Consider the following 118324-nt stretch of genomic DNA (forward strand, 5'->3'; position numbering starts at 1 on the left):
TCTGTCAGTAACGTCTCCATAGTCGGCTCAGCACACTTGGAGACACATCAAACTGATGAGCTACCACCTGAACCCCTTCACCATCTTCCAGCAGTTAAACTGCTGTCACAGTCTCAGTCTGGTCAAAATGCTGTCTGACACCACCAACCACCATCAGGAGACACCCAGCATTCACAATCCATTCAAAAACCATCATCCTGCCAATAGACTGGATAATTAGCTGATAAAAGCAACACAAACTCCATTCCTTATGTAGGGTGTGTTCACACAGCCACTCCTATAGGCATCGTCTTCACACTTTAAACCATTCAGACATAAAGCTGTTTTATACTGATTTAGGATGTGCTGTCAGTTTGCTTTGGCAAATCTTTTGTGGGTTCATATTTACCCTCTAATATTATACCAATATACCATTACATGTGCTTTTACCTTAAAAATGAAAAGATAAACAGCCAAACTAAAGTTTGGAAATCTCCTCACACTTGTACTCTATGTTACAGTGTATACACATTACACACTGACAGTGTCTTTAGACTTAACATAACCTCCCCCCAAATTAAAAGTCACTCTCAATCCCCTGTAAACAAATGAGCACTCTGGTGTGGGTGTGTTTCTTTGGCCAAAAGGCGGAGGAGGTAAACAGCTCTATAAAATGATGCACAGTGAAGTCTCCGGTTCACATTTCCCTACCCACCCTCCTAACACATTTTACAGAGCCACAAGTCTTCATTTATCGGGTAAGTTTTTGATGAATTCATACAGCATTAACATCAGATGGATACTGTCATTTTGGTGTTTAATCATGTGGAACAGCTTAATACAAGTAGATATATTTAGACTTAGATATTTTTATTTTGATGAAGAAAAGTTGTGCATGAAAATTATAGATGAATTAGTGTGTTATTGCACATTATACAACAGTTAGTTCCGACCGAGTAATTTGATTGGACGAGAGGCATTCCATGAGTGCAGATATAGAGTACAACATCACTGGGACATGTAACAGTGAAATCACTCCGCTCACAGGTGTTATAAATATAAATACAACCGTTAATTAACCAACTGTCACACTCGCTACATTGACGCATACTGACACTATAGCTATACACTATATAAATAATCAATGATCATCTGATGAGGTACTGATGAGGATGAGGGAGAGTGGAAGCTGAATCCGGCCGTGCCAACATCCAGGTTTGCCAACGTTTCATCAGCCGAACTGGACGAAGTTACACAGTTGCAGATCAATGTAAATACAAAGTAGCTTGTGAGTTCCTGGCGTGTGTGCTGCGTTGCCTGGCAACAGACTGGGGGAACTGTTTTTTTCCGCGGAGCTACATAACATAATTAGATAATTTATTTCATCACCTGTTGTTAACATTTCCTTACTCAGCATTGCTGTATAAGCTGTTGTTGAACTGGGAGTGATGTTGGACTGTATATCGTCACGGCTGTAACTGTCTTTGGCACTCGGCCGCTATGACCGAATGACAGCCGTAACGACATAGGCTACAGTACATCACTCCCTGTCGTGTGATATTGCTTAATTAGGTGCATGTTTGTCCCATTAGAAATCAACAAAAATCAAGACTTAAATATTTTTACTTCAACATATTGCATATTACGTTCCCAACTAATGTTGGTGCAAGTTGAAATATGCAAATTATATTCCCATGAATAGATGAGCTAAATCTGGATCCATGGTGTGCTGTGCACTTAATCTGTAAACTTTTTTCTTTGGTTTCAGAAGCCATGGCACAGTTCATCCATCTCTTGCTGCTGCTGGGTATGTGTCATGTTGCAGAAACAGCTCACAATGAAAGACAGGTGTGGCTGCTGGAGGGAAGCAGTGCCACTTTCCCATTTCCACCAGTTCCTGTAGGTCGGACCATTAAATACTGTGGCAGAGGAGGCAGCAAGTGTGAATGTAATTCAAACAAGTGCAAGTCCAATAATGCCAGCCTCCCCGGAGTCACAGTGACTGACAGCGACCTGACCATTACCAACATTACGCGAGAGAATGATGGGATCAACCTCTGCTATGATTCCCCTGCAAACCATCAGTGTGTGTATCTGAATGTGTCAATAGGTAAGCACTTTAATCATTTGACAAGCTGTGTTATCTCCTCAAACTTATTAAAACATTATTAAGAGTTCCTCTGTTTTTAAATTCACATGCTTTTCAAATGTTCAAATACCCAGTTTCCTTAAATGAAGCTAATGTCAGAGGAGCAGGATGACTTATATTGTCACAGCTGAGGGAATCATTTCATGTTGAAATGAACTTGGTCTCCCACATGACAGACTGTCAGAGTGTCACTTACTACTTGAACTTAATTCCTGGCATGAAGCCCAACAAGATGTGAGCACTTAAAACACTTTATTAGCATGTTTGCAGGAGAAATGGATTTAACAAATTCACATAGAGGAAATGAATAATGAGGAAGTTAAAGAAATCTGTCTGCACTCTGACTCTAACTATTTTTCTGGATTCTTCTATGTTTTTATTCATCAGGTTGTTCAGAGTCGCATAATATTACGTTTGCAAAAGGTCAACTCAAACACAACAAGACGACTGTTGCTGACTGCAGGAGACTCTGTACTGAAGATCCCACCTGCCAATACTTCACATTTTATACAGAGTAAATATGTGTTGTGTGGACTCGTGGCCATAGAAAACATAATGAGCCAGCATATTTCTGTCATTTGATAAATATTTACTTTAAAAACACTATGTAGCAGCACATAACTGATGGGACATCTGATTCAACACAGATTTGTGATCAGCTTTAAATTTTTCCCCACAGCAATACAACATGTTTCCTGATGACATCAAGACATGACATGTTGATACAACTTCATTCAGCCGCTGTCTCAGGGAACAACTGTGGTGAGTTAAACTATAAACTGGAATTCTGTTCAGTCTTTATTAGTAGGGTAGAGCACACACATCCAAAGTATCACAGGTGCGGGACCAACAAGCAAACAGACTTTTTAAAAAAGGTGAAGTCCGCACACTGTTAGTGCTCTTCAAATAGTTATTATAAGGATCAACATTTTGATCGAAACGTTGATCCTTACAATAAACATTTGAGGAGCTATAACAATGTGCAGTCTTTATTAGTCCCATATTTTTTTCCTTAAAAACCACAAAAAGAAAAACAAAATATCATTTGAAATATGACAGAACGATGGACAAAACATAATGAAATCTGACTCTTGAAAGGCATCACGTCCTTCTCTATGACTTGGAAACTAATTAACACCATATATCTTAAATCTAAAAAGTATTGTTCAACCAAAAATGGTCTAAATAATCTGGATTTCTGTCTGAGGGAAAAACAACACTTATCAAGCACATATATTACTTACAAAAACTTGTGAGTGCTGGTTCATCATATTGATCCAAATTATATATGTGGCTTTTATATGACGGTCTCTGATGCTTAATAATTTTCTATGAAACGTGTAAAATCGCTTGTATACCTAAATGTTGTGCAGCTTTGGACAGATCAAACACTCCTGACTACCACTGAGAGTCTATATGCTTTTGTAGAGTGTGTGGCAGAGTGAAAGAAACAGAGACACAGAGGACGTGTGGGTGTGCAGTGCATTTTGTTCCTGCCTTAATTTTGAAGCCAGCTTCAAGCACAGTACAATGATATCAATCTGTTGGTTTGATTTCACTAAAATACACTCTAAAGATCAACATTATCCTCTCATAACATCATTGCAGTCATTACATTTTGTGTATTTAGCCGAAATTTAATCAATACTTTCATCAGAAATCATTTCATGTCGACACAGCTCCAGAGACCCACCATCATTAACCCTAGGTGAGATCTTACCTGAATGTTTCATCACATTCCTGTTAATAGTTCACCCAAAAAGTCAGAATAACAATGGCATCAAATTACATAATGTAGTTCTTACTATATCATAGTATACCATATACACAATTACAGTGTTAGTGTGCATCAGTAGTATGTGCAGACCTCAGGGTTTTAAGTCATCCATCATAATAACATCAGTTAGCCATCTTTATTCTCATTTAACAAAATTAGGTTAGTGGTAACTTAAATTATTGGAACAACATGTAGAGAAAATACACATCTGGTAAATACTTTATGCATCCTTGTTTTTAGAATACCTACAGAGTTAGGTCCCATCAGTCTCAAACCAGTCCAGTTGAATATTGGGTAACAATTCAGTGACGTCACATTTAGTTATGTTGAAGAAAAAGGTGCAACTATGTTCATTTAGTTGTGAGTGTTAAAATGTTTTTACATACAGTAGTCCTAATTGCAGTTTTTATATATGTATATATATCATCAGAATCAGATGTAGATGCTTTACTATAAACTATGCTCCATCTCACTGGAGATTTGATTTTTCTGTTAGCAGTTTTACACCAGGTACATGGAAAGGCACTGCTAAATAAGGACTGCCATCCTATGGCCACTTATGATAGTGCAGCTTTTGCTGGTAATAATATCAGTGATGCATCTTTATTCTCAGTTCATTTAATCATGAATCATGTTACACACCAATGCTCAATGCCAGTAGACTACATGTGAGGTGATTACCATGGGACTACAGTAGAGACTCCAGCCTGCAAACATACAGTTATTATTGATATTTCAGGTCCTCAAATGGGTTTTGCAGGTGTGGTTTGTTACAACAATGTAGCCTATAAGGATGATCTGTGGGGGCCCAATATTATATTCTTTCATGGGGTCTAAAATCTCTGGCAGCACCCCTGGTTGCAACATGCACAAACTCTCAGTGTCACCTCTTTGATGCAGGTCTCCGGTTCTACCAGAAACACAAAAGCTGGATTGATGCCCTGCAGCACTGCCACAACGAGAACTCCACCCTGGTTCAAATCACCAACCAGACAGTGCAGGACACAGTGAACTCTGTCCTACAAAATAAGAGCGGCTTGGATGTTGGAGTGTGGATCGGCCTGGAGCGCTCCATCTTTGGTGTAAACGTCCCCTGGCAGTGGATTTCAGGGGAAAGAGTAAAGGAACCTCATTGGAGCAGTAGCGCTTTTGTCGACCCCTTAAACAACCACTGTGGAAAGGTCATCCAGGTGGAAGGGTCACAAGAATTCAAGTGGCTGGACGAAGACTGCCATAAAGAGCTGCCTTTCATCTGCCAAGGTAAGCTGCTGTTTGGTTTTCCACCCATTCTGACATGAGATTGTTGACAAAGTTCATCTTTCTTTTCATTTTCAGATCTGAATGGAAAGGCCTCGTCATAATCACTTCACTTCTCGAGACCAAGGTATATCAGCTGAAAACTGTTATGTTTTCCATGTTGACAGCAGAAATGTTCTTCTCACTCTATGTTCTGTCTCGTTCATGTCCTGTAGATCCATCATGACGACTGCATGGGGCTCTGGAAACTACAAGAGTCACTCCACTATTCTTCTTGATATTATGTTTGAATGAATATTGGTGTTGTGGGCTACTGATTTTTGCATTCACTGTTCATTGCACTTGTACTCACTTTCCAATAACTGACTGATTTGCTTTCTGTGGGAAATATTTACTCATATTTTACTCAACTGAATGTATCAGTAATCAGTGTATAATCAGAATCAAGAAACACATAATCATTGTTAATCATGTTTTGTTGTTACCCTAGTTAGGAGCTAAAAATGATGGTGTATGCCTTCACCATCTGTGCTCAAGTTGGTGTGTTTGCACTCAGGTGATGTCATGATGTTCTGAGTTTAAGAGACAATGGTGGCAGAGGTAGAGCGTAGTGATCGGAGGGCTCTGCCAACAAGGCCTACAATGGGAGTGGAATGTGAACAGCATGAAAGTGAATGTAATATTGAAACAACGGAGTCTGCTCCAGGGTCCAGCTCAGTGTGTGTGTGTGTGTATGTGTGTGTGTGTGTGTGTGTGTGTGTAATCTTTAAAGACTCATAGTTAATCTATTTCACTTTGAACTCTGATGGACTGCATTTTATTTACTGGTAAAGTGTGGGTAAAGATCTAATGAAACAAGCCTGAAGAAGGATTTTTATTCCACATTTCTTTCCCTGTAAAACCAATATTGTGATTTATTTAATGCAGGTTCCTATATAATATCATTTATTCAGTAAACATGTTTAATCTCACCTCCTTCTCATCTTGTTTATTAATATCCCGCCTCAATTTTGAATCCAGTTTAAAGTCATTTTTCAAAATGAGAATAAAGATGTCTCACTGAAATTATTATGATGAATAGACAATAAATAAATAAGCAACATGAGTAAATAAATAATGTGGGCAGTATGTAGTATAGCAGGTACCTGCACTGTCCTTTGCCTCCTCTTCCATTTCCTCACTGGTTTCATTGCTTCAGTATATATGTATAATATATAGTTTGTCCTGTAATACTATCATCATCACCATTATTTTAACTACCAACATTTTGTGATGGATGACTTAAAACCCTGAGGTCTGCACATACTACTGATGCACACTAACACTGTAATTGTGTATATGGTATACTATGATATAGTAAGAACTACTTCATGTAATTTGATGCCATTGTTATTCTGACTTTTTGGGTGAAATGTATTGAGGAATGTGATTGAACATAAAGGAAAATGTCACTTGGGGTCAAAATTTTAAGTGGTACCTTAAATACATAATGAAAAGTAATAATAGATTATTATTATTATTATTATCATCGGTGGTAGTAGTAGCATTACCCCAGTGTTCACCTCTGACCTTGACACCACTTAAGGCCAGAATTCCCAGAGTATGAAGTCATGAGCTTGGTGATGGTCAAAGAGGCTGTTTAATTCTTCCTTTGAAATGACACATTTCTTTTCTATACAGAAGAAGATGCCTATAGGAACAGCTGCCTGAACATACCCCTACTGTTAAATTTAAAATGAAGGGTGGACTCAAAAATGTAGACAACTCAGCAGAACTCAGTTCAAAAGATTTATTTAAAATAGAAATGAGGCAGAGTAGATAATACTTGAATTGCCGGAGCAAAATTTGATCCGAGGTCTCCCATGTGGTAGGCAGGGTAAGTTGTCATTGGACCACAGGGGCTTTTCTTTGGCAGGCTGCAGGAACAAAGGATAGCGAGAGGATGGAGCACGGCCAAAGCAAGAGCAAAGGTAACAAAACAGGTAAGTAGAATCATACACAGAAACTGGGTCTCAAACAGGGAGCTGAGCATTTTACCACACTGGGTTAAGCAATGAACTGACAACAGCTGGAGAGCTGGTCTAAATACAGCTGGAGGTAAGTGCCAAATGGACTGCAGGTGTGACAACACCTGCTCACACACACACACACACACACACACACACACACACACACAGACTCAGTCAGGGAAGACAAACTCGGGACAAACAATAGGAAGGGGAAATAAGAGGGCAAAGGAAAGGGAAGAAGAAGACAACTGGTGCAAACCCTAAGGAATGGAGTTTGTGTTGCTTTTATCAGCTAATTATCCAGTCTATTGGCAGGATGATGGTTTTTGAATGGATTGTGAATGCTGGGTGTCTCCTGATGGTGGTTGGTGGTGTCAGACAGCATTTTGACCAGACTGAGACTGTGACAGCAGTTTAACTGCTGGAAGATGGTGAAGGGGTTCAGGTGGTAGCTCATCAGTTTGATGTGTCTCCAAGTGTGCTGAGCCGACTATGGAGACGTTACTGACAGACTGAGCAGTACAGCATGAGACAAGGACAAGGTTGTTTGACAACACCCACACAAGACCGTTATCTCATCACCTTGTCTCATCCTCAGGCATACGGCTCAATCCTTATAACACAATAAATCAGCAAAATGTACATTTTCACTTTGATGTTAAAACCTACAATATTTTTGAGGCTTTGGATGCACAAAAATCAACATTACGGACACTTATGTGTTAACCTTTTGGCCTCTGTGTCCATCCAAAAGCTAAAAACACCAGTTCCCTGTTTCCACAAACTTCATGCAAATCAAAGTTCAGAAACCTAACAGTGAGGAGGATTTTTTCAGTCCTACAGGATGCAAATATCTGCTCTCTGGGTGATGCTTTCTAGTTATGAAGAGGAGAATGTAAATGTTGGCTTATGTGAGCAGCGTACATGAGAAAATGCTCTTTTTGTTGAAGGTGCTAGTTGTACAGGAAAGCTGCTGAGGTCACAGTCTTGTTGACATTCAAGTCTTTTTAAAGAGAGATCTGGTCAAGGAAAAATATTGTTACAACATGAACACACAAACAACATAAACAGGTAACGACAACTGTCCCACAACAACTGGGGATACAAAAACACATAAAAAAATCATAAAGATATATACCCCAGCCTACAAGCCCCTGTTCAGCATAAGTAAACCTGAGTTCAAGACTGTGCAGGTCTGGACTGCAGAGGCCTCTTCAGCCCTGCAGGACTGTTTTGAAGACCCAAGATGGGAGGTCTTTGAGCATCCAGACCATAGGTGTTTCTAGCCCATTTTTGGGGGTGCTGGAGCACCCCTAAATTGAATCCCAGCACCCCTAAAATCTGAGAGATTTTTTTTATTTTTATTTTTTTTTTACTATATGCCCTTTTTTTTAACAAGCTAGAAAAGTGTCAAAACCATACAGTACTTGGTTGCAACGTAATATTTTAACAGCAAAAATACAGCAGCACCCCCCTTGCCTCAAAAATGGTTTGATCCACCCCATCCCTCCCACCTTTCCCCGACTCGGGCTCTGAGCGCTCTATCTGCACAGAGCAATGCGCTCCCTTCTAGAGTGGGTGGTATGCAGTAGTGGTGTAAGTACCTGGCTTAAACCAGGGTATGTGGCACATTTCCTAACTTCTACCACTCAATACCAACACATTATTATCATTACCAGTCCTCATTTTTGCTGCTTTTAATCGTAGGTCACTGTTCATGTTGTCAGGTAGGAGTTAGCTGACGTTTTTTCTAGCTACAGGTGGTCAGTACCACTGTCCTCTGTTTGAATTGGAATGAGAGAAGCTAGCTGTTGTGTCATGTGCATGTGTTAATACCTACCAATATTCAGCCCCTTCTGTATTGTCCCTACCAATATAAACACTGGCTGTCGGCGTCCGCTCAATATGGTACACAAAGGGTTAACAATCGTTGGTGTCTACCATACGTCCCACCTCTAACCTCGTATTGCTCATTGATTGGCTCTACTGTTATTTTGGTAACGTGTGACTGGTCCTCCCCAGCGCCACTCTCTCCACTGACTTTGTGGGTGCGCGTCACCGTACAGCTCACGGCAGCTCGTGAGGGAACGACACATACACACGCATCACCGTTAGCGCTCCACAGCGGAGCACCGAGTGTGAACGGTGAGTCGGTTGGTTCAGTAAATAAGCTAAACAAACACCTGTTGATGTTAGGCTAACTGAATGGCGTTCCTTGGCAACTCTTTGCTAGATAATGAGATGCTAACGAGCTAATACTAGCTGAGCTAAGTTTGGCAACTATTAGGCCTAGATCAATATTAGCCTATATGCCAGAGAACATGAAATTCCACTTCACATGTTCCATCAGCAATCATAGATGTCATGCAGTGATGACACAGTTCAAATTAGTGTTTGTAGTAAGATGACATGATATAAACAGTCTGAAAAAATAAAGTGCAAACATAAATAATAGCTCCTTCAGTGACAGTCTTCAGCATCCATGGTGTGTGAAGGAGAGAGGAGAACAGAGATCCACTGCTCCCAGTAAAAACACCCAGAAAGAACACTGAGTCATATTTATGTCATAGATATTGGGTGTAAGTGCAACATTTTGCACACAGTTGTATTATAATGGTTTTGGAGCATTTACATTTTTGTTGATTTATTTTATTTATGTTTAACATGATGAAGCTGACTAACTTGTGTTTACATTATGGCTGTTCTTTAGCCTATATACATTCAGATGTTGTTTAATGAATTACACAATTGTAAAACATACAGTATGTTTTCCTCAGGCTACAACAATCAAAATCTATGACTGTTGCATCTCAAATTGTCCCACTGTTCACATGTCTTGCATCAATATATTTTTTGTCAGATGACAAGTAGTAGAGAGACTGGAGGAGATGGAGGAGCTGGAGGAGGAGAGGCAGGAAGAGAGACAGAAGGGAATGGAAGAGAGACAAGGGGAGATAGAGGAGAGACAGGAGCCTCACAGGTGAGATTGAATCATGAAGGATATATGTTGATAGTGAGATTCAGCATTGTGACTAGGGGTAAGTAAAAATATTGATTCATGTATAATATATGTTTTTACCCCATATCAATATCAATTCGGATCACTATTACCAACCCAACTGCAGACAGCAGGCTGGTACTGAAGTTACGCCCCTTCAGAGTATACTGTTATTGTTATTATTATAGTTTACCCTGGGAAGTACATACGGACAGATGTGGTGAAGTTATCAGTGTATATTCATGTAACTGATAACATAGAGAACACATTAACCAAGACATTCTTGTATTTAGTGTAGATATCTAAATGTGCATTATAAAGCAGTGATCAGTTTCACATTACGTGAAATTGCATTAAAAAATCATCAACGTACAGGTCGCCGCCATGGAGCACTTTTATGTCCCTACCAATGTGAAAATCAAACCTACGCCCTTGATTAAAGCCAAGGTGCTACTGACTAGCTAACTGACTGGATGCCCATTAACATTATAACTCCTATTGTGTGTATTTATTATTATTATTTTTTAGATTTCAAGCACTGTTCTTTTTTGAAGTGTATTTTTATTTATGTATTTGTATTATATAATACAGACAAGAAGGAAAAAGGCAGAGACAAACATTGAAAAAGTCAATTACTGTTAATGTGTTAATGTTACATGTTGTGCATTGCATTTCAAATAAAAGAGCAAAAAATAAGTCCAAGGTCCATTTTTGGTATTTTTGGTACACACTATAGGGGGCTGGTTTACTCCAGAAACATACATACTGTTTATGTGTATGTTGAGGAGCTGCTGTATCAATATGAGTTGTCTTCTGCCAGAAATTAGAGTTACGATATGTTTCTTACATGATTCCAATCCATTCCTCTTTTGCTGTGGCTCAGCATTTAAATAACCTTTATCAGATTTGATGGTTTAGTCACAGACTTTCCCAAAAAGTGTTGTGCTTTTCTTTCACAAATGTGGGAATGAAATTGAGTTAAAATGTACAAAACAGTAAAATTTATCTTGCCTGGCCGGGCAGCTCTCTGGGTTCTCAGCACCCCTAAACCTCTGATCCTAGAATCGCCCCTGATCCAGACACCGAGCACTATACCAGCACAGTCCTTTCTTACATCTAATTCTGCATTGACACCATAACCTCATAAACAACAAATGAAAGTGTTCTCCAACCAGAAGCCCTGGTTCAACAGCAGGGTGAGAGAGCTGCTCAGAGCCCGAGACACAGCGCTGAGATCAGGAGACACAGAGGAGTACAGGAGGGCTAGGGCCAGTCTGCAGAGAGGCATTACATCTGCAAAGCAGGAATACAAACAATGCATTGAGGACAACTTCAATGAAAACAACCCCCATGCCATGTGGAAAGGTGTAAGGAATATTATTGACTACAAACAGAGCAACAGCAACCCCACCTCAACTGACCCCTCCCTCCAGGACCAGCTATACACTTTCTTAGCCTGCTTTGAGGACAGCTCCAGCTCCAACAGGGGACCAGACCCAGACCTCCACCAACACCAGTTTGCAAAATGTTTCACAAACAGATATCAGCTGATAATTAACATTAAGACAATTATTCTTTATATGCAAATCCTGCATTATCTAATTAAGTATGCACAAATTTGCATACATTCCCAGAACTGAAATCTGAACTAAAATAAACCTAAATGTGTAATTGTTATGTTTTCTTTCCACTAGTCTGAAAGAAGAAGCAAAAAAGGGCAAAATCTCAAAACTGAGCAGTGCATGAAAAGCTGTTTTCACCTGGGGAATCTCTCCTTCAGATGGTTACAATCTGCACTCCTCACCACTAGATGCCACTAAATCCTATGAATCCTACACTGTTCCTTTAATGTCGCCTCCCAGTGGACTTGTTCCTCCATTTTCTCAATTTATTTCTTGCTTATTGCTATATGTATAAACCAAAATAAGAGGAGAAACAGGTTAGTTAATACATGTTTATCTTTATTGAATAAATGATATTATATAGGAACCTGCATTAAATAAATCACAATATTGGTTTTACAGGGAAAGAAATATGGAATAAAAATCCTTCTTCAGGCTTGTTTCATTAGATCTTTACCCACACTTTACCAGTAAATAAAATGCAGTCCATCAGAGTTCAAAGTGACATAGATTAACTGTGAGTCTTTAAAGATTACACACACACACACACACACACACACACACACACTGAGCTGGACCCTGGAGCAGACTCAGTTGTTTCAATATTACATTCACTTTCATGCTGTTCACATTCTCCTCCCATTGTAGGCCTTGTTGGCAGAGCCCTCCGATCACTACGCTCTACCTCTGCCACCATTGTCTCTTAAACTCAGAACATCATGACATCACCTGAGTGCAAACACACCAACTTGAGCACAGATGGTGAAGGCATACACCATCATTTTTATTGATACATTCAGTTGAGTAAAATATGAGTAAATATTTCCCACAGAAAGCAAATCAGTCAGTTATTAGAAAGTGAGTACAAGTGCAATGAAGAGTGAATGCAACAATCAGTAGCCCACAGCACCATTATTCATTCAAACATCAAGAAGAATACTGGAGTGACTCTTGTAGTTTCCAGAGCCCCATGCAGTCGTCATGATGGATCTACAGGACATGAACGAGACAGAACATACAGTGAGAAGAACATTTCTGCTGTCAACCTGGAAAACATAACAGTTTTCAGCTGATATACCTTGGTCTCGAGAAGTGAAGTGATTATGACGAGGCCTTTCCATTCAGATCTGAAAATGAAAAGAAAGATAAACTTTGTCAACAATCTCATGTCAGAATGGGTGGAAAACCAAACAGCAGCTTACCTTGGCAGATGAAAGGCAGCTCTTTATGGCAGTCTTCGTCCAGCCACTTGAATTCTTGTGACCCTTCCACCTGGATGACCTTTCCACAGTGGTTGTTTAAGGGGTCGACAAAAGCGCTACTGCTCCAATGAGGTTCCTTTACTTTTTCCCCTGAAATCCACAGCCAGGGGACGTTTACACCAAAGCAACTGGACTGGTTTGAGACTGATGGGACCTAACTCTGTAGGTATTCTATAAACAAGGATGCATAAAGTATTTACCAGATGTGTACTTTCTCTACATGTTGTTCCAATAATTTAAGTTACCACTAACCTAATTTTGTTAAATGAGAATAAAGATGGCTAACTGATGTTATTATGATGGATGACTTAAAACCCTGAGGTCTGCACATACTACTGATGCACACTAACACTGTAATTGTGTATATGGTATACTATGATATAGTAAGACCTGCTTTATGTAATTTGATGCCATTGTTATTCTGACTTTTTGGGTGAACTATTAACAGGAATGTGATGAAACATTCAGGTAAGATCTCACCTAGGGTTAATGATGGTGGGTCTCTGGAGCTGTGTCGGCATGAAATGATTTCTGATGAAAGTATTGATTAAATTTCGGCTAAATAAACAAAATTTAATAACTGCAATGATGTTATGAGAGGATAATGTTGATCCTTAGAGTGTATTTCAGTGAAATCAAACCAACAGATTGATCTCATTGTAATAGGCATGCAACTGGCTTCAACTCTGAGACAGGATATTAATAAACAAGATGAGAAGGAGTTGAGATTAAACATGTTTATCTTTATTGAATAAATGATATTATATAGGAACCTGCATTACATAAATCACAATATTGGTTTTACAGGGAAAGAAATGTGGAATAAAAATCCTTCTTCAGGCTTGTTTCATTAGATCTTTACCCACACTTTACCAGTAAATAAAATGCAGTCCATCAGAGTTCAACGTGAAATAGATTAACTGTGACACACACACACACACACACACACACACACATACACACATTCAAACTGAGCTGGACCCTGGAGCAGACTCAGTTGTTTCAATATTACATTCATTTTCATGCTGTTCACATTCCCCTCCCATTGTAGGCCTTGTTGGCAGAGCCCTCCGATCACTACGCTCTACCTCTGCCACCATTGTCTCTTAAACTCAGAACATCATGACATCACCTGAGTGCAAACACACCAACTTGAGCACAGATGGTGAAGGCATACACCATCATTTTTAGCTCCTAACTAGGATAACAGCAAAACATGATTAAAACTTTTACAAGTGCAGTCTCAGTGCTGTGATGTACTTGAAAATCCAGACTGAAAGGCATCAAAGGAATTGTTTTGCTCCAAGAAGGTGTTAAGTTGCTGAAAAACAATCTTTTCAATGATCTTTCCTAAAAATGGTAGGTTTGATATGGGCCTGTAGTTATTTATTACTGAGGCATCCAGATTAGGCTTTTTTAAGAGACGTTTAATGACTGTGGTCTTCAGGACCGTTGGAAAAAGGCCTGACTGAAGAGAACAGTTGACTATCTGTAGTATATCTGATGCTATGCAGTTAAAACATCTTTAAAAAAGCTTGTAGGCAGAGTGTCAAGGCAGCAGGTAGTGGACCTAAGGTTTCTAACTATGTCTGTCAAAGTAGCATAATTTAATGGGTGAAAAAGTGGAGTAGTCTTATGAGGCACAGGTGAAATAGCCACTGTGTTGGAGTTACAGGCTGTCTTTCTTATCTTTAAAATCTTGTCTGTGAAAAAAGAAGCAAAATCATGCCTTGGTGGATAGACTGATTTGTCAGTCTGTCAACAACAGTGAATAAAGTCTGTGTATTGTTGTTATTTTTGTTGATAATCTCAGAGAAAAAGGACTGCCGCGCCCCTTTTAGCTCCAAGTTATAGATGTGCAGACTTTCCTTATAGATGTCATAATGAACCTGGAGTTTGGTTTTTCGCCACCTGTGTTCTGCTTTTCTACATTCTCTTTTTTAAGCTTTTACCCGTGTGGCGTTCCTCCATGGTGTTTTTTTCTTACCAGAGACGACTTTGACCTTCATGGGGTCAATATTGTCCATAATATTCACAGCTTTAGAGCTGAAACTATGAACCAGATCATTGACAGAGACTGAGGGCAGAGCTGGTGTGGGTATAAAATCCTGGGAGAATAGTGTACAGGTGTTTTCGTTGATATAGCGTTTTCTGATTACCTCTGTTGTAATTTTACTGGTGTCAGCGGAGATAGCCATTTTAAAGAAAACACAGTAATGATCAGAAAAGGCAACATCAGTCACCACAACCTCAGAAATGTTGAGCCCTTTGGAGATAATTAGATCTAAAATATGTCCCTTATTGTGTGTTGGCTCTGTTACATGCTGGGAAAGTTCTAAGTTGTCCAGGATGTAGAAAAGTTCTTTCGTTCTGCCATCTTTGGGATTATCAATATGAATATTAAAATCACCCACTATAACAACACAGTCAAAATCAATACAGACAACAGACAATAGTTTAGAAAAGTCATCAACAAAGTGTGCACTATATTTTGGGGGCCTGTAAATGGTTACTAATACTGCTTGACAGGAGGATCTCAACTGCAGTGCAACATATTCAAATGACTCAAACTTCCCATATGACAACTGTTTGCACCGGTAAACATCCTGAAATAAAGTGGCTACTCCACCTCCTTTCCTAAGTTCTCTAACTGAGCTGATAAAATGGAAGTTTGGGGGGGCTGATTCAATAAGTGCTGCTGCACTGTTGTTTTCATTTAACCAAGTTTCAGTTAAAAACATAAAATCAAGGTTTCTCTTGATAATAAAATCATGAATTAATAGTGACTAGCCAGCCAGAGATCTGATATTTAATAAAGCTAAGTTTAGTGTACTAACATTGTCTGACACAGTCTGTGGCTGACGCATAACTGGAGTCAGATTAGATAGAGTAGCTGTGCGCTTCGAGTACACATTGTTTTCCTCGTGATACTTTTCAATTACAAGACGTGTTTGACCATGCCACCGGCTATTTAAGATTGCCGGTATGTTTAAGGAAGCAGCATGGGGTCTGTCTCATCTCTGACAGGCACCTGAGTGATGACGTCTAGGGCTACTATTTAAGAGTTCATCAATTTCATCAATGAGCTTTAGTGTGGCAGCTTTAACTAACTCCTTGATTGGTGAGCGTGGTGGAGGGGGGGAGGGTTGACACTGGCTCCGTGGTGATTGTGGTGGTGGTGGGGAGGGTCGACGTTGGCTCCTTAGTGGTTGTGATGAAGGGCAGGAGGGGGGTTGTTGGATCCCTGACTGGGACAGGGACATCCTCTGAATGCCTTGGGTGATGTGGAGCAAAGGGTCAGGTGAAGGGGGAGAGATGCAGGCTGTCTGTCTCTGTGCCCCGTACTTGTCCTTGGCTCTTATCTGTCCATTCTTGTTTTGGTATGGCATTCCCCGAGTAGTCTGCATCCAGTGATGTTCGGATGAATCCCATCACGCTGAAAGCGATCCTTACAGTTCCAAAACATTTAAAATTGTCAATAAACTTTATCTACTTTAACAGACAAATTCTGACATTTAAAACTCCACTCTTACAGGAAGTGCAAATCCTCACCTCATCATCATCGCCATTCTGTGCAGAGACAGAAACACCATTTATATTCTATGTTTTTCCCATGTGTGCATGAGTTGTTACCTGTATGGAACAGCCTCAGTGATGATGACACCTTCTGGTTGCAACCAGGGGCTCCTCACCACAGTCCATTATCAAAACAACCAGAGAGTGAGAGAAACACAAAGCAGCAGCAAGCAGCAATACCGCAGATGCCCCTTAGAGAAGGAAAGAAATTAAAATATAGGCTATGGGTGACACTTTATCACCTCCACAGTCACTGGATCAATCTATAGTACAGCAACTTATTTCAAGTTAACGTATAAATTACTTTGTTTATTCCTGTATAATTTTATTAATACACTTTATTACTGAATCATACTTCATGTCCATGGTGTTAACCAGTCAAATGGTTAATCAGTATTTCAATCAGGAGAGACTGACCCCCAGATGGTATAATTTAAGAAGGGTGATTAATCCATAGTCAAATAGGGAATAGGGTCTAGACACTGGTGGTGGTAGAGGTGGTGAAGATGAGATGAGAAGAAGATGGAGATGTGAAAATGATCTGGATAAGTAGAGGAATGAGCCTTTATTGAGCTCGTCCTGGACTCTGGATATGATGGCTGGAGGGAAGCGTGGTGGAGGAGGGCGTGACAGTTCTGCCTAAAATGACAGCTGACAGCAGCAGAGAAGAGAGCAGGTTTAAGGTATTGCAGTGGCATCCTGATTGGCTGATAGAGATTGTGGCAAAGTTTGATTGGATAACTAGAAGAGCGAACACCCATAGTCAGCTGATTAGAGGAAGCAGTGGGAGTGGGAGGGAAAGAATTGTGAGTGGATGAGCACAAAGAAAGTCTTCCTGATTGAACTTACGCTGAGCTTCGTTAGTATGAGTGGTATATGGATTTGTCCTTTATATAACACAATAAAAACATTTTGTTCTGTTGCATCTGATTTATAGCTTTTCTGTATTTAGATACATTTGGAAACCTGTTTTGGATCTTAACTCGATATTATTTTTATCCCCAGTTGTTGTGGGACAGGTCTCTCTTTAAAAAGACTTTAAAGTCAACAAGACTGTGACCTCAGCAGCTTTCCTGTACAACTAACACCTTCAACAAAAGAGGCATTGTCTCATGTACACTGCTGACAAAGCCAATACATTTACATTCTCTTCTTGATAACTAATAAGCATCACCCAGAGAGCAGATATTTGCATCCTGTAGGACTGAAAAAAAGCCTCCTCACTGTTAGGTTTCTGAACTTGGATTTGCATGAAGTTCGTGGAAACAGGGAACTGCTGTTTTTAGCTTTTGGATGGACACAGAGGCCAAAAGGTTAACACATAAGTGTCTGTAATGTTGATTTGTGTGCATCCAAAGCCTCAAAAATATTGTAGGTTTTAACATCAAAGTGAAAATGTACATTTTGCTGATTTATTGTGTTATAAGGATTGAGCTGTACGCCTGAGGATGAGACAAGGTGATGAGATAACGGTCTTGTGTGGGTGTTGTCAAACAACCTTGTCCTTGTCTCATGCTGTACTGCTCAGTCTGTCAGTAACGTCTCCATAGTCGGCTCAGCACACTTGGAGACACATCAAACTGATAAGCTACCACCAGAACCCCTTCACCATCTTCCAGCAGTTAAACTGCTGTCACAGTCTCAGTCTGGTCAAAATGCTGTCTGACACCACCAACCACCATCAGGAGACACCCAGCATTCACAATCCATTCAAAAACCATCATCCTGCCAATAGACTGGATAATTAGCTGATAAAAGCAACACAAACTCCATTCCTTATGTAGGGTGTGTTCACACAGCCACTCCTATAGGCATCGTCTTCACACTTTAAACCATTCAGACATAAAGCTGTTTTATACTGATTTAGGATGTGCTGTCAGTTTGCTTTGGCAAATCTTTTGTGGGTTCATATTTACCCTCTAATATTATACCAATATACCATTACATGTGCTTTTACCTTAAAAATGAAAAGATAAACAGCCAAACTAAAGTTTGGAAATCTCCTCACACTTGTACTCTATGTTACAGTGTATACACATTACACACTGACAGTGTCTTTAGACTTAACATAACCTCCCCCCAAATTAAAAGTCACTCTCAATCCCCTATAAACAAATGAGCACTCTGGTGTGGGTGTGTTTCTTTGGCCAAAAGGCGGAGGAGGTAAACAGCTCTATAAAATGATGCACAGTGAAGTCTCCGGTTCACATTTCCCTACCCACCCTCCTAACACATTTTACAGAGCCACAAGTCTTCATTTATTGGGTAAGTTTTTGATGAATTCATACAGCATTAACATCAGATGGATACTGTCATTTTGGTGTTTAATCATGTGGAACAGCTTAATACAAGTAGATATATTTAGACTTAGATATTTTTATTTTGATGTAGAAAAGTTGTGCATGGAAATTATAGATGAATTAGTGTGTTATTACACATTATACAACAGTTAGTTCCGACCGAGTAATTTGATTGGACGAGAGGCATTCCATGAGTGCAGATATAGAGTACAACATCACTGGGACATGTAACAGTGAAATCACTCCGCTCACAGGTGTTATAAATATAAATACAACCGTTAATTAACCAACTGTCACACTCGCTACATTGACGCATACTGACACTATAGTTATACATTATATAAATAATCAATGATCATCTGATGAGGTACTGATGAGGATGAGGGAGAGTGGAAGCTGAATCCGGCCGTGCCAACATCCAGGTTTGCCAACGTTTCATCAGCCGAACTGGACGAAGTTACACAGTTGCAGATCAATGTAAATACAAAGTAGCTTGTGAGTTCCTGGCGTGTGTGCTGCGTTGCCTGGCAACAGACTGGGGGAACTGTTTTTTTTTCCGCGGAGCTACATAACATAATTAGATAATTTATTTCATCACCTGTTGTTAACATTTCCTTACTCAGCATTGCTGTATAAGCTGTTGTTGAACTGAGAGTGATGTTGGACTGTATATCGTCACGGCTGTAACTGTCTTTGGCACTCGGCCGCTATGACCGAATGACAGCCGTAACGACATAGGCTACAGTACATCACTCCCTGTCGTGTGATATTGCTTAATTAGGTGCATGTTTGTCCCATTAGAAATCAACAAAAATCAAGACTTAAATATTTTTACTTCAACATATTGCATATTACGTTCCCAACTAATGTTGGTGCAAGTTGAAATATGCAAATTATATTCCCATGAATAGATGAGCTAAATCTGGATCCATGGTGTGCTGTGCACTTAATCTGTGAACTTTTTTCTTTGGTTTCAGAAGCCATGGCACAGTTCATCCATCTCTTGCTGCTGCTGGGTATGTGTCATGTTGCAGAAACAGCTCACAATGAAAGACAGGTGTGGCTGCTGGAGGGAAGCAGTGCCACTTTCCCATTTCCACCAGTTCCTGTAGGTCGGACCATTAAATACTGTGGCAGAGGAGGCAGCAAGTGTGAATGTAATTCAAACAAGTGCAAGTCCAATAATCTCAGCCTCCCCGGAGTCACAGTGATTGGCAGCGACCTGACCATTACCAACATTACGCGAGAGAATGATGGGATCAACCTCTGCTATGATTCCCCTGCAAACCATCAGTGTGTGCATCTGAATGTGTCAATAGGTAAGCACTTTAATCATTTGACAAGCTGTGTTATCTCCTCAAACTTATTAAAACATTATTAAGAGTTCCTCTGTTTTTAAATTCACATGCTTTTCAAATGTCCAAATACCCAGTTTCCTTAAATGAAGCTAATGTCAGAGGAGCAGGATGACTTATATTGTCACAGCTGAGGGAATCATTTCATGTTGAAATGAACTTGGTCTCCCACATGACAGACTGTCAGAGTGTCACTTACTACTTGAACTTAATTCCTGGCATGAAGCCCAACAAGATGTGAGCACTTAAAACACTTTATTAGCATGTTTGCAGGAGAAATGGATTTAACAAATTCACATAGAGGAAATGAATAATGAGGAAGTTAAAGAAATCTGTCTGCACTCTGACTCTAACTATTTTTCTGGATTCTTCTATGTTTTTATTCATCAGGTTGTTCAGAGTCGCATAATATTACGTTTGCAAAAGGTCAACTCAAACACAACGTGATGACTGTTGCTGACTGCAGGAGACTCTGTACTGAAGATCCCTCCTGCCAATACTTCACATTTTATACAGAGTAAATATGTGTTGTGTGGACTCGTGGCCATAGAAAACATAATGAGCCAGCATATTTCTGTCATTTGATAAATATTTACTTTAAAAACACTATGTAGCAGCACATAACTGATGGGACATCTGATTCAACACAGATTTGTGATCAGCTTTACATTTTTCCCCACAGCAAGAAAAACTGTTTCCTGAGGACATCAAGACATGACATGTTGATACAACTTCATTCAGCTGCTGTCTCAGGGAACGACTGTGGTGAGTTAAACTATAAACTGGAATCCTGTTCAGTCTTTATTAGTAGGGTAGAGCACACACATCCAAAGTATCACAGGTGCGGGACCAACAAGCAAACAGACTTTTTAAAAAAGGTGAAGTCCGCACACTGTTATGGCTCTTCAAATAGTTATTGTAAGGATCAACATTTCGATCAACATAGATCTTCGTCAGGATGATCCTGATGAAGATCTATGTTGATCGAAACGTTGATCCTTACAATAAACATTTGAGGAGCTATAACGATGTGCAGTCTTTATTAGTCCCATATTTTTTTCCTTAAAAACCACAAAAAGAAAAACAAAATATCATTTGAAATACGATTACTAATTGACTAATTAACACCATATATCTTAAATCTAAAAAGTATCGCTCAACCAAAAATGGTCTAAATAATCTGGATTTCTGTCTGAGGTTAAAACAACACTTATCAAGCACATATATTACTTACAAAAACTTGTGAGTGCTGGTTCATCATATTGATCCAAATTATATATGTGGCTTTTATATGACGGTCTCTGATGCTTAATAATTTTCTATGAAACGTGTAAAATCGCTTGTATACCTAAATGTCGTGCAGCTTTGGACAGATCAAACACTCCTGACTACCACTGAGAGTCTACATGCTTTTGTAGAGTGTGTGGCAGAGTGAAAGAAACAGAGACACAGAGGACGTGTGGGTGTGCAGTGCATTTTGTTAACAATATCCTGCGTTAATTTTGAAGCCAGCTTCAAGTACAGTACAATGATATCAATCTGTTGGTTTGATTTCACTGAAATACACTCTAAAGATCAACATTATCCTCTCATAACATCATTGCAGTCATTACATTTTGTGTATTTAGCCGAAATTTAATCAATACTTTCATCAGAAATCATTTCATGTCGACACAGCTCCAGAGACCCACCATCATTAACCCTAGGTGAGATCTTACCTGAATGTTTCATCACATTCCTGTTAATAGTTCACCCAAAAAGTCAGAATAACAATGGAATCAAATTACATAATGTAGTTCTTACTATATCATATACCATATACACAATTACAGTGTTAGTGTGCATCAGTAGTATGTGCAGACCTCAGGGTTTTAAGTCATCCATCATAATAACATCAGTTAGCCATCTTTATTCTTATTTAACAAAATTAGGTTAGTGGTAACTTAAATTATTGGAACAACATGTAGAGAAAATACACATCTGGTAAATACTTTATGCATCCTTGTTTTTAGAATACCTACAGAGTTAGGTCCCATCAGTCTCAAACCAGTCCAGTTGAATATTGGGTAACAATTCAGTGACGTCACATTTAGTTATGTTGAAGAAAAAGGTGCAACTATGTTCATTTAGTTGTGAGTGTTAAAATGTTTTTACATACAGTAGTCCTAATTGCAGTTTTTATATATGTATATATATCATCAGAATCAGATGTAGATGCTTTACTATAAACTATGCTCCATCTCACTGGAGATTTGATTTTTCTGTTAGCAGTTTTACACCAGGTACATGGAAAGGCACTGCTAAATAAGGACTGCCATCCTATGGCCACTTATGATAGTGCAGCTTTTGCTGGTAATAATATCAGTGATGCATCTTTATTCTCAGTTCATTTAATCATGAATCATGTTACACACCAATGCTCAATGCCAGTAGACTACATGTGAGGTGATTACCATGGGACTACAGTAGAGACTCCAGCCTGCAAACATACAGTTATTATTGATATTTCAGGTCCTCAAATGGGTTTTGCAGGTGTGGTTTGTTACAACAATGTAGCCTATAAGGATGATCTGTGGGGGCCCAATATTATATTCTTTCATGGGGTCTAAAATCTCTGGCAGCACCCCTGGTTGCAACATGCACAAACTCTCAGTGTCACCTCTTTGATGCAGGTCTCCGGTTCTACCAGAAACACAAAAGCTGGATTGATGCCCTGCAGCACTGCCACAACGAGAACTCCACCCTGGTTCAAATCACCAACCAGACAGTGCAGGACACAGTGAACTCTGTCCTACAAAATAAGAGCGGCTTGGATGTTGGAGTGTGGATCGGCCTGGAGCGCTCCATCTTTGGTGTAAACGTCCCCTGGCAGTGGATTTCAGGGGAAAGAGTAAAGGAACCTCATTGGAGCAGTAGCGCTTTTGACGACCCCTTAAACAACCACTGTGGAAAGGTCATCCAGGTGGAAGGGTCACAAGAATTCAAGTGGCTGGACGAAGACTGCCATAAAGAGCTGCCTTTCATCTGCCAAGGTAAGCTGCTGTTTGGTTTTCCACCCATTCTGACATGAGATTGTTGACAAAGTTCATCTTTCTTTTCATTTTCAGATCTGAATGGAAAGGCCTCATCATAATCACTTCACTTCTCGAGACCAAGGTATATCAGCTGAAAACTGTTATGTTTTCCATGTTGACAGCAGAAATGTTCTTCTCACTCTATGTTCTGTCTCGTTCATGTCCTGTAGATCCATCATGACGACTGCATGGGGCTCTGGAAACTACAAGAGTCACTCCACTATTCTTCTTGATATTATGTTTGAATGAATATTGGTGTTGTGGGCTACTGATTTTTGCATTCACTGTTCATTGCACTTGTACTCACTTTCCAATAACTGACTGATTTGCTTTCTGTGGGAAATATTTACTCATATTTTACTCAACTGAATGTATCAGTAATCAGTGTATAATCAGAATCAAGAAACACATAATCATTGTTAATCATGTTTTGTTGTTACCCTAGTTAGGAGCTAAAAATGATGGTGTATGCCTTCACCATCTGTGCTCAAGTTGGTGTGTTTGCACTCAGGTGATGTCATGATGTTCTGAGTTTAAGAGACAATGGTGGCAGAGGTAGAGCGTAGTGATCGGAGGGCTCTGCCAACAAGGCCTACAATGGGAGTGGAATGTGAACAGCATGAAAGTGAATGTAATATTGAAACAACGGAGTCTGCTCCAGGGTCCAGCTCAGTGTGTGTGTGTGTGTATGTGTGTGTGTGTGTGTGTGTGTGTAATCTTTAAAGACTCATAGTTAATCTATTTCACTTTGAACTCTGATGGACTGCATTTTATTTACTGGTAAAGTGTGGGTAAAGATCTAATGAAACAAGCCTGAAGAAGGATTTTTATTCCACATTTCTTTCCCTGTAAAACCAATATTGTGATTTATTTAATGCAGGTTCCTATATAATATCATTTATTCAGTAAACATGTTTAATCTCACCTCCTTCTCATCTTGTTTATTAATATCCCGCCTCAATTTTGAATCCAGTTTAAAGTCATTTTTCAAAATGAGAATAAAGATGTCTCACTGAAATTATTATGATGAATAGACAATAAATAAATAAGCAACATGAGTAAATAAATAATGTGGGCAGTATGTAGTATAGCAGGTACCTGCACTGTCCTTTGCCTCCTCTTCCATTTCCTCACTGGTTTCATTGCTTCAGTATATATGTATAATATATAGTTTGTCCTGTAATACTATCATCATCACCATTATTTTAACTACCAACATTTTGTGATGGATGACTTAAAACCCTGAGGTCTGCACATACTACTGATGCACACTAACACTGTAATTGTGTATATGGTATACTATGATATAGTAAGAACTACTTCATGTAATTTGATGCCATTGTTATTCTGACTTTTTGGGTGAAATGTATTGAGGAATGTGATTGAACATAAAGGAAAATGTCACTTGGGGTCAAAATTTTAAGTGGTACCTTAAATACATAATGAAAAGTAATAATAGATTATTATTATTATTATTATCATCGGTGGTAGTAGTAGCATTACCCCAGTGTTCACCTCTGACCTTGACACCACTTAAGGCCAGAATTCCCAGAGTATGAAGTCATGAGCTTGGTGATGGTCAAAGAGGCTGTTTAATTCTTCCTTTGAAATGACACATTTCTTTTCTATACAGAAGAAGATGCCTATAGGAACAGCTGCCTGAACATACCCCTACTGTTAAATTTAAAATGAAGGGTGGACTCAAAAATGTAGACAACTCAGCAGAACTCAGTTCAAAAGATTTATTTAAAATAGAAATGAGGCAGAGTAGATAATACTTGAATTGCCGGAGCAAAATTTGATCCGAGGTCTCCCATGTGGTAGGCAGGGTAAGTTGTCATTGGACCACAGGGGCTTTTCTTTGGCAGGCTGCAGGAACAAAGGATAGCGAGAGGATGGAGCACGGCCAAAGCAAGAGCAAAGGTAACAAAACAGGTAAGTAGAATCATACACAGAAACTGGGTCTCAAACAGGGAGCTGAGCATTTTACCACACTGGGTTAAGCAATGAACTGACAACAGCTGGAGAGCTGGTCTAAATACAGCTGGAGGTAAGTGCCAAATGGACTGCAGGTGTGACAACACCTGCTCACACACACACACACACACACACACACACACACACACACACAGACTCAGTCAGGGAAGACAAACTCGGGACAAACAATAGGAAGGGGAAATAAGAGGGCAAAGGAAAGGGAAGAAGAAGACAACTGGTGCAAACCCTAAGGAATGGAGTTTGTGTTCCTTTTATCAGCTAATTATCCAGTCTATTGGCAGGATGATGGTTTTTGAATGGATTGTGAATGCTGGGTGTCTCCTGATGGTGGTTGGTGGTGTCAGACAGCATTTTGACCAGACTGAGACTGTGACAGCAGTTTAACTGCTGGAAGATGGTGAAGGGGTTCAGGTGGTAGCTCATCAGTTTGATGTGTCTCCAAGTGTGCTGAGCCGACTATGGAGACGTTACTGACAGACTGAGCAGTACAGCATGAGACAAGGACAAGGTTGTTTGACAACACCCACACAAGACCGTTATCTCATCACCTTGTCTCATCCTCAGGCATACGGCTCAATCCTTATAACACAATAAATCAGCAAAATGTACATTTTCACTTTGATGTTAAAACCTACAATATTTTTGAGGCTTTGGATGCACAAAAATCAACATTACGGACACTTATGTGTTAACCTTTTGGCCTCTGTGTCCATCCAAAAGCTAAAAACACCAGTTCCCTGTTTCCACAAACTTCATGCAAATCAAAGTTCAGAAACCTAACAGTGAGGAGGATTTTTTCAGTCCTACAGGATGCAAATATCTGCTCTCTGGGTGATGCTTTCTAGTTATGAAGAGGAGAATGTAAATGTTGGCTTATGTGAGCAGCGTACATGAGAAAATGCTCTTTTTGTTGAAGGTGCTAGTTGTACAGGAAAGCTGCTGAGGTCACAGTCTTGTTGACATTCAAGTCTTTTTAAAGAGAGATCTGGTCAAGGAAAAATATTGTTACAACATGAACACACAAACAACATAAACAGGTAACGACAACTGTCCCACAACAACTGGGGATACAAAAACACATAAAAAAATCATAAAGATATATACCCCAGCCTACAAGCCCCTGTTCAGCATAAGTAAACCTGAGTTCAAGACTGTGCAGGTCTGGACTGCAGAGGCCTCTTCAGCCCTGCAGGACTGTTTTGAAGACCCAAGATGGGAGGTCTTTGAGCATCCAGACCATAGGTGTTTCTAGCCCATTTTTGGGGGTGCTGGAGCACCCCTAAATTGAATCCCAGCACCCCTAAAATCTGAGAGATTTTTTTTATTTTTATTTTTTTTTTACTATATGCCCTTTTTTTTAACAAGCTAGAAAAGTGTCAAAACCATACAGTACTTGGTTGCAACGTAATATTTTAACAGCAAAAATACAGCAGCACCCCCCTTGCCTCAAAAATGGTTTGATCCACCCCATCCCTCCCACCTTTCCCCGACTCGGGCTCTGAGCGCTCTATCTGCACAGAGCAATGCGCTCCCTTCTAGAGTGGGTGGTATGCAGTAGTGGTGTAAGTACCTGGCTTAAACCAGGGTATGTGGCACATTTCCTAACTTCTACCACTCAATACCAACACATTATTATCATTACCAGTCCTCATTTTTGCTGCTTTTAATCGTAGGTCACTGTTCATGTTGTCAGGTAGGAGTTAGCTGACGTTTTTTCTAGCTACAGGTGGTCAGTACCACTGTCCTCTGTTTGAATTGGAATGAGAGAAGCTAGCTGTTGTGTCATGTGCATGTGTTAATACCTACCAATATTCAGCCCCTTCTGTATTGTCCCTACCAATATAAACACTGGCTGTCGGCGTCCGCTCAATATGGTACACAAAGGGTTAACAATCGTTGGTGTCTACCATACGTCCCACCTCTAACCTCGTATTGCTCATTGATTGGCTCTACTGTTATTTTGGTAACGTGTGACTGGTCCTCCCCAGCGCCACTCTCTCCACTGACTTTGTGGGTGCGCGTCACCGTACAGCTCACGGCAGCTCGTGAGGGAACGACACATACACACGCATCACCGTTAGCGCTCCACAGCGGAGCACCGAGTGTGAACGGTGAGTCGGTTGGTTCAGTAAATAAGCTAAACAAACACCTGTTGATGTTAGGCTAACTGAATGGCGTTCCTTGGCAACTCTTTGCTAGATAATGAGATGCTAACGAGCTAATACTAGCTGAGCTAAGTTTGGCAACTATTAGGCCTAGATCAATATTAGCCTATATGCCAGAGAACATGAAATTCCACTTCACATGTTCCATCAGCAATCATAGATGTCATGCAGTGATGACACAGTTCAAATTAGTGTTTGTAGTAAGATGACATGATATAAACAGTCTGAAAAAATAAAGTGCAAACATAAATAATAGCTCCTTCAGTGACAGTCTTCAGCATCCATGGTGTGTGAAGGAGAGAGGAGAACAGAGATCCACTGCTCCCAGTAAAAACACCCAGAAAGAACACTGAGTCATATTTATGTCATAGATATTGGGTGTAAGTGCAACATTTTGCACACAGTTGTATTATAATGGTTTTGGAGCATTTACATTTTTGTTGATTTATTTTATTTATGTTTAACATGATGAAGCTGACTAACTTGTGTTTACATTATGGCTGTTCTTTAGCCTATATACATTCAGATGTTGTTTAATGAATTACACAATTGTAAAACATACAGTATGTTTTCCTCAGGCTACAACAATCAAAATCTATGACTGTTGCATCTCAAATTGTCCCACTGTTCACATGTCTTGCATCAATATATTTTTTGTCAGATGACAAGTAGTAGAGAGACTGGAGGAGATGGAGGAGCTGGAGGAGGAGAGGCAGGAAGAGAGACAGAAGGGAATGGAAGAGAGACAAGGGGAGATAGAGGAGAGACAGGAGTCTCACAGGTGAGATTGAATCATGAAGGATATATGTTGATAGTGAGATTCAGCATTGTGACTAGGGGTAAGTAAAAATATTGATTCATGTATAATATATGTTTTTACCCCATATCAATATCAATTCGGATCACTATTACCAACCCAACTGCAGACAGCAGGCTGGTACTGAAGTTACGCCCCTTCAGAGTATACTGTTATTGTTATTATTATAGTTTACCCTGGGAAGTACATACGGACAGATGTGGTGAAGTTATCAGTGTATATTCATGTAACTGATAACATAGAGAACACATTAACCAAGACATTCTTGTATTTAGTGTAGATATCTAAATGTGCATTATAAAGCAGTGATCAGTTTCACATTACGTGAAATTGCATTAAAAAATCATCAACGTACAGGTCGCCGCCATGGAGCACTTTTATGTCCCTACCAATGTGAAAATCAAACCTACGCCCTTGATTAAAGCCAAGGTGCTACTGACTAGCTAACTGACTGGATGCCCATTAACATTATAACTCCTATTGTGTGTATTTATTATTATTATTTTTTAGATTTCAAGCACTGTTCTTTTTTGAAGTGTATTTTTATTTATGTATTTGTATTATATAATACAGACAAGAAGGAAAAAGGCAGAGACAAACATTGAAAAAGTCAATTACTGTTAATGTGTTAATGTTACATGTTGTGCATTGCATTTCAAATAAAAGAGCAAAAAATAAGTCCAAGGTCCATTTTTGGTATTTTTGGTACACACTATAGGGGGCTGGTTTACTCCAGAAACATACATACTGTTTATGTGTATGTTGAGGAGCTGCTGTATCAATATGAGTTGTCTTCTGCCAGAAATTAGAGTTACGATATGTTTCTTAAAACCCATTTGAGGACCTGAAATATTAATAATAAATGTATGTTTGCAGGCTGGAGTCTCTGCTGTAGTCCCATGGTAATCACCTCACATGTAGTCTACTGACATTGAGTACTGGTTTGTAACATGATGAATACATTGCCCAAAGTCAAATGGTGTCAATTAGTTAGGTGTATGGATTTATATGGATTTGTCTTTTAAATAGCACATTCAAAACATTTTGTGCTTTTTCATCTAATTTATAGTTTTCCCTTATTTTAGATACATATTGAAACCTGTTTTACAAATTAAATCTCATTTTTGTTGTATACCCAGTTGTTGTGGGACAGTTGTCACTACCTGTTTATGTTGTTTGTGTATTCATGTTGTAACAATATTTAATGCTGCCTTCTTGACCAGGTCTCTCTTTAAAAAGACTTTAATGTCAACAAGACTGTGACCTCAGCAGCTTTCCTGTACAACGAGCACCTTCAACAAAAGGAGCATTGTCTCATGTACGCTGCTGACAAAGCCAATACATTTACATTCTCTTCTTGATAACTAATAAACATCACCCAGAGAGCAGATATTTGCATCCTGTAGGACTGAAAAAACCTCCTCACTGTTAGGTTTCTGAACTTGGATTTGCATGAAGTTCGTGGAAACAGGGAACTGGTGTTTTTAGCTTTTGGATGGACACAGAGGCCTCTATCATTTATTTTAATATGGGTAGATCCTGTTGCAAACACTGAATACAGTGGAAGAAACATGTTTCCAAAGAACGTCAGACAGAAACAACACACACAATGTTGATTTGCGTTCATCCAAAGCCTCAATATATATTGTAGGTTTTAACATCAATGTCAAAATGTACATTTTGCTGATTTATTGTTTTATACATCAGACAAACATGAAGGAATATGAAGAACTGTCAGCGTCAAACATGACACTACATGTTTAATTTGGGAAAAATTGAGAAAGCAAAACATTTCGTTTGCTTCAAGTTTGAATACATTCAGACAAATGTACACTACTCAGTAAAACTAAATGAATAGATTTAATTTAAATGTTGTTTCATGTCACCAGTATGGTATTGCCACAGTAGCACAGTGGGTGGTTACATTTGCTCATTTAGAGATGGTATCCAAGAAACAGTGAAGCATTAAAACAATTTGACCCTTAAGAAACGTCAGTCAGTCAGTCAGTCAGTCAGTCAGTCAGTCAGTCAGTCAGTCATCCATCCATCCATCCATCCATCCATCCATCCACCGCTTATCTGGAACCAAGTAGTTGGGCCAGCAGGCTAATCAAGGTGCTTCAGACGTCCCTTTCCCCAGCAACCTTTTCCAACTCCTCCATGAAGGATGCTCTCTCAGCCTCTAACACACCTGGATAGCATGTCCCAGACATGCAGGATTGGGTTTAGGTCAGGAGACCACAGACTCCATCAGTCCACCACAGAGATACCTTCGTCCTCAGGGAAGGTCGTGGACACCCCAGCTGTGTGGGGATGGTCATTATCTTACTTTAAAGGGATAGTTTGGATTTTCCTAAATGAGGCTGTATGAGCTACTCAGATATAGTCAGTGTATTATGTACAGTAGATGGCCGTCGGCACTCTCCCTGTTTGGAGAAGCAGATGGGAGTAGCACCACAGGAGCTCAGTAATGCATTGCTGTAAATGGGGGTTTGCAGCAAAACATATTTTAGCCTCTTTATAAAAGGCCTACCAGTAAACTAAAGTTTGGAAATCTCCTCACACTTGTACCCTATGTTACAGTGTATACACATTACACACTGACAGTGTCTTTAGACTTAACATAACCTCCCCCCAAAATTAAAAGTCACTCTCAATCCCCTGTAAACAAATGAGCACTCTGGTGTGGGTGTGTTTCTTTGGCCAAAAGGCGGAGGAGGTAAACAGCTCTATAAAATGATGCACAGTGAAGATTCCAGTTCACATTTCCCTACCCACCCTCCTAACACATTTTACAGAGCCACAAGTCTTCATTTATTGGGTAAGTTTTTGATGAATTCATACAGCATTAACATCAGATGGATACTGTCATTTTGGCGTTTAATCATGTAGAATGACTTAATACAAGTAGATATATTTAGACTTAGATATTTTTATTTTGATGTAGAAAAGTTGTACATGGAAATTATAGATTTATTAGTGTGTTATTACACATTAGGTGCATGTTTGTCACATTAGAAATCAAGAAAAATCAAGACTTAAATATTTTTACTTCAACATATTGCATATTACGTTCCCAACTAATGTTGCTGCAAGTTGAAATATGCAAATTATATTCCCATGAATAGATGAGCTAAATCTGGATCCATGGTGTGCTGTGCACTTCTCTCCTTAATCTGTAAACTTTTTTCTTTGGTTTCAGAAGCCATGGCACAGTTCATCCATCTCTTGCTGCTGCTGGGTATGTGTCATGTTGCAGCAACATATGTTTATGAAAGACAGGTGTGGCTGCTGGAGGGAAGCAGTGCCACTTTCCCATTTCCTAAAGATCACGGTCGAACCATTAAATACTGTGGCAGAGGAGGCATCAAGTGTGAATGTGTGTCGGGCATTTGTAAATCCAATAATGCCAGCCTCCCCGGAGTCACAGTGACTGACAGCACCCTGACCATGACCAACTTTACGCGAGAGAATGATGACATCAACCTCTGCTATGATCAATTACAACTTCTATAGGAGGTTCATCCGGGGCTACAGCACGGTGGCAGCACCTCTCACCGCCCTCACCTCCTCCAAGGTCCCTTTCAGGTGGACCTCGGCCGCCGAGGAGGCGTTCCTGCACCTGAAGGGGCGGTTCACCTCAGCCCCCATTCTCCTGATCCCTGACCCCGAGAGACAGTTCGTCGTAGAAGTCGACGCTTCGGATGTGGGGGTGGGGGCCGTCCTCTCCCAACGTGCTGCCAGGGACCAGAAGCTTCACCCCTGCGCCTTTTTCTCCCGGCGTCTGTCCCCAGCTGAAAGAAATTACGACATCGGGAATCGAGAACTGTTGGCGGTGAAGCTGGCACTGGAGGAGTGGCGCCATTGGTTGGAGGGAACCAAGACCCCCTTTCTCGTCTGGACTGACCACAAGAATCTGGAGTACATCCGCTCGGCCAAGAGGCTGAACTCTCGTCAAGCCCGGTGGGCCCTCTTCTTCGCCAGATTCAACTTCACTCTCTCCTACCGTCCAGGCTCCCGCAACGTCAAACCTGACGCCCTGTCCCGTCAGTTCATGGTCAGGGAAGAGGACTCCCCCAGCCCTGACAACATCCTCCCCACTTCTCGTCTGATTGCCGCTCTCACCTGGGGGGTGGAGGAGCGAGTTAGAGCTGCTTTGGAGGACCAGCCCGGGCCCAGCTCCTGCCCCCAAGACCGCCTATTCGTCCCGCAGGAGTTAAGGACGGAGGTTCTGCAGTGGGCCCACGACTCCCGGCTCACCTGCCATCCGGGGATCCTCCGTACCAAGGAGGTCCTACAACGGCGGTTCTGGTGGGCTACTTTGGATGAGGACACCAGAGACTTTGTTAACGCTTGCCCAATCTGCAACCAGAACAAGGCCCCTCGGCAGGCCCCTGCCGGCCACCTGCAACCCCTGCCTGTGCCTCACCGCCCCTGGTCCCACATCTCTTTGGACTTTGTCACTGGACTGCCGCTGTCAGGGGGCCACACCGCCATTTTGACTATTGTGGACCGCTTCAGTAAAATGGCTCATTTCGTGCCCCTGCCCAAGCTTCCATCGGCCAAAGAGACTGCTGAACTGATTCTGCAACACGTGTTCCGGATTCACGGCCTCCCGTCTGATGTGGTCTCCGATCGAGGCCCCCAGTTCACCTCTACCTTCTGGAGGGAATTCTGCCGTCTCCTGGGGGCCTCCACCAGCCTGACGTCTGGATTTCATCCCCAGTCTAATGGTCAGTCAGAAAGGATGAATCAAGAAATGGAAACGGCGCTCCGCTGCATGGTCTCCAGGCACCCTGCCTCCTGGTCCTCGCAACTGCTGTGGGTGGAGTACGCCCACAACACCCTCATCAGCTCCGCTACTGGACTCTCCCCTTTCCAGTGCGCTTACGGCTTTCAGCCTCCCCTGTTTTCTGCTCAAGAGAAAGCGACCGTCTGTCCCTCAGTGGAGGCCTTCATCCGCCGCTGCCGCCGGACCTGGACACAGGCCAGGGCTGCACTTCTACGGGCCGCCGACAGATACTCGACAGCCGCCAACCGTCACCGCTCCCAGGCCCCCCCTTATCAGGTGGGACAGAAGGTGTGGCTTTCTACCCGGGACCTGCCTTTGAGGGTGGAGTCGAGGAAGTTGGGCCCCAAATTCATCGGTCCTTTCCCCATCAAGAGGGTGATAAACCCAGTGGCTGTTCGACTCAAGTTGCCCCGTTCCATGCGGATTCATCCCACCTTCCATGTCTCCAAGCTAAAGCCGTGTCGGGAGAGCCACCTGCAGCCCGCCTCCCGGCCACCCCCACCGCCTCGCATCATCGATGGGGACCCTGCTTACACGGTGCACCGCTTGCTCCGCTCTCGTCGCCGGGGAAGGGGCCTGCAGTACCTCGTCGACTGGGAGGGGTACGGTCCGGAGGAGCGGTCATGGGTTCCGGCCCGTCAGATCCTGGATGCACGGCTCATCAGGGAGTTCCATCGCCAACACCCTGACCAGCCCTCCAACATCACCTCAGCACAAGGGGGCCCCAACACTGACCTTCGGTCTCCTCCTGCATCTGAGGCATCTGGGTCTGAGGAGGAGGATGCGGGGCCGGCCTCGGAGGATGAAGAGACTGGGACAGAGGCCTCTGAGGAATTTTAGCCCTCCTCCAGGCCCCCGCCACCCACCCGGCTCCTCTGGAACTGTTTGGGACGTCAGGAGCCGTCCCTTGAGGGGGGGGTTCTGTCACAATCCCTGTCTCTCAGTCCTCTCCTGCCACTCTGCTGCAGTGTTTTTCCACTCCCCCTCCCTCTGCTTCACTCTACCTGCCAGCCGCGCCCACCTCATCAGCCCAACTCTGCTCACCTGCCTACACAGCTGCAGCTCATCAACCAGCCCTGCATATAAGCCTCTCCAGCACCTTCACTCACTGCCAGATTGTTCTTTAGCATTATGCGAGACTCTCCAGCGTTCTTCTCCTGCCTGATCTCCCGGTGCCAACTCTGCCTGTCCCCGACCTGCTCCCCTCGTCTGCCTCCCGGTAAACTCACCTGCCTTCTGTCCCCGACCTCGTGCTTTGCTTCAGCGTCTCTGGTTTCTGCCTGCTCGTCTGGTCTCGACTCCTCCGCCCGGCCTCGTCTACCCTCCTGCCTGCTCCTCAACGGTGCTTCTGCCTTCGCTGACGGCTCTTCTAGCTACGACCCCCCCACCGGCTCCCGACCTCGCCTCAGCTCACTCCTCGTCGGCTTCTCAGCACGATCAGCCGGCACTTCAGCCTACGGTGCGTCTGCCTCGCCACCTTTGGCTGCCGTAAGCTTGATCTCTTTCCCTCATCTGAGCCTCAGAGACTGTGTGAGGGCAACTTGCCCGAAGAACGAACTTTATTCTGTGTTTATTCTGCCTGCTGCATTCCCTGTTTGCTGTGGTGCTAATAAAAGTCATTACCAACTGTTCCTGCGAGCCTGGTACTGCATTTGGGTCCACAAACACACCCGTTTCAAATAGATTGTCATGACCATGTAAAAGAGGTAAATAATTAACACTCCTCTATGTCTATTGGCAATGGCCAATACACTATATTCCTTTTTTCAGTCTTCATACATTATCATACCAGGGAACCCTAATGAACCCCAACCTAATTCCAAGGTTGGAATATACAATAGCTTTCATGTTTGGGCTGGAATACATAACAGTAAGGCAACAGACAGCAAAATTCACTTACACTTAATAGAATAAAGCTGTAGTGCCAAGAAGGCTATTATTACAACTACACAAGAGAGCCATTTATGTCAACTGCCAGTGCCTGGTGTTCATGTGTCTGCAACTTGTTACAGGCTGGTGATTAATAATGAATAAATAGCATTCTTGTAATGTAATCCCAGGGAGGAATATGCAAATAACTCAAGGTTATGTACCACCAATGACATGCCCTACTGTAGATATTTTTCTGTACCTTCTGCCAATTGCCCTGCACTGGCCTCTCCCTTCTGAAGCATCAGCAGGACCAACACCACCTCCACCTTTACATAGCAAACACAGAATTATAGTTGTTTTGCATACACTATAGTTTATACTTTATACAGTATAACAGTGATTTTTTTTTACCTGATTTGCACTTGTATTCGTATAGGATAATGAAATGATCTTATCCCATTTGTTGCACAAACAAATCATCTCAAAAGTAGTGAAAATGTGGCTAGTGGGTCCGTGGTTTTCAAATCTCAATCCTTTTTTTAACTTCAAAACTTTTGCATTTCAAGGGCCTACATTTCTACACTGTAACTGTAAAGTCCAATCCTCAGTGTTAATTTAACTCTCTGAGAACGTACAAATGGAGCCTTATAGATGTACTATAGGGTCCATTTATCATTTATCTGTGATTGCATTGGTGTGGCCAGGCCGATCACAGGCCAGCGTGTGGGGAATAGTCCCGGTCTTCCCTGTCCGGGCCTGCTCCGCATCCCTCAAACTAACCATTTACCACCCCCATGATTTTGTTTTGATGCTGGAGACTTCACTTACTAGATAGCGGAAATGCACTTGACTTAAAGCTGCCAGTAACTACCAACATTTTGTGATGGATGACTTAAAACCCTGAGGTCTGCACATTCTACTGATGCACACTAACACTGTAATGTCGTATATGGTATACTATGATATAGTAAGAACTGCTTTATGTAATTTGATGCCATTGTTATTCTGACTTTTTGGGTGAACTATTAACAGGAATGTGATGAAACATTCAGGTAAGATCTCACCTAGGGTTAATGATGGTGGGTCTCTGGAGCTGTGTTGACATGAAATGATTTCTGATGAAAGTATTGATTAAATTTAGGCTAAATACACAAAATGTAATGACCGCAATGATGTTATGAGAGGATAATGTTGATCCTTAGAGTGTATTTCAGTGAAATCAAACCAACAGATTGATCTCATTGTACTAGGCATGCATGCAACTGGCTTTAAAATAGAGACAGGGTATTAATAAACAAGAAGAGAAGGAGGTGAGATTAAACATGTTTATTTTTATTGAATAAATGATATTATATAGGAACCTGCATTAAATAAATCACAATATTGGTTTTACAGGGAAAGAAATGTGGAATAAAAATCCTTCTTCAGGCTTGTTTCATTAGATCTTTACCCACACTTTACCAGTAAATAAAATGCAGTCCATCAGAGTTCAAAGTGAAATAGATTAACTGTGAGTCTTTATAGATTACACACACACACACACACACACACACACACACACACACACTGAGCTGGACCCTGGAGCAGACTCAGTTGTTTCAATATTACATTCACTTTCATGCTGTTCACATTCTCCTCCCATTGTAGGCCTTGTTGGCAGAGCCCTCCGATCACTACGCTCTACCTCTGCCACCATTGTCTCTTAAACTCAGAACATCATGACATCACCTGAGTGCAAACACACCAACTTGAGCACAGATGGTGAAGGCATACACCATCATTTTTAGCTCCTAACTAGGGTAACAACAAAACATGATTAACAATGATTATGTGTTTATTGATTCTGATTATACACTGATTATTGATACATTCAGTTGAGTAAAATATGAGTAAATATTTCCCACAGAAAGCAAATCAGTCAGTTATTAGAAAGTGAGTACAAGTGCAATGAACAGTGAATGCAACAATCGGTAGCCCACAGCACCATTATTCATTCAAACATAATATCAAGAAGAATAGTGGAGTGACTCTTGTAGTTTCCAGAGCCCCATGCAGTCGTCATGATGGATCTACAGGACATGAACGAGACAGAACATACAGTGAGAAGAACATTTCTGCTGTCAACCTGGAAAACATAACAGTTTTCAGCTGATATACCTTGGTCTCGAGAAGTGAAGTGATTATGGCGAGGCCTTTCCATTCAGATCTGAAAATGAAAAGAAAGATAAACTTTGTCAACAATCTCATGTCAGAATGGGTGGAAAACCAAACAGCAGCTTACCTTGGCAGATGAAAGGCAGCTCTTTATGGCAGTCTTCGTCCAGCCACTTGAATGCTTGTGACCCTTCCACCTGGATGACCTTTCCACAGTGGTTGTTTAAGGGGTCGACAAAAGCGCTACTGCTCCAATGAGTTTCCTTTACTCTTTCCCCTGAAATCCACTGCCAGGGGACATTTACACCAAAGATGGAGCGCTCCAGGCCGATCCACACTCCACCATCCAAGCCTCTCTTATTTTGTAGGACAGAGTTCACTGCGTCCTGCACTCGCTGGTTGGTGATTTGAACCAGGGTGGAGTTCTTGTTGTGGCAGTGCTGCAGGGCATCAATCCAGCTTTTGTGTTCCGGGTAGAACCGGAGACCTGCATCAAAGAGGTGACACTGAGAGTTTGTGCATGTCGCAACCAGGGGTGCTGCCAGAGATTTTAGACCCCATGAAAGAATATAATATTGGGCCCCCACAGATCATCCTTATAGGCTACATTGTTGTAACAAACCACACCTGCAAAACCCATTTGAGGACCTGAAATATCAATAATAAATGTATGTTTGCAGGCTGGAGTCTCTACTGTAGTCCCATGGTAATCACCTCACATGTAGTCTACTGGCATTGAGCATTGGTGTGTAACATGATTCATGATTAAATGAACTGAGAATAAAGATGCATCATTGATATTATTACCAGCAAAAGCATCTACATCTGATTCTGATGATATATATACATATATAAAAACTGCAGTTAGGACTACTGTATGTAAAAACATTTTAACACTCACAACTAAATAAACATAGTTGCACCTTTTTCTTCAACATAACTAAATGTGACGTCACTGAATTGTTACCCAATATTCAACTGGACTGGTTTGAGACTGATGGGACCTAACTCTGTAGGTATTCTAAAAACAAGGATGCATAAAGTATTTACCAGATGTGTATTTTCTCTACATGTTGTTCCAATAATTTAAGTTACCACTAACCTAATTTTGTTAAATGAGAATAAAGATGGCTAACTGATGTTATTATGATGGATGACTTAAAACCCTGAGGTCTGCACATTCTACTGATGCACACTAACACTGTAATTGTGTATATGGTATACTATGATATAGTAAGACCTGCTTTATGTAATTTGATGCCATTGTTATTCTGACTTTTTGGGTGAAGTATTAACAGGAATGTGATGAAACATTCAGGTAAGATCTCACCTAGGGTTAATGATGGTGGGTCTCTGGAGCTGTGTCGACATGAAATGATTTCTGATGAAAGTATTGATTAAATTTAGGCTAAATACACAAAATGTAATGACTGCAATGATGTTATGGGAGGATAATGTTGATCTTTAGAGTGTATTTCAGTGAAATCAAACCAACAGGTTGATTTTATTGTACTGTGCTTGCAACTAGCTTTAAAATTAAGGCTGGATATCATTATCATTAATAATTTTGGATAAATATAATAAACAAGCTCTCATAGGCAGGGCTGTGCCTGACCAATTTGGCACCCTAGGCAAGATATTTGCTGGCGTCGCCAACTACTAAAGAAACATTTCAAAAAACTTCCTGAAAAGATGTCTGGATTTTATTAATTATTAAACAAATGTTGCATTGTAATAAAGAACATAAACATTACTTAAGTTATATTAACTTACAGTTCACAATAAATAAAAAAAATCTCTTGTTAATCTCTTAACAGTCTACATCCTCTAAAATAACCTGTTTCTCCACTGGCAGGCTGCGCTGAGGTAGAGGGGATCAGAGAATGTGATCTTATTTCTCCACTGGCAGTTTGTGTGTGGGAGGGAGATGCACTTGAGGCTGCATCACTTGGTGCTGAGGTGGATGAGGTGGCTGCAGTTACATTAGTAGGCCCAGGATTTGCATTTTTATTTCATTATTATTTAAAGACGTATGGCTATATGTACTGTTGTTATTTTGTAGTGTATTCTTGTCTAATTTTTTGAATAGAATGGCACCCTCTGGCATGCTGGCGCCTATAGCATTTGCCTAACCTGCCCTATGGGAGGTACGGCCCTGCTTACAGGTTTACAGTTTCTAGGCAGACTTTGGGCAGAATATTTCGGTCTCTGGGAGGCTGTGGCTCAGAGGTAGAGCGGTTCGATCCCCAGCTCCTCCAGTCTGCATGTGAAGTATCCTTGAGCAAGATACTGAACCATAAATTGCTCCTGATGGCTGTTCCATCTGTGTGTGAGTGTGTTAAGAAACTGAGTAACAGGTGGCACCTTGTGTGGTAGCCTCGGCCACCAGTGTATGAATGTGTGTGTGAATGGGTGAATGTGACTCATAGTGTAAAAAGCGCTTTGAGTGGTCGGATGACTAGAAAGGCACTATACAAATGCAGGTACATTTGCCATCTTTTATTGTTATTATTATTGTCATTATTATTATTATTATTATTAACATTATTTTAATGTTAGTCATAAGAGAGTCATAGAGAAGGATATGATGCCTTTTAAGAGACTGATTTCAAATGATATTTTCTTTTTCTTTTTTGTGGGTTTTAAGGTTTTTAATATGAGATTAATAAAGACTGAAAAGAATTATAGTTTATAGTTTAACTCACCACAGTCGTCCCTAGCAGGGTACCCTGAGACAGTGTTGGAATGAAATTGAATCAGCATGTAATCTCTTGATGTCATCAGGTAACAGTATTTCTTGCTGTGGGGAAAAATGTAAAGTTGATCACAAATCTGTGTTGAATCAGATGTCCCATCAGTTATGTGCTGCTACATAGTGTTTTTAAAGTAAATACTTATCAAATGACAGAAATATGCTGGCTCATTATGTTTTCTATGGCCACGAGTCCACACAACAGATATTTACGGTTTATAAGATGTGAAGTATTGGCAGGTGGGATCTTCAGTACAGAGTCTCCTGCAGTCAGCAACAGTCGTCACGTTGTGTTTGGGTTGACCTTCTGCAAACATAATTTCATGCGACTCTGAACAGCCTGATAAATAAAAACATAGAAGAATCCAGAAAAATAGTTAGAGTCAGAGTGCAGACAGATTTCTTTAACTTCCTCATTATTCATTTCCTCTATGTGAATTTGTTAAATCCATTTCTCCTGCAAACATGCTAATAAAGTGTTTTAAGTGCACACATCTTGTTGGGCTTCATGCCAGGAATTAAGTTCAAGTAGTAAGTGACACTCTGACAGTCTGTCATGTGGGAGACCAAGTTCATTTCAACATGAAATGATTCCCTCAGCTGTGACAATATAAGTCATCCGGCTCCTCTGACATTAGCTTCATTTAAGGAAACTGGGTATTTGGACATTTGAAAAGCATGTGAATTTAAAAACAGAGGAACTCCAAATAATGTTTTAATATGTTTGAGGAGATAACACAGCTTGTCAGATTATTAAAGTGCTTACCTATTGATACATTCAGATGCACACACCGACCTGATGGACTGGATGGAGAGGACTCATAGCAGAGGTTGATCTCATCATTCTCTCGTGTAAAGTTGGTAATGGTCAGGTTGCTGTCAGTCACTGTGACGCCAGGGAGGCTGGCCTTATTGGACTTACACTTGCCCGAAACACATTCACACTTGCTGCCTCCTCTGCCACAGTATTTAATGGTCCTATATTTAGGAAATGGGAAAGTGGCACTGCTTCCCTCCAGCAGCCACACCTGTCTTTCATTGTGACCTGTTTCTGCAACATGACACATACCCAGTAGCAGCAAGAGATGGATGAACTGTGCCATGGCTTCTGAAACCAAAGAAAAAAGTTTACAGATTAAGTGCACAGCACACCATGGATCCAGATTTAGCTCATCTATTCATGGGAATATAATTTGCATATTTCAACTTGCAGCAACATTAGTTGGGAACGTAATATGCAATATGTTGAAGTAAAAATATTTAAGAGTCTTGATTTTTCTTGATTTCTAATGTGACAAACATGCACCTAATGTGTAATAACACACTAATTAATCTATAAATTCTATGCACAACTTTTCTACATCAAAATAAAAACATCTAAGTCTAAATATATCTACTTGTATTAAGTCGTTCTACATGATTAAACACCAAAATGACAGTATCCATCTGATGTTAATGCTGTATGAATTCATCAAAAACTTACCCAATAAATGAAGACTTGTGGCTCTGTAAAATGTGTTAGGAGGGTGGGTAGGGAAATGTGAACCGGAGACTTCACTGTGCATCACTTTATAGAGCTGTTTACCTCCTCCGCCTTTTGGCCAAAGAAACACACCCACACCAGAGTGCTCATTTGTTTACAGGGGATTGAAAGTGACTTTTAATTTTGGGGGGAGGTTATGTTAAGTCTAAAGACACTGTCAGTGTGTAATGTGTATACACATGTAACATCGTACAAGTGTGAGGAGATTTCCAAACTTTTTAGTTTGGCTGTTTATCTTTTCAATTTTAAGGTAAAAGCACATGTAGCCTAATGGTATTTGTATAATATTAGAGGGTAAATATGAACCCACAAAAGATTTGCCAAAGCAAACTGACAGCACATCATAAATCAGTATAAAACAGCTTTATGTCTGAATGGTTTAAAGTGTGAAGATGATGCCTATAGGAGTGGCTGTGTGAACATACCCTACATAAGGAATGGAGTTTGTGTTTCGTTTATCAGCTAATTATCCAGTCTATTGGCAGGATGATGGTTTTTGAATGGATTGTGAATGCAAACTTCATGCAAATCCAAGTTCAGAAACCTAACAGTGAGGAGGTTTTTTTCAGTCCTACAGGATGCAAATATCTGCCCTCTGGGTGATGCTTATTAGTTATCAAGAAGACAATGTAAATGTATTGGCTTATGTCAGCAGCGTACATGAGAAAATGCTTCTTTTGTTGAAGGTGCTAGTTGTACAGGAAAGCTGCTGAGGTCACAGTCTTGTTGACATTAAAGTCTTTTTAAAGAGAGACCTGGGGTCCGTTTCACAAAAGTAGGATTCAGACATCCAGGATAAGTAAGTAAGCCTGGCTCAACCAATCCAAAACAACAGAGTTCAGGCTTAATTGGTTCCACAAACGCCAAGCCAGGATAAGTAGACACGGATTCATCAAGCCAGGTGAAACTAATCCTGGATAAGTTGCAGCACATGGCTCCTTAAATAGACCCTGTAATTGATCACAGATTCACTGATTCACCATGGCATCACGTGCAGCATACTTCTCCCCATCGGAGCAGGACATAATTATGGAGGCCTACGAAGAGGTAAAAGAACAAATTAAAAAGAAAGGAAACACTGCCACCGCCATCAAACAAAGAGAGAAAGCATGGCAAAGTATTGCAGACCGCCTGAATGCGTATGTATTGCACAAACACACACTCACTACCCTGCTGAATCCATCACAATTACAATCCAAATAGTTAATTAACATTCCCAAAAACGTAGTTATACTCTGATTATGAAACTGCGAGTGAAATGGACTGTAGATGTGAAATTATGTAAATGCAACTACATATTTGCTCCTCAGTTATTTCATTCACTATCTATGTGTGTGTGTGTGTTATTTATTTTGTCTTAATTAATTTATTATTCTTAGATTAAACATGACTGGGCCCAAACGAACTTGGCAACAAGTCAAGATCAAATATAAGAACATCCTGCAGAATGGTAAGTGACCTGACAAATACTATGCACATGCGTACATTGTACCCAGAGGGTGCCTACTCACATATTGTCTGTACTTATAGCTGTTAAAAAAAAAACCCACAAGCAAGGCACGGGTGGTGGGTGACCACCAGCTGACCTCACCCCTGCAGAGGACAGAGCCCTGGAACTTAACAGAGGCAGGCCTGTGTTAGAGGGGATCCCTGGGGGGACAGACTCAAATATAAATCCCTCCCAGGAAGATGCCTCCCTCTTCATTAAAGGTACATTCTTCCATCTTTACATGGGACATAACCAACCATTCATATTGAATCCATTTGGACTATCTGACTCTGTTTTACCTTGCAGTATCTGGAAACACCATCTCACTGTTGGAGCCTCCAACAGTGGCGTCACCAATACCAGAGGATGATGATCCAGTGAGTCCTCCATCAAAGTCATACTGTAAGCCTGGCATGTCTCATCTGCTTGCTTTAATATGAATCCCTTTTAAATGTGATAGGGTGAAGGCACCAGTGGAGCAGCAGGAGCAGCAGATGAAGTCGATGAGGAGACTGTGTCTCTTGATTCAAGAAGGTTTGAGGTATCATGTCAAATGAAAGTACTCATTCAGTCTACAATGGTGAGAAGTCATCATCATCTGGAGCCCACACAAAATGTCATTTCTGTAACAGGACCCAGATGCTCTACAGGATGAAAGCCAGCCTTGCAACATAGTGAGTATTTATGGAAGTACATTCCCATCATGCAAAATTCCTGCTGTGCTGATTATTATGTGTTTACAGAACTCACAAGCTATCAGACAGCTGTATGCCACACATCTGAAACGGCAAATACATCTGGCCGATCTGGACATTGAATACAAAAGAAGACAGATGGCAGACCTCTCCGTGGAGTCCGAAATTAAAAGGAGGAAACTGAGGAAACTGAACCTTGAAATAAAAAAACTTGAGCGGGAGGTGAGTTTCACCTTCAGTGTACACTGTATGCTGACTGTAACACAGACAATCTATTAATTATTATTCTCCTTTCCTCACCCAGCTTCAAGAAGAAGAATCTTAAATAAAAGATCAAAAGACCTTCTGTGGTGTTTGCTTGTTTAATTTGTGCACAGTTAGGTGGGATTGCAGATTGTATTCCACAGTCTGACATAATGCCTAGTGTCATCTCTATGGTAGCCCCAAGTGCTTTGATTGGTTAGAAGTCACACACCAAAGACTGGCTGTATTAAGACAAAAAGAAATGCACATAATGTACCTGAAATGCTATTTCCCAAATATCAAAACACTTTATGGCAGAAGTTGAGCAGTGTGAAGGTCAAACAGGGAGCATTTTAATCAATTATCTATTCTTTAAGGCAATAGGTATCCTGATAATTAGATAACCATTTGTAGCTTGTGAGAGTGCAAAGGTGTTCCTCATTAAATCTAGCGATCCAATAGCCTATATGAAGGCCCAAAATGGTGTGTTCCTTCCTGCTCAAACAATGGCGTGTCCATTCCTGCAAGAGGTTGTGGATGGAGAAGCTCTTGTGCTCAGGAGAGCCTTCAGGCGGGAGAGGGTCTTCAGGGACAGGGCGAACCCATTGGCCTTCCCTGATGACCACCTACACGAAAGATATAGGTTTTCTGCAGATGGCATCCGATATCTGTGCAGACTGCTGGGTCCCAGGATCCAACACCACACAGCACAGAGCCATGCGCTGAGTGTTGAGCAAATGGTGTGTGTGGCCTTGCGCTTCTTTGCAAGTGGGGGCTTCCTGTACTCAGTGGGGGATGCTGAAAACCTGGCCAAGGCCACAATTTGCCGTGTGGTGCGTAGTGTCTGTCTAGCCCTCAAATCACTATCAGGTGTCTTCATCTCCTTCCCTGGACACAGAAGACTCAGTGACATCAAAGAGGATTTTTATAGGATTGCAGGTAAGAGTACTGTAAGTACAAATTACAGGACAAGTGTTAAGTCATAGTAGGATACTTATTGCTTTGTGTTGCAGGTTTCCCCAATGTCATTGGTGCACTTGACTGCACCCATATCAGAATAAAATCCCCCTCAGGTGCCCATAAGGGAGATTTTGTGAACAGGAAATCCTTTCACAGCATTAATGTTCAGGTGAACATGACTTTATGACATTAATGAACATTGTACATTGCTTGTGATGTGCATTGAATGGTTTAATAGTCTACATCTTATAATTTCAGATGGTCTGCAATGCTGACTACCTGATCAGCAATGTTGTGGCAAAGTGGCCTGGCTCAGTCCATGACTCACGAATCTTTCGGTCCTCTGCAGTCTATCGGCGCCTGTCACAAGGTGAGCCACATGACCTCAATTAATAACCACTTTTAAAATCAAGGCTATGTCAAGAATGTCCCTCTATTGATAAGGCTGTGATGATGACATTTTGTATTCACAGGTGAATTCTCTGGTGTGCTGCTGGGGGACAGAGGCTATGCCTGCGAGCCTTTTTGCCTCACACCCTACGCAGACCCTCAGGAAGCACAGCGGGCATATAACGATGCCCATGCCAGGACAAGGGCTCGGATCGAGATGACCTTTGGCCTCCTGAAGGCACGCTTCCAGTGTCTGCACCATCTGAGACAGAGCATGCGATATTACTGTGGCCTGTGCTGTCCTCCACAATGTGGCCTGCCTGAGGAAGGAGAGGGCCCCCAGAGTGCCATCAGATGTGGACTGGGACAATCCGGCCATCTTCCCGGATGACGACAGTGGTCGGCTGATCAGGGACCAATACGTTTTGAATTATTTCAGTTAAAATGCATTCTGCACATTTAAGTTGAATATGGCCTGCAATAGCAGAGGAATTTGTGTTATTTTATATTAATTTGGCTTATTGTGCTGTGTACTGTGTGTATACAGGCCTGACATTTGTTCATTTGTTAAGTATGGATTTGTCCTGCATTTATTCCAGTGTGCAGACATGCAGGGTGTTTTATATACAGACCTTTGAGAATGTGTATTTATTCTTGTGATGAATAATATGCTTTGATTCAGTGCTTTCTATCTTGTAGAGCACTGTGTGACGTCACTTTTGAAAGGAACTGATGGATTACTTGCTTTGATTTATCCTATTCAATAAAGGAACATCATGTTACTGAATGGTGTGTATTTTTTTAATCATTTATTTACAGTGTGTGTATGTATGTGTGTATATGTATATATATATATATATATATATATATATATATATATACATATACATACACAGTACAGGCCAAAAGTTTGGACACACCTTCTCATTCAATGCGTTTTCTTTATTTTCATGACTATTTACATTGTAGATTCTCACTGAAGGCATCAAAACTATGAATGAACACATGTGGAGTTATGTACTTAACAAAAAAAGGTGAAATAACTGAAAACATGTTTTATATTCTAGTTTCTTCAAAATAGCCACCCTTTGCTCTGATTACTGCTTTGCACACTCTTGGCATTCTCTCCATGAGCTTCAAGAGGTAGTCACCTGAAATGGTTTCCACTTCACAGGTGTGCCTTATCAGGGTTAATTAGTGGAATTTCTTGCTTTATCAATGGGGTTGGGACCATCAGTTGTGTTGTGCAGAAGTCAGGTTAATACACAGCCGACAGCCCTATTGGACAACTGTTAAAATTCATATTATGGCAAGAACCAATCAGCTAACTAAAGGAAAACGAGTGGCCATCATCACTTTAAGAAATGAAGGTCAGTCAGTCCGGAAAATTGCAAAAGCTTTAAATGTGTCCCCAAGTGGAGTCGCAAAAACCATCAAGCGCTACAACGAAACTGGCACACATGAGGACCGACCCAGGAAAGGAAGACCAAGAGTCACCTCTGCTTCTGAGGATAAGTTCATCCGAGTCACCAGCCTCAGAAACCGCAAGTTAACAGCAGCTCAGATCAGAGACCAGATGAATGCCACACAGAGTTCTAGCAGCAGACCCATCTCTAGAACAACTGTTAAGAGGAGACTGCGCCAATCAGGCCTTCATGGTCAAATAGCTGCTAGGAAACCACTGCTAAGGAGAGGCAACAAGCAGAAGAGATTTGTTTGGGCCAAGAAACACAAGGAATGGACATTAGACCAGTGGAAATCTGTGCTTTGGTCTGATGAGTCCAAATTTGAGATCTTTGGTTCCAACCGCCGTGTCTTTGTGAGACGCAGAAAAGGTGAACGGATGGATTCCACATGCCTGGTTCCCACTGTGAAGCATGGAGGAGGAGGTGTGATGGTGTGGGGGTGTTTTGCTGGTGACACTGTTGGGGATTTATTCAAAATTGAAGGCACACTGAACCAGCATGGCTACCACAGCATCCTGCAGCGACATGCCATCCCATCCGGTTTGCGTTTAGTTGGACCATCATTTATTTTTCAACAGGACAATGACCCCAAACACACCTCCAGGCTGTGTAAGGGCTATTTGACCAAGAAGGAGAGCGATGGAGTGCTGCGGCAGATGACCTGGCCTCCACAGTCACCGGACCTGAACCCAATCGAGATGGTTTGGGGTGAGCTGGACCGCAGAGTGAAGGCAAAGGGGCCAACAAGTGCTAAACACCTCTGGGAACTCCTTCAAGACTGTTGGAAAACCATTTCAGGTGACTACCTCTTGAAGCTCATGGAGAGAATGCCAAGAGTGTGCAAAGCAGTAATCAGAGCAAAGGGTGGCTATTTTGAAGAAACTAGAATATAAAACATGTTTTCAGTTATTTCACCTTTTTTTGTTAAGTACATAACTCCACATGTGTTCATTCATAGTTTTGATGCCTTCAGTGAGAATCTACAATGTAAATAGTCATGAAAATAAAGAAAACGCATTGAATGAGAAGGTGTGTCCAAACTTTTGGCCTGTACTGTATTTATATATATATATATATATATATATGAGAGAGATAGTCTAACTAAATTTTCTACTAAAATCATTTATCTAAAATGACTGCAATTAATGATCACAAATGTTTAAATAATGACAGTGGGTCTCGTTGAATGTGATAAGAATGTGTAGTGTGAAGTGGAATAAATATTAGTTTCCATTTGTGGTAGCTGCTAACTGAGATAAGGGATGAGATTAAATAAATCCTGGAACTTAGCCTGGTCTGGAGCAGGCTAGCTCCACAGAATAAATCTCCATGGTAACTTATGTCAAAACATATCCCACTTCCCCCTATCCTGCTTTTGTGAAACTGGATCAAGGATAAGTTGATCCAGGATAACCAAGATATCCCGGCTTAATCCCTTATCCTGGTTTTGTGAAACAGGCCCCTGGTCAAGAAGGCAGCATTAAATATTGTTACAACATGAACACACAAACAACATAAACAGATAGCGACAACTGTCACACAACAACTGGGGATACAAAAAAAATAAGAGTTAAGATATAAAACAGGTTTCAATACGTATCTAAAATAAAGAAAAACTATAAATTAGACGCAAAAGCACAAAATGTTTTCAATGTGTTATTTAAAAAACAAATCCATTTACCACTTATACTGAATAACTGCCACCATTTGACTTTGGGCACCAACCCAAACAAGAGCTTCACCAGTAGTGCTCCAGTCGGTCGACACAGGTGGTGAGTATTACAGTTTTATCACTTCTACAATGGTGCTTAATTTAGTTTCATGTTAGTGTGAAGCAGGATTCTGGACAAACATGCGTTGTGTGTACCAAAACCAAAAGAGTTTCACGAGACATAGCTGAGAAATATGAAATCAGAATTTGCAGAAGAGGCTGACACATAATGACAGGTGTGTCACTCAGCGTCATTGCTGCCATGGTTACGAAATGACGGCTCACTTTACCGCAGTTAAAAATGGTGGTGTATACCTTCACCATCTGTGCTCAGGTTGTTATTCATTATCACTTATCCAATAAAGATAAACATGTTTAATCTCACCTCCTTCTCATCTTGTTTATTAATATCCTGCCTCAATTTTGAATCCAGTTAAAAGTCATTTTTCAAAATGAGAATAAAGATGCCTCACTGAAATTATTATGATGAATAGACAATAAATAAATAAGCAACATGAGTAAATAAATAATGTGGGCAGTATGTAGTATAGCAGGTACCTGCACTGTCCTTTGCTTCCTGTTCCATTTCCTCACTGGTTTCATTGCTTCAGTATATATGTATAATATATAGTTTGTCCTGTAATACTATCATCATCACCATTATTTTAACTACCAACATTTTGTGATGATGACTTAAAACCCTGAGGTCTGCACATACTACTGATGCACACTAACACTGTAATTGTGTATATGGTATACTATGATATAGTAAGAACTACTTCATGTAATTTGATGCCATTGTTATTCTGACTTTTTGGGTGAAATGTATTGACAGGAATGTGATTGAACATAAAGGAAAATGTCACTTGGGGTCAAAATTTTAAGTGGTACCTTAAATACATAATGAAAAGTAATAATAGGCTAAAAATATTATTATCATCGGTGGTAGTAGTAGCATTACCCCAGTGTTCACCTCTGACCTTAACACCACTTAAGGCCAGAATTCCCAGAGTATGAAGTCATGAGCTTGGTGATGGTCAAAGAGGCTGTTTAATTCTTCCTTTGAAATGACACATTTCTTTTCTATACAGAAGAAGATGCCTATAGGAACAGCTGCCTGAACATACCCCTACTGTTAAATTTAAAATGAAGGGTGGACTCAAAAATGTAGACAACTCAGCAGAACTCGGTTCAAAAGATTTATTTAAAATAGAAATGAGGCAGAGTAGATAATACCTGAAATGCCGGAGCAAAATTTGAACTGAGGTCTCCCATGTGGTAGGCAGGGTAAGTTGTCATTGGACCACAGGGGCTTTTCTTTGGCAGGCTGCAGGAACAAAAGATAGCGAGGACCCTGGAGAGGATGGAGCACGGCCAAAACACCAGGGGGATATAGAGAGTCTTGCTGGAGCTGAGAAGCAGAGCAGGCGGCGAGGGTGATGGCAGCTTGAGGCTTGACTGAGGCAGGTGAAGGAGTCAGCAGGCAAGGAAGGTCTGAAGCAGATGACTTGGTGATGGTTGGCTGGAGACAGAGAAGATTGTGGTCAGGAGCAAAGGTAACAAAACAGGTAAGTAGAATTATACACAGAAACTGGGTCTCAAACAGGGAGCTGAGCACTTTACCACACTGGGTTAAGCAATGAACTGACAACTGCTGGAGGGAACAGCTGGTCTAAATACAGCTGGAGGTAAGTGCCAAATGGACTGCAGGTGTGACAACTTGATTGCAGCTCCTTGCACCACCTGCTCACACACACACACACACACACATACAGACTCAGTCAGGGAAGACGAACTCGGGACTAACAATAGGAAGGGGAAATAAGAGGGCAAAGGAAAGGGAAGAATAAGACAACTGGTGCAAACCCTAAGGAATGGAGTTTGTGTTGCTTTTATCAGCTAATTATCCAGTCTATTGGCAGGATGATGGTTTTTGAATGGATTGTGAATGCTGGGTGTCTCCTGATGGTGGTTGGTGGTGTCAGACAGCATTTTGACCAGACTGAGACTGTGACAGCAGTTTAACTGCTGGAAGATGGTGAAGGGGTTCAGGTGGTAGCTCATCAGTTTGATGTGTCTCCAAGTGTGGTGAGCCGACTATGGAGACGTTACTGACAGACTGAGCAGTACAGCATGAGACAAGGACAAGGTTGTTTGACAACACCCACACAAGACCGTTATCTCATCACCTTGTCTCATCCTCAGGCATACGGCTCAATCCTTATAACACAATAAATCAGCAAAATGTACATTTTCACTTTGATGTTAAAACCTACAATATTTTTGAGGCTTTGGATGCACACAAATCAACATTACAGACACTTATGTGTTAACCTTTGGCCTCTGTGTCCATCCAAAAGCTAAAAACACCAGTTCCCTGTTTCCACGAACTTCATGCAAATCCAAGTTAAGATTAACAGTGAGGAGGATTTTTTCAGTCCTACAGGATGCAAATATCTGCTCTCTGGGTGATGCTTATTAGTTATGAAGAGGAGAATGTAAATGTTGGCTTATGTCAGCAGCGTACATGAGAAAATGCTTCTTTTGTTGAAGGAGCTAGTTGTACAGGAAAGCTGCTGAGGTCACAGTCTTGTTGACATTAAAGTCTTTTTAAAGAGAGATCTGGTCAAGGAAAAATATTGTTACAACATGAACACACAAACAACATAAACAGGTAGCGACAACTGTCCCACAACAACTGGGGATACAAAACATATATCATAAAAATATGTACCCCAGCCTACAAGCCCCTATTCAGCAGAACTAAACCTGAGTTAAAGACTGTGCAGGTCTGGACTGCAGAGGCCTCTTCAGCCCTGCAGGACTGTTTAAAGGACCCTAGATGGGAACTCTTTGAACATCCAGACACTGAGCACCAAACCAGCACAGTCCTTTCTTACATCTAATTCTGCACTGACACCATAACCTCATAAACAACAAATGAAAGTGTTCTCCAACCAGAAGCCCTGGTTCAACAGCAGGGTGAGAGAGCTGCTCAGAGCCCGAGACACAGCGCTGACATCAGGAGACACAGAGGAGTACAGGAGGGCTAGGGCCAGTCTGCAGAGAGGCATTACATCTGCAAAGCAGGAATACAAACAATGCATTGAGGACAACTTCAGTGAAAACAACCCCTATGCCATGTGGAAAGGTGTACGGAATATTACTGACTACAAACAGAGCAACAGCAACCCCACCTCAACTGACCCCTCCCTCCAGGACCAGCTATACACTTTCTTAGCCTGCTTTGAGGACAGCTCTAGCTCCAACAGGGGACCAGACCCAGACCTCCACCAACACCAGTTTGCAAAATGTTTCACAAACAGCAGCTGATTATTAACATTAAGACAATTATTCTTTATATGCAAATCCTGCATTATCTAATTAAGTATGCACAAATTTGCATACATTCCCAGAACTGAAATCTGAACTAAAATAAACCTAAATGTGTAATTGTTATGTTTTCTTTCCACTAGTCTGAAAAAAGAAGCAAAAAAAAGGGTAAAATCTCAAAACTGACCAGTTCATGAAAAGCTGTTTTCACCTGGGGTATCTCTCCTTCAGCTGGTTACAATCTGCACTCCTCACCACTAGATGCCACTAAATCCTATGAATCCTACACTGTTCCTATATGCTATATGTATAAACCAAAATAAGATGAGAAGGAGGTGAGATTAAACATGTTTATCTTTATTAAATAAATGATATTATATAGGAACCTGCATTAAATAAATCACAATATTGGTTTTACAGGGAAAGAAATGTGGAATAAAAATCCTTCTTCACTCTTGTTTCATTAGATCTTTACCCACACTTTACCAGTAAATAAAATGCAGTCCATCAGAGTTCAAAGTGAAATAGATTAACTGTGAGTCTTTAAAGATTATACACACACACACACACACACACACACACACACTGAGCTGGACCCTGGAGCAGACTCAGTTGTTTCAATATTACATTCACTTTCATGCTGTTCACATTCCCCTCCCATTGTAGGCCTTGTTGGCAGAGCCCTCCGATCACTACGCTCTACCTCTGCCACCATTGTCTCTTAAACACACCAACTTGAGCACAGATGGTGAAGGCATACACCATCATTTTTAGCTCCTAACTAGGGTAACAACAAAACATGATTAACAATGATTATGTGTTTCTTGATTCTGATTATACACTGATTATTGGTACATTCAGTTGAGTAAAATATGAGTAAATATTTCCCACAGAAAGCAAATCAGTCAGTTATTGGAAAGTGAGTACAAGTGCAATGAACAGTGAATGCAAAAATCAGTAGCCCACAACACCAATATTCATTCAAACATAATATCAAGAAGAATAGTGGAGTGACTCTTGTAGTTTCCAGAGCCCCATGCAGTCGTCATGATGGATCTACAGGACATGAACAAGACAGAACATACAGTGAGAAGAACATTTCTGCTGTCAACATGGAAAACATAACAGTTTTCAGCTGATATACCTTGGTCTCGAGAAGTGAAGTGATTATGGCGAGGCCTTTCCATTCAGATCTGAAAATGAAAAGAAAGATGAACTTTGTCAACAATCTCATGTCAGAATGGGTGGAAAACCAAACAGCAGCTTACCTTGGCAGATGAAAGGCAGCTCTTTATGGCAGTCTTCGTCCAGCCACTTGAATTCTTGTGACTCTTTCACCTGGATGACCTTTCCACAGTGGTTGTTTAAGGGGTCGACAAAAGCGCTACTGCTCTAATGAGGTTCCTTTAATCTTTCCCCTGGAACCCACTGCCAGGGGACGTTTACACCAAAGATGGAGCGCTCCAGGCCGATCCACACTCCACCATCCAAGCTGCTCTCATTTTGTATGACAGAGTCCACTGTGTCCTGCACTGTCTGGTTGGTGATTTGAACCAGGGCGGAGTTCTCGTTGTGGCAGTGCTGCAGGGCATCAATCCAGCTTTTGTGTTCTGGGTAGAACCGGAGACCTGCATCAAAGAGGTGACACTGAGAGTTTGTGCATGTCGCAACCAGGGGTGCTGCCAGAGATTTTAGACCCCATGAAAGAATATAATTTTGGGCCCCACAGATCATCCTTATAGGCTACATTGTTGTAACAAACCACACCTGCAAAACCCATTTGAGGACCTGAAATATTAATAATAAATGTATGTTTGCAGGCTGGAGTCTCTACTGTAGTCCCATGGTAATCACCTCACATGTAGTCTACTGGCATTGAGCATTGGTGTGTAACATGATTCATGATTAAATGAACTGAGAATAAAGATGCATCACTGATATTATTACCAACAAATGCTGCACTATCATAAGTGGCCATAGGATGGCAGTCTTTATTTAGCAGTGCCTTTCCATGTACCTAGTGTAAAACTGCTAACAGTAAAATCAAAACTCCAGTGAGATGGAGACCTATCTACTATTATTATTATTATTATTATTATTATTATTATTATTATTATTATTATTATTATTATTATTATCATTATTAGTAGTAGTATTGGGAAAAACTATAGCTACTATACGTGAAATACTTCTCACGTTGAAATGATATTTTGTTTTTGTTTTTGTGGTTTTAAGGAAAAATTGTGGGGCTAATAAATACTGAACAGAATTCCAGTTTATAGTTTAACTCACCACAGTCGTCCCTAGCAGGGTACCCTGAGACAGCAGCTGAATGAAGTTGTATCAACATGTCATGTCTTGATGTCATCAAGAAACAGTTTTTCTTGCTGTGGGGAAAAATGTAAAGCTGATCACAAATCTGTGTTGAATCAGATGTCCCATCAGTTATGTGCTGCTACATAGTGTTTTTAAAGTAAATATTTATCAAATGACAGAAAAATGCTGGCTCATTATGTTTTCTATGGCCACGAGTCCACACAACAGATATTTACTCTGTATAAAATGTGAAGTATTGGCAGGTGGGATCTTCAGTACAGAGTCTCCTGCAGTCAGCAACAGTCGTCTTGCTGTGTTTGTTTTGACCTTTTTCAAAGGTCAAAAAATGCGACTCTGAACAACCTGATAAATAAAAACATAGAAGAATCCAGAAAAATAGTTAGAGTCAGAGTGCAGACAGATTTCTTTAATTTCCTCATTATTAATTTTCTCTATGTGAATTTGTTGAATCCATTTCTCCTGTAAACATGCTAATAAAGTGTTTTAAGTGCTCACATCTTGTTGGGCTTCATGCCAGGAATTAAGTTCAAGTAGTAAGTAGGCGAATCTGATGACGCAACAAGCGAATCGCGTTGTTCGCTCCTTTTGTTGTTAAACATTTTTGAATAAACTTTGTGTCAATCCTGATATTCTAGTGTGCGCTGGAAGTTTTTCAACTCTTGACTGTGATTTATCCTGCACCAGCTGGCACCTAGAAGAAGCACTGTGCCGCTGTGCACAGGGATTTACTATTTTTTATGCTAATAAAGTGTTGTAAGTGCTCACATCTTGTTGGGCTTCATGTCAGGAATTAAGTTCAAGTAGTAAGTGACACTCTGACAGTCTGTCATGTGGGAGACCAAGTTCATTTCAACATGAAATGATTCCCTCAGCTGTGACAATATAAGTCATCCTGCTCCTCTGACATTAGCTTCATTTAAGGAAACTGGGTATTTGAACATTTGAAAAGCATGTGAATTTAAAAACAGAGGAACTCTAAATAATGTTTTAATATGTTTGAGGAGATAACACAGCTTGTCAAATGATTAAAGTGCTTACCTACTGACACATTCAGATGCACACATTCAGTATTTCTGGTATCATAGCAGAGGTTGATGTGATCATTCTCTCGCGTAAAGTTGGTAATGGTCAGGTTGCTGTCAGTCACTGTGACTCCGGGGAGGCTGGCATTATTGGATTTACAAAAGCCCTTCGCACATTGACACTTGCTGCCTCCTCTGCCACAGTATTTAATGGTCCGAAGTGAAGGAAATGGGAAAGTGGCACTGCTTCCCTCCAGCAGCCACACCTGTCTTTCATAAACATATGTTGCTGCAACATGACACATACTCAGCAGCAGCAAGAGATGGATGAACTGTGCCATGGCTTCTGAAACCAAAGAAAAAAGTTTACAGATTAAGGAGAGAAGTGCACAGCACACCATGGATCCAGATTTAGCTCATCTATTCATGGGAATATAATTTGCATATTTCAACTTGCAGCAACATTAGTTGGGAACGTAATATGCAATATGTTGAAGTAAAAATATTTAAGTCTTGATTTTTCTTGATTTCTAATGTGACAAACATGCACCTAATGTGGAATAACACACTAATTAATCTATAATTTTCATGCAGAACTTTTCTACATCAAAATAAAAATATTTAAGTCTAAATATATCTACTTGTATTAATCTGTTCTACATGATTAAACACCAAAATGACAGTATCCATCTGATGTTAATGCTGTATGAATTCATCAAAAACTTACCCAATAAATGAAGACTTGTGGCTCTGTAAAATGTGTTAGGAGGGTGGGTAGGGAAATGTGAACCGGAGTCTTCACTGTGCATCACTTTATAGAGCTGTTTACCTCCTCTGCCTTTTGGCCAAAGAAACACACCCACACCAGAGTGCTCATTTGTTTATAGGGGATTGAGAGTGACTTTTAATTTTGGGGGGAGATTATGTTAAGTCTAAAGACACTGTCAGTGTGTAATGTGTATACACTGTAACATAGGGTACAAGTGTGAAAAGATTTCCAAACTTTAGTTTTCATTTTTAAGATAAAAGCACATGTAATGGTATATTGGTATAATATTAAAGGGTAAATATAAACCCACAAAAGATTTGCCAAAGCAAACTGACAGCACATCCTAAATCAGTATAAAACAGCTTTATGTCTGAATGGTTTAAAGTGTGAAGACGATGCCTATAGGAGTGGCTGTGTGAACACACCCTACATACGGAATGGAGTTTGTGTTCCTTTTATCAGCTAATTATCCAGTCTATTGGCAGGATGATGGTTTTTGAATGGATTGTGAATGCTGGGTGTCTCCTGATGGTGGTTGGCGGTGTCAGACAGCATTTTGACCAGACTGAGACTGTGACAGCAGTTTAACTGCTGGAAGATGGTGAAGGGGTTCAGGTGGTAGCTCATCAGTTTGATGTGTCTCCAAGTGTGGTGAGCCGACTATGGAGACGTTACTGACAGACTGAGCAGTACAGCATGAGACAAGGACAAGGTTGTTTGACAACACCCACACAAGACCGTTATCTCATCACTTTGTCTCATCCTCAGGCGTACAGCTCAATCCTTATAACACAATAAATCAGCAAAATGTACATTTTCACTTTGATGTTAAAACCTACAATATTTTTGAGGCTTTGGATGCACACACATCAACATTACAGACAATTATGTGTTAACCTTTTGGTTTGTCTGTGTGTTGTTTCTGTCTGACATTCTTTGGAAACATGTTTCTTCCACTGTATTCAGTGTTTGCAACAGGATCTACCCATATTAAAATAAATGATAGAGGCCTCTGTGTCCATCCAAAAGCTAAAAACACCAGTTCCCTGTTTCCACGAACTTCATGCAAATCCAAGTTCAGAAACCTAACAGTGAGGAGGCTTTTTTCAGTCCTACAGGATGCAAATATCTGCTCTCTGGGTGATGCTTATTAGTTATCAAGAAGGAAATGTAAATGTTGGCCTATATGAGCAGCGTACATGAGAAAATGCTTCTTTTGTTGAAGGTGCTCGTTGTACAGGAAAGCTGCTGAGGTCACAGTCTTGTTGACATTCAAGTCTTTTTAAAGAGAGACCTGGTCAAGAAGGCAGCATTACATATATTAAAAACTATAAATTAGACGCAAAAGCACAAAATGTTTTCAGTTTGTTATTTAAAAGACAAATCCATTTACCACTTATACTGAATAACTGCCACCATTTGACTTTGGGCAGTGGAGAGTCAATGAGCTGGTTAACACGATGGACCTGCAGTATGATTCAATAATAAAGTGTAATGTATTGACAAAATTATACGAGAGTAAACAGGACGACATAAGATTGCAGATTACCAGCAACTACTAGAACAGCTGTATTATGGCAATAACTTCAGATCTGTCATGATGCAAATGATTGATTTCACACGCACTCACGCTGCGCCGCTATTTCTCACGCTGTCACAAATAATACTGACTGACATTCTGCTCCAGAAGCTTAGCTTGCTATTTGTTGCAGGGGGACAGCGTCGTGGTAATTTGCTCCACATCTGCCCTGCCTCTGGGTGGCAATAGTCACTTCGCAGTCCCTCAAACTAACCAATTACCCCCGTGATTTTGTTTTCATTTTGGAGACTTCGCTTAGGAGATAGCGGTAATGCACTTGACTTAAGAGCTGCCAATAAACTTCACCAGCGCGAGAAGACCGGTTACGCAGACTCCGACGCGCAGGACCACCGTTAGCGCGCTGTCTGAACCCCTGACTGACTGCTGCTTGATAAAGTTATGCGAGGGTCCCGTTACGCCCAGGTGTTACACTACAAAGTTTATGGATTTATTAATCCTCACGTGCGCCTGATCCTGTTTTACATAGTAATTGAGGAGCTGGACGTACATGCACGGTCCTTGTTTCCACACCAACTGGGAGACATGAATTGATGCAGAGGCACCCTTAAATCCGTTTGCTTATCGATATGAGTGCCCGCTTTACCACTCAATAGACCTGCCGCTGAAGAGACAGTCTGTTATGACACAGAACAGCTGTCATGACGCGCGACCATTACGCACGGCTGTGGCTATTAACGGCGCCCGTACCACTAATTCATCACGTGTACCTATGAACCATCATAGCAGTGATGTTTTTTAATAATTTTCATTATTTGTGACAGTCAGGAGTGTTTGATCTGTCCAACGCTGCCCGACATTTAACACAAGCGACCCCAAATATTAATAATAAATGTATGTTTGCAGGCTGGAGTCTCTACTGTAGTCCCATGGTAATCACCTCACATGTAGTCTACTGGCATTGAGCATTGGTGTGTAACATGATTCATGATTAAATGAACTGAGAATAAAGATGCATCACTGATCTTATTACCAACAAAAGCTGCACTATCATAAGTGGCCATAGGATGGCAGTCTTTATTTAGCAGTGCCTTTCCATGTACCTGGTGTAAAACTGCTAACAGTAAAATCAAATCTCCAGTGAGATGGAGCATAGTTTATAGTAAAGCATCTACATCTGATTCTGATGATATATATACATATATACAAAGTGCAATTAGGACTACTGTATGTAAAAACATTTGAACACTCACAACTAAATGAACATAGCTGCACCTTTTTCTTCAACATAACTAAATGTGACGTCACTGAATTGTTAACCAATATTCAACTGGACTGGTTTGAGACTGATGGGACCTAACTCTGTAGATATTCTAAAAACAAGGATGCATAAAGTATTTACCAGATGTGTATTTTCTCTACATGTTGTTCCAATAATTTAAGTTACCAGTAACCTAATTTTGTTAAATGAGAATAAAGATGGTTAACTGATGTTATTATGATGGATGACTTAAAACCCTGAGGTCTGCACATTCTACTGATGCACACTAACACTGTAATTGTGTATATGGTATACTATGATATAGTAAGACCTGCTTTATGTAATTTGACGCCATTGTTATTCTGACTTTTTGGGTGAAGTATTAACAGGAATGTGATGAAACATTCAGGTAAGATCTCACCTAGTGTTAATGATGGTGGGTCTCTGGAGCTGTGTCGACATGAAATGATTTCTGATGAAAGTATTGATTAAATTTAGGCTAAATACACAAAATGTAATAACTGCAATGATGTTATGAGAGGATAATGTTGATCCTTAGAGTGTATTTCAGTGAAATCAAACCAACAGATTGATCTCATTGTACTAGGCATGCAACTGGCCTCAAAATAGAGACAGGATATTAATAAACAAGATGAGAAGGAGGTGAGATTAAACATGTTTATCTTTACTGAATAAATGATATTATATAGGAACCTGCATTAAATAAATCACAATATTGGTTTTACAGGGAAAGAAATGTGGAATAAAAATCCTTCTTCAGGCTTGTTTCATTAGATCTTTACACACACTTTACCAGTAAATAAAATGCAGTCCATTAGAGTTCAACGTGAAATAGATTAACTGTGAGTCTTTATAGATTACATACACACACACACACTGAGCTGGACCCTGGAGCAGACTCAGTTGTTTCAATATTACATTCACTTTCATGCTGTTCACATTCCCCTCCCATTGTAGGCCTTGTTGGCAGAGCCCTCCGATCACTACGCTCTACCTCTGCCACCATTGTCTCTTAAACTCAGAACATCATGACATCACCATCACAGAAAGCAAATCAGTCAGTTATTAGAAAGTGAGTACAAGTGCAATGAACAGTGAATGCAAAAATCAGTAGCGAAGGCAAACACCATCATTTTCAGTTTCAGAATACCATTTGTTGGCATTTTGGACCTACAGGACACAAAAGAGACAGAACATACAGTGAAAAGTGTTATTATTATTATTATGATTATTATTATCATTATTATTATTAGTTATCTGCCCCAATCATTGCTCTGGGTAAAACTACAGCTACTATCAGAGAAATACTGCTCACCTTCATCTTCCTCTTCTTCCTCCTCTTCCTCATCTGAGGGTTGGGGAGGGGTCAAACCAGGAGGGACTGATGTTGGGTTCACTGGAGCTGTATCGACATGAATTGATTAAGGTAGTGATTACATTTTGGATGACTTAAAACACTGAGGTCTGCACATACTACTGATGCACACTAACACTGTAATTGTGTGGAGTATATGGTATACTATGATAGGGAAAAGGGAAATCTCACTTGGGGTTAGAATTTAAAGTGCTACCTTAAATACATTATTATTATTATTATTATTATTATTATTATTATTATTATCATCATTATCATTAGTAGTAGTAGTAACATTAGGTAAAACTATAGCTACTATAAGTGAAATACTGCTCACCTTCTTCTTCCTCATCTGAGGTTTGGGGAGGGGTCGGACCAGGAGGGACTGATTTTGGGTTCACTGGAGCAGTATCGACATGATTATTGATTTGATTATTATAAAATGATTATTGATTGAAGTATTGATTAAATTTACTTTGACTTTGGTCGGGATATTTAGATATTTTATTGTTAATGTTAAATATTATTATTATTATAATTATTTTAAATGTTAGTCATAAGACAGTCATAGAGAAGGATATGATGCCTTTTAAGAGTCAGATTTCAAATGATATTTTCTTTTTCTTTTTTGTGGTTTTTAAGGAAAAATTGTGGGACTAATAAAGACTGGAAAGAATTATAGTTTATAGTTTAACTCACCACAGTCGTTCCCTGAGACAGCGGCTGAATGAAGGTCTATCAACATGTCATCTCTTGATGTCATCAGGAAACAGTATTTCTTGCTGTGGGGAAAAATGTAAAGCTGATCACAAATCTGTGTTGAATCAGATGTCCCATCAGTTATGTGCTGCTACATAGTGTTTTTAAAGTAAATATTTATCAAATGACAGAAATATGCTGGCTCATTATGTTTTCTATGGCCACGAGTCCACACAACAGATATTTACTCTGTATAAAATGTGAAGTATTGGCAGGTGGGATCTTCAGTACAGAGTCTCCTGCAGTCAGCAACAGTCGTCTTGCTGTGTTTGTTTTGACCTTTTTCAAAGGTCAAAAAATGCGACTCTGAACAACCTGATGAATAAAAACATAGAAGAATCCAGAAAAACAGTTAGAGTCAGAGTGCAGACAGATTTCTTTAACTTCCTCATTATTCATTTCCTCTATGTGAATTTGTTAAATCCATTTCTCCTGCAAACATGCTAATAAAGTGTTTTAAGTGCTCACATCTTGTTGGGCTTCATGCCAGGAATTAAGTTCAAGTAGTAAGTGACACTCTGACAGTCTGTCATGTGGGAGACCAAGTTCATTTCAACATGAAATGATTCCCTCAGCTGTGACAATATAAGTCATCCGGCTCCTCTGACATTAGCTTCATTTAAGGAAACTGGGTATTTGAACATTTGAAAAGCATGTGAATTTAAAAACAGAGGAACTCTAAATAATGTTTTAATATGTTTGAGGAGATAACACAGCTTGTCAAATGATTAAAGTGCTTACCTATTGACACATTCAGATACACACACCGTTGTAATTTATCATAGCAGAGGTTGATGTCATCATTCTCTCGCGTAAAGTTGGTCATGGTCAGGGTGCTGTCAGTCACTGTGACTCCGGGGAGGCTGGCATTATTGGATTTACAAATGCCCGACACACATTCACACTTGATGCCTCCTCTGCCACAGTATTTAATGGTTCGACCGTGATCTTTAGGAAATGGGAAAGTGGCACTGCTTCCCTCCAGCAGCCACACCTGTCTTTCATAAACATATGTTGCTGCAACATGACACATACCCAGCAGCAGCAAGAGATGGATGAACTGTGCCATGGCTTCTGAAACCAAAGAAAAAAGTTTACAGATTAAGGAGAGAAGTGCACAGCACACCATGGATCCAGATTTAGCTCATCTATTCATGGGAATATAATTTGCATATTTCAACTTGCAGCAACATTAGTTGGGAATGTAATATGCAATATGTTGAAGTAAAAATATTTAAGAGTCTTGATTTTTCTTGATTTCTAATGTGACAAACATGCACCTAATGTGTAATAACACACTAATAAATCTATAATTTCCATGTACAACTTTTCTACATCAAAATAAAAATATCTAAGTCTAAATATATCTACTTGTATTAAGTCGTTCTACATGATTAAACGCCAAAATGACAGTATCCATCTGATGTTAATGCTGTATGAATTCATCAAAAACTTACCCAATAAATGAAGACTTGTGGCTCTGTAAAATGTGTTAGGAGGGTGGGTAGGGAAATGTGAACTGGAATCTTCACTGTGTATCATTTTATAGAGCTGTTTACCTCCTCCGCCTTTTGGCCAAAGAAACACACCCACACCAGAGTGCTCATTTGTTTATAGGGGATTGAGAGTGACTTTTAATTTTGGGGGGAGGTTATGTTAAGTCTAAAGACACTGTCAGTGTGTAATGTGTATACACTGTAACATAGGGTACAAGTGTGAGGAGATTTCCAAACTTTAGTTTACTGGTAGGCCTTTTTTAAAGAGGCTAAAATATGTTTTGCTGCAAACCCCCATTTACAGCAATGCATTACTGAGCTCCTGTGGTGCTACTCCCATCTGCTTCTCCAAACAGGGAGAGTGCCGACGGCCATCTACTGTACATAATACACTGACTATATCTGAGTAGCTCATACAGCCTCATTTAGGAAAATCCAAACTATCCCTTTAAAGTAAGATAATGACCATCCCCACACAGCTGGGGTGTCCACGACCTTCCCTGAGGACGAAGGTATCTCTGTGGTGTACTGATAGAGTCTGTGGTCTCCTGACCTAAACCCAATCCTGCATGTCTGGGACATGCTATCCAGGTGTGTTAGAGGCTGAGAGAGCATCCTTCATGGAGGAGTTGGAAAAGGTTGCTGGGGAAAGGGACGTCTGAAGCACCTTGATTAGCCTGCTGGCCCAACTACTTGGTTCCAGATAAGCAGTGGATGGATGGATGGATGGATGGATGGATGACTGACTGACTGACTGACTGACTGACGTTTCTTAAGGGTCAAATTGTTTTAATGCTTCACTGTTTCTTGGATACCATCTCTAAATGAGCAAATGTAACCACCCACTGTGCTACTGTGGCAATACCATACTGGTGACATGAAACAACATTTAAATTAAATCTATTCATTTAGTTTTACTGAGTAGTGTACATTTGTCTGAATGTATTCAAACTTGAAGCAAACGAAATGTTTTGCTTTCTCAATTTTTCCCAAATTAAACATGTAGTGTCATGTTTGACGCTGACAGTTCTTCATATTCCTTCATGTTTGTCTGATGTATAAAACAATAAATCAGCAAAATGTACATTTTGACATTGATGTTAAAACCTACAATATATATTGAGGCTTTGGATGAACGCAAATCAACATTGTGTGTGTTGTTTCTGTCTGACGTTCTTTGGAAACATGTTTCTTCCACTGTATTCAGTGTTTGCAACAGGATCTACCCATATTAAAATAAATGATAGAGGCCTCTGTGTCCATCCAAAAGCTAAAAACACCAGTTCCCTGTTTCCACGAACTTCATGCAAATCCAAGTTCAGAAACCTAACAGTGAGGAGGTTTTTTCAGTCCTACAGGATGCAAATATCTGCTCTCTGGGTGATGTTTATTAGTTATCAAGAAGAGAATGTAAATGTATTGGCTTTGTCAGCAGCGTACATGAGACAATGCTCCTTTTGTTGAAGGTGCTCGTTGTACAGGAAAGCTGCTGAGGTCACAGTCTTGTTGACATTAAAGTCTTTTTAAAGAGAGACCTGGTCAAGAAGGCAGCATTAAATATTGTTACAACATGAATACACAAACAACATAAACAGGTAGTGACAACTGTCCCACAACAACTGGGTATACAACAAAAATGAGATTTAATTTGTAAAACAGGTTTCAATATGTATCTAAAATAAGGGAAAACTATAAATTAGATGAAAAAGCACAAAATGTTTTGAATGTGCTATTTAAAAGACAAATCCATATAAATCCATACACCTAACTAATTGACACCATTTGACTTTGGGCAGTGGAGAGTCAATGAGCTGGTTAACACGATGGACCTTAAGTATGATTCAGTAATAAAGTGCAATGTATTCATCATGTTACAAACCAGTACTCAATGTCAGTAGACTACATGTGAGGTGATTACCATGGGACTACAGTAGAGACTCCAGCCTGCAAACATACATTTATTATTAATATTTCAGGTCCTCAAATGGGTTTTGCAGGTGTGGTTTGTTACAACAATGTAGCCTATAAGGATGATCTGTGGGTGCCCAATATTATATTCTTTCATGGGGTCTAAAATCTCTGGCAGCACCCCTGGTTGCGACATGCACAAACTCTCAGTGTCACCTCTTTGATGCAGGTCTCCGGTTCTACCAGGAACACAAAAGCTGGATTGATGCCCTGCAGCACTGCCACAATGAGAACTCCACCCTGGTTCAAATCACCAACCAGCGAGTGCAGGACGCAGTGAACTCTTTCCTACAAAATAAGAGCGGCTTGGATGGTGGAGTGTGGATTGGCCTGGAGCGCTCCATCTTTGGTGTAAACGTCCCCTGGCAGTGGGTTTCAGGGGAAAAAGTAAAGGAACCTCATTGGAGCAGTAGCGCTTTTGTCGACCCCTTAAACAACCACTGTGGAAAGGTCATCCAGGTGGAAGGGTCACAAGAATTCAAGTGGCTGGACGAAGACTGCCATAAAGAGCTGCCTTTCATCTGCCAAGGTAAGCTGCTGTTTGGTTTTCCACCCATTCTGACATGAGATTGTTGACAAAGTTCATCTTTCTTTTCATTTTCAGATCTGAATGGAAAGGCCTCGTCATAATCACTTCACTTCTCGAGACCAAGGTATATCAGCTGAAAACTGTTATGTTTTCCAGGTTGACAGCAGAAATGTTCTTCTCACTGTATGTTCTGTCTCGTTCATGTCCTGTAGATCCATCATGACGACTGCATGGGGCTCTGGAAACTACAAGAGTCACTCCACTATTCTTCTTGATATTATGTTTGAATGAATATTGGTGTTGTGGGCTACTGATTTTTGCATTCACTGTTCATTGCACTTGTACTCGCTTTCTAATAACTGACTGATTTGCTTTCTGTGGGAAATATTTACTCATTTTTACTCAGCTGAATGTATCAATAATCAGTGTATAATCAGAATCAAGAAACACATAATCATTGTTAATCATGTTTTGTTGTTACCCTAGTTAGGAGCTAAAATGATGGTGTATGCCTTCACCATCTGTGCTCAAGTTGGTGTGTTTGCACTCAGGTGATGTCATGACCTCATTCATGAGGTTTACTGTCAATCAACAAAGTCAGATTCCTCTCATCACTTCTCACATTTCACAAATCTCTCAACGGTTCAATTCTTCTTTTGTCAAAAGTCTCAACATATCTCAATCAAAAATTACTAATGAATGAAGAAGTATCCATTGTAAAAAAAAAATATTTTCATTAGTGCTCATTGTAAGGTGGATAATCATGATGTAGTATTGCATGAACTTTACTTGAATTCCTAGAAAATATTTTAACTTTACTGATATGACAGTAACATTACTTTATTTTTCCGAAAATGTTTTATTGAGAAAAGACAGCGACACGTAGCACAAGTAGAAAACCAGTTGGTATTTTCTTTTTTTTTTTTTTTTTTACAAAGTTATCAGTCTGTACCCACTTTCCTCAATCCTGTTTCATGAGTAGAGAGTAGCCAGAGGGATAATGGGAGAGAAGAAATGTGTGGTAATAACTGCTAAATGAGAGATTTTTTTTTCAATTAAATGAAATTAAATCATCATGGAAAGACTAGTAATAAAAGTGATATGATTAACAATATAAATAAACATCACACACTGTGATCACTCATGATTTCTATGACCAAATATAATGAAGCAGACTGTACTTCTCTTTAACCAATCATGTCCATATAAAGTCACTGATTTACCTGAAGCAATCTATCCCAGACTCACTCATCTTCCTGGGTCATTTCTCTGAGGCACTCCTTCAAGTTTTCCACACGGTCTTCTTTAGCAGTCTGTATCGTCTGCTCCAGCAGGCGCTGCACCTCATCCAGACCAGCCACCTTGGGTGTGCTGTGGCGGTAGAGTAGCCCACGGAGCTGATTGTCGTGGCAGTCCCGGGAAAGCATGCCGCACAGAAAGCGCAGGAACATGTCATAGTGGCCCAGCGGGGAGCCGAGGGTTCGTGCCAAGGCACACTGGACCAGGCCTGCTGCTGACTTGGTCTGATCCTTTGGTGTGAAGATCTTGGGCTTGTGCACCAGTGCAGAGTCCAGAACGTTCTTGGACTCTGTGCGAAACATCGTGAAGACGTACAGAGCGGCCATGAACTCCTGGAGGAGACGAGACATGGGGTGATTGTTCAGGTGAATCTTTAGGGGGGTTCTGGTGGCCAGGCAGTCTAAGGACATGTCTCTGACAGATGGGCTTGGACGAGCAGCATGTTATTGTTTTAAGTCCTAATCTTGTGTCTTGTGTTAATTGTTCTTTTATCTCTTGATGTTTGCTTTATAGGCATTAATTTTTTAATATATATATATATATATATCAAAATGTACCTTTTTTCTTGTTCAGAGGTTTAAGACTTTTGAACTCATCTTGGTGTACACATACAATTATCTGATCATATCTTATTTGAGGCAACTAGCTAAACTCGCCCACTTATATATGAAACCTCTTTTGACATTAAACCCACGGGTCAACTACTTTGAAAAACACTGAATGATAACTGCAACATGGTTTTCAGAATATTATATTATGGTACAGCACCGTAAAAAAAAGGTTTCATGGAAAAAATTACATGATGAGTAGATGACGATGGAGTTTTACCTGAAAGGTGAAGTGTATAAAGCAGAACTTCCTCTTTGCGTCCGAGGCTGCAGCAGGGAGCTCAGTGCACATGCCGGAGAACACCGTCACCTCAGTCAACTTCAGACCGTATTCCTTCACGTCCTCTTCAAAGAACACGCTGGTATTCCTCTCCAGCATTTTAAAGGCCATCTTCCCCATCTTTGTCAGCAGGTGTCTCTCATCACCGGACCATTTCTGAGTGGAAAGGGGACATTGAGATGACAAGTTCTAACACTGAAGTGAAGCTGTTAATTAGCTTTTCTTGAAAAAATAAAAAAAAATAAAAATAAAAAAGGCTCAGGCTTTCTGAGAGATTAAGTCAGTTAGGTTCAATGTTTGGTTTTGTTGATACTCTCATACAGGTGTTCAAAGATAGGGTTAACTGTTGATGCAGCAGTTTGGATTACTGTTGGTAAGCAGAATATTGCAATGTGAGGCAGGGCAAAAAACACAGACACCATAATATAATACAGTCAGCAAGTATTGAAACTTATAAGCTTCATAAAAATAATAATGTTAGGTCAACTGTATCGGACTGCATTGGATGGCACAGGTGTCCATAATACTGTAATATTAAAATTTTAATGATAAATAAATATCTGCTTGTAAAAAATGACTAATGGGAAGTGAAAGGCTGATACAGACGACTGGACCAGTAGCATTTTGGGGGTTTATTTTTGTACTTGTGACTCTAGCCACTAGGAACTATGACATACCTTAGAAAATAAAAGAATAAAAGAAAATAAATTTGCATGTTACCAGATCATTATCCTGCTTGCCATAGTAGAACCCCAGCCTGCGATTGGTCTGGATGATCATAATGCTGACGTAGAAGGGCGTCAGCCTTGGGGGGTGCACTCCATAGCCCTGATAACGGAAGCAGCGCTCGAAAACTGTGGCCAACATCCAGCAGACAAAGGGTTGTCGGGCAAGCATATGGAGTGTCGGTAGTCGCTTGTAATGGGCCACGATTTTCGCTGCCAGCGCTGCATCGCAATAGCGCTTGGTCAGGAATTGATCTTTCATCTCATCACTAGAGAAAAGTGGGGACAAAAAAAATAAAACTGGATTAAAATAGGCCAGAACGAAAAAGGTTAAAATTGATTTTAACTGGGTGAACCATTTCAGTTCTATTACTGCACATGCACACAAAGTAGACACACAAGGCCAAAAACAGCAGCAAATACAATGAGATTTCCAAAAGCTAAAATTTGAACGGATGCACACAAAACCAACATACAGTGCATGTACACACACACACCTAAAGCCCTGCACTTCTGTGACGATGTCAACAAATTCAGATGGTATTTGTGAGACAGCCCCCCGTCTCCCCAGGATCCAGACGCGGGCACCACGAAGCACAGTGCCTCGGATGATATTTACAATCAGGACGTCGGGATGTGCTTTGGTGTAATTGTCATTTATTACTGGGGCATTCTGAAGAGAGAGAAAAGAGAAAAATAGACAAATATATCAGTTTCTGCTCATCATTTGTTAGCTTAGGAACAAGTAGGCCTAAGTAGCCTTTAAAACATGCCGGGATTGCTCACTTGACCAGTGCTTATCTCCAAAAACTGGTAATTGATACAAAGACTTTAAACTTTATATTGTTGGTTATCTTTACAATTCAGGTTCTAGGTTGTTTTTTACAGTTACAAATGTGAATGGATCTCAGGTGTATGTGTGCAGATGGGATACCTCCCAGTCCAGAGGAGCTTGGTAACAATCCATTGAGTCCAGTATGAATAGAAATCTACAGTCCTCTTGCTCCAGGTATTTCATGTCTTTGCATTCAGGGTAATAGTATTCTATCACGTCCATGATGGACATCTTCTCTGAAAGAGCGCCATAGCTTCGCAGGTACCAGAAACATCGGCATGAGACTTTGATGATGAACTGCAGATCCTGAGCAAAAAAATGGAGAGGAAAATTATGTCAGTTTCAAAAAACAAGTGAAAAAACAAAAACTTAAAAGGACCCATCATGCTTTCCCTTATTTTCTGTCACATATACAGTTAATATAATGTTACGCTGTCGGACATTCATATTGAACATGGCTTAAGTTTCAAATACTGAGGTTAATGTTTGCAAAATTAATCTCTCAATATGGTCATCTGCCTCAGGCACGCTACTGCAAATGTTTACATTACATACACTGATAAACAAAGAACATTAAAACAACAATGAAAGCAGCTATACATTTTGACACAGATGTTATCAGTACGCACCTTAGTTTTAGATTTTGAAGGCTTTTAACACTTTTTTTAATTGTTTAAAGTTGTGAATTCTTGTGTGAGATGGTTTTTTCTGGCAGCTAGCAAGTTTAGAAGCTAAAAAAATGAACGCAGATCCAAGAATTTCATAAATCATATTTATTTCATATAAATAGATCCTTTAAAAATTATTTTTTACCCCAGAAATGGAACTAAAGTGTCAATAAGTTATAACTTTACGTTTTCTTTTTGCAGGACATGATTTGCCTCAATTCTTAAGAATGGGTGAGCTACATGCTAACGTCAGGAAAACAGGTAATCCTGGTTGGCGATGTTGTTAATTTATTCTAGGCCTGTCATGATAACTACTTTTGTTGGATGATATATTGTCCCAGAGATGATTGCGATTACAGTATTACTGTCATTTTGAGACCATTTTATGCCACTGACATAATGATAATATAATGGCATAATAACTTAAACTTTTACTTTTTAAAAATATTTAGACAGTGGAATATTACAAATATATATTTAACATATTTTTAATTAACACCTGTTAACACATACAAGAATGTACACGTAAAATTATAGGAACTTTATTCACCTTATTCCTAGCTCCCATGATACCTTGCGTGAACTATGGGCACAACATCCGCCATTAAACAGACACCGGCGATTTCCAGTGGTATCAGTTTGCTAACGGTACTCAACTCTTCTTTCCAAGAGCAACTGGGAGATAAAACGTGGAACACAACCTCTGTTATAGCTCAAACTGGATTATTTGATCACACCTCTGCCATCTCTGACAGCCATCTCAAAGCAACCGAGCACGCTAGCAATTAGCTTGCCTTGCTCCTTTAAAATGTTGTTAACTCTAACATGGCCTGAGCTAGCTTAAGGTAAACATCTGCTCCTCTGATTTCTGACGACTTATTAAGAGATACTAACACATTTGCCAAACATTAAACATAATTCAGTAGTAACTGTAGCTTAATGTAAAGTGAATAAATATGATGTTTCCCAGCTAATCCTTCACTCATCTGCGTTAATGACGCAGTTTACGGGTTTTTTTAACTTCTGATTTATTAAAAACCGTTCTGAGCAAAGCATGGTGCTGAATTTAGCAGCAGACTTCAGTTATCGTCATATAAAGTAGGACTAAAAGAAATAACTTTTAGCATTCTTTTTTTATATGATATAAAGGAAGTACAGTAAATCAGTAACACATTCTCAGCCCCAATGACTAAATACATATTTCAAGGTATGTTGCTGAGTTTATTTTATAACGAGCAATTTTCTAATGTAGGTTGAGAATGAAGTAAGACGGGGAAAGACGGTGATATCATGTAGTGACGGTGAGTGGCGGGCCTGTCAGTCTAAGTGTCATTCTCTTCACTATGTCTCGTGAAACTCTTGTGGTTTTATTTCTCATATCAACGGTACCTTTGGCAACAGGAGCAATCCCTTTTTGTTCTGGTTACATGTTCAACACACAGCTGCTGAAGACAAAAATTTAGCTTAGACTGGTTGTTAGTCGTTACAGACACGGACAGTGCAACAGGTACCAGAGCTCCGCAGAGACATTTTAGAGAACGCTAGGTCAACATTGCTTTAATATTTGTTAAAAAAGAAGTACTTTAGAAAAGCAGCAGCGCTGGCGGTTAGCCACTAACCACAGACAGTCTATGGGGCTCACCAGCTTAATGCTACTTCCACTATCTCACTGGAAGTTGCACCCATAATCATTTCTACAGTAGTGCCCTCAGGAATAAGGTGGATAGGAGTAGCCTAAAATGACTCCATTTGAGACTTAATACAAAATGTGGCAGACAAAACCAAAACCAAGCAATGCCTCTTTTGACTAGCAAAGCTCCGGGAACACCGCAGTTACCTGAGGAGAATTGCTGCGCCCAAGTTTTATAATGGCTGCAAAAGTAGTTACAGAAACCCTACACAACTGGTAATATTAAGGTAAACAAAATGATTGAGGTCACGTTCATTTATCGTACAATGAGTCCATTACGTGATTATCATAACACGCTTAACTTCATCATCATATTTGTGGAACATGTCCAGTTGTTAAAGTTTTGGCTTAGAAGCTGTTATTGGTGATTTTTCACCGTAGAAAGGGGTGCTATTCATTAGTCATTCCCCGAATGCAATGACAGTGAGTGCAGAAACTGCCCAAGCCGACCAATCACAGCAGATTGGGTTTTTTTTTCGGGAGGGGAGGCTTAAAGAGACAGGCACTAAAAAGGAACAAGAGGGTAAAAACAGGTGTTCCAGAATAGACACAATATTAAGTGTTTTTTGAACATCAAAGCATTTAGAAAATAAAAATGTATGAACCTGAAAATGAGGATAGTAGGTCCCCTTTAAATTTTTTGTTGATTTACCTTATTGGCGCGATATTTTGCCCAATCCATGCAGAATTTCGCCACAGAGACAGACATGCCAATTCCTGGAATCCCAGTGGTCACAACTGTCCTCACCAACTTGCCATCACTCGTCTGTAGTCGGAACAGATTGTTCAAACTCACAAAGGTGTCGGCACTGGGGACCTGGAGAGGTGTAGGAGGGTGGAGTCGGTACTCATGGGAGGGGTAAACGCCTCCACAACCACAGGTGGAAATCTGGGGCTCAACGTAGATGGTATTTAGAAGACTCTGCTTTCCGGCTTGAACGACCCCCTCACGGATGACTTCGTATTTTCTGATCAATTCCTGCATCAGGTGAAAACGGATCAACACTGGTGGTGGACAAAGATAAAGAGGGAAGTGAGAAAATTAACTGTGGTTCAGAATCTGGATTTCACACTGAATAATAATCTACACATTCTCACCACAGGAGACATGCCACAATCAACCCTAAACCCCTGAATCCCACTTCACTTAAAGTGTAGGGAAAGTAAGGTTCTAAATCACATGGCTGACATTTTTATTGTCACCTTGACACTGGTATCCAGAAGCATTTAATACTTTATTAGTTACACCTTTTCTTCAGGAGAAAAAATACAAACTCATCTATTTTGACTTACTTTAGACCCGTGGCACACACACACACACACACACACACACATACACACACACAAATTCAGAGAGCGCATTCCATGCTCTGTTAAATAACTTTTTGTAAAATCAGTACACAGAGCAAATATAAGTCATGTCAAAAATGCAGTCACAACATTCAGACTTAATTAAAACAAATTTTACTTTTATAAGCTCGTGATGGGATAAAACCTACGCGCACTTGCCTCTACTGCACATATCCTTTAGTTCGGCTGCCTCTGCTTTCTTGTTGATATTTTCTAGGGTGGTTATTGTGTGCAACAGAGACCGGTCCTGGCCTGCAGAACAGAATTTTAATAACATTTAAAAAATAAATAACAAAAGTAAGCTATTGCAGACAATATTTGTGCTCAAAATAATAGCAGTGTGTTTAAAAAAGTGAGTAAAGCCCCAAATCCTTATAATAGCTTTTATTTCCGTACATGTAAATGCACTGGGAACACTGCACAGTCTATTCCAAATACAAACATGAAGAAAAATTTATCAAATTTGTCACTACTTTACAGACAGTGAAGAAAAGGGAATATTAGGCTGTTCAAAAAAAATCATCAATCAGCCCCGGATGATCGGACTACATTCCACAATTCCTCTGTATTTCTTAGTCCTGCCTCAGAAACAGCATTTTTAATGTCACCCCACAAGTTTTCCATTGTATTAAGGTCCAGGGATTGGGCTGGCCACTCCATAACGCTAATCATGTTGGTCTGGAACCAAGATGCTGCTCACGTACTGGTGTGTTTGGGCTCATTGTCTTGTTGAAACACTTATTTCAAGGGCATGTCCTCTCCGGCATAAGGCAACATGACCTCTTCAAGTATTCTGATGTATTCAAACTGATCCATGATCCCTGGTATGCCATAAATGGGCCCGACACCATAATATGAGAAACATCCCCACATCATGATACTTGCGCCACCATGCTTCAGTCTTCACAGTGTACTGTGGCTTGAATTCAGTGTTTGGGGGTCATCTGACAAACTGTCTGCGGCCCCTAGACCCAAAAAGAACAATCTTGCTTTCATCAGCCCACAAAATGTTTGTCGATTTTGCAACAATGGGACTTTGCGGGGGTTTCTTGCCGTTAGTTTGGCTTCACGTAGGCATCTTCTAATTGTTACAGTACTCACAGGTAGCTTAAGACCTTCTTTGCTCTCCGAGGAACTGATCATTTGTTGAGTCTTTGCCATTTTGACTATTCTTCGATCCATTCAAATGGTAGTTTTCTGTTTTCTTCCACGTCTTTCTGGTTTTGGTTGCCATTTTAAAGCATTTGAAATCATTTTAGCTGAGCAGCCTCTCATTTTCTGCACTTCTTCATATGTTTTCCCCTCCTCCTGGCACTATCCACTGCGCTACCGACGCCCCCCCAATCAACTTTTTAATCAAAGAACACAGGTCTTCTGAACATTGTCTGGAGCGACCCGTTGACTGCCTTCGTCCTTAAATAAGGGCCACCTGTTTGACACCTGTTTTTTCACAGAATGAATGACCTCACTAATTGAACTCCACACTGCTATTATTTTCAATACACCCCTTTCAATTTATTATTTAATTACACAGAATCAGCAGCATGCATGTCATGACTGTTGGTTTTCTATTACTCTACTACACCTACTAGTAAATTATTTGCCATGTAGGAATATAATTTCTACCAAAAACAGTGATTGACCTGGTTAGTGATGTTGGACTGCTATTATTTTGAACACACCTGTAAGTCCATGAGCACCCCACAAGGCTGAATCCTTATTTTCATAACTATGGCTTTACTATTAATGTACTATGGCTGTGTTTTCTTACCAAGTACCTCCAGGGTCTTATCCACAAAATCAAGAATGTCTCCCTCCATCACCTGTTGCAGGGTTATGCCTGTTTCCCGTTGATAATACCACATCTTAAATTTGAAGAGCTCTTCTCTGGTGAGGCGTGTTAAAACACTCTGCATACTCTGCAGACAGAGAGAAAGGTAATTAAGCCATTGTCCTGCTGAAATAATGTGGATGTCCTTTGGGCCATATCAAGATTAAAAAATTTAATTTCATCATTTATTAACAAACTTGAGGAAACTGGTAAAGCGCCACAAATACTTGTTACATTTTAATTATTTTTTTCATTATATAATGGTTTTTTTTTTAACAAATAGAGATAGACATTAATAGGCATGTGTACTATTATCAGGATGTATCAAAATCAAACAATAGATTTAAAAGGTATCATCAGGTCAAAGAAAGTCCTGAGACCAAAACAACAAGACACAAAAGAAATGAAAACACTGGGCATTGCAGACCAACTGTGCTGCATCAACCTTGAAAATATGGGGCAGGTCCTGCTCTGGGTGTAGTCTGCCTGGCTGGCTATTCTCATCAGTCTGCATTGCATCATCCGGTTCAACAGGCTCAGGTGGTTCTGGGGAATCAGCTACCAAAACTTCATCTGCATCTTCCTCATCGTTGTCTGAAAAATCCCCCAGATCTGAAGACCTGAGAGACCACAGGAAGAAAGTTAGAAATGCAGGATGGAACACTGCAAATATTGTCTGAGGATCATTTTGATGTGTTGTCTCTTTTTGACTCCACTCAAACAAAAATCGCATACATCATTCTGTTAAAATAAAAATACTCTATTTATCTACACAAGTGTTAGATGTCTTTATCAAGTCTCTACCTCAAACTTAGTGTTACAAAATGGGGGTGTCTTTTAGTATTTTCACATATAAGTAAAACAAAGCTAGTCAAGATATTATTATCAAAAATGATTAGATATAAACAAATGTTTAATTTGAGGCGAGTGGTGAATTTGGGAGCGACAGATAGAATTCCAGTGATTGTTAACAACTATATCAACGATATGTTATGCATATCATTATGCCAGTTGCGTGCATCAGCAAAAAAGGCAATAAGTAAACTTAGCTGTAGCATTGATTTACATTGTCCAGATTTATGAAAGACAATCCTCTGTGTGTGTGTGTGTGTCTCCTCCACCTGGTGTCAATAACAAGAGCTCCCGGTGGTTTGGTCTGCTGTGTGGTCATGGTGTAGAGGGTCTCTGGAGACTCTGAGCGAACCATCTGCAACCTGGCAAAAAATTAGGGACAATGTCCACCTGGTAAGTCACCTGGTAAGTCCTGGTCAAGTTCCTGTTAGCAATTTTTAAGTCACTGAAAGCAACATCTCCCTTCAAAACACAGCACAGTGGACTGAATTTTAGCAGCATAAAGAGCCAAACCTCTGTTTTTACAAAAATGAATTCATATAGAATACCGGCATGTACAAGCAAACTGATTTGCATATTGTACTAAAATGAACAGATACCAAGGGCAGCCTTGAAGGAAGGAAATCCAACTTGTGCATAGGAAATTTGTGAAAAGGTTGTCACTGCCACCCAGAGCCTGGGAAGGAGTAATACATCCTGTGATTCACAAAACTTAATCCAAACTTTGCCTTTACTGAGGAGCTTTCAACAAGGTCAACACCAGCTCAGCTGCAGAGTACAGCAAATGTATAGATGGCAGTTATGTACAGCCTAACACAATCTGTGGTGAAACAGCCAAAACACAGAAACACTGGGATAATGCTTAAATATTTATTTTTTTTATATACTTTATTAATCCCCGAGAGGAAATTCAATTTTTCACTCTGTTGTCAATTACACACAGGTCTGAACACGCACATGCACAAACAGGACCTATACATGCACTAAGTGGAGAGATGTCAGAGTGGGCTGCCCATAACAGGTGCTCCGAGCGGTTGGAGGGTTTGGTGCCTTGCTCAGGGGCACCTCGGCAGTGCCCAGGAGGTGAACTGGCACCTCTCCAGCTACCAGTCCACGCTCCATATTTTGGTCCGGACGGGGACTTGAACAGGCGACCCTCCGGTTCCCAACCTGACTGAGCTACTGCCGCCCCAAAATCAAATCAAATCAAATCAAATCAAATCAAACTGCAGTACCCGGTCGCCTCCTCAGTAGTCGATTCAGGTAGGGCCACAGGAAATGGGGCAGAGAAGGCCTCAGCAACCTCTGCTCCTTCTCCCTCCTCCTCTTCCTCCTCTTCCATGTCGTCACTGTCACTCTTCATTGAGCCATAGCTGGAGGGTGGCCTCTTACACTTCTTCTCCTCCTCCTCATCATCATCATCTTCCTCCAGCCTAAAGATCCTGAGGGTATGAAAAGAGGATGTTAGTGGGTGTGACACTGTTTTAAATAATCCAATAGGGAATTATAGCTGCTGCGCAGCGATGGGTCGGGTCCGGGCATTTTTAGGCAATCCTGAGCAACAAGCAGAAGAATTGGAAAACATTTAGGAATTTAGCAACACAATCTGCCTTTTGCATCAGCTGAGGCTTGAACTCACAACCTCTGAGACTAAGAATCAATTTCTATCTCACTGAGCTAATTAGTCAGTGACAATTCATGTGTAGCTTCATAAATTGACTAAGCCAGACGTGCAGGTTTAGCAGCCGTCCATGCATGGAAAAGCATATTTTAAACCACTGTAAAAAAAATTCAGTTATCGAAACAAAAATCTGAAAATACACATATTGCATCTAGACAGCATGGAGATGTTGGTAATTTGTTTTAACAATGATTGATTTGCTCCATAAGTGAAAAACTGATGTTTAAAATTGCCATTTTTACATTGACTCCAATTGTTCACATTAGAGCAAAATTCAAAATGCTGTCAAAAATTCAGTTTTTGAGATAAAATTCTGAAATTTGCCACACATCATCTACCATGATTCTAGAATTTTTTTCATGAACACTGAAGATTTATTTAGCAAGAATTTGCATGTATATGTTTACAGTACCACTTACAGTCAAACATTTTGATGCACTGTAGGCTCAATTTTTGATAAATCAAAAATCTGAGAAACGTAGTTTTTGTAGGACAGTCTGAAGATGCTCTGTAGCAAGTTTGGTGTCAATTGAGCAAAAATTGTGGGAGGAGATAGGTTTAAGAAGTTTTACAGTTTTTGAAAAAAAACAGAGTGTTGAACTTCATAGTTTTTAATAGGTTTAAATGTACGTTTAAAGTTTCTTCAGTATTGGGGCTACAGTTTGATGAAAGTTGTGAAGTTGTAGCACGTATGCTTGATTTGTTATGAATTTTCAAAGTTTTGAACTTTAGACGCTTGCTGTAGCGCCACCATCAGGACTTTAATATACCTGCATAAGTAGCTGACTACTATAGTTAGTTTCGTACAAAGTAAGGTAGGCAAATTAGCAAACAACTTAAAAACGGAACATTTAGTAAAGTTAAGCATTTAGGAAGTACAGTAACTTTACTTGTGCAGTATGTCTTCTTAAAGAGACAGCGTAACAAAGATGGCGGGGGGAACTTATCTCCGCTGTCAAAAAGCTGTGCGTCAACACCCACCTTTCAACTTCGGTGTCCGGGTCCATGTCCCTGCTGGTAGCAGACTCTCACACCGCAGCTGGTGACTTATTTTACGTAGACTGAATCCTATTTATCGTAATAACTTTACATCCAAAACATGAAGCAACCATGCTAACGCTACTTTAAGGTAACGGCTACCGTTGCTAACATCAAGACTTAGCATAACATGGTGTATTTATGAACACACGGACGCTTTAGAAATAAACGTTTCACAGCAAATTACCAACACGGACAAAGGAATCTATAAATTCTAAGATTGTATTACCGGACAAAATAGTTGATAAACTCTAACATTGTATCAACGGCCAACTACTTTAGTGCATTTCCGCGTCGTTGTGTTCACTGTAACTTTCAGTTTCTAGTCGGTGCGTGCTCGTTGGGCACCCGACAGCAACAGCGCGACTTCCGGATTACTTCAGAATAAAAGCATAATCTAAACAAGGTTAGTTTTTCTCGGTTGCTTGAGCACGTTTGTTCACTCAGAAGTTACATTTTCTAAACAGTTAAACATGCAATAAATCAATTACTCCCATCTTACAACACAACTTGTAGCCAAATGAATATATTCTTCAAATTAATCATTACACAGATAATACAGATATCAGTAAGATTCGGCTCAACCTTAATTTGTTATCAGATGATATTTTACAAAGCTCTCGTAGGTGCCAAAAAAAGGAGTTGTATTTTCTCCAAAGATGATTTTACTACAGATAACAAACGCTGCTGCATTTCCTAATAAAGTGCATTTTTTTTATTCATCTGTATATGCCTTTGGCCTCTTTGATCCACGCTTGCAAATACACATAGGTGGCATCTTTTATCAGTGAATATGGACTGATTGCTGATTGAAGACTTGTGTAAAAAAAAAAAAAAAAAAGCCTCACACAGGTGCATTAGATTCATATTTATGTAAGTAATTTCTATCAGCTGTGAATAGATGTCTTCATTTTGTTTGACATAAATGATCCAATAGAGGTTTGGGTCTTTCTATGAGATCTATGAGTTAACGTTTTGAAAAAAGGTGTAAAAATGTGAAAAATGAAAAAGTCTTCACACATTTGCAAGAGAATACTTCTGCAGCGCTAAGAAGACGATGATGAAGATCAAGTGGATCCCAGCATGTCTTAGCAATTGAGAAAAACTGTAATGCAAACATCCAAAAGCAGTCAGTGCACAAATAAGTATATAGCTATACAAAAACAATCATCCTGACACATAACGATACTTAACCTGTGTATTGCGAAGTACTGCTTGTACTCACAATCAACTTTACTGGGATAAAAACAACAAAGCCTTTTTGTCAACGGTGGAAAAACCTCAGTTGATCAGTTCTTTATCCTCATGTTGTCATTTTATCTGTAGTTGTGCAAGATATAACATTTTAAACAACTTTAGGCCCTCATAGTCTGCCAAATTGTACAGCAGTGAGTGGTGACACATTACCCTTTCATTTCAATGCACAAATCAGATATCAAATGACTTTGTCCTCACACACTCATGTTAACATTTAAAGTAACATTATACTATCTGGTCTACTTTGAGAGACATTTTTGTACACAGCTACAAAATGAACAAAAAATTAGGTCAGGACTATGCTGACATATAGTTTTTGATCTACATATTAATGTATAATACATGTTCAGTTCATGATTTAGCCTCCACTGTTAAACATAATGCACTGAAATTTAAAGCTCAAAATTTTTGCTTTTATTGTGAAGGTTTGAGGCACATACCGGAATACTTGCTCAATAGTCAGAAACTTAAGTGACCTATATTCATACGCTAAATGAGACAGCACTATTCTGTGACCCAGGTTCACATTAACTGTAATAGTGTATTATTACATGAACTGTTATAGTATGAAGTATGGATGACGTCAGACTGACATGTTAGTGGAAACACTGGACTTCTTTGCCTCCATTTGTCAATTTATAACATGTAGATAAACACAACTTTGTATTTTAATCTTAGGACTGAATTATGTTTGAATTACAAGTCAAAGATCTACCCCTCTCCAAACGGACACCCCTTGCAGATCTGTCAAAAAAATCCTGTCCTTAAACATGAGCATGAGCTCTCTGTCAGGATTACTTGGACTGCCAATGAACTGCAGCAAGAGGTCTCAAACAGCGAGCTTTCCCAGTGTCATTTAAAATATTTTTATTGATAAACATGTAAATATATTACAAAGAGATTGTTAAAAAAAAAAAAAAAAACAACCCTGAAGGACAATCTTAAAAGTGAAATTGTAAAAAGAAGAAGAAAAAGAAAAAACAGTATAATTAAGTCGAACTGTAGACGATCGTAACTCCAATTTGGGAGAGGCAGTCCTCCTCACACCTTCATCCTGCTCATCATCTGTGGGAAAAAACAAAATAAATAGATAAATCAGATTAAATAAAAGCTCCCAGAGAAACATAATTTAATAAATATTATATCTGGTAAAAGCTGAAGTCACATGCTGTTAGTGTTTAGCTATGTGTGACAGATACATGTGGACAACCCTTTGATATGAAATGAACACACCGTGAGTTATTATGGCAGAACGTGAAAACCACCAACCCGTGTAAAGAAGCAAACCCCCATTAACTAAATTAAAATTACTTTTAATTGACCTTTTAAGACTTCCAGTGAGATTTTCTTCCTTTATCAACACACGGTCCTGAAAACAGTTACTGAGATGTGAAGATTGAACACATTCAAGCAACGTCTCTTTCACAGTCATGTAGATTTGCTTCATTAGTTGGATCGATAATGAGAGACACCCAAACATAATCTTTCAAGTGTTTGATGATAAACTGGATGACCTCCATGCCTGCATCAGTTTCCAACAGGATATCTAGAACTGTTACCTCCCTTGTTTCACTGAAACTTGGCTAAATCCTGGAGTACTGGACCGCATCTAGCCAGGCGACTCTTTTCCTATATGCAAATCTAACAGAGCAGAGGAGTCTGGCAAGAGAAGGGGAGGAGGCATGTGCTTTAAGGTGAATAAGGACTGGTGTTACTGTGGGAATGTGAGGTGCTGTCTTGTTCCTGATCACCCCACACCACAAGGAGAATAAACAGTCTGGATTTGTGCTGTACGCCGCTACAGAGCAGAGCCCCTGCCCGCATTTGAGAAGCGACCATGCAGCCATCTTGTTGAGGTCAAGATATGTAAACAAACTACAACACATCCCCCCACTGACATGAGAGATGGAGCCAATCAGAGTCTGGAGCACGTTCCAGGACACCACCGGCAACGATGACATCAATGAATTCACTGAGTCTGCGGTGGATTTAATTTGTAAAACAACAGTGAAGTCAGTCCACAACCAAAATAATGGATTACCAGAACCATCTGGAAAGACGGTCAATTATAAAGCAGCAGCCTACAATGTAAGAGGAAGCAAAGACAGGACTAAATTACAGTGCACAAGTTGGAGGAGCTAACAGGATTGCATTTCATTGGAGTTCTACATAATATGACTTAATGTGACAACTACTGATTGAATGACTCATACTTCTGTGGACAGCAGAGGTCCTTACTCTTACTGTAAAATAATAATATGCCAGTAAAAGAGCAATGTGAATGGCACAGGTATGAAACATTCAAAAAAGCTTCTGCTGAGATTAGAGTTAACTAAAGTATCTCCACTTCCTGCTGTGGTTTGAGTTTAAGATGTGCAGGATCAGTCGACTAGCCAAATAAACGTTGCTACTCTGGCTAGTCAACACCAGAAATACTAGTTGGTTAAACATATTATATAAATTGTTATTTCATGAAATTGCCATTACCCGATGAAAATGCCGTTGTAATAATCTTTTTTTTTTGTTTTGTTTTTTTAAACTTTAAGACTCTTGGGATAGTCTTTGTTTAAACTTCTTTTTAAACATCATGGAAATTTTGCGGGATTTATACTTCTGTGTCGAATCGACACTGTACGTATGGCGTAGGCGCTACGTGACGTGCACCTCCCCAGAAATGTAACTACACACCACAGCGACGCAGACCTCCTGTCTATATTTGTAAGCCGAAACCATTTCCCTCAGTGGAAACAAAGCTTTTATTTACTTTAATTTCACAGATAAAAAAACAATAAGTTGTCAAGACAATACAGCCTCCACTAAAATAGCATTAAGTCTTGTGCGTGATTTATCCTTCGGGGATTTATACTTCAGGATTCATCCTGGCCTCATATGAGCAGAGGAAATCTCCGCTCGTCACTAGGCTAATTTAAACAATGTAAAATGTCATAGGCTTGTGCTAATAACGTTAGCATCTTATATTTGTTTGTTAAATGTTGCTGTTGTCCCTGGCTTCATATGAGTAGAGAGAAGGCCACTAGCTGCTAGACTAATTTATACAATGTAAAGTGCCATAGGCTTGTGCCAAAAACATTAGCATGTTCTAATTGTGGGGAAAATGGGTCCAGCAAAAGACAAGTGCTTTGTCTGTGAATGCTGCAAGTTATAATGAAGCTGATTTGTGTATTTGTTTAATGTGTGTTTTGGGTGTGTTTTGAATCAACCAAACTTTACAGCACTTCACAGAAAGCTCCGCCACCAACTAGTGTTTTGGAGGTGTAACTGCAGAGTGACACAGACACGCCACTGCACAAGTATAAATGCTCACTACAGCGTAGGCCACATGCACAGGGTCTGCCGCACAAGTATAAATCCCCCTTTAGTCGTTAGGAACATCCCTAGTTTTTTTTAATCAGCTGATGGAGATTCTATGTCATACCTGATTGCCTCATATGCTGCCTGCACTTGCTACGACACAACAGGCATCATGCTGGCATGGGCACATACGGTGCAGTCAGAGAAAACGCCACAGGATAACTTAAAATCATTATTTAAGGGTGCCATGTGAAACCCTGAATGGATCTGTTTGTGTGTATTTACCTTGCGAGCACTGGCCGTCAGTCCAGGAGACTTCAAGCTGCCAGCTCTGTCTGCTCGTACTGTTCCAGTACGAGTATTCCCTGAGCGAATGTTTTCCTGGCCCTTGCGTGCAGATGCGTTAGCAGGCGACTTCTTTAAACTTTTGCCTGGGGATTTCCGGGTGGAGCCACGCAGTTTGTTCAGGCCTTTCTTAAGGTAGTTGCTGTTTTTAGGCGTGTTGTCAATAGTAAACATCATAGACTGCCTCCGATCAGCCTGAAAGAATAATACAAGTGAAACTGTTAGAGAAGAATCCAAAATATTATATGCACAGTTGCGTCCATGACAATATCAATAAATTAATTCTCTCATCTTTATTTTCAACCGACCAGATAATTCTCTGTGTGTGTGTGTGTGTGTGTGTGTGTGTGTGTGCATTACACTCACTGGACTGTGGGCAGGCTGAAAATAAGGTTCGCTGAGAACGTTTTTATTTTTGGGGGTGAGTGGACGTGGGAAACAGCTGGCCCTCGGCTTTTTCTGTCAGATAGAGACAAGAGAAGACAAGTTAGAAAAAACACAAGAGGGGGTTCAGGAAATTGGTTTTTAGACCTATTTTTATTAAGTTTAAATACTTATAAAAAAAAGTAACCTTTCAGATCACAACCATAAGAAGCACCCAAAAGCAAAGCCGGACCACTATGATTGGAGGACGATACTCAAAAAAATCTGCTGATATCAGACACTAGTCCAAGAAAACATTGAAGCTGCAGGAACTAATAACTGTAATAATAATAAATACTAAGTGGGAGCTTTAAGGCCCAAGCTGCCTTGTGCGCTCGTGGAATGTGCATGGAGGAAGTATGTGATGCACGCATAGGAATGTGTGTGCATGTTAGTGTTCCCCTGATGCACAGTCGTAGAAGATGGTTCATGTGTTGCACCAGCCGTGGGCATTCTGTAAGCCTGTAAGACATTTATCTATTGCGATTCAGTCAGGCTCAAACAAGAACATCAAGATGTGACAAATATTTCTGTGCACACTGATGCAAACCAACCTCAGGTGAAGTCTGATGTACAGACGCAGTAGATGAAGTCCGCTTTGTGCCTTTCGGGCTTCTGACCTGAGAGGAGCCGACAGTTCTTGATGGCAGCTGGCCTGGCATTAAGGACAGACGATGAGAACGTGTACCAGCAGCGGCACCTGTCTGTCCCACCATGAAGGACCGTCGATGGGAGGCAAGAGATTCTTGCAGCTGGCCAGGCATCATGGATGCCCGACGGATTGTGTCAGAAGGGTCACCGGTGCGCAGTTCTTCGTCTGTGAAAACTAATACACCGCCACGGCCAGTCTAAAAGGACCAGACAGAGAGGGACTTAATAAAACTAGTGGGAAATGAATGCCATCAAGAACATCAGTGTGTGTTAATTAATATGTACGTGCAACTGTATGCCTGTTGTGTTAACCGTGTGTGCATGTGTCCCTATCTGCCAACCTCAGACTCCACAGGGTAGCTGCTCTTAAGATGAGGAAGGCAGGCCTTGTTCCTGAACTGGAGCTCCGCAATCCTCATCCAATCGTCAGGTGCACCATCGGGCTCGTTCTCTGCCCCTGCGCAGAACGTACTAGCAGCTGAAGACAACAAATGAAGAAATAAATAAGAGTTACATACACATCTTTAAAAAAAATCTCAGTTGTTTACTACTACAACTGTAATATCCATCTGAGATCATTTACCATTAATCAGAAACTAATTAACTGCATCTTGTCTCCAAATTACTCAATTTAAAAAGAAAGTGTTAAGGCAGGTATTTTCCGACCAGCAGAACCCCCCCTTTATAGTGTGCTTGTACTATAAGAGAGAAGAATGATTCTTTGAACATCATTTTGAGAGACTTTTCTGGCTGCTATTTTAAAGTAGGTACTCTCCCAGCACAAGAGGAACCTTGAGTGACTCAAGTTTACTGTAATCACTCAAACACGTGTCACAAGCCAATGCAGCAACAGCAAACAGTAATTTTTAAAAACCCTTGTCCGTGTAAATAACAGACAATACAAAACCCAAATCAACAGATAAAATAAGATAATTTTGAAAGTTTGCACCTTTTTTTGGTCTTTTATAATAAAATAAATACTCTGGGGACTTGGACTGTTTGCTGGAACCACATGATGACCCTTTTTACTGTTTTCTAATGTTTTTAAGATCATAGGATTAATAGTGGGGGTGGGGGGTGGGGGGTCGATATAGCATAGCATAGTATCACAACATTTAAATTATATAAATTATTAATATTACAAATACAAATTAAACTTAGCCTTCTAAAACTTATTAAATGTAGCCTATTAGAATAATAAAGTCAGATGCTTTTTCAGTCCACTAGATTCATTTTAATGCTGCAAAAAAGTAAGATGAACTGACTGAAAACTTATTCGATAAAACAGATGTTGACAACGTTTTTCTTTCGGGACATAATTCACAGCTGAAAAAAGGTAATAAATCGCAATATATTTTATCTCAACACTCAGCATATCACAACATATTTTAAATGGCAATAATATTGTATTGTGACTCAAGTATCATGGCTCATCTGGTGATTCCCACCCCTAATTAAAAGATTAACAGACAAAATAGTTGGCAAATTAATTAATAACAGCCCCTTTTACACTGCCTGTTCAAGGCAGAATTATCATGCCGTTATGCTGCCTCGCCATGCTGTATATAAGGTGAGATTACAGAACGGAGGGAGAGTGGCCTTGCCTTTGATCCGCCTCGGAAGGCAGAAACAGCACCAAAATGGTGTCTGTAGAAAAAGGACAGTCTGCGGGACAGGATCATGGGCAGCATGGGTGTGACATTATCACAACGTTCTGCATGCGACCCACCACAGGAGATTTACATAGGTAACAGCTGTTAGCAATTAGCAGCTAGCACAAAGAAGAAGAACAGCTATCGTTAATGTCCGCAAATTGGGAAAACAATGAGGTCTGGGAGCTCCTTACCCCCTGAGCAGAGGATAAGATCAGCTGCCATATAACAGGGATGGTAAATGATTGTTGTTGACATGTTAATGGTGATGTTGTTGTTATTTAGAAAGCGCTGCAGACGCATGTTATATGTCACACTAGAGGCCTACGCTGATGTGTTACACGTCACGCCTCTTTTGATTCTGCAAAGCAGCACTGCAGTGTATAATAACACCCTGGAGCAGAATGAAGCCGTCGTCATTTGGCTCTGTGTAGGTGGCTCCGGAGGTACAAAGAAAGGACTATGTAGCAGTACTGTGTAAAAAGGGCTAATGAAAATTATTTTAATTGCAGCCCTTGTTCCACACTACCTACAGGCAGCTGAGCAAAATTAAAAAAAACAAAAACAAAAAAAACTTTGTTTCACCTCATAGGTCCAGGATCTCCATGTTTTGTTTTGCAGCCCAACCTCTCACTCTATTTCTCACCCTGCAGTAAAACCTTCTGTGAGTAAGCCGGGGATCTACTTACTCTGTGAATGCACTGTGCTCCGTCTGTACCCTGGAAGGCCGATGAGTTGGTTGCTGGCAGCACCGGCCATTCTTCCAGGTGTATCAAACAGCTCCAAAGACACGGGTCGTGCAGAGTGGGCACTGGAGAGGTTCGGCTGGGAGCGAGCTGAGGCCAGGCTGTAGAAAGTCTCATCATGTTCACCGCTACCTGGGGTTTTCTACAGACCAGAGTCTCACAGTCACTTTCAGCTACAGTAATACTGCAGTGGGAATGTGAAGATGCTTTGAAAGGGCAAGTTAAAACTTTTGGGGTCAGCCCTTTGAATGCATTTTAACACTGCTGGACTGTGCTGAGAGCAATGCTCCAAACAATCTGTAGAGCCACAGAGCTCTACAGTTACAATTTGTCATAGTATGATGGTTAAAACCTCAGATAAAAATGTTAATGAAAATTAATTAGTAAATAATTAAGACCAGCTGAACAGACGCAGTGAGATGGAAACCATTGTGACTATTAAAGTGTACAGTGATTCAACTGTGTGTGTTATTGTGAACATGCAAAACATGCAATGAATGTGTAAGTGAGTTTCCTCCACCTTGGTCATGGTGATGTTAATAACCTGCGTGGTTCTGCGTCGCTTGACAGATGAAGTCGGATTTTTCAGGGCTGAATCCGGTTCCATTTTGAGCTCTGTGCTGGTCCTGAGGGGGGTGAAGTAGAAAAACAAGATTCTCAGTAACAGAGTATGGTGAAAAAACAGTGGTTCAGGTTTCACTAAAATCAGAAAAATGTATGTACAGGGAAAGGAGAATTGCCCAGATAGTTTTAGTTGGAGTCAGGGCAACTATCGCCTCTTGCATTACTCACATTTTTATTTTGATGGGCTAAGCTTTATTTTAACAGGTGTAAATCATATCTTTATGTCTCTTATTTATCTCTGTCTGTGGTCAGATGAGTTCCATAACTGTCGTCAGATCCACTCCAATTAAACAAAAGCACAAAAAATGCTAGCCAGGATAAATGAAGCTCGTTAGTGGTGACTGATTATAGGTTAAGGCCAAAAATCTCAACTGGTCTCAAAAAACACTGCTTTGCAATTATGCTGGTATTGACCCTAGATGACGGTGCATTTCCACATACTGTATAAAGACTAACTTTGCTGATTTTGATATCTGGTCTTCCTAAAAATTATAAAATCTTACAGGAATACAACCAGAAAAGCCTTTCTCCTAAAGCTTTTCTATATAATGTAGTGCACAGAAGGCTGAATAAAGGTTAGCAATTCAAAGACACCCACATCTACAGTTAATATACTGAAAGGAAATTTAGGGGGACTCTAGAACACCCACCTCTCTCACTCACTGACTGTAATCTGAAAAACCTCCTAAAGGTGGCTAATCTGTGAAATACCAAGGTGGTCGAAACCGTTTGACATACCTGTTGACCTGTCTGTTGTTTATTGGTGTAAAGTACAGGGTTTCCAAGGACTCGGCCTTGAGACCCCGGCGTTTGGCTGCCAAGCGCTCTGAACTGCGAACAAGTGGTGTGCTTGATTCATCAGGCGCCGAAAGTTTCCTGCAAAGGTAAGAAACAGAGCATTATGTTGCGTTACAATCACAGCAGATTACCACTATGCCTCTGATGAAAGATTTTTCTGGCTTTTCATGGAGCACAGAAAAAGGCCAACCTTCATTGTCATTGGGACAATGGGAACTCCTCGATAGGGAAAACATAAAGTCAAGTCCATTTTTTTATGGTCCAAAATCCCAAACCCAAAAGGTAAAATATATAAAAAGTTTTAATTGTTGCCGTAATACACCTGAATGCCATTATTTTGTGCATGTTGAGGTTTGAGTAACAGTTCCCTCACTCACAAAAGTGTGCAACAGTTTTTGACAGCTGACATACTCCAAAGAAGAACAAATAATAAGATTATAATTAGGGCTGGGTATTGGTACTCGATACTTTTCAGGTATCGACCGAAACAACCCAGTACCAAGTAGTACCGAAACTGCGCCTGTCAAACAATACCCTGCAATCAGTTCTTTTTGTACCCAGATCTAGAAAAAATGACTGTTTCTATGGTTTTGCTCGCAGCCAATCACCGCAAGCCTTCTTCGTTTCAATGCGCCGTGTGATTGGTACACCACCGCAACAACAACAGTTTGTATGGCGATGAAGCGGGTTGAAGCCATGCGCGCTGCATCTGTAGCGGAGTTGGCTGGTCAGCGTTCCGAGATGCCAGCAAAACGCTCAAAAGTATGGCTGTACTAAACGCCTGTGGCGCCTGGTACAAATGCATAAAATGAGGTAAGATTATTTCGGGGAAAAACCGGGAATACGACTAACATGATAAAGCACCTCAACAAACACGGAGAAAACTTCAGGGTTACTTGGCTAACAGTAGAGAGAGAGAGAGGGCAGGGGGCCGCAATGAGAAATGCCCCGAGATTGACAACTTTGATGGACAGAGCAGAACAGAGGCCTGAATGGTGCTACACTGCCACTGTGTTTTCTGTGTGTGGGTGTGTGTGTGTTACCTCATTTCCCCTGAGTCCACTCCCCATCCCGAGGACCCAGTGGGAAAGGGTGGAGTGGAGGGCTGTTTGTTTGTGAGTATGTGTGAGGGAGAAAGGGTGCAGGGGTATGGACGGAGCTATTTTCAAAATGTATTTGTGTAAAAATCTTTCGAATGGGGAGGAGTGGAGACATTTACGCAACTGATTGCTTTCTATTCACATGATTAATATCGAATGAAGTTTTAAAAATAAGTATCGAATGAAGTACGCAGTTGGTATCGGTATCGTTTTAAGGGTACTGGTATCGAAAATTTTTAAACGATACCCAGCCCTAAGTATAATCCACTAAAACACAAACCAAAATTGGAATGGCAGAATTGGAAACAATATTTTAGTTATTTTAATGACATTATGAAATAGCTGCATGCAATAAAATATCTGCAGCTCTAAAAGATGTCATGCTTTGTATCCGAGATTTTTAGTACCTTGTGCTGTTCAGAGAGTCCTCCAGAGAGCTCTGGTCCAGGCTGTCAGAGCTCATAGTTCTCTTCACCTGTGCTCTAGTGTGAACACTTGAGTGAGCATTGGGAACCTCCAGGTAAGCAGACTCTGTAGCACTTCCTTCATTACCGTGAATCTTATTCTGTGCCCGCAGGCTACGGTCAGCATAGGCAAGCTAAAAAAGCAAACAGATACAGCGATCAGCAGCAATCATTTGCTGTAATGTCCTCGAACTCTAAAAATTTTCTATTTTTTAACAGTAATTTAAGAGACCATGTTTCAGTTCTCCTCATACCTCAAAATACAGTACCAACCTGTGCCTCCAAACTGCCCACCCTGTTCAAAAGTGCCTTCTCACTGGTTTGGGCCTTGTCCAACTCCATCTGAAGCAGTTTGTTTTCCATGGTAGTAGCCTTCACTTCACGCTCTTTAACCTCTAAGGAACGCTTGAGTTCAGCCACCTCCTCTTGGCTCTCCTGGAGAAGCTGCTTCTTGACATTGTAATGACTCATTGCCTTCTCCATCTGCGACATTGTAGTAATAAAATAAACATCTTAGCATGAATCTCAGACTTCTCATCTGACACCAAACAAGTCAATCAACCGAGTATGCATATGAAGTAGTGCAATCAATAAGTAACAAGCATAAAGAAAAATATCTAAATCAATCATTTTTGATTGTAAACAAATATAGAGAGAGATACAAGTAGTGAAACTAGAGGGTTTTTTCTGTGGGGATTGTGGTCACACCAACCTGTGCCTTGTAGTGTTCTGCAGCCTCAGATTTAGCAGAGAGCTGTTCCTGCAGATCTCTCTTTAGCATCTCAATTTCTTCGGCTTTTACTCTCAAGAGTTTCTCTTTCTCCGTTTTTAATATTTCCACCTCCTGCCGTAGCAAAGATTCCAGTTTGTGCGAAGCTGTGTTCTCTCTCTCTACAGCCTGCTTGGCTTGAGCAAGTCTCTCCTTTTCAAACACCATGCCTTCAAGTTGTTTCTCCAGAGCTTTCTGATTGTTTTCCGCCTGGAGTATCCTGGCCATGAGCGCTTCCTTTTCCTGAGCAAGTGCCTCCTTCTCCCTAAAAGTGGCGTCCTGTGCAGCCTCTTTCAGTTTTAGGTCTGTAGCTTGTGTCTCTTTGTGTTGGTTCAGCTCTGCATTTACAGAGGCAAGCTGATGCTGGAGGAGGTCTATCTGCTCAGCAGACTCCTTCTGATTTTCAAGTAACATCTGCTCTTTAGCCTGAAGATTCAAAGAAGTGGTTTTCAGTTCCCCTTTCAGATCCTGGATCTCATGGTGAAGAGCATCTGTCTGGTTGGAGCTCTCCTCCTTTATCTTAGCCAGCATTTTCTCATTGGCCTCAGCTTCCTCTTTGGCTCTGTGAACCAAGTTAGCTTGGGCAGCTACCTCCTCTCTGAGAGTGTTCAAACTTTGGTCTTTATCAGTTATGAGTGTGTTGACTGCAGTCAGCTCTGCTTGAAGTGTCTGCAGTTTCTCCTCAGCCTTGAGGAGGAGGTTTTCATTCTCACTCTGAGATTCTTTTAGCTTTTGAATCTCTTCTTCCCGTAAACAAATCTGTTTATTCAGAATCTCTACTTGTTCAACTTTCTCCTGTAGGTTTTTGAGAGCGTCCCTCTGTTGAGCATTTTCTTGCTCTTGTTGAGCCAACAGATCTTCCTTGGATTTCATATCCTCCTCAGCCTTCCTCAGTGAGGAGCTAAGAGTCTCCACCTGTGTCTTTAAACTTTGGATCTCGTGCTGTCGCAAATCAGACTGCTCTGAGCTGTCGGTCTTCAGCAGTATTATTTGTTCCTCTTTAGCTCGGATCTCCTCTTTCATTTTCCTCACCTCTTCCTCAGAAGTTAAGAGTTGTTGCTGCAGAAGCTCCTGCTGATGGGCACTTTCCTGCTCCTGATTGGTGAGCATAACCAGGTGAGTCTGAACCTTCTCCTCAGCCTTTGTGAGAGAGTCACCCATATTAGCAAGTTGGTTTTTGAGACATTTGATCTCTTGCTGTAGTATGTCAGAATGTATGGAGCCCTCTTTTCTTTGTGTGATCAGCTCTTCCTCTTTAGCCTGGATCTGCTCCTTAAGCCCTCGAATCTCCTCCTCAGAGGCTGTAATCATGTTTTGAATTTTCTCTTTTTCTTGAGATAGCTCAGTTTCCTTTTGAGTCAGCAGGTTTTCTTTAGCCTGAACTTGTTCTGTTGTAGTCTTCAGGGATGCATTCAAACTTTCTGCTTGGTCTTTAAGAGTCTGGATCTCCTTCTGCAGCACTTCTGACTCTTTGCAGCTCTCAACCTTCAACAGGTCTGCCACACATTCTTTAGTTTGAATCTCCTCCTTCAGCCGATTAACCTCCTTCTCAAGATCTGCACTGTGTTTTCCAAGCGCCTCAATCTGCAAAGCACTCTCCTGCTTCTGCTTGGCCATTGCATCTTCTTTGGCTTGGGCTTGGTCCTTGGCGATCTCAAGGGAATTGCTCATAGTATTTATTTGTTTATTCAAATTTTCAATCTCTTTCTGTAGTAATTCAGAGTGTGTAGAGGTGTCATGTTTTAGCAGAACTAATTGCTCCTCCTTAGCATGAATCTCTGCATTGAGCCTCTTCACCTCCTCTTGAGATGCCACCATCTGCACCTGGAGAGCCTCCATATGCTGAGTGCTCTGTAGCTGCTGTTCAGCAAACAGGTTTTCCTTGGACTGCAACTTCTCCTCGGCATTCTTCAGTGAGGAACTGAGACACTCAACCTGTTTCTTTAAATCCTGTAGCTCTTGATGTAGGAGTTCTGACTGCTCTGAACTTTGATTTTTCAACATGTCCATCTGTTCCTCTTTAGCCTGGATCTGCTCCTTAAGGCCTCGAATCTCCTCTTCAGAGGCTGCCGTCATGTTTTGAAATTTCTCTGTTTCCTGAGAAATCTCCATTTCCTTTTGAGTTAGCAGGTTTTCTTTAGCCTGAACCTGTTCTGTTGTAGTCTTCAGGGATTCGTTCAAACTTTCTACTTGGTCTTTAAGAGTCTGGATCTCCTTCTGCAGCACTTCTGACTCTTTGCTGCTGTCAACCTTTAACAGGTCTGCCTCACATTCTTTAGTTTGGATCTCCTCCCTCAGCCGATTAACCTCCTTCTCAAGATCTGCACTGTGTTTTCCAAGCGCCTCAATCTGCAAAGCACTCTCCTGCTTCTGCTTAGCCAACAAATCTTCTTTGGCTTGGGCTTGGTCCTTCGCGATCTCAAGGGAATTGCTCATAGTATTTATTTGTTTATTCAGACTTTCAATCTCTTTCTGTAGTAATTCAGAGTGTGTAGAGGTGTCATGCTTTAGCAGAACTAATTGCTCCTCCTTAGCATGAATATCTGCATTGAGCCTCTTCACCTCCTCTTGAGATGCCACCATCTGTACCTGAAGAGCCTCCATATGCTGAGTGCTCTGTAGCTGCTGTTCAGCAAACAGGTTTTCCTTGGACTGCAACTTCTCCTCAGCATTCTTCAGTGAGGAACTGAGACACTCAACCTGTTTCTTTAAATCTTGGAGCTCTTGATGTAGAAGTTCTGACTGCTCTGAACTTTGATTTTTCAACAAGCCCATCTGTTCCTCTTTAGCCTGGATCTGCTCTTTAAGCCCTTGAATCCCCTCTTCAGAGGCTGTAATCATGTTTTGAAATTTCTCTTTTTCCTGAGAAATCTCCATTTCCTTTTGAGTCAGCAGGTTTTCTTTAACCTGAACTTGTTCTGTTGTAGTCTTCAGGGATTCGTTCAAACTTTCTACTTGGTCTTTAAGAGTTTGGATCTCCTTCTGCAGCACTTCTGACTCTTTGCAGCTCTCAACCTTCAACAGGTCTGCCTCACATTCTTTAGTTTGAATCTCCTCCTTCAGCCGATTAACCTCCTTCTCAAGATCTGCACTGTGTTTTCCAAGCGCCTCAATCTGCAAAGCACTCTCCTGCTTCTGCTTGGCCATCGCATCTTCTTTGGCTTGGGCTTGGTCCTTGGCGATCTCAAGGGAATTGCTCATAGTACTTATTTGTTTATTCAGACTTTCAATCTCTTGCTGTAGTAATTCAGAGTGTGTAGAGGTGTCAGTCTTTAGCAGAACTAATTGCTCCTCCTTAGCGTGAATCTCTTCATTGAGCCTCTTCACCTCCTCTTGAGATGCCACCATCTGTACCTGTAGAGCCTCCATATCCTGAGTGCTCTGTAGCTGCTGTTCAGCAAACAGGTTTTCCTTAGACTGCAACTTCTCCTCGGCATTCTTCAGTGAGAAACTGAGACACTCAACCTGTTTCTTTAAATCTTGGAGCTTTTCATGTAGGAGTTCTGACTGCTCTGAACTTTGATTTTTCAACATGTCCATCTGTTCCTCTTTAGCCTGGATCTCCTCCTTCATGCTCCTCACCCTCTCTTCAGAAGCAGAAAGTTGTTGCTGCAGGACCTCAGTCTGATGAGCATTTTGCTGCTCCTGCTTTGTAAGCATGACCTTCTGAGCCTGAACTTGTCCCTCAGCCTTTCTAAGAGAGTCATTTAAACTTTCTAGTTGGCATTTTAGACCTGTTATCTCTTGCTCCAACAATTCAGACTGTCGAGAGCTGTCATTCTTTAGAAGAACAAGCTGCTCGTTTCTTTCTTGTATCTCTTCTTTTAACCTCTGAATCTCCTCTTCACAGGTTACAATCTGTTGTTGGAGTACTTCCCTTTGTTGGACATTCTCTTGTTGGGTTTTGGTCAGTTGGTCTTGCTTAAATTGAATTTCCTGCTGAGCCTGTTTGAGAGATGAGCTAAGGTCTTCTACTTGGTCTGTTAAGGTCTGGATTTTATTCTGAAAAATGTCTTGCTCATGAGACTTCTCCAGAAGTAATTTGGCAAGCATTTCCTCTTTGGCTTGAATTTCATTTTTCCTGTTTTTGGTTTCATCTTTAAGAATGTCAGCTTCTCCTTTAAGGCTGTCAATTTGTCTGTCTTTATCAGCTAAGAGAGAACTAGCAGCAGATAATTTTGTCTTGAGATCTTTCAAATTTTCTTCAGTCTGGGAGAGAAGGTCTTCCTTTTCTTTCTTAATTTCCTTAAGTTTTTCAACTTCTTGTTCACAAGCAGTAATGTGCTGCTGTAGTCTGCTCATCTGCTCAGCTTTCTGCTGCTCAGCTTGCTCAAGCTGAATCTTAAGATCCTGGATCTCTTGTTGAAGGGCTACTCTCTGCTCAACAATCTCCTTTTGCAGTTTGTCTAGAATTTCATCCTTGGCTTGAATCATTTCTTCAGTTTGGGACTCCTGCTGTTTCAGGAGCTCTTTCTGTTGATTAATTTCTTGTTGATACTCTGCCAGCTGCTGTGTTTTGGCCTGCACCTCCACCTCAGCCTGTTTCAGGGAGCAAAATGTGTTCTCCAGCTCAATCTTCAAACTGGTCAACATTTCTCGCTGGAAATTTAAGAAGAGAAGACAATTAGTAACAATTTAATCCAAAGTAGATTTTAAAAGATTGAGAACATGCAGACTTTATTTTTGATTTACAAACATTTGTGAAGTTTTACACAGAATCATGGACTTTACCTCCATTACAGGCCCCATATTCTCCCCTACTTCCTCCTTAGTGGCCCTGCTTATTTCATCCTCCAAACAGGAAATCTTTCCCTGGAGGATCTGAATTTGTTCAGTCAGTAGCTCCTGAGGAACAAAAAGGAGCATAATACATTAAAACACCTTTGCCTAGAAATATAATCAGCAAGTAATGAACAAGTAAAATGATTTAATTCAATCAACACATAACTAATAGGATTGCTTTTATTCTTTAAAAAAAGTTTAATTTTAGTGAGTACAATCTACATTATTTGATAAAATTTAACAAATCAAAAGCAGTTTCGAATGCAGCTTCTGTTGTGAATGTGTATCTACCTTTTGAGCAGTAGCTTGGTCAAGTTCGGACTGTAAGTGGCCTGTTTTGCTTCTCCACTCCTCCTGGGCAAATGCTTGGGTCTCTGTCAGCCTGCTAACTTCTGCCTCAAAGATGGCCAGCTGTGAAGACACTGTTCTCACCTGCAACAAATACGTTAGAAAAAGTCTTTAGGATCAGCAACACTGACACATGTGAGTCTGTTTTGTTCTGTCTTGCTATTGCTGCTGAGACTGGCATATTCCCCATATACACCAGCATGCTTGCTTCAAGAGAAGTCTGCTCGTGTTGAATCTTTGAAGGACATACACATTGCACATGACTGTCTTTTCACTTAGGGGATTAGCAGCATTTAACAGCAAGAAACCTTTGCTGTGTGTCATTACCTGCGACGCGAGCACACCGTTTTCATCTGACAGCTCATCCACTTTGCGCTCCATAAGTGAGGAGTTACTCTTGAGGTCTTTATTCTGCTTTAACATCTCATTAAGACGTGTTTGCAACCTGAGACAAGAAGAAAAACAGAACAGTTAGCAAAACAGTTTCTTTAAATCCATTTCATGGCACATTCTTAAGGCATACTTGCAGGATTTTCAAAAAAAAAACAAAAAAAAAAACAAAAAAACACAATATGTAGATTCACACAAATGTAATCAGTCTCAATCATCATTTATGACCGACTAGCAGTGGTGTCTATGTGCAGAGAACCTGCCCTCTGCCTGTATTTTCCTATTTACGTCTTATTTTGGTTTGTTCAGGACGTTTCTGAGTGTCAGCCTTTGAGTAGTGGTGTGTAGTCCCCAGCCAATAGCAGCGTGAGGTTTTATATAAGCATAGCAACCAGCTTTCTCTTTCCTGTATGAATGCGGCTGCAGGTCTGTGTGCCTGATTGATCAGGGGTGGGGTTGGGCCACACACACACACACACACACACACAAGCATGCACTTCAGCTGAATTCACACAAAATCCTGTGATGCAGCAACTTTTAGCAGGGTTGTGCGGAGGTGAGGGTGTGTTTATTCGTGCTTTAGAACGTACCACAGTAAAACAGTCACAAAATAATATTTTTGTTCCTCTGATTCACTGCTTTGATCTCATTAACGCCGTTACCTCTCCTCATTCACTTTGTAGCTCGCTCTACTAACGTCTCCTTGAGCCAAGGAGGAGGGGCCAAGTTTGAATGTTGTGTTTACAAACAATAACATTTTGTATCTTATAGGCTACAAGCTCAGTCTGTTCTGTTTTAATTCAAAATGAACATGGGCCGTGTGTGAATAAAACAAGTAGAGGAGGTGTCGCAGCCTATAGAAGTAAACATTATCTCAAACTCAAGTTGAACACACACCTTTGATTTACAAGTTATTCACTTATCATTAGCTCTGTCATGCACTGATAAATAGGCATATCCTTAGGTACTTACATGTCGTTCTTGGTCTCAAGCTCATTGATTTGTTCCCTGATAACCTGATCCTGATCACTTTGCTCTTCTTTCATCTTATCCAGGCGGTACTGCAGCTGGTTAATATGGGACTCTAAAGAAAAGGATTTGACATTTTGAAGTCAGTGTGATGTGTGAAGGAATGGACATGCACATTTTCAGTAGGTCTTTGACAGAACAGTCCAAGTTTGTTAAACATCACTCACAAGAGTTTGACCTATTTCTCTTACCAGCCTAACCAACAATGTTTTCATTCAAACACAACCACACAAATGCAGTACCTCTCTCTGCAATAAGTGCAAGCTTGCTGGCCAGCTCCCTCTCCAACCCATCTCTGTAGTCTCTCTCCTTGATCATCTGTCGCTGCACTTTCCTCAACTGAAATTTAGGTGTGTTCATGATATCCTGCAGAGGAGACTTGCTGTGGGAATAAAAGCACATGGGACAAGCTAAAGAATTGCAAAATCATGACATAAATGGATCGGAAGTGTTTTAATGTATAGTGATATGCAACCCTATGAAGTTAGCCATTTTGTTATGGTGTGAAAACAAGTATCTCAGTCACAGCAGGTTTAGCAAAGCATGGTATATTAAACTGCTTTAATAGGTACATAAAACCCAACTACAGAATACAAACAAAACTCATCTCACTTGTTATTCTCTCAGGCTAAAGGTCTTTCAATGGAGACAAGCATCTAATTAAGATGGAAAATGTCTAGTGAAGAGGTTCAACAGATTAATAGCCAAACCAAATCTTTGATTAATGTTGGCCATAAAATTGCTTTATTTACATTTGATGCCTATGATAAGCACTGTGTTGGATAAATTTGAATCCACGTGGGTACCTGACTGAGGAAGAAGCCACAGTTTGCATCTCCACAAATGTGATTTTCTTTTTGCGATGGAAGACGGGGGACTCGTCATCTGAGAACGAGGAGATAGTCGACGCATTGGAGGTAGAGGTGGTTGCTGATCGAAAAATTTCACAGCGGACAGGCAAACCTGAAATTCATGGAGAAATACATTTCGATAAGTATTAGAGCGTGTTTGTCTCCTAGCATGTCATTTTAATAAAGAAATGGATAATGTAAGAAATTTGTTACTTACGTTTCCTTGCCAAATAGGCATCAAGTCCATCGCTCAGATAAACGCAGCCATCGCTCTCCATCACAAAGGAACCAGTTAGGTGTGCTATCTCTTGCTAACAGATAAAAGTGAGGATGCAAATAAATTGGAAGAGTTAAATGGTAGCACAGCACCACAAATGATGTATGAAATGTGATGTATTTAAGTGGCGGACACATAATACTTTGTAGGAAATCAGAAAAAACAAACTTTCAACTCACCTCCACATCACAGTCCAACTCGTTCAGAGTGCAGCGGTCATTCATTATGTCATGGTAAACGAGCAACAAAAGCACCTGGTGGTACCAGAAAGATGAGTCAGAATGGACCTTCGTTTATGTTTATGTCTTTAGTTTTATTTCTTTTTCTTCATCTTGTACCTTTGCAATTTCTACTGTTAGGTTGAAGCCATCTCTAATGCTGGCCCATGATAATGAAGTGCCCTTGGCTGCACTAAATCTGCAATCCCCTGTTAAAAAAAATAAAACAGAGATAAGTTAATTCTCAAAGGACAACAATATCCAATATCTGTCAGTCTGATACATAAAAAAAGATAGTGGTAGTCAGGGTGTGTTCTTTACATCTTGACTTCCCTGTCTGGCATGTTTACAAGTGCAACAGGGCACACTTGAGACCACACCCAACCCATTGCTGGGTGTGGTCAAAGGTGCAACAGATTTAAAACTTTCAACAAGATGATCTGACTCTATACTGTAGAGTCAGATGACAAAATCAATATCATCCAGTCATCACAGTGGTAGGTGTGAGACATGGTAAGCATTTCTTAGCACACAAAGTGGAAGCAGAGGGAAGGAAAAGGTCCAGCAATATGCTGTAAGGGAGTGATACATTATTAGTAAATATAGCAAAGACTAAAATCACACTAAAGATAAATGTGAAGGTATGTAAGATGGGTAGACAAACTCACTTTCCAAAAAGTCTGCAATGACCTTGAATCGTTCCTCAGTGGAATTACTGAAACGATACTTGGGCTCCTTTTTCCTAAGATAACACAAAGGTGAAAAAATAAGAGTAAAACAGGTTTACTCCAATGAATCAGCATCTCTACAACACTGAGATCCTACAAATGTAATCAGCAATCACTGACCTTCTATTGTTTACACAGACAAGGCATTTCAACACATTGCTCCTACTTACAGCATATTAACAACTTTAAGCAAGACTGTCCCATCTTGTAAATCCTCAATAGATATCTCTCGATCAGACAGCTTTAAGGTGTTGACCTGCAAAAAGATAGTTTACAAGTTGGTGAAATAAAACTTTATCTCTCTGGTTAATAAGCCTTCCTGGAGTCAACACATTTGCACTGTAACCAATGTTACTATCAACTTACCCAGCCGAGAAGAGCCTTAACTCCCCAGTTAATCGCCATCTTGGCTGACCCTTTGTTTTCAAGGGATTTCAACCTATAAGCGAAAAAGACAGCATAAACAAACGTATCAGCTAACGTTAGCTTCATCAAGCTAACACATGAGCACGCATTAACTTAGCACTGTTTATTAACGCTGATTTCATACACGAGCTGCTAAGCTAACGATAATTAAGTAATGTTTGTTAAAGTTAACGATAAGACTTCCTGAATTATTGTTGCAGAATGCTAACTTACTGTCAACAAGCTAACAGTAAGATAGTTCAAACCAAACGTTGGTTAACTTAAGGTAACATTAAAGCTAAATTTAGAAAGTTTTAGATAATTCTTAAAGACCGACGGTAATAAATTGTTGCTTTCAGGCAGTAACTCACCTTTAAAGGGCTTATGCCTCTTTTTTGTAGTGTTTATCCGTCTAGCTCCTCCTGTAAAAACATGCAATGCTTCTACTGCTACGAACAACTGCTGCCTCTACAGCTAGATAAAATTCAAAACGGGTGGCTGAAGATTGAACCAGCCAATCAGTCTTCACATATCGACGCGTGTGAAAATAGTTGTAGTTGATTGGTTGAAAAGCCGGAAGTCGACTGAACGACGCGCTCGTTTTATGACATCGGCGTGCTCGATTTTGGGGGAGGTGGGGACGTATAAAGTTTAAAATGCAACCAGCATTCATATTGTTAAACATAACCTTGACATGTTTTTTGTTTTATTTTATTTTACACGTCAAACATTCGGATTACAGCGAGTGAAATATGCTTTAACATTAGTGCTGACTACTGACTCCGCCAACCAGGATGAATTCCGGTGTGCACCGGAACACAATTCAAGCTGTTTCATGCAAGCAAGATAAACATCCTGCCGCATCCTACACGCACAGTCGTTAAACAGTTTTTAACTAATAAGCTAATAATTGTCACCGTGTGTTTATCACGGCAATGAATTTTACACGCCAAAGATTTCTGGAAGTCAATGGGCAAGATGATTTCACTGTAATCCATATTAGATCATATGTAAACTCTTACTACAAGTCCCATAATGTACCTGTTCGTTTCCTTGGAAACATGTTGTTGTCTCTTTAATAGGTGCTTAACTACGGCGAAATACAGCTTTCTAAATAACTTAAGCTAAATAGCGTGTTGCTTTTATACTTTCCCTCAGTTAATTGGTAAGTATATTATTTAATTTGTGATAGGTCACCAGCTAAAAAAACGATATTAGCATTTTGTGCTTGTTTTGATCTACACTATCGATTTATTTTTCAGTTTCTAGCCGCTGTATAACACACTGAGACAGGATAGCTACAAAGTGAGTTTGCAAAACTACGATATATAATGAAAAAAAAAATTATAACCAAGTGTTTAAAAAAAACAGTTTTATTACATTAATGGCGTTTGATGATCACTGGGTCAGTTTACTCACCGTGACGTCACTGTCCTCCCACAGGTGAGGGACTCTATTACAGGTGTGAATATGTATGGCGCTCCGGTGGATTTATCTTTCAAACAAATCAGCAGTTTGGCAGGTAGTACACTATTATATTCCTCTAAGTTTTTTTCAGCCTCTCCTTATGGTACTATACACTCATGTTTTATTTTCAGTATTATCATTACAATATTATTACATCTCTATTAGGGACTGACTGCATCTTTGCCTAATGGCTGCACATTACAGTGTACTGCACTATACTTAAATAAAAAATAGGAGTAGTACACCTCATAGAGAAATTGTCAGTATATGTTTGTATATAGTTTGTGATAAATTCTACTTTACAGGCAGTGTTATTCTTCTCTGTGGTTGCACACTTAACGACTGCAATGTATTGTGTTTCAGAAACTGATCCATAGATTTAGATGCCGTTGAAACAATTCGACCAAATGTTACACAAATTAGTACTTATTTTATTTGTGATCTCAGACGCACGGACAGAGGAACCCAGCACCGTTCTGCGGCCTTTAAAAAGAAACTCACAGATGAAGTACCTAAGCTGCTCCCTGCGTCTCAATAACAACAACATCACTCACATTCATGACCTCCATAAGACTGTTAACCACTTCCTGGCTGAGCCATCGCAGCTCGCCTGGCTGGACCTTTCCTTCAACAAAATCTCACACATAGATCAAGTAAGCTTCCTCTGTTCATTGCACGTTCACGTTTGCTTGCACAGTGGCTTTCTCTTACAGTGCACCCACAATATGTGCACGTGTGTGCTTTTGTCACAGGTTTTGTGCGAGCTACATGAACTGCGTGTGTTATATCTGCACGGCAACAACATTTTTATTCTGTCAGAGGTGGACAGGCTGGGCGTGCTACCACATCTACACACCGTCACTCTACATGGAAATGTCATAGAAACCAACAAGGCCTACAGGTGGAGACTTTCTTTCAAATATACCCCAAACACAATCACACACACACACATCCTTCCTTTGCTGTAAAACATTTAGATGTGTGGTACTTTCATGTCTCTGCCACTTTTGTGTGGTTCTTTATAAAAAATTAATTTGAATATGCATCGCAACCATAAGCACCCAGCCATAATCCACAACTGCTGGTGGTTTGCTGAGTACAGAACAGAACCACATACAAAGTCAGCACTTCATACTGTTATGCACGTCAGAGGTGCAGAGTGAGGGTTTACTGTTAGGCTACAAGAGTGCAATTACATTGTGAGTGAGTGTGTGTGTGTGTGTGTGTGTGTGTGTGAGAGACATGAATGCTTGGCGAGCATGGAGGTGCATAACTTTGTAACAGGTGCTGAAATGCAGATCAAGCTCATGTTACAGTACATATCCCAGTCTGTGTAGCAACGCTGGTTACAAACACACACACACACACAGAGGGGCTGCTGGTTAAAAGCCTATTCCAGTGATCTGGTTTTGCTTCAATCAGTGACGCTTTTTGATTAAATTGTATCTTAAATTATTGCATATGTGTAGCACCAGAAAATTGGAGATATGATATACTTTAAACATCCACATACATTTTCAAATACAAAATATACCTAACTATTTCATGTACATGCTTGAACATATGTTTCTGTATATTTAGGAATCGTGTGATTTCTGCCCTGCCTTGGCTAAAGACGATGGACTTCAGTGCTGTGACACGCCAGGAGCGAGTCATGGCAAAGATTTGGCAAAGCAGCAACAACCGCAGAAGCTGCAAGGAGACTCTCCAGTGACTGCTGACTCGTCTCCATCAGCGTGTGTTGAAGTCATACTTTCACCCAAATGTTCTGTGCTCTACATCCACTCCTGGTAAACATCTAAAATATTAAAAAGATTCTATGTTTGAATTCAGCAGTTTTTAATGTTTGTTTTTTTCCATTTTTTCCGCTGAAATGAACAGTTTATTATTTACGAGGCCACAAAGGGTTTCTGTATTGTTGCGAACATTGGTGTGGGTTGCCGTGTATTTAAATACTGTTTTGGAATACCTGTAATAAGAAACTGATGTCCCATTTTACTAATGTTAGTGAATTAACTACTTCCCAGATAAGAGCATGTGGATGTTAAGATTTATTTAATAAGACTTATTGAGTGTTTATGTTGAAAATCTTTAATGAATGAATTAACCCAAAAAAAAAAAAAAAACATAAAAGACAACAACCAAAATCTTAAAACTTTTTGGTACTAGCCTAAGATATAACAAACATATTTCAGGTAGTATAACACATTTGAGTAACAAACAAAACAGGAAAAAAAAAATGCCAAGAACCCATTGCAAAAAGCTCAAAATCAGTTGCGTGGTTGAAGTAATCACAGCCTTGCAGATCATCCCTTTAGAGACTCCAGAGCGGCTCACCATGCTCCCTGCACACGCGTACAGTCATGTGCTCTCCTCCGAAGAGCAAATAAACATTTAAAAACACAAATAAATAATCACAAAAAGGTCTTGGATCATTTTTATCTGCTGTGGTACATAGATTGTTAGCGCTGTCCCACACTGCTACAATGGTTAGTTTCTGATTAATATCAACAACTCAATCATATTACAATCCGCAGCGAAAAGCTTTGTTTAAAAGCTAACAAACTCAGGCCTTAAAAGTGTTCTTGTGTTTTTTTTTTCATAAAAACATTTGTTAATCACCACAAGATCTTCAGCCAATCCTGACCAATGAACTCTCTACAAAAAGAGGAACTTCATACAATCCATCATCTGTTTTTATCATCAATCAGAAAATTCTGTACAAAGGCGGCATGAATACACATCTGTCCCTGCACCCTCCACACACCCACCCCCTTCATCTCTGTATACCTCCACTGCTATTTAATATGCGAAATTCTGGGATTGGATTCGAAGAGTCTGCCAGCTCATTGTTTTAGTGCTAGAAAACTGCTGAGGACACATTACTGTCTGTAAACTTAAGAGCTTTTGCCCCAAGAAAGCTCCATCTTCCCCCTCTCCTGTGACATTAGTAGGCCCACCCAGCACCCCCTTGCTTGTGTTGCATCCTCACCCACCAGAGGACACCAGCCGTGGATGGGTCACTCATGATTTAGCCTCAACCAGAATAACAAAAAAACAACCAAGCCTGTTTCACTGTCGATTTTTTTAAACAATTTACAATGAAATGTCGATGAAATTTACTCAATCAGGTTGGTTTACCAATTCATGTTTAGGTCATAATGGGACACGTTTCTTGCTGCAGTGTGACACCAGATTACTGTGGGATGCTTGATACCCAAATCTCATCCTCTAAATTATAATGACATCTTAACCTTAAGAGAAAACAACACATTCTTCTGGCTCCATTTTCTACATGTTTTCCCCCAGGACAAAAGAACACCATAAAAGACATCAAGTGCAAACATTATGCCATGTTGCAAGTTTTTATCCTAGTAAATGGCTAAAACACTCAACCACTGCACTTGCAGCTATGGTACTGTGATAATTTTAATCTTTCCATGCCACAGATATTCCTCATTTCTCCTGTTTCTCCCAGGTGAATACACTGAACATTTTACCATGCCTTTAGATAACAGTCTGGAGTGTGGGGTGCTCGCCTGAATAAACAGGCTGGGGGAAACAAACTAACTAAAGATACTGAGATGACCCTGAAACTGTTTTAAAATAATTGGAGCATTTACCAAAAAAGATGAATGATGGTTTCTCCACAGCTGGTTCTGACAAAGTCCGTGATCCACACATTGCGTACAGAAGAGACTTTGTTGCTGTAAATGAGAGAGCACACCCCATGGCCCATCTACAGCAGACCATCTTCCATCTGCCCATGCTGACAATTTGTCACTGACCCATAATTAAGTACATTTAAAGGACAGCCATAGGGTGCAATCCTTCATTGTCTCTGTCTTTATAGCAGTTAGAGGCATAGCTAAGAAGCACAAGGACCAAGATGCTTTAATAAAGGGTAGGCTGGAGGGTGAGGATGCAGAAGTGACACAGAGAGAGTGGGATGGGAGGAACAATATGCGGGCCGGGGTCGCAGAATCAGGGGATGGCAAACTGGACCACCAGTTCTTCTTTAGCATCCACTTTGATTTGAGAGATTGCACTGTAAGCGTAAGCTGCTATCTTGGACACCTGCAGAGAAAGACAGAGTTTATGTGGAGTGTGTAATTTATACTAAGTGAAACAATACTAGTTTGCTGTGTGTGACCAACAGAATGTCTTTTATTAGGTGGACAAAAACAGTAACAACAGTAAAGCATGATCTATCTTTAAGGTCTATTTTTAGCCAAGCATTTACTCGTCCCCTGCTCACCCCACTGAAATACCACACAGCTACACATGCTGGATACTGTCTCCAAGTATCTCTCTGATGTTAAATGTAGCCAGCGAGGAAACAACGTATGACAAGAGGCAATGTGGGTGCTGGAAACGCATGCCGACATATCTACCATGTTTGCTAGTGTATGATTACCTGCTGAACATCTGAGTATGGCACCAGGTCACTCGCAAGCACTTGGTGGGGCTGGCTGGTGAGGGAGGGGAGAGCGAGGGGTTTCTTCTGGGGCAGACTGTTGCTCAATACAGCCAGCTTTGTACTGAAAACAAACAAAAAAAACACAAGCTTAGTGGCTTTGTTACCCTATTATTACTTAAGCTGCAGTTTAGAATTGAAGTTGATAACACAGTTTGTCACCTTGACTCTTTCACCCAATTGTTATGTCCTGAGAACCTGCAGTTTAATCAGCACCTGTATTTTAGCCTAAACAAAGTCAATGTGTTTGGTAGAAATCCAGCCATGAGGTATCATTGTAACTGAGGTTTAGGTCTGAGGGAAAAGGCCTGCGCTGTTGCAATTCTTTTTTGTTGAATCACTTCCCCCTCCCGACTTCTCCACTTGTCGGGTTGGTGTTGGCATTTTTAAACACTGTTTACGTTCCATTCTTCCCACATTCATCTAAGCAATCACAGGTGTCCCCACCAATAAGTACATGTCTTTGGATATGCAGCTGGCTCACTTTTTAATAGTCTTTAAGTCTCTGAACATCTCTTTCCCACAAGCTATAAATTAGTGAGATACAACCAGATAAAGCAACACCATAAAGCTCCATTCAGTGTACCAGGGTTCCTGCAGAATGTCTTGAAAGGCACTAAATTCATTCATTGAGAAGTAAGGCCTTAAGTGGTATTAAAATGTCTAAAATCAAATGACATGGCTATGCTTAGACATGGGCAGTGTGATTCTATGAATCTTTTTCTCTAATGCTGCATTGTAAAATGTCATAATAATGGGTAATGGCTAATGGCTTTTTTTAAATCTAATTTACTGAATGCCTCTCACATTAATATCACTCACATGAGGATATCGGAACCACCAACACTCATATTTTGTTTCCTGGCACAATGATCAGAGCAGAGGATCCACTGTCTGCTAGCAAGCTGTCTCTGTACGCTGGACATTGATGGGGAAGTATGGATTCAACAAAAGGTGGCTATTTGACCAAGAATTTGCGGCCTGGCTGAGACCAGTACAAGGCAACACATACAAGACTCTGCGTATTTTATGCAAACACTTGAACTAACTCGGCATGATGGTGGTGGAACATGCAGACTGAGAAAGACAACATTGCCAAGAAAACGTAAAATTGGTTTAAATTTGATTCCAAGAGGCATTAAAAAGTCTTTAAAAAATTAAATCTAACTCACTTTAAGCTCTAGAAACCACATGTACATACAGTATAAACAGCACAAAGTTAAGCTCAACATTTTATTAACTAAGAACTTTATCATTATGGCTCTACCAACTGAAACACACATGCTATCTTTATGGCTTATGGGCTATCTATATGTGTGATTCAGCAGGTTAATGATAACCTTCTTAAGATAAGGCCAATATAGACCCACACCCCACGCCATACCCAGATACAGAAAACAAAACAGACTGCAGAACAGCAACAGCCACTGCTCACCCACATACCTGTATTGCCGAGCTTTGTCCATGTATTCATGCTGCTCCATCATGACAGAGTCAGCTGCTGAGACATCAATGATGTTCCTGACAGAGTGGAAATAATGTAAGGTTTATGAAGGGAGCACACAAATAACTGCCTTGTTACCATGAAACAAGTGTTGAATCTGACTCGTCTACGGTTGCATGAGGAAGCGTCTTACTGTGCTGTCTTGGTGAGGATGGATGACAGGAGAGCCTGTTCATCTGTCCGCGCTGAGGGGACACTGGTAGTGATCCAGTCGGTCCCATTTGGAGGTTTGCTGACAGGGTTTGGGTGGGGGATCAGCGGTTTACGTTCATCAGGGTCCTAGAACAGGCCGATAAGTTTATGAACAAATGCTGATGAAGTTCTTAGCCCGTGACTTTTCAAGAAACCGTCAGTGTTGCAATTCAGTGCAGTAGAAAAAAGGCAAAAGAATGTGCCTCACCTACTATCTGTTTTATTCTGCATAACATTTGGCATGACAACAACATGAGCGAGTCTATGAGATGTAAAAATCCAGTACTTTGTGACCCATTAAAGGTGGTTTTTCTAGTACATATGTAAGGAAAGTAACAATTAGATGTAGCAACAAAAGCTTGAGGTACCAGCTCAACAACCATAGCAATGCATTTGTCAACAACACATGACGTAAAACATATCACTACACCACGTTTGCCACTCTTACACTCACAGGAAAACCTTAAGGGAAGCATAAACAAACAAGTTCCTACTGATTTGAACAAACTGGACTAACTTGATCTGGCTTATGTGCTCTGCTTTCTTACAAACAATACACAAGTTACATTTTCAGACTAATAAACATTACTTGAATGTGACACAAACAGAGAGGTTAGATATGACTTCCTATACTTCTCATTGGACTACTATAAAGATAAGATTAACCACATCAGAAGGAAGATATGCTGCATGAAGGCAGAAGTGACTTGTTTCCGTAAACTAAAAATAGCTGGGGTCATATGACATAAAACACATCAGGACCATGGCATTCAGAACAACAATCACTTGTGTGACTGGTGGAGCTGTTTATGTTGGATGTAATATTAAGGAATTTACTTATAAAGTTAAGGTGAATTGATGTATTTACAGATTGCTTTAGCACAAATTGGTATCAGGAAATAGCGTTAACAAGCTAAACCTTAATGTCTAATGCTAATCTTAGCAGTGAGTGTAAATATGTTGGCATATATACGGTTTTCCTCTACGTTTCTTTGCCTTCAGATCTGTAAATATTTTCTTATCCATGATCGTTTTTCTTCTACATGCTAACTTCACAGCCTGCCTTGAGTCAGGCCTTTCCCGAAGGCTTTTACTAGCGAGCTAAAGTTGCTTTTCAGGTGTCATTTCACTTTTACTACTAAAACAGGACCATTTAAGAGCCTCGTCGCACAGCAATCAAATGCATTTTATATATGTAACATCACCGATACACAAAAAACCCATTAAGTATTTTGTTTCTCGATAAAAAAAATACCATCTTTATCGGGACAGTTTTAGCCGGCTAGCAGCTAACTACCTGCTCTGTGGTCTCGTTCTCGCTGCTGTAACAGCAACCCATGTCAGCGTCCGAGGGGCGAAGCTACACAACCCCGGCTTCCCTGTTCTCCGTCAGAAACGAGCCGTGTTTATGTTCTCCAGCACACATAAAACTTTTCCCCAGCTCGGATTTACTTTAGCTTCATCTGAAGGTAGGAAGCTACTGTCAACAGCAGCTCCTCGGACGAGCTATCACATGACAGCAGCTCTGGTGCAACAACACAACGGCCACTTCCGGTATATGAGAGGCAGCTGTGGCCTCCGTCACGTGACGAGGGGGATTTTCAAATTATGAGTAGCAGTGGAACAAACATAAAAATGACTAAATAAAACAAAATAATGCATTAAATTTTTTTAAAAAAATATTCAAAGTCACACAGTTTAATAGTTTTGGTCATGTGAGACAGGGGCCCATTAAAAGCAGTTTATTTTGTGCTCCTGCAGTGCCTAGGCTATTTGTACATTGAATTATGTTTAATTGCACAACCACAAACTGACCAAAACGTTATTAAGAACATAACAGAATAGCATAGAAGTCCTTTATTGTCACTGTACCAGTACAATGCAATTTAAAATCTTCATCTGTACATAGTGCAAGTTAAAAGGGACAAGTGACAACCCAGAAAATACCATCATCACATCACCAATAAATAAGTATAAGTAAATAATCAATAATAAGAGGCAGATGTTTTTATTGCTCTTAATGTTTTTAATGTCACCCAGGCTGGAAATGAAAATTAGGGCAGTTTATAAGGCATGGGAGTTTAAAGCTCTGATGGTCCAGGAAAAGAAACTGTAAGTCTGTTGGTTTTGCTTTTAATGCTCCTGTACCGCCTGCCGGACGGTAGTAAGGTGAACAGTGAGTGACCAGGGTGGAAGGGGCCCTTTATGATTTTCCTGGAAGCGGGAGATGTCCTCCAGGGAGGGCAGACAGCAGCCAATGATTTTCTCTGCTGTGGAGATCACCCTCCGCAGCGCCTCCCTGTCTGGTGCCATGCAGCTGGCATACCACACTGTAATATGGTATGCCAAGACACTATTGATGGTAGATCAATAGAAAGCCATCAGCAGTTTCTTCTTCAGGGCCACCTTACAGAGCAGTCTCAAGAAGTGCAATCACTGCTGGGACTTTTTGACCACTGTCAGAGTGTTTGCTGACCAGGACAGGTCCTCCGAGATGTCGGTCCCCAAGAACTGATTAATGATCGTCTCCTTTGTTTTATGGGTGTTGAGTGAAAGGTTGTTCCTGGGGCACCACACCAACAGCCTCTGCACCTCATCACTGCATGCAGACTCATCTCTTCCAGTTATGAGGCCAACCACGGTGGTGTCATCAGCAAACTTAATGATTGTGATTTCAGCATAGGAGTACATGTAGGGCTCTAGTTCTTGGCACGTAATGACACTGCCATGTGTAATTGGCTTTGTGTGCTGTATTTAACAGAAATGTAGATGTGACAGGATACAGACCTTCATGGAACATACTCAGTCTGGTTCAGGAGCGTAGATATAAACAGTGCAGGCAGTGAAGAGAGTGGTTGGAGGGTCCGCGCTCTCCAGAGCAAAAAACGGGCCCTTGCAAGTGATTCAACTTGCCCAACTTGTGCTTCAAAGAGGACCTCACCTTAAAATACAAATGCTGTCATTTGCTATATGTGCCCTTGAGAAGGCAAACCCATTTCTGTCAATGTATGTTTTTGTTTTCTTCTGTGAAATAGTCAGTAGAAATCTTTAACAAAATTATATGTTCATTTTACATGAACTATATAAGCTATAAATAAACTATTTTAAAATCAATTTAAGGAATAATTCCTTATTTTATATGGTATTTTTGTCATACCCAGATTTGTAGTGTGAGGATGTATGTTGATGCTGTCCAACGTCAAGTCTGTATTTGATGTGACAATACCATGAAATGTGTGGTAGCTGTTTTGACGCAAAATCTGGCACACTGTTTGACCTCCAAATACTTTAATAACTCTGCCGATGAGCCATTCTTGGTGTGCTATGCTGTTTGATTGCACTGCACTATACTTGAGTTTTAATTCCACAAGCTGGGCACTGCTTTTCTCTCCTTTTCCTATAACAGAGGATTGCAAATTTAGTGAGTTTGATCTGTCTATACTCATAATACCACCACTACTGTTACTGAGCTAAATCAAATAGCAGCAGCAGAGGGGAACAGGACGAGGCACGTTGGTGCACATATGGCCGTCTCCCTGGAGAGAGATGAAAGGGTTTTTGACACCCTGTGGCTGAGTACGATGACAGAGTGCCTCACACAGTAATTCGCTAACACAAAACAGTTACATTTTATTTCACAATACTGACAGTTAATGTTTTTCGAAAGTCTTCATACACCAAATCAGCTTTCTGTTCTTACGCTACAATAGACTGGTTGCTGCTACGTTGTTACTGGTTCTGGATTATGGTGATTTGTTGCACGTGAATGTGTCTGTTTGCACATGTTAGTTACTGCACATCATAGTGCACTGAGATTTGTTACAAAAGCCCTCACTCATCACTGTACACTTTATTCCAGGACTGGTTGGCCTTCTTTGACTTTTCGTAGACTCCATCACTGGTATTTGTTCATTTAAAAAGCCATACTGGGTAAACTCCCGTCGTGCATTTGTACTTTGATTGAACAGACATCTGACTCTACAGTCTGAGATTTCAGGACTTAGTTTTGTTTTTTGTTCCTAGTGCACGGACCGAGCTGGGAAAGAAAGCTTTTATGTGCTCTGCTCCTCTCACTTTGAATAACCTTCAAAAAAAATTGAAACTACATGATTTGGTCTCTCTGCCTGACTTTAAACTCTTATAAGTACAAGGATGAATGAATCCGTTAGGTCTTGTCATTGTGTGTAAGTGTTCTAATATCCTCCTGAGACCCTGTGTCCTCATATGAGGACATCACATTTTGGTTTCCTGCACCTTATACTTCATTCTTCTTAACTTAGACCTGTTGTCCTCATTCGTGGACACTTTTTTGTGCCATCTAGTGGCAGTAAGAGCACAATACACTAATCCATGTACAAACAAGATGGCAGCCATCTCTGCCTAGTCAGTCTGCAGCCGATCCTGACACGAAAGTCAACAAGGTCCAAAACCTGATCACATTTTATGGTTGAAACTTGTTTACTTATGATTGAGAATGTTTGTAGTTTGATATGGCAACAGATTTGACCAATTTTAGCAATAGTAACAAGCTAAAGGCCCAAACATACTCGGGCGGAACGTACGTGGAACGGACTCCGCGGAGGTCCGCGCAGACTCAAAGCGGACGTCCGCAAACCCTCTGCGCACAAAGCTCAGATTTTACGACCGCACGGACTCCGCTCCGCGCACCAGTGACTGCTCGGCATGTATTTTTCACATCACAGGGATTTTTCACAGACATTTTTACAGGAAACTACGATGCGGAAGTGCGCTCGACTATGGAAGCCCGAATGACTGCGGACATTCCTCGCGGAGTCTGTTCCGCGTACGTTCCGCCCTAGTATGTTTGGGCCTTAAGACTCGGTTAATTAAGAAGTACTTGTTTGAAGACATTGGGACTTAATTATCATTGACAATGTTTTGTTTTTTATACTTATCTGGTCAAATTGATCCCACGTAGCTAGAGGAAATTAAAAATGCATACCAAACAAAAGTCTGGGTCTCAGGAGGGTATTTTACATTACTGTGCATCTTCTGTGTTTTAAATTGTGTGGTTGTTTGGCTGTTAATTTTTGTATGCTGCTGTCTTGGCCAGGTCTCCCTTGTAAAAGAGATCGTTGATCTCAATGAGACTCACCTGGTTAAATATGGGTCCAATAAAAATGTTAATTTTCTAAATATTTGACCAACATCATAAGAACAAATGTGCAACTTCAGTATGTATTTGAAAGTATGTGTCATACGAATATTTCTGTCTAGTCTGTCTTTACACAGTAACTTATGTGGGCATACAAGGAACAGCATCCTTACTTTGTTTGTTCTGTGTCTGCCACAAAGTGTGCTGTTTACAGCATGAATGCCAAACTAAAGAAACAGAAACAGTATGCAGTGAGGCAGGCACCAGTCTGATGGGGAGGGATGATGACTGGGAGGCGCCTGCCCTCTCATTAACCCCCCGTTTCCTCCACACCTCTTTGTTTACACCTACATGCCGGTCAAGTCCAGACAGAGAGGCAGAAGCTTTGCAGACAGTCAGTCACTCTGTTCTTACTGAAACAACAATGTGTGTCTCTATGCTCAGCTTTATTCTGCTGTTTGGGCTTTCCCATGCGTCTGACACCGCTGCTCCAGCCCAGCTCGGGCCGCCGTCGCTTGTGTTCAGCTCCTCGGTCCGCTCGGTGTGTAAACCCATCCCGAGCACCTTGTCTCTGTGCCACGGGATCGGCTACAGGAACATGCGGATCCCCAACTTGCTCGGCCATGACACGCTGAAGGAGGCCCAGCAGCAATCGGCGGCCTGGCTGCCCCTCATCTCCAAACTGTGCCACCGGGACACCAAGAAGTTTCTGTGCTCGCTGTTCGCTCCGGTGTGTCTGCCGGAACTCAGCGGGCCGGTGAGCCCCTGCAGGAGCCTGTGCGAGGCCGTGCGGGACGGGTGCGTGCCCGTCATGAGCGCGTTCGGGTTCCCCTGGCCGGAGATGTTCAACTGTACCCGGTTCCCGCGCGCGACCGAGCTTTGTATCCCTGTAACCGGGGAGCAGGAGGGGCGGACGGCAGAGGAGGTCAGGCACGAGGAGGCGCTGAAAGGTGAGTGGATAGTCTGTTTGGCTTCACCTTTTAAAAAACAAAAATTGATTTATTATCACTAGTGAACTGTCAGCTACTTTTAAATCAACATCATTGTCACCTTCAAGTCATTTTTATATTAATAGTAACACTCAACACATGTTTCACTGTTGTATATCTACATAAACATTATTATATGTGTTAAATGCACTGGCCTTTAGATTTCTATCCCTGCTGCAGTAAGTCACACTGCCTCAAGTGCATCATTATACTATTATCTTGGAATGTACAGTACAGGCCAAAAGTTTGGACACACCTTCTCATTCAATGCGTTTTCTTTATTTTCATGACTATTTACATTGTAGATTCTCACTGAAGGCATCAAAACTATGAATGAACACATATGGAGTTATGTACTTAACAAAAAAAGGTGAAATAACTGAAAACATGTTTTATATTCTAGTTTCTTCAAAATAGCCACCCTTTGCTCTGATTACTGCTTTGCACACTCTTGGCATTCTCTCCATGAGCTTCAAGAGGTAGTCACCTGAAATGGTTTTCCAACAGTCTTGAAGGAGTTCCCAGAGGTGTTTAGCACTTGTTGGCCCCTTTGCCTTCACTCTGCGGTCCAGCTCACCCCAAACCATCTCGACTGGGTTCAGGTCCGGTGACTGTGGAGGCCAGGTCATCTGCCGCAGCACTCCATCACTCTCCTTCTTGGTCAAATAGCCCTTACACAGCCTGGAGGTGTGTTTGGGGTCATTGTCCTGTTGAAAAATAAATGATGGTCCAACTAAACGCAAACCGGATGGGATGGCATGTCGCTGCAGGATGCTGTGGTAGCCATGCTGGTTCAGTGTGCCTTCAATTTTGAATAAATCCCCAACAGTGTCACCAGCAAAACACCCCCACACCATCACACCTCCTCCTCCATGCTTCACAGTGGGAACCAGGCATGTGGAATCCATCCGTTCACCTTTTCTGCGTCTCACAAAGACACGGCGGTTGGAACCAAAGATCTCAAATTTGGACTCATCAGACCAAAGCACAGATTTCCACTGGTCTAATGTCCATTCCTTGTGTTTCTTGGCCCAAACAAATCTCTTCTGCTTGTTGCCTCTCCTTAGCAGTGGTTTCCTAGCAGCTATTTGACCATGAAGGCCTGATTGGCGCAGTCTCCTCTTAACAGTTGTTCTAGAGATGGGTCTGCTGCTAGAACTCTGTGTGGCATTCATCTGGTCTCTGATCTGAGCTGCTGTTAACTTGCGATTTCTGAGGCTGGTGACTCGGATGAACTTATCCTCAGAAGCAGAGGTGACTCTTGGTCTTCCTTTCCTGGGTCGGTCCTCATGTGTGCCAGTTTCGTTGTAGCGCTTGATGGTTTTTGCGACTCCACCTGGGGACACATTTAAAGTTTTTGCAATTTTCCGGACTGACTGACCTTCATTTCTTAAAGTAATGATGGCCACTCGTTTTTCTTTAGTTAGCTGATTGGTTCTTGCCATAATATGAATGTTAACAGTTGTCCAATAGGGCTGTCGGCAGTGTATTAACCTGACTTCTGCACAACACAACTGATGGTCCCAACCCCATTGATAAAGCAAGAAATTCCACTAATTAACCCTGATAAGGCACACCTGTGAAGTGGAAACCATTTCAGGTGACTACCTCTTGAAGCTCATGGAGAGAATGCCAAGAGTGTGCAAAGCAGTAATCAGAGCAAAGGGTGGCTATTTTGAAGAAACTAGAATATAAAACATGTTTTCAGTTATTTCACCTTTTTTTGTTAAGTACATAACTCCACATGTGTTCATTCATAGTTTTGATGCCTTCAGTAAGAATCTACAATGTAAATAGTCATGAAAATAAAGAAAACGCATTGAATGAGAAGGTGTGTCCAAACTTTTGGCCTGTACTGTATATCTTTGCACAATGCAAAAATTTGAGTCCGACTGATATCAGCATGCCGATACCACTGGCCGATATAGCTTGTTACTAATGGAGTATCAGTGCTGCTTATTTCTGTTTAAAGGTAACAGGAAAACGTATGTTAAAGAAAAGTTTGAGTTCATTTTATAAGTGTCGCTATTATAACGTTTGTTCAGTTTTTGTTTTTTTTTACATAAAATGAAGCAAACTTCATGTCTTGATCAAAACTGACCTTTCTTTGACCCTTTGCGGTGGTCCGACAAACTGACAAATCAACAAATCATATCTTTGGAAAAATGAAACAGTGATTCCAGAGAGAAGCAGACAGAGGGGTCTACAGTCTGTGTTTGAAGGATATATCCAGGATGTCAAACTGACTCAGCAGCAACAACAGGTTAAAAAGACAAAGATAGTTAGAAGCTAAAGCCGAACTATAGGCTACAGATCACAGTGTAAAAGTGAACCACCACATCACTGCTGATCGCCACACAAGACAGTGAATATAAAGGGAAACTTTGCTGATATTGAAACAGCTGTGTGGCATCGCAGTGTGTGCAGATGAACGGTGTTTGGCTTTGCCCCTGTGCTGCTGCCAGCACCCGGACCTCCGCCGCTGGACAGGCAGGGATCTCCAGGGGAAGTCAAACAACATTCATCTGCGCACACTGCGATGACACACAGCTGGTTCAATATCAGCAAAGTTTCCCTCCTTCCCTTCACTGGTTCCTGTACAGCAGGATTGGCCTTTTTTTTCACTGTTATAATCACTGAAAAACAAAAGCAGCATGTGTATACATTCAGTAGGCTATATCTTCAGTAGCTAGCTAGCTAACCCTACACTTTTCAGGGACTAATTTTGGTTTTGGAACAGGGAAGAAATGTATATCTTTTTCCAACCTCTCCAGGTAACGAGTATCATTAATACACGACGTGCCCCAGACACAACATTTAGCTCCAAATCCACAAAACCAGCCTGAAAATCAAGGAAATCTTAAACGATTGCATTAGAGTCAATGGAGCACACCTGTGTTGTTGTCGGACCCTGGTCTGAGCTGGCCTGGTGCTACATCTCACTACCTTTATTGAGACACTCGCAGTCATCTAATCCCCTCTCCTTTCTACCCCCAGGGAGTATTATCTGTGACGCCTGTAGTTTGGCAGCTGAAGGAGAAAATGACATCCAGGAAAACTTCTGCCACAGTCCATACGGTGAGAACAAACTGATGTAGATTAAGTTAGCTACAAAATCCATTCTTTTTTTTTCTTTTGAACATGGAGCACAACACAGGATAACCCTCTGTATTATAACTCCAGTTTAAAAAAGCAGCCAACAGAACTGATCTATTCATAGAGATAGAGATTGTTTTACAATGTGTCTGAAATGGCACCTGTTAAATAGTTTTCTCTCTCTCTGTCTCTGTCGCAGCATTAAAAATGCGTCTGGGCAGTGTGTCGATGGTGGGAGGGGACCGTCAGCTGGTGCCTACGGCCCGCAGCCGCATTCTGAGGTGGGCAGGGGGAAGTGCAGAGAGGGCAGAAGGAATAGGAGGCGCAATGGCCCACAGTGCTTTGTGGCTGCAAGAAGGAGGCACCTGTACTTGTCCCGGCTTGGACTCTGCAGAGACCAACGAAGACAGGAGGTGGTTAGAGGAGGAACAGATGGACAAGAGAGAAGCAAAAGAAGGAGGAAAGGTGGGGAAAGGGGCCCAGAGTGCATGGTACCTGGCCCTGGCTCAGGCCGAAGAGGGACGACTGGTGCTGACTCGACTGGTGAGGTGGACCAGAGAGGACAAAGAGCTGAAGAAGTTCATCAGAGTGCTCCTTAAACAGTCCTGTCCAGAGCTGTAGACTAGGAGTCATCAACCATTGCGGTCCTTGTCCATGGACACTGCTTTGTGTGAATCACATGAGCACAGATTTGTTAGATACTATGTTAATGAGCCAGATGAGTTTGTAGAGATCTGTAAATCTGCATACTGGCCACTTTCTTGATGAACTGCTCCTGATTAACTCTGAAAAAGGTGCTAAATCCCCAACACTCACTAACCAATCAACTCTCCCTTGCTAAGTACATAATACTTTGTGTCCCATCAAGTTAAGCAGTGTATTGACTTGTTACCAAATGCATCATTGTACCATGATTACTTTACCATTACTCACAATTGATGTAAAAATAGAGCATCATTTTACTAAACTCACAAATTATTATTGTTTTCTTTTGTTAAGTTAGTGATTATCAGACAGAGAGCGGAGGCCTGTACTATGAAACCAGTTCAACCTACCTAGAATATCTTTTCATTATCTGACTTGACGGACCCTAACATTGGCCGTCTGGATAACTGGCACTACAAAGCTGGTTATCAACTAGTTCAGTCAACTCTGGGTTTTCATATTTAGCCACAAGCGTGTTCATTGGGGAGGGGGCTGCAGTGATAGAATCAGAGTGTAAATAGCAACTGTCTGTCAATTTTGCTTCATAGTACAGGCCTCTGATGTTTACATAGCTCATTGTTATTACCAATGACTCCATAATTCTGGAAATGTAACGCAGGCAGCGATGGTAAAGGTCCAGACACAGCAAACCGACGTCAGAGACCTAGTGACAACAAAGGCCGACTGTTGCATTGTCTCACTTCAGCTGTGTCTCGGCCAAAGAGTTGCACTTGAATACAACGCATAGACTACAGCCAACTGTCAGCTATAACATATGTTGTGCCTGCATGAGCGGAAATAACTCTCCATACCAACAGGCTGTGGTAGTCTATATTCCTCATTAAAAAGGGAAACCAGAGAACGAAGAGGATTCAAGATGCTAGTTAGCCAGTTAGCACATTAACAACACAACCTGGTGTTTAAAAAGCAAAAGATGTTTACCATGAACAATGAGACAATTACGAACTGTTTCCGCCAAAGAGCTCAATGGTTAACAATAATCTTACCTAACAACTTTGTTTTGATCTCACACCCTTTTGACTTCCATTTCTCTTCTCGTCCTTTGAGCTTACTTGCCAGAGGGATTTCTCTCATCAATGGGCTCCACCAATCCAATGTGCTGAATCAGCCGACAAGTGCCAACGGTGCTGAACAAACCGCAAAAATCTTGGGCGACAGATGCTCACCGACAGCCTGGCATTGACAGCTGATTGTCGGCTTGGTGTGCCAGGGCCTAAGGCATTGTTATAATAGTTACTTCTACACATGGCATGAGTTTTATGAGTGAAATCACGTCAGGCAGCTACAGTGTCGAGTCACATCAAAAGAGAAGCACTGAAAAGAAAGGAAACGTGGTGTGAACAATAAATCATTAAGATCTTCGTTTGGTCTCTATTTTTTTTTTCATTTATTACAATTATTTGTACCTAATGTGACTCTCATGTAGGTTTTTTACACAATTAATAGATTTTTTTATTTAAACAAACTAATAAAAATGTATATCATGTTGAGGTACATCAGATTATATTCCATGAATTAGGTTTTTAGGTGTGTTTGTTTCTTTCTTGACCTTTCCATCATGACTCAGTAAAGAAATTTGATTCCACACAGACACACACCTGTTGCTGTTAACTCGATATATCAAATGTCTCACGCTGCCTCTCTCTGTCTCACTGTCTTACTGTCTCTGCACCTATTCTAAATATCTGAGCAAGAGGTAATGTGTGTGTCTGATCAGAAATGACAAAGGCTGGTGTTTAGCAGTCACACAGTTAGTGGCGTTACTGTCAACATCTGTTCTTTGGAAATAATTACAGGACAGATACTGTCATGCACGTGATACATGAATTATTCACATCTCCAGGTCTCTTACCTTCTCTGAGACACACACACACACACCTCTCTGTGTTTCTGTGGCTGAAGCTCCACTTTCATCTTTATCAACGGCGCTTTCGGCAAAC

General features: G+C 40.7%; 9 protein-coding genes and 3 long non-coding RNA genes across 19 annotated transcripts; 4 read left to right on the forward strand and 8 right to left on the reverse strand.

Annotated features, from left to right (window-relative positions):
- The first annotated feature begins 697 nt into the window (after positions 1 to 697).
- LOC144462863 (uncharacterized) lies at positions 698 to 6121 on the forward strand. Its single transcript, XM_078167517.1, has 7 exons — positions 698 to 737; positions 1748 to 2089; positions 2516 to 2642; positions 2808 to 2890; positions 4806 to 5165; positions 5241 to 5289; positions 5378 to 6121. The coding sequence occupies exons 2-6, from the start codon at positions 1753 to 1755 to the stop codon at positions 5264 to 5266; spliced, it is 933 nt and encodes a 310-aa protein (XP_078023643.1). The 5' UTR covers positions 698 to 737; positions 1748 to 1752; the 3' UTR covers positions 5267 to 5289; positions 5378 to 6121.
- A 6614-nt stretch (positions 6122 to 12735) lies between these two features.
- On the reverse strand, positions 12736 to 13129 carry LOC144462864 (uncharacterized). The gene is made up of 3 exons (XR_013491034.1): positions 12994 to 13129; positions 12870 to 12918; positions 12736 to 12781 (listed from the first exon to the last, which is right to left on the reverse strand). It is a non-coding gene; the product is annotated as an uncharacterized LOC144462864 (long non-coding RNA).
- A 5729-nt stretch (positions 13130 to 18858) lies between these two features.
- On the forward strand, positions 18859 to 23402 carry LOC144462865 (uncharacterized). Its single transcript, XM_078167518.1, has 5 exons — positions 18859 to 18894; positions 19907 to 20248; positions 20675 to 20801; positions 20967 to 21049; positions 22957 to 23402. The coding sequence occupies exons 2-5, from the start codon at positions 19912 to 19914 to the stop codon at positions 23352 to 23354; spliced, it is 945 nt and encodes a 314-aa protein (XP_078023644.1). The 5' UTR covers positions 18859 to 18894; positions 19907 to 19911; the 3' UTR covers positions 23355 to 23402.
- A 12914-nt stretch (positions 23403 to 36316) lies between these two features.
- On the reverse strand, positions 36317 to 37667 carry LOC144462866 (uncharacterized). Its single transcript, XR_013491035.1, has 3 exons — positions 37284 to 37667; positions 37160 to 37208; positions 36317 to 37071 (listed from the first exon to the last, which is right to left on the reverse strand). It is a non-coding gene; the product is annotated as an uncharacterized LOC144462866 (long non-coding RNA).
- A 2194-nt stretch (positions 37668 to 39861) lies between these two features.
- On the reverse strand, positions 39862 to 41598 carry LOC144462867 (uncharacterized). 2 transcript variants are annotated; one of them, XR_013491037.1, is made up of 4 exons: positions 41392 to 41598; positions 40675 to 41013; positions 40122 to 40248; positions 39862 to 39956 (listed from the first exon to the last, which is right to left on the reverse strand). It is a non-coding gene; the product is annotated as an uncharacterized LOC144462867 (long non-coding RNA). The 2 variants fall into 2 exon arrangements; XR_013491036.1 differs by having other exon boundaries at positions 40675 to 41016.
- A 10500-nt stretch (positions 41599 to 52098) lies between these two features.
- Positions 52099 to 55960, reverse strand: LOC144462868 (uncharacterized). 2 transcript variants are annotated; one of them, XM_078167520.1, is made up of 7 exons: positions 55825 to 55960; positions 55114 to 55440; positions 54291 to 54417; positions 54031 to 54125; positions 53007 to 53366; positions 52883 to 52931; positions 52099 to 52794 (listed from the first exon to the last, which is right to left on the reverse strand). In XM_078167520.1, the coding sequence occupies exons 1-5, from the start codon at positions 55904 to 55906 to the stop codon at positions 53131 to 53133; spliced, it is 867 nt and encodes a 288-aa protein (XP_078023646.1). In that variant the 5' UTR covers positions 55907 to 55960; the 3' UTR covers positions 52099 to 52794; positions 52883 to 52931; positions 53007 to 53130. The 2 variants fall into 2 exon arrangements, with proteins under 2 accessions (XP_078023646.1, XP_078023645.1); XM_078167519.1 differs by having other exon boundaries at positions 55114 to 55443.
- A 3368-nt stretch (positions 55961 to 59328) lies between these two features.
- Positions 59329 to 65008, reverse strand: LOC117259995 (uncharacterized). 3 transcript variants are annotated; one of them, XM_078167140.1, is made up of 7 exons: positions 62256 to 65008; positions 61540 to 61869; positions 60987 to 61113; positions 60739 to 60821; positions 60377 to 60439; positions 60001 to 60087; positions 59329 to 59855 (listed from the first exon to the last, which is right to left on the reverse strand). In XM_078167140.1, exons 1-7 carry the CDS (start codon positions 62338 to 62340, stop codon positions 59827 to 59829), a joined length of 804 nt encoding a protein of 267 aa, XP_078023266.1. In that variant the 5' UTR covers positions 62341 to 65008; the 3' UTR covers positions 59329 to 59826. The 3 variants fall into 3 exon arrangements, with proteins under 3 accessions (XP_078023266.1, XP_078023265.1, XP_078023268.1); XM_078167139.1 differs by having other exon boundaries at positions 61540 to 61872; XM_078167142.1 differs by lacking the exon at positions 60377 to 60439 and having other exon boundaries at positions 61540 to 61872.
- Positions 65009 to 65630: 622 nt separating this feature from the next.
- nlrc3l (NLR family, CARD domain containing 3-like) lies at positions 65631 to 77990 on the reverse strand. Its single transcript, XM_033631840.2, has 12 exons — positions 77592 to 77990; positions 76165 to 76371; positions 75199 to 75291; positions 74523 to 74697; positions 74018 to 74165; positions 72406 to 72498; positions 71549 to 71901; positions 68638 to 68844; positions 68201 to 68376; positions 67699 to 67972; positions 66919 to 67134; positions 65631 to 66422 (listed from the first exon to the last, which is right to left on the reverse strand). The coding sequence occupies exons 1-12, from the start codon at positions 77615 to 77617 to the stop codon at positions 66036 to 66038; spliced, it is 2355 nt and encodes a 784-aa protein (XP_033487731.2). The 5' UTR covers positions 77618 to 77990; the 3' UTR covers positions 65631 to 66035.
- Positions 77991 to 79755: 1765 nt separating this feature from the next.
- LOC117260263 (uncharacterized) lies at positions 79756 to 99302 on the reverse strand. Of its 2 annotated transcripts, XM_033632216.2 has the most exons (25): positions 99189 to 99302; positions 98779 to 98851; positions 98583 to 98668; positions 98353 to 98426; positions 97805 to 97893; positions 97646 to 97720; positions 97407 to 97500; positions 97145 to 97301; positions 96581 to 96720; positions 96282 to 96393; positions 95247 to 95364; positions 94863 to 95003; positions 94521 to 94634; positions 89733 to 94388; positions 89294 to 89503; positions 88964 to 89154; positions 87397 to 87534; positions 86555 to 86660; positions 85978 to 86176; positions 83978 to 84114; positions 83540 to 83833; positions 82929 to 83021; positions 82503 to 82757; positions 80228 to 80274; positions 79756 to 79970 (listed from the first exon to the last, which is right to left on the reverse strand). In XM_033632216.2, the coding sequence occupies exons 2-25, from the start codon at positions 98815 to 98817 to the stop codon at positions 79967 to 79969; spliced, it is 7569 nt and encodes a 2522-aa protein (XP_033488107.2). In that variant the 5' UTR covers positions 98818 to 98851; positions 99189 to 99302; the 3' UTR covers positions 79756 to 79966. The 2 variants fall into 2 exon arrangements, with proteins under 2 accessions (XP_033488107.2, XP_033488108.2); XM_033632217.2 differs by lacking the exon at positions 80228 to 80274.
- A 366-nt stretch (positions 99303 to 99668) lies between these two features.
- Positions 99669 to 102112, forward strand: lrrc51 (leucine rich repeat containing 51). 3 transcript variants are annotated; one of them, XM_078167143.1, is made up of 7 exons: positions 99669 to 99806; positions 99900 to 99982; positions 100080 to 100122; positions 100261 to 100339; positions 100732 to 100937; positions 101037 to 101185; positions 101866 to 102112. In XM_078167143.1, exons 4-7 carry the CDS (start codon positions 100288 to 100290, stop codon positions 101996 to 101998), a joined length of 540 nt encoding a protein of 179 aa, XP_078023269.1. In that variant the 5' UTR covers positions 99669 to 99806; positions 99900 to 99982; positions 100080 to 100122; positions 100261 to 100287; the 3' UTR covers positions 101999 to 102112. The 3 variants fall into 3 exon arrangements, with proteins under 3 accessions (XP_078023269.1, XP_078023271.1, XP_078023270.1); XM_078167145.1 differs by lacking the exon at positions 100080 to 100122; XM_078167144.1 differs by lacking the exon at positions 100080 to 100122 and having other exon boundaries at positions 99669 to 99982.
- A 596-nt stretch (positions 102113 to 102708) lies between these two features.
- lamtor1 (late endosomal/lysosomal adaptor, MAPK and MTOR activator 1) lies at positions 102709 to 107997 on the reverse strand. The gene is made up of 5 exons (XM_033630271.2): positions 107755 to 107997; positions 106399 to 106544; positions 106205 to 106282; positions 104702 to 104825; positions 102709 to 104361 (listed from the first exon to the last, which is right to left on the reverse strand). Exons 1-5 carry the CDS (start codon positions 107794 to 107796, stop codon positions 104269 to 104271), a joined length of 483 nt encoding a protein of 160 aa, XP_033486162.1. The 5' UTR covers positions 107797 to 107997; the 3' UTR covers positions 102709 to 104268.
- Positions 107998 to 111958: 3961 nt separating this feature from the next.
- sfrp2l (secreted frizzled-related protein 2 like) lies at positions 111959 to 117746 on the forward strand. Its single transcript, XM_033630847.2, has 3 exons — positions 111959 to 112523; positions 115560 to 115640; positions 115858 to 117746. The coding sequence occupies exons 1-3, from the start codon at positions 111998 to 112000 to the stop codon at positions 116277 to 116279; spliced, it is 1029 nt and encodes a 342-aa protein (XP_033486738.2). The 5' UTR covers positions 111959 to 111997; the 3' UTR covers positions 116280 to 117746.
- The last annotated feature ends 578 nt before the right edge of the window (positions 117747 to 118324 follow it).

This window comes from Epinephelus lanceolatus, chromosome 4, assembly GCF_041903045.1.
Source record: "Epinephelus lanceolatus isolate andai-2023 chromosome 4, ASM4190304v1, whole genome shotgun sequence".
NCBI lineage: Eukaryota > Metazoa > Chordata > Actinopteri > Perciformes > Serranidae > Epinephelus > Epinephelus lanceolatus.

What these genes read in the sequence shown, in the direction of transcription:
- sfrp2l (XM_033630847.2), top strand. Translation starts at nt 111,998, where the DNA reads ATGTGTGTCTCTATGCTCAGCTTTATTCTGCTGTTTGGGCTTTCCCAT. An exon ending in GCACGAGGAGGCGCTGAAAG is followed by an intron (nt 112,524 to 115,559) that starts GTGAGTGGATAG and finishes TTCTACCCCCAG; the next exon opens with GGAGTATTATCTGTGACGCC. An exon ending in CTTCTGCCACAGTCCATACG is followed by an intron (nt 115,641 to 115,857) that starts GTGAGAACAAAC and finishes TCTCTGTCGCAG; the next exon opens with CATTAAAAATGCGTCTGGGC.
- nlrc3l (XM_033631840.2), bottom strand. Translation starts at nt 77,617, where the DNA reads ATGGACCCGGACACCGAAGTTGAAAG. An exon ending in GCTCTTGTTATTGACACCAG is followed by an intron (nt 74,698 to 75,198) that starts GTGGAGGAGACA and finishes GTGGTCTCTCAG; the next exon opens with GTCTTCAGATCTGGGGGATT. An exon ending in ACCTGCCCCATATTTTCAAG is followed by an intron (nt 74,166 to 74,522) that starts GTTGATGCAGCA and finishes CTCTGTCTGCAG; the next exon opens with AGTATGCAGAGTGTTTTAAC.
- LOC117260263 (XM_033632216.2), bottom strand. Translation starts at nt 98,817, where the DNA reads ATGGCGATTAACTGGGGAGTTAAGGCTCTTCTCGGCTGG. An exon ending in CATTGCAGACTTTTTGGAAA is followed by an intron (nt 97,894 to 98,352) that starts GTGAGTTTGTCT and finishes TTTTTTTAACAG; the next exon opens with GGGATTGCAGATTTAGTGCA. An exon ending in CAGAACACTACAAGGCACAG is followed by an intron (nt 89,504 to 89,732) that starts GTTGGTGTGACC and finishes ACAATGTCGCAG; the next exon opens with ATGGAGAAGGCAATGAGTCA.
- LOC144462868 (XM_078167519.1), bottom strand. Translation starts at nt 55,906, where the DNA reads ATGCACAGTGAAGACTCCGGTTCACATTTCCCTACCCACCCTCCTAAC. An exon ending in CACAAGTCTTCATTTATTGG is followed by an intron (nt 55,444 to 55,824) that starts GTAAGTTTTTGA and finishes CTTTGGTTTCAG; the next exon opens with AAGCCATGGCACAGTTCATC. An exon ending in TACTTCACATTTTATACAGA is followed by an intron (nt 54,126 to 54,290) that starts GTAAATATCTGT and finishes TTTTCCCCACAG; the next exon opens with CAAGAAAAACTGTTTCTTGA.
- lrrc51 (XM_078167144.1), top strand. Translation starts at nt 100,288, where the DNA reads ATGTATGGCGCTCCGGTGGATTTATCTTTCAAACAAATCAGCAGTTTG. An exon ending in ACAAATCAGCAGTTTGGCAG is followed by an intron (nt 100,340 to 100,731) that starts GTAGTACACTAT and finishes TTGTGATCTCAG; the next exon opens with ACGCACGGACAGAGGAACCC. An exon ending in AAATCTCACACATAGATCAA is followed by an intron (nt 100,938 to 101,036) that starts GTAAGCTTCCTC and finishes CTTTTGTCACAG; the next exon opens with GTTTTGTGCGAGCTACATGA.
- LOC117259995 (XM_078167139.1), bottom strand. Translation starts at nt 62,340, where the DNA reads ATGATACACAGTGAAGATTCCAGTTCACATTTCCCTACCCACCCTCCT. An exon ending in TGTCTCAGGGAACGACTGTG is followed by an intron (nt 60,440 to 60,738) that starts GTGAGTTAAACT and finishes ATACTGCTCCAG; the next exon opens with TGAACCCAAAATCAGTCCCT. An exon ending in GGAAGAAGAGGAAGATGAAG is followed by an intron (nt 59,856 to 60,000) that starts GTGAGCAGTATT and finishes TGTGTCCTGTAG; the next exon opens with GTCCAAAATGCCAACAAATG.
- lamtor1 (XM_033630271.2), bottom strand. Translation starts at nt 107,796, where the DNA reads ATGGGTTGCTGTTACAGCAGCGAGAACGAGACCACAGAGCAG. An exon ending in AGAACGAGACCACAGAGCAG is followed by an intron (nt 106,545 to 107,754) that starts GTAGTTAGCTGC and finishes GGCCTGTTCTAG; the next exon opens with GACCCTGATGAACGTAAACC. An exon ending in ATCCTCACCAAGACAGCACA is followed by an intron (nt 106,283 to 106,398) that starts GTAAGACGCTTC and finishes CCACTCTGTCAG; the next exon opens with GAACATCATTGATGTCTCAG.
- LOC144462863 (XM_078167517.1), top strand. Translation starts at nt 1,753, where the DNA reads ATGGCACAGTTCATCCATCTCTTGCTGCTGCTGGGTATGTGTCATGTT. An exon ending in GTATCTGAATGTGTCAATAG is followed by an intron (nt 2,090 to 2,515) that starts GTAAGCACTTTA and finishes TTTATTCATCAG; the next exon opens with GTTGTTCAGAGTCGCATAAT. An exon ending in GCTGCCTTTCATCTGCCAAG is followed by an intron (nt 5,166 to 5,240) that starts GTAAGCTGCTGT and finishes TTTCATTTTCAG; the next exon opens with ATCTGAATGGAAAGGCCTCG.
- LOC144462865 (XM_078167518.1), top strand. Translation starts at nt 19,912, where the DNA reads ATGGCACAGTTCATCCATCTCTTGCTGCTGCTGGGTATGTGTCATGTT. An exon ending in TACTTCACATTTTATACAGA is followed by an intron (nt 20,802 to 20,966) that starts GTAAATATGTGT and finishes TTTTCCCCACAG; the next exon opens with CAAGAAAAACTGTTTCCTGA. An exon ending in TGTCTCAGGGAACGACTGTG is followed by an intron (nt 21,050 to 22,956) that starts GTGAGTTAAACT and finishes TCTTTGATGCAG; the next exon opens with GTCTCCGGTTCTACCAGAAA.